General features: G+C 61.7%; 8 protein-coding genes and 1 long non-coding RNA gene across 15 annotated transcripts in view; 3 read left to right on the top strand and 6 right to left on the bottom strand.

Moving 5' to 3' along the window:
* Positions 1–3,716: 3,716 nt before the first annotated feature.
* On the bottom strand, positions 3,717–4,563 carry LOC102939543 (histone H2A type 2-C). Its single transcript, XM_007070110.4, has one exon. It carries the CDS (start codon positions 4,504–4,506, stop codon positions 4,117–4,119), a length of 390 nt encoding a protein of 129 aa, XP_007070172.1. The 5' UTR covers positions 4,507–4,563; the 3' UTR covers positions 3,717–4,116.
* Positions 4,564–4,855: 292 nt separating this feature from the next.
* LOC102939324 (histone H2B 8) lies at positions 4,856–5,923 on the top strand. Its single transcript, XM_007070109.4, has one exon. The coding sequence runs from the start codon at positions 4,899–4,901 to the stop codon at positions 5,277–5,279; it is 381 nt and encodes a 126-aa protein (XP_007070171.1). The 5' UTR covers positions 4,856–4,898; the 3' UTR covers positions 5,280–5,923.
* A 1,610-nt stretch (positions 5,924–7,533) lies between these two features.
* LOC119564894 (histone H4) lies at positions 7,534–8,046 on the top strand. The gene has a single exon (XM_037888340.2). It carries the CDS (start codon positions 7,572–7,574, stop codon positions 7,881–7,883), a length of 312 nt encoding a protein of 103 aa, XP_037744268.1. The 5' UTR covers positions 7,534–7,571; the 3' UTR covers positions 7,884–8,046.
* Positions 8,047–12,954: 4,908 nt separating this feature from the next.
* LOC119564905 (RNA binding protein fox-1 homolog 3-like) lies at positions 12,955–31,565 on the bottom strand. Of its 2 annotated transcripts, none has more exons than XM_037888420.2 (12): positions 31,141–31,565; positions 25,464–25,697; positions 18,150–18,293; positions 17,813–17,866; positions 17,209–17,301; positions 16,853–16,913; positions 16,530–16,583; positions 15,910–16,042; positions 15,625–15,664; positions 14,950–15,017; positions 14,486–14,558; positions 12,955–14,006 (listed from the first exon to the last, which is right to left on the bottom strand). In XM_037888420.2, the coding sequence occupies exons 1-12, from the start codon at positions 31,225–31,227 to the stop codon at positions 13,962–13,964; spliced, it is 1,086 nt and encodes a 361-aa protein (XP_037744348.1). In that variant the 5' UTR covers positions 31,228–31,565; the 3' UTR covers positions 12,955–13,961. The 2 variants fall into 2 exon arrangements, with proteins under 2 accessions (XP_037744348.1, XP_043390220.1); XM_043534285.1 differs by lacking the exon at positions 31,141–31,565 and adding an exon at positions 26,498–26,622.
* A 464-nt stretch (positions 31,566–32,029) lies between these two features.
* On the bottom strand, positions 32,030–36,745 carry JOSD2 (Josephin domain containing 2). 3 transcript variants are annotated; one of them, XM_037888623.2, is made up of 5 exons: positions 36,593–36,742; positions 35,075–35,276; positions 34,250–34,375; positions 33,620–33,814; positions 32,030–32,433 (listed from the first exon to the last, which is right to left on the bottom strand). In XM_037888623.2, exons 2-5 carry the CDS (start codon positions 35,209–35,211, stop codon positions 32,334–32,336), a joined length of 558 nt encoding a protein of 185 aa, XP_037744551.1. In that variant the 5' UTR covers positions 35,212–35,276; positions 36,593–36,742; the 3' UTR covers positions 32,030–32,333. The 3 variants fall into 3 exon arrangements, with proteins under 3 accessions (XP_037744551.1, XP_037744549.1, XP_037744550.1); XM_037888621.2 differs by lacking the exons at positions 32,030–32,433; positions 33,620–33,814 and adding an exon at positions 33,821–34,199 and having other exon boundaries at positions 36,593–36,745; XM_037888622.2 differs by lacking the exons at positions 32,030–32,433; positions 33,620–33,814 and adding an exon at positions 33,821–34,199 and having other exon boundaries at positions 35,075–35,272; positions 36,589–36,716.
* On the top strand, positions 33,254–38,206 carry LOC122463600. Its single transcript, XR_006287110.1, has 2 exons — positions 33,254–33,312; positions 38,087–38,206. It is a non-coding gene; the product is annotated as an uncharacterized LOC122463600 (long non-coding RNA).
* A 363-nt stretch (positions 38,207–38,569) lies between these two features.
* On the bottom strand, positions 38,570–42,821 carry ASPDH (aspartate dehydrogenase domain containing). Its single transcript, XM_037888624.2, has 7 exons — positions 42,138–42,821; positions 41,662–41,806; positions 41,013–41,097; positions 40,544–40,693; positions 40,158–40,375; positions 39,493–39,650; positions 38,570–39,117 (listed from the first exon to the last, which is right to left on the bottom strand). Exons 1-7 carry the CDS (start codon positions 42,190–42,192, stop codon positions 39,080–39,082), a joined length of 849 nt encoding a protein of 282 aa, XP_037744552.1. The 5' UTR covers positions 42,193–42,821; the 3' UTR covers positions 38,570–39,079.
* An 11,625-nt stretch (positions 42,822–54,446) lies between these two features.
* LRRC4B (leucine rich repeat containing 4B) lies at positions 54,447–93,947 on the bottom strand. 2 transcript variants are annotated; one of them, XM_037888649.2, is made up of 2 exons: positions 93,743–93,947; positions 54,447–56,989 (listed from the first exon to the last, which is right to left on the bottom strand). In XM_037888649.2, exon 2 carries the CDS (start codon positions 56,925–56,927, stop codon positions 54,990–54,992), a length of 1,938 nt encoding a protein of 645 aa, XP_037744577.1. In that variant the 5' UTR covers positions 56,928–56,989; positions 93,743–93,947; the 3' UTR covers positions 54,447–54,989. The 2 variants fall into 2 exon arrangements, with proteins under 2 accessions (XP_037744577.1, XP_037744578.1); XM_037888650.2 differs by lacking the exon at positions 93,743–93,947 and adding an exon at positions 76,149–76,265.
* A 12,224-nt stretch (positions 93,948–106,171) lies between these two features.
* SYT3 (synaptotagmin 3) overlaps positions 106,172–109,569 on the bottom strand; it is a 13,816-nt gene continuing 10,418 nt past the window's right edge. For all 3 annotated transcript variants that reach the window (XM_043534283.1, XM_043534284.1, XM_037888446.2), the window contains exons 6-10: positions 109,195–109,315; positions 108,743–108,914; positions 108,445–108,574; positions 107,975–108,083; positions 106,172–107,326 (exon numbers count right to left, since the gene is read on the bottom strand). In XM_043534283.1, the coding sequence (XP_043390218.1) occupies positions 108,000–108,083; positions 108,445–108,574; positions 108,743–108,914; positions 109,195–109,315 (507 nt within the window). In that variant the 3' untranslated portion in view covers positions 106,172–107,326; positions 107,975–107,999. The remainder of the gene's footprint in view (positions 107,327–107,974; positions 108,084–108,444; positions 108,575–108,742; positions 108,915–109,194; positions 109,316–109,569) is intronic.

Here is a 109,569-nt window from a genome sequence, read left to right as displayed (position 1 = left end):
TATATACATAGAGAACATGAAACAATGGGTGTTACCATACACACTGTAACAAGAGTGATCACTTAAGGTGAACTATTACCAGCAGGAGGGGGGGTGGGGAACCTTTTGTAGTGATAATCAAGGTGGGCCATTTCCAGCAGTTGACAAGAAGGGCTGAGGAACAATGGGGGGTGGGGGGAAATAAACATGGGGAAATAGTTTTACTTTGTGTAATGACCCATCCACTCCCAGTCTCTATTCAAGCCTAAGTTAATTGTATCCAATTTGCAAATTAATTCCAATTCAGCAGTCTCTCGCTGGAGTCTGTTTTTGAAGTTTTTTTGTTGAAGAATTGCAACTTTTAGGTCTGTAATCAAGTGACCAGAGAGCTTGAAGTGTTCTCCGACTGGTTTTTGAATGTTATAATTCTTGACGTCTGATTTGTGTCCATTTATTCTTTTACGTAGATACTGTCCAGTTTGGCCAATGTACATGGCAGAGGGGCATTGCTGGCACATGATGGCATAGATCACATTGGTGGATGTGCAGGTGAACGAGCCTCTGATAGTGTGGCTGATGTGATTAGGCCCTGTGATGGTGTCCCTTGAATAGATATGTGCACACAGTTGGCAACGGGCTTTGTTGCAAGGATAGATTTGTTCTAGATGTACGCCTTATTTCCAGTCTAAATTCATCGAGCATAAATTCCAGTTACTGGATCTTGTTAGAGCTTTGTCTGCTAGAGTGAAGAGCCCATTATCAAATATTTGCTCCCCATGTAGGTACGTATAGAGCATAGGGGATACAAGTCACCTGTTAATCTTTGTTAAACTAAGTAGATTGAGAGACTCAAGAAGCGCACTCAGGGGTGCTGGAACAAGGTGTATAGTGGGGGTGCTGAGAGCCATTGAAGCAAACTGTAAACTCTGTATCTAATGGAAACCACTTTAAGCTGGGAGGGGGTGGCTACACCCCCCGTCACCCTCAGTTCCAGCACCTATGCTCTAATACATTTTCTGATCTTTTAATCATGCTTGAGCTCTTCTCTGAACCCTCTCCAGTTTATCAACATCTTTCTTTAATCCTTTTCGGATCCAGAACTGGACACAGAATTCGAGCAGTGGTCACACCAGTGCCAAATAGAGAGGTAAAATAACCTCTCTACCCCTACTCGACGTTCCCGTTTATACATCCATAGATCATATTAGCGCCGTTGGCCACAGTGATGCACTAGTTTCAGAGTAACAGCCGTGTTAGTCTGTATTCGCAAAAAGAAAAGGAGTACTTGTGGCACCTTAGAGACTAACCAATTTATTTGAGCATAAGTTTTCGTGAGCTAAAGCTTATGCTCAAATAAATTGGTTAGTCTCTAAGGTGCCACAAGTACTCCTTTTCTTTTAGTGATGCACTGTGATCAGATGTTCAGCTAATATCCACCATGACACCCCCCCCAACCACTGTTAACATTGTGGCATCCCAGGATCGAGTCCCCCATTCTGTAAGTATGGCCTACATGCGTCGTTTACATGTGTCTGTATTAAAATGCGCATTGTTTGTTTCTACCTATGCACCAAGCAATCCAGAGTCCTGGCATCACCCCATACTCTGTATGGAGCCAGCCTGTCTAGGTGACTTCCTGGACTGGACCCTGTTGTTTAGGGTTAATCTGTCTGAGATGGGAATAACTTCTGACCTATTGTCTATGCCAAGGCCACTATGGGGTCTTCCCCTACCCACCTCCCCCCAGTTGGCTGCCTAGCACCAGGATCAGTTGGTCCTGATAATGGTCTGATCACGTTCACATGATAAATCTGGTTAGGCAAGAGCCGTTTGAAAGCACAATAGCACGAGTTCCACCTCACTCAAAGGGTTCCTCCTGTTTTTTTCTGTGCAACAGGGGCAGGCTAGAATTTAATAAGGTGACACGTGGGCCTCTGGTGCTAAAGGCAGGAGGTGTGGGTTCCCACTGTGTGGTAGGGGCTCTGTGCCTAGGGAGAGGCAGAGGCTCATTCCACGGTAAATAGAACAGGATTATGGGCTGAGCTGATGAAGGCCTTACACACAGCTCGATGGCAGTTGTCTGTCTGTAACATAATACAGTTGGAATCCTGCATCCAGTCAATTTCAAACATTCAGGAAATAGAAATAGTCCAGGCGTCAGTGATTAGAATAATTTTTTTTGGGGGGGGGGGGGGGGGGGAAGAAATCAGAAAGCCAAAACAGGGAAACCTTAAGCTCCTACCAATTCTTTAGCACAGGCCAAGCCTCAAGAATTTCTGCAATTGTCAGTAGATTAAACAACTGGTTGATAGTGTTCTTTAACCCCCTTCCAGTATAACCACACACACACACACCTCATCTTATTCCTGCTTTTCCTCCATAAAGCCTCCTGTTTTACACTGGCTGAGAGTTGCTCCAGTCCAGAAAACAGGGTTGCATTATTCCCTCTAGGAGTGGAGGCCCTGGGGGTCCAGAGCAAGTGGACTCCTTGACGGGACCCATGGTGAGAGACAGGCCTGCTAAGGCTCAGAGAGGTGCTGTTCCAGGAGCCGGAGGGGCTTAACCCCCAAGAAGGGCTGTCGCACTGAAGGGGGTTCCCCCAGGGACCGCACAGGAGTAAGACTGGGCACGACCTGAGAGTCCGTTGACACCTCTCAATTAACATGTTGACACGGCTATGCCAAATGACTTCTCTCCCACACAACAAGAATAGTGTGTGGGGGCGGGGAGGCATGGGGAGAATGCACAGCCCCTGGCCTGGGAGGAGTGAATGGAGGACCCTTGTAGTGGGAAAGGAGGAAATGTGGCACGCAGGAGCCCTCACATGAGAAGGAAGGAAGGAGGTAACAGGCATTCACTCAGGGCTCCTGCGAGGGGAAGGAGGAATGGGGACACACAGAACTTGTGCCAAAGAAGGGAGATTGGAAGGCTCTGATATAGGGGAAAAGGGGCATGCTCCCCAAACCCCATGCTGGAGCTGGGGTGTACTTCATTATGGGGCAACATTTCCATAAAGCATTTCAGTGTGGCCGAGAAGAGAGAGGCTCTTCCCCTCCTCTGTGTTTTCTCCATATAAACAAACATACGTCATACAAAGGAAATATTTCACTCAACACAACCTATGGAACTCATTGCCAGGGGATGTTGTGAAGGCCAAAACTAGAACAGGGCTCAGAAAATTAGATAAATTCATGGAGGATAAGTCCATCCGCTGGCTATTAGCCAAGAGGGTTAGGGATGCAACCCTGAGTATCCCTACCCCTCTGACTACCCAAGACTGGGAGTGGGCAAGGGATGGATCAATTGCCTGTTCTGTTGATTCCCTCGGAAATGCTAGTCACCAGCTACTATTGAAAGATGGGATACTGGGCTAGACAGACCATTAGTCTGAAGCAGTATGGTCATTCTTGTTGTCAATTTCCAGGTTTAGATTTTAATCTGAGACTCATTGCAATGAGACACACCCAATTTATTTCACATATGGTCACAGTAGCATGGTCTCAGTTTGTGAATAAAATTATAAACTGAACCATCAACTTTGTGGCTGCTGCATGAAAGCAGGAAAACCGGGGTAGATTTTGCAAATCAATATCCTCCCTCTCAGCGTAGAGCTGTTATTCATCTCCATCCTGCTCTGAGCCAGAACAGAGTCTGTGAAAGATGCACTTGCACAAAAGCAGAAACAGGATTAATCCTTGCATCTGCACTCACATCCCAAATACAGAACAGAACCATCATTTCATCCAAACCACTTTATTCTTATTTTTCCTTAAATATCTGTGAGATAAGAAAGAAAAAGTAAGGCAGTAACTTCACTGCAAAAATCAAGTACAGATCATTCTCCATTTTAGCTGATATATGGATGTTAATGCATTTCACTCCAAACCCCTTAGAAATGAGATTGCTCTTTTAATAGAAAAAAAAATTTTGACACCAAACCTCAGCTCTCTGGTAACACTCCAGAAGCATAGCAAACTACCTGCAATCCTTTGGAGACCTGTTCACAAACCGATACTTACACTTCCTTTGCTTTCTCATCTTTTGTATCATTTTCCAAGATTAACAGCTCTTTTTGAACTCGTGGGTGGCTCTTAAAAGAGCCTTTGGGTTCAGTTAATTCGAATACTAACAGCCTTCTTACTTGCCCTTAGCTTTGTGGCTCTCGGTTTTCTTGGGCAGCAGCACCGCCTGGATGTTGGGCAGGACCCCACCCTGGGCAATGGTGACTTTGCCCAGCAGCTTGTTCAACTCCTCGTCGTTGCGGATGGCCAGCTGCAAGTGGCGGGGGATGATGCGGGTTTTCTTGTTGTCCCGGGCCGCGTTGCCAGCCAGCTCCAAGATTTCAGCAGTCAGATACTCCAGCACCGCGGCCATGTAAACGGGAGCGCCGGCGCCCACACGCTCCGCATAGTTCCCCTTGCGCAAGAGCCGATGCACACGGCCCACGGGAAACTGCAGCCCCGCACGAGAAGAGCGAGACTTGGCCTTAGCCCGAGCTTTGCCTCCCTGCTTTCCACGTCCGGACATTGCGACACTGCACAAAACCACAACCCCTTCTAACACCTACCTACACACTTTGCCATCGAACACTTGAAATTATGCGGGCCCTGCCTTTTATAGCCTCGGGCAGATGAGCCGCGCGACATCTGATTGGCTCTGCCTGTATCACCCAATGAAAAAGCGACTTCTCCACCTAGCCAATGGAAAGAGAAGATGCTGTGGCTATCCAATAAGAAGTGCAAGAAATTAGAGTCTGCGTTCTTTGCTGCTGGGTATGCCGCGGGGTTGACGTCTTACTTGCTATCAACCAATAGGAAAGCAAAAATTAGGCTACCTCATTTACATAGGGGCGCTATAAAGAAAGGGCCACCGGGGCGGCGTGTAATATTGCGTTTTGTACGTTCCTTGCAGTCTTCAGGATGCCTGAGCCAGCGAAGTCCGCTCCCGCGCCCAAGAAGGGCTCCAAGAAAGCGGTGACCAAGACCCAGAAAAAAGGGGACAAGAAGCGGCGCAAGACCAGGAAGGAGAGTTACTCCATCTATGTCTACAAGGTGCTGAAGCAGGTTCACCCCGACACCGGCATCTCCTCCAAGGCCATGGGCATCATGAATTCCTTCGTCAACGACATCTTCGAGCGCATTGCTGGGGAGGCGTCCCGCCTGGCGCATTATAACAAGCGCTCCACCATCACCTCCCGGGAGATCCAAACCGCCGTGCGCCTGCTGCTGCCCGGGGAGCTGGCCAAACACGCCGTGTCTGAGGGCACTAAAGCTGTGACCAAGTACACCAGCTCCAAGTAAGCAGGGGCTGTGCACTCTCCGGGAAGTCTGACACCTAAAACCCAAAGGCTCTTTTAAGAGCCACCCACTTTCTCAATGAGAGCTTCAGTCACTGTTTCATTAGCAGAAAATAGCTAAAACGCACAATCCCTTAAAACATGCCTTGGCTATGTAAGGTAAATGTTAATTACTTTCCTTGAGCTTAACACCTAGTAAAGTGCATCGTGTAAGCGGATCTGGGGTAAACCTAGCTAATAAGGGGCTTTTAATTCTGTGAATATACAAAGTACTTTTCTCTTAGCTACTTAGAATATGCATTGGTTAAATACATGTAGCTTGTAGTACGAGCAAACTCTGAACAGGAACTGCAAAACCCTCAGTCCTGGCCGACACGCGTTTCTTACTAAGCAAGCGAGGGTGAATGAGCACGGAAAGGACACACAAAGAAAAGGAGGACTTGTGGCACCTTAGAGACTAACCAATTTATTTGAGCATGAGTTTTCGTGAGCTACAGCTCACTGCATCGGATGCATACAGAGGTCTTCACATTTCACACAGCTGCGGAAGAGCTCCCATCTTTATTCCTTTCATGCCTGAAACCCAGTGTGTTGTATGGATGGTCGTTCATAGACCAAATAAACCCGTTTTTTTGTTTTAATACCAGACTTACCGGGGTAGGCTGAATTAATTCTATCCTAAACCAACTTCTCTCTGCTTCCCTTGGACGGGGAAGAGCTGTTCATTTTCCTGTCTCCTCAGATGGTTTATTTCCCAGATGGTTGTTAATCTCCATTAAATCTGCCTTTCTAAAGCCGGATTTGAGGGCTAGGGGAACCCGGAGCCTGGAAGGGGAGCAGCTGGTTTGCCTTTCGTACAAAAACGGCGCCAAAACTGGACCGGGGGAGGGAGGGAAATCTCCAGTTTGCGACTGTGGCAGCTCCGGTCCGCGTAGGGAACTTCAACCCTGTCCGCCCCAAAGAAGCCGCTCACCCCAACGGAGAGAAATATCAGCGAGAAGGCCAATCTTTGTGACCTCAGTCTGACCAGCCCCAACTGTTCAAAAAGCCGGAGTCACCTCAGAGCACGGGATGGGCTTTAAAATCATGTAAAAATAAGAGAATGTTTGTTTGTCTTCAGCTTTTTGAGCCTTGCGGGTGCAGGGGAGGTGGGGCGTCACATTTTGAGGCTTCCTAGGGTCGTCAATGACTATTAGCCAGGAGGGGCAGGGATGGGGGCCCGAGCCTCTGTTTGCCAGAAGCTGGGAAGGGGCGGCAGGGGATGGATCACTTGGTGATTCCCTGGTCTGTTCATTCCCTCTGGGACACTGGACACGAGGTTAGAAGGACATTTGGTCTGAGCCATTCTGGCCCTTCTTTATATTCCTCCACACGCACAAAAGCTACAAACTTATTTTTTCTTTAAGAATGAAGGCTGAAATCATCCCATTGTCCCCTTGACGGCTGGGCTGGGCTGGGCTGGGCAGGGGGGCTGACAGGAACTTGGGGAGGGGGGGGCTTTAAGGAAAACAATAATAACCAGACTCATGACAAAAGACTCATGAGAGCTGGCAACACTGTGTAAAAACCTCTCAAGGCGGGAGCCTGAATTTCCACCTTTGATTCCCGCAAAACCCCCGAGTCTGGAGTCGCCCCAGGACGAGGGACAAAGCACCAGTAAAATGCCCGGTTTCTAATGCACCAATAACAAAGCGTTTGAAAGCAGGAAATCGATCACCCCCCTCCTCGGGAGGCGCAGGGAGAGAAATCGGGGAGCGATTTGTGCATTGTGTAGTCCAACTGTGAGCTGGGGCCCCGGGGAGCTGACCTGCAGGAGCCTCTCTGGGGAAGGAAATTAAATTGTTTTTTATTTCCAAGTGTGCAATGGGTAAATATTCAAAAGCGGGGGGTCTCCACAGCCACTGAAGTGCGGGGGGTGCAGGGATGGTGGCTCACCGGCTTTGGGTGCTGGTCAGTGAGAAATAAACCTCCCCGTCCCCTACAGCGTTTGGGGGGGGGGGGGGCATGAAGGGGCTTTGCCTCCCAACCCTGTTTGCCGCTTCTCGCTGTGCCACGCTCGAGCGCCAAACTCCCCTTTTTGAATTTAAAATTACCCGCGGTGTTCTGATTGGCTGAGAGGCGAAGGCCGCCGTCTCTCATTGGTGAGAGCCGGAAGCGTCCTTCTGTCAGGGCGAGGGGAGGGAGACGCAAGGGGTGACTGCGCTTCTCACTCAGGTCGGACTCTGTGCTATATAAACCCCCGCAGGCCGCCAATTCTTTTGCACAGTAGTGGTGATATTCGCTGCGTGTTTTCAAGATGTCTGGACGTGGAAAGGGCGGTAAGGGGCTGGGGAAAGGTGGTGCTAAGAGGCATCGCAAAGTGCTGCGGGATAACATCCAGGGCATTACGAAGCCTGCGATCCGCCGTTTGGCTCGCCGCGGCGGGGTGAAGCGCATCTCGGGGCTGATCTACGAGGAGACCCGCGGGGTGCTGAAGGTTTTCCTGGAGAATGTGATCCGGGACGCGGTGACTTACACCGAGCACGCCAAGCGGAAGACGGTGACCGCCATGGATGTGGTGTACGCTCTGAAACGCCAGGGGCGCACCCTGTACGGCTTCGGAGGCTGAGTCGGCTCTTAACCCCAAAAACTCATTTAACTTTTCTAAGGTCCTTTTAAGGGCCACCCACCGGTGCACGGAAAGAGCTGGGTTTGCTCAGACTGGGCAGGGGGGAGTGTTGTGGGGTTTCTGTGTAAATTACAGGTTTGGCTGGCTAAATAGGTTTCTTAAATACTGCAAATCCAGTGCACAATTAATGCTTTATTGCTACTTCCCCAGGAGTCTCTTCCGGTGTGCTTTTGCGCCTCTTATTTGCTATTCACAGTTCTCTCCAGTAGTTCACTCTGTCCTTGCAAATATTAGTCCCATATGCTACCCAGAGATGCACATTCTGCTGACTGGGATATGCTACCCTGTTCCCGTGCAGCGGGAATCTGTCCCCTCTAGGACCTGGTCCAGCCACTGATGCTGCAGCTGCACCTAGCTTCCTGCGCACTCCGTGGGTCAGTTCCTGCCAGACCCAGGAAATTCAGACTTTGCGTCTGGTTACATTTGTGCTGCTATGAAACCTCTCAAAGCAGCTGGTGAGGGGTTGTTTTGCTCCAGCACCCAGGAGCTTTGGCTGCACCCAGATCTCCCTTGGCTTTTCCAAACTCCCACCTGAGCTGCTGGGGGTGGCTGCCAGGCTCTGCTCCAACCCCTCGCTCCCCTGGTTCCTCCACCAGGCACTGGGGGGAGCTCCCATGTCCCTGGGGGCCCAGGAAGGTGGCTGAACGGCCTGGTGCAATGGAGGGGAGTTTGAAACACGTGGAAGCATAGCACAGTGGGGAAGGGCTGGGTTCCCTGGTGAGCCCCTGGCAGTACAGGCTCCCAAGGGTGAGGTTTGCATGCAACAAGCACCATTCTGGCACCCCCTTGTTGCCTCCATCCCTAAAACTGGGCACCCAAATTCTCAGTAGAACTCGGGGCCAGGGGGCCAGGAGCCCAGAACTCCTAAGGCCTGCCTAGGTGAGTCCTGGGGTTGGGCGGCGGGGGGGTGCCAATGGCTGACACATGACAGCATCAAAAGTGCCCGTTGACCTGTAGGGTTGTTAGCGTGTTCATGATTCAAATCCACGTTAAACTTGAAGCTGGCCTGGCCTGATTAAAAACATGACCCACCACTTCCCAGTGAAACAGAAAACTTTATTGGGGGGGCAGGAGGGATGAAAAACCAAGTGCAGCATGAGGAGAAATCGGGAGCCAGAAACAGCTTCCCTCCTTGGGACCAAATCATGTCACCGGACATCAAGGAGCGTTTAACAGAGACCTGCCCATCATTGTGCCTTTTGATACAATACGGATTTCTATCAAATACTCAAGGCCCCAGCAGAGGGTCATTTTCCACAAGTACCTACAGGCAGCTGGCTGGGGGGGGCGTTGCAAAGACACAGAGGGGGGGAAAACAAAGCACTGTCCGAAATGCATTGTTTTTGTCATTGGCAGCATGTTGAAGCAGCCAGAAAGGAACCGTGGGAGTTTATCAGCGGCAACGCCTGCGTGAGGAACTGTCCTTTCGGAAGAATGGGACCAGTTCACAGACTCAGGTTGGCCCCTGCCTCTAGGGTCGAGCCTGGCCCTGTCTTCATCGGCCCCCCTGCAGCACTATCGGGCGAATCCTCTGCTAGCACCGGACCCCTTATGCAACCTGCCGGCTGCACTGGGACACCGGCTGCCACCCACATTTAAAGCCCACTGTCACCCAGCTTTGCACAGGCCCTCTCTAATGTACACGGTGCTAAAAATCTGGCCGCAGCTGGCAGCCCAGGGCTCCTGATGTGACTACCGCAGAAGGGAACAGGCTTGCAAACCGCCCCCCGCCCCCTCCCACACACACACTAGAGACGGGGTTGACATGGGGAACAGTCATGGAGCAGGGTGATGTATCAGGGACCGAGAGCGAGGGAGGGAAAAACGAGCTGCCAAGCAGGAAGATGAGATGCTCCTAGAACAAGCTGCTGAATGTAGAAAATCAGGGAACAAGGGAGGAGGTGAAATAAGCAGCCCCAGTCCCTAAATACTACTACACCCCTGGACCAGCCCCCCTCTCCCCAAATAGCAGCTCTTACCCAGAACACCCCTGACCAGCCAGCCGGGGGACCCAGTGCGGCTATGTCTACACTACAGCTTAGGTGGGTGTAACAAGTCGCTCAGGGATGCGGAAAAGCCACACACCCACACCCCGAACGCCGTAAGGTACACCGACCCAAGCGCCGGTGTGGACCTCCCCAAGCTTCTCCCACTGACCCAGCTACCACCGCTCGTCGGGGGGCGGATTAATTAAGAGCTCTCTCCCGCCGTCGGCTTCGAGCAGCTCCTGAAAATGGGCCCTGACTCTGTCCGCTGGGCAAAAGGGGTGAGACGAAGCGAGCAAGACAGCGTGCAAAGAGGCGCAAGCAAAAGACGGGGCCTGGCGAGGAGAGAAAAAAGAAACAGCAGCACAGAATTCACGTCCCCCGCAGATTTTCTTTTCCCCGCCCCGTAGAATAATCGATTCTGCCGGGGAGGCGCGACAAGGCCAACGTGCCCCCTCCCTCGCCGCAGCTGCTGCTCCAGCCCCTGGTGAGCGAAAGGTGTCACTGCAGAGCCTCCCCGGCAGAATGGGTTATTCTACGGGGCAGGGGAAGGAAAGTCCGCGGGGGACGTGAATTCTGCGCTTATGTTTTTGTGAAGAAGCCAGGGGGAACAACCCTCCCGCTTTCAAAGGGAGCCAGGAGCGAGACAGAGAGAGAGAGAAGCGAGCACAGCAAGGCAGGACGAGCAAAAGGGCCGAGCAAGCGAGCAAAAGAGGAAGAGCACAACAGGAGAAACCGAGCGAGCGAGCATGCAGGGGGCAGGTAAGCAAAGGGGCCAGCAAGATAGGGCGCAACAGTAGAGCAAGAGAGAAAGACAGAGCAGCGGGGGGAGCAAACCGGAGCAGAGACAGAGAGAGAGCCAGGCAAGGGCGAGGCAAGTAAAGAGCGAGCGGAGGAGAGCGAGCGGCAAGCAGGGGAAGAGAGCGCAGCAAGCAGAGGCGAGCGAGTGAGTGCGTTGCTGGGTGCACAAAGGGGCCAGCATGCGAGAGCGAACGAGAGCGGGCTGCCGGGCAAGCAAACAGCAGCACCGAAGACAGAGAGGGAAACGCCAGGCCGGCAAAGGCGTGAGGCCAGGGGTCAGTAAAAGTGGAGCAGGGGCAAGAGAGAGAACGTGGCAGGACGAGCAAACGAGTGAGCGCATCTGAGCAGCCTGGCAAGCGAAGGGGAGAGCAAGCGAGACCAAGGCCGGGCTACATCAGCCCGAGTGATCGAACAGGCTGATTTAAGCGCCGGTGTAGCCAGCGCTGTGTGGCCAGAAACGAGCCAGACCGGCAGGGTGAGCAAAGGCGGGGATGGGTGAGGGCACAGAGAGCAAGAGACGGGCTGGACGAGCAAAAAGGGTGCGTGTCGGGGCAAGCGTGCGGGCGAGCAGGCACGGGAGAGGGACTGGAGCGGAGAGGCGCGTGCCGGAGGGTGAGGTGGCTGCATGGCCAGCGCTGGGAGGAGACGCCAGGAGAGAGCAGGGCTCAGTCAGCGAAGGAGCGCGCCAACGCCTGTCGCTGGGCGAGCAAAAGACGCACCATCGCAGGCGAGTGGGGGGGGGGGGGGCGAACGGGCTGGAGCTAAAGCGAGGGAGAGCTAGCGTAGGCAGCCGGGCGAGCAAAGGGGAGAAAGATCCCGAGCCACGTCGGCGCAGACAGAGGGGTCCCTGCATCGCCCCCCTCCCTTGCCTTTGCCCGAGGGTTTGTCACACACACACACATACAGCCCCCCCAGCCGGCCTGGCCCACTGTGAAACAACCCACAAAGCAGGAAGTGCTGGGGGGGGCAGGATGAGAAAGGCCACACCCTGAATGCAGGGTGGGGGGACGGGACTGCTGTCAGTGACCCCCACGGGGGCAGAAGGGAGTAAAGCCCTCCATGCTCTCAGTTCCCCAGGGTCTGAGCCTCTGGGTCCACAGAGGCAACCTCACGGCGGCGGGCACCTGAGGGCCATGGGGCTGGGGGGCAAACCCAGCCGGGATGGGGCACTGACGGGGAGCGATGCAGCCAGGAGCCCTACACCGAGGACAGGTCTATCCCAGTTGACCGTGTGGCTTTCCTGCTCCATACGACTGGGGCAGCTTGTGTGGGGGGGACCCTACATCTCACCTGCCCATCCTGCCACGAGCTGGGTCCTGCTCCCAGGTGGCACAGGGCAGTGGGGGCTGCGCCCGCCTGCAGACACCAAGACAGGCCTGGGTGACGCCGTTAGGGGGTTGACCTCGCTGTAATGCCCTGAGCCGAGGGGCCTGGACTCCCGCTAGGAACCAGCCGCGGGAGGGAGGGACAGAGCAGTGAGAGGCGAGAGACAGAAACACAGCTCGAGAGAGACAGAGTGTGAAAGGACAGAGAGAAGAACTGAGCTCAGAGCTTTATTACAACACGAGAAAACGGGGAAAGGAGAAAGACTTTGGCAGTCGCGAGCTTTCCCTGAGAGACTGAGCTGGGGCGCGAGGCCGGGAGAAGACCCTGAAATCCGCCACGGTTCAAACACCTCACCACTCAACCTGCTGTCTGATGTGGTGTCCCTGCGACCCCCAGGCAGGGACACCACATCAGACAGGCCCCCCTACCTAGTTCTTTGCTGAGCACAAAAGACCCCACCCCACAGCACCAGTGCGGAGCCGAAAGAGCGCAGGATGCATGCGGGAGACAGGAGCAATGCAGGTGGGGAGAAAGCTGCAGAGAAATGGAGCGAGACGGGGTAGGGGGTGAACAGCGGGGAGAGCTGGGCACTAGTTGGAAAAGGAATTCAGTCAACGTCAGGTCCCAGGGGCCAGATGCTGGAGATTCAGTCCCATCTTCCCTGCTTAGCTGAGGCCTCTGGCCATGATCCTGGGCCCTGATGGCCTGTGATGGGATGTTAGATGGGGTGGGATCTGAGTTACTACAGAGAATTCCTTCCTGGGTGTCTGGCTGGTGAATCTTGCCCACATGCTCAGGGTTGAGCTGATCGTCATATTTGGGGTGGGGAAGGAATTTTCCCCCAGGGCAGATGGGCAGAGGCCCTGGGGTTTTTTCGCCTTCCTCTGCAGTGTGGGGCAGGGGTCACTTGCTGGAGGATTCTCTGCACCTTGAAGTCTTTAAACCACGATTTGAGGACTTCAGTAGCTCTGACACAGCTCAGGGGTTTGTCACAGGAGTGGGTGGGTGAGATTCTGGGGCCTGCGTCGTGCAGGGGGTCAGACTAGACGATCACAATGGTCCCTTCTGACCTTAAAGTCTAGGAGTCTATGAGCCCCAGGTTTAGTTGTCCAGTTTTACAGCAGGTGACATAAAAAGCACCAGCCAAGTCGTTAACATTTCATACAGAGGAGGCCTGGCTTATGCTGCTCTCTAGACTGTATTCTACGGTAACGTACCGCGGGCTGTATTAGACTGTATTAGACACGCGTTTGGTGTCATTTACTTATGTGTGCAAGCCAGGGCTAAAAGTCTCAGAGAGTATGTCCCTCCCGTGCCCCAACATGCTCTGAAAACCCCAGGGGGGTTGGAAATATTGACCAGAGCAGCAGCTGAGTGTAAACCCTGGGGCGAGCACATTCAGCAGGTTGACGTCATTTTTAAGAGGGGTGACACGTGGGGGTAGGCAAGACAAATCGGACGCCTGAACAGGGTACGGTCAGCAGGGAGGGTTGAGAACCACTGATTGAAAAGACCGAGCCCCACTCGGTGACCCCCTTACGGCCCCGGGTGTGATGCAGGCGTGGGATATTAAACACTGGCCAAATTCACCCTCATCTCCACTCCCTGGTGGGCAGCGGTGTACCCCTCTCTGCACGTACCAACCCCATTGTCTCTATGGCCAGGGGACCGGGGCCAGGCAGGATCTGGGTAACAGGTGGAGTTCCCCAGGGGGATTCGGCGTAACGGGTCTGGGGTGCTAGGGCTGGACTGGGTGTCCCGACCCGTCCGGGACACTCTGTGTTGGGAGCAGGGAACTTGATGTAAAGTGCCCTCCCCGGCCCGTCCCTATCCACACCGAGATCTCAGAGCCCACTGCCCAGGCCCCTTCCCGCCACGGCCGCCGGCCTTCGCAGCCCCTGGTTCCTCAGTACGGCGTGAAGCGGTTGTACCCTCCGCGGTACAGGCTGGCCTGCCGGGGCAGAGAAGGGTCCATTAGCATCAGCTGCTCGGTGGGGTGGGGCATAAGGGGGCACAAAGCGGGCGTGGGTGGGGTGAGAGAGGGAGGGCGCACAGGCAGGGCGGAGTGCGTGTCTGGGGGCGGGCTGCCTGGCAGGGTCTGGGGGGAGCGGTCTCCCAGATGGGACTGGGGTTCTGGACAGGGTGGGGGAGGCCGCCAGGCTGGGCTTAAGGGCATGAGCGGATCTGTCCAGGCAACCGCCTCAGCCCGTGAGCAGAGCCCCCTTCCTGGATAGGACCAGTCTCTCGGCTGGGGGCCGTGCTCAGGGAGACCCTCTGCCAGGGAGGAGCAGGGCCACCCGTGAGGCAGGGAGGGGGCGAGGGCGCCGGAACGTGCCAGCCTGACGTGGGGTGAGACAGGGAGAGAATCGGGGAACGGGGCCGGGGGGCAGTCCCGACGCGGGCCGGGGAGTCCCGCCGGCTGCTGCTCACCATGGCTCCGACGCCGTAGGCTGGAGCGACGGCGTGGTGGTAAGGATCCGCCGCGGTGTAGACCCGGCCGTACCTGGGGGAACCGAGCAGAGGCCGGTGTTCGGGAGCGAGCACGGTGCGCACGCGCGGGTGCCCGCACAGCCAGCTACGCGAGGAGGAGCTGGTCGCACCGCTGCCAGAACCGGCGGGGAATCTGCCCCTCCCACTCTGAAAAACGGGCCCCGCACTTTTAAAAAAAGGAACACAAGGCCTGCATTCATGTCCCCTCCCGATTACTTTCTCCCGGGGGAGGCGCTGCAGTTACACCTTTAGCCCAGCAGGGGCTGCTGCGGGCGCCAGAAGAGAGGGCAGCCGGCGCACCGCCGGACTGGGGACGGGGAGGGGGCGCGCTGGCCTCGGTGGGGCGGGGGGGCCCCCGCTTCTACGGCACCCTTGGCTGGTACTCCCCTCGCCCCGACACTTACCCGTCGGTGTACGCCGCTGCGGCTGCGGCCGCCCCGGGGGGCTGTGCCACCCGGTACGCTGCATAGCCCTGAAACAGCCGGGAAGGGGGGTGAGCCCTGGGTCCTGAGCCCCTGGGTCCTGCACCCCCCCCACCCCCCCCCCGCGACAGCCTCCAAGGGCAGAGCATGGCGGGGACGGGGGCGGGGGGGCAGCTTCCCTAATCGCTCCAGTTCCACAACGAAGGACCAGGGCTCCGTCCACCAGCTCATTCCCGGGGAGCAGGAGTCTCCGTGCACACCCAAGGGAGGAAAGGGGCACCGAGGGCACTAATGGGGTGTGTGCGGGGGGGGGTCCAGTCTCAGGCTGTAACCCCTCCCCCTTTCCTCCCTCTGAGGTTGAGACAGATGGAGCCCTGACCACTGCAGATTCCCAAACCCCAGCCCCATATGCTGGCACAATCTGAGCCGCCCCCCACCCCCCCACACACACACCCCTCCCCGGAGTGTGGGGCAGAGATTCAGAAGCCCGGGATGACCCCGCAGCAGCCCAGAGAGACAGGGGACCCGTGGGGGAGGGAGGGGGGGAGACGTGCCAGGCACTGGTACAGTCTGGGTATAACACACCCCCCCCCACACACACACACACACACACACACACACACACGCAACACGCCCACCAGCACGCCAGGGACTTACATAGACGTCGGTGCCGTATAGCCCATCCGGGTACACCACACTGTGGGGAAAGGAGATGCGTCAGCTCCGGCCGTAAGCCCCCCACCAGCCCTGACGCCGCCCTCCCCTCCGTCCCCGCCCCAGCTCCAGCTCCTCCGGCCGCGGTGGGCACAGAAAGTTCCCCTCCAAAAGCAGCCAGAGATTTATTCCTATGCCCCCTCCGCCCTCCCAACCACCAGGATCAACCCCCACGCCCCCCACAAACATCCATTCCCGCCGGCACCCCCCGCGGCCCCGCTGGCTCACCTCCCGTAGGCAGGGACGGGCGACGGGGCGGGAGCTGCCCGGATAGGGCTGTAAATGGCTCGGCCACGGCCCCGCAGGCCCCCACGATAGGCCAGCGCCGCCGGGGCCACCATCGGGTAGGGGATGGTGGCCACTGGGGACAGAGCAGACGGTCAGCACCGCAGGGTGTGAGTGGGGGCGGGGGGGATATAGGGGGCGGCTGGGGGGTGGGAAAGGGACAGGGAGGGGCAGGCACGGGCAGTGGGTATAATCGGCCAGGGGAGGGGTGGGGCCCCACCCACGCTCTGCCCTGAGCCGCAGCCCTCGCTCCCTCCTCCCCCAAAACTGGTGGGGGCTCGGGCCAGCCAACGGCCGTGGTGGGGAGTGGAGGGGGCTCAGGGCTCCGGCCGGGGGGGGGGGGGGAGATGTAGGGGCGGGGCCTCAGGCTGAAAGGGGGGGGGCTAGCCTCCCTGAAAGGGGGGTTCACCCGCCGCCCGTGATGGGGGGCATCAGGGGCCGTAGTGGGGGCAGGAACAGGAGAAAATCCTCGTGGGGCAGGACGGGCCAGGAGGATGGAGATGCAGGCCGGGGGGGCAGGCTGGGGAGACACAAGGGCAGGAGGGAGAGAGGAGAAGTCCCACCTGTGTAGAGGTCGGGGGCATAGACAGCGCCAACCAAGGGGTTGATCTTCCAACCTAGCCGCCGAGGGAGACAGAGAGAAGGGGGAGCATCAGAGCCGACGGGGGGCCCCAGCCCCCCTTCCCTCCCTGCCCCTCCCCCCCCACACCCCCCAGGTCGGCCCAGGACACCGGCCTCTCCCCACAGACCCTGCCTGGGGCACGTCAGAGACGGGCTGCCATCGGACGGGGGCCAGCAGCAGGAGGGGCCTGCAGGCTGGGGGGCGGGGGGCCCTGCCGGGGGGTGGGGGGGGCACACCTCACCTCCCGCCCCCGCCCCCTTGTACCGTTCACCGCAGGCGCTGCCGGAGGCTTCTTGGTGACCACACGGGCCGTGGCGTTGTTCACCTGCCGGGGGGAGGGAGGGAGAGGTGAGCGAGTCTGGGGTCACGGCACAGCCAGCCCCCCCACTGCCCCCCCACACACACACTGCCGTGGGGCTCAGAGCCCAGACACCGGACCCCACCCCTGCCCTGCGCGCAGGGGGTCCCGCCCGGACTGCAGGCCCCCGAGCAAAAACCGCCTCCCTGTGCCAGCTCCCCACACACATCCCCCCCCCGCACCAGCCGGGCACAGAGCAAAGCTACCCCCCCCCAAGTGAAACCACCTGGGATCCCCCCCCATCCCGCCGTGGGGCACTGACCTCAATTTTCCTGCCCTCCACAACGGTGCTGTTCAGCTTCTCTCGCGCCTGGTCGGCGTCCTGGCTGCTGTCGAAGGTCACAAAGCCGAAACCCTGCGGGGCGGGGAGAGGCCGGGGAAGGATGAGGCCGCAGCTGTCTGGGGGGGGGGCTACGGGGGGGGGGACGACACAAGGGGTCATGGGGCTGCCCTCGCCAGGCCCCGCTGGGGGCTTTTAAACCCTGCCACGGCCCCCTCTTTTGTCCCCCTCGGGCTCGAGGGGTTCCCACCCCACACAGCTCCTCCTCCGCCCAGTGACACACACACACACACAAGCCGCGTCCCTCCCTGCCCCACGTCCCGGTTCGCGCCCTTCTGGGCCCTCCCGCACGGGGGTCAGCGCCGCGGCCAGCCCGGGGGAAAGCCTTGGCTGCAGAAATCCAACCGTGCCCCCGAGCCATGGCGGGCGGGCGCTGCCCACTGGGTGGGCTCCGCTTCCGGACAATCCAGCGGCTGCCCCCCCCCACTTTCAGCAAGGCCAGGAACGTCCCCCGCCACCACCAGCCCCTGCTGGGACCCCCCCCCCGACTCCCTCACCCCCCACCCCCACGCCAGCACCTCCGCACCTTAGAACCACGTTCATTGAAGATGATTTCCACGTCTAGGATCTTCCCGAATTGCTTGAAAAGGGGGGGCGGGCGGGCGGAGAGGACAAGACAGGAATCAGTGACCGACCCCTCCAGAACCCAGTGGGGCCCTGACCAATTGTGGGGCCCTAGAAGGGCCCTGGGTGTCACACACACACACAGATCATGGGTGCTACACAACCCCGCGCCCCCGAGGCCATCAGGGCCACAGGTGGTACCTTGTCCCCCCATCACCACGGGACTCGCTCGCTCACACACACACACCCCATCTCCCAACCCCCGGACCATGAGCTCTACACCCCCACATGGAACTCACCCCAAACATCTGCCGCAGGTCGGGGTCACGGAAGCGGAAGGGGATGTTGGAGACATGCAGCCGCTTGGGCTGGGATTTGCCGTCTTCGCTCTCCGCCTCCCGGCCATCTGGGCTGAGAGCGGCCGCGGGACTCTCCTCGGCTGGCTGGAGGGAACCCCAAGAGATAAACCGGACAGAGCTGGGGCAAAGAGACGCTGGGATCCCCGGCTAACCCCCACTGGAGCCCCAGGATCCCATTACACACGCACACCCCCCCCCAGGATTCCCTGATATCCCCCTCCCCTGGAATTCCCCGTTAACCCCCACAATGGGATCCCATCAGAACGGCCAGACTGGGTCAGACCAAAGGTCCATCTAGCCCAGTGTCCTGTCTATCGACAGTGGCCAATGCCAGGTGCCCCAGAGGGAATGAACAGAACAGGGAATCATCAAGTAATCCATCCCCTGTCGCCCATTCCCAGTTTCTGGCAAACAGCGGTTTAGGGATACCCAGAGCATGGGGGTTGCATCCCTGAGCATCTTGGCTCATAGCCATTGATGGATCTATCCCCCATGAATTTATCTCGTTTTTTTTAACCCAGTTCTACTTTTGACCTTCACAACATCCCCTGGCGAGGAGTTCCACAGATTGACTGTGCGCTGTGTGAAGAAATACTTCCTTGGGTTTATTTTAAACCTGCTGCTTATTAATTACACTGGGTGACCCTTGGTTCTTGTGTTATGTGAAGTAGTAATAACACTTCCCTTCTTCCTTTCTCCACGCCCTTCATGATTTTATAGACCTCTATCGTATCCCCTCCTTAAACGTCTCTTTTCTATATTGAACAGGCCCGAGCTTTTTAGTCTCTCCTCGTTTGGAAGCTGTTCCATACCCTTCGTCATTTTTGTGGCCCTTCTCTGTACTTTTTCCCATTCTAATATATCTTTTTCGAGATGGGGCGACCAGAACTACACGCAGTATTCAAGGTGTGGGCGGACCATGGCTTTATACGGTGGCATTATGATCTTTTCTGTCTTCTTATCTATCCATCTCCGTGTGGTTTCTAACGTTGTTCACCTTTTTGACGCCGCTGCACACGGAGTGGGTGTTTTCAGAGAACTCTCCCCAATGACTCCAAGATCTCTTTCTTGAGTGGCAGCAGCTAATTTAGACCCCCTCGTTTTGGATGTGGAGTTGGGATTATATTTCCCTTGACAAAAGCCGTGTTGACTCTTCCCCAACAAATTATGTTCATCTGTGTGTCTGATCATTCTGTTCTTTACTAGAGCTTGCTACTGACGTCAGGCTTAACGGCCTGTAATTGCCAGGATCGCCTCTGGAGCCTTTTTTAAAAATCAGAGATACATCAGTCCTCCGCCAGGCACCTGGTCCAGAGGCTGATTTAAGCTATCAGTTACCTGCCGCAGTTATCAGTTCTGCGATTCCACATTTGAGTTCCTTCTGAACTCTTGGGTGAATCCCATCTGGCCCTGGTGACTTATTGCTGTTTAATGTATCAAATTGTTCCAAAACCTCCTCTACCGACACCTCAATCTGGGACCGTTCCTCAGATCTGTCACCTAAAAAGCGTGGCTCAGGTGTAGGAATCTCCCTCCCATCCTCCGCAGTGAAGACCGATGCAAAGAATTCATTCAGCTTCTCCACAACGGCCTTGTCGTCCTTGAGGGCTGCCTTAGCACCTCGATCGGCCAGTGGCCCCACTGATTTTTTGTCAGGCTTCCTGCTGCTGATGTATTTTAAAAATTTTTTTGCTGTTAGTTTTGTGTCTTGTTAGCCGCTCTTCAAATTCTTTTTGGGCCTCCCTAATTTTACCTCTACGGTTGACTTGCCAGAGTTGATGCTTCTATTTTCCTCAGTAGAATTTGACTTCTGGTTTTTGAAAGACGTCCTCTCGTGTCTAATCACACCTCAGTTATTTAGCTATGGGCACAGGGCTTGTTTGTTTTGTGGGGGGGGGGTCCCCCTCTTACCTTTTGCTTTAAATTTGGGGTATTCATATAGTTGGAGCCTCTATTACGGGGATTTTAAAAAGTTTCCATGCAGTTTACAGGCATTTCATTTTTGTGACCGCTCCCTCCCTTTGCCACCACATCAGGATCTCCTGCTATCTGCCCTGGGACCCCAGGAGTCCCTTTTACACCTCTCCCCCCTGATATTCCCCTCTTTCCCCTCCCACCCTTGTCCTGCAGCACCTCTGCACTGGGGAGCTGCGGAGGGAACAGCCTTGACCATTTCACTGCAGGTTCAGTGATTCACGCCCATGTTCCTTCAGATAGTCAGTTCTGAGCCACTGAAACCTGCTGGGGGAGCTGCAAGTGCCCTCCCCACGCCCTCCATCCCCTGCAGCGTGGCGTGTGAACCAGGATCCAAGGACCTGAAGAACTGCCCCAGCCGGGGAGACGGGCCCCTGGTCCCCCGGCACCGGTATCGACGCCGGCCGGGACCGAGACGGCAGCTCTGGCTCCTGATTCCCAGGCCCAGGATCAGGGGGTCTCCGGCCCCGTCAGCGTACAAGCCGGGGCGAGGGGATCCAGGGAGACTCAGGGCCTCTGGCTCCCAGCCTCCATGGGCCCACGCCGAGAGCCAGGTGTGCCCCGTTGCTGGGCGCAAGATGCTGAGCTCGGATCCCCGCCGTCGGGGAGCAGGCACGAACACACCCAGAGGTCCCGGGCCGTTGGGTTAGTACCCGGAGCACACACGCCGGCACAAGCAAGGCAGTTAGTGAAGAGAAGCAGGGGGGTTTAGTGGGGGAGAGGGGGCCAGGACCGGCTTTTTCACTGCGCTAGGAGCTGAAGGAATCCCGCCCCCAGGGACGGACGCTCTCTCCTCTGTCCATGCAGACGGCTCAGCTCAGCCCAAGGCCTCAGATCTCAGACATCCTCCAATGCACGGGCCAAGATGCCGCATCCGGGGTCCGTCCGCCCGCCGGGAGGGTGTCGCCCGGAGCACAGCCGCCAGGTCAGAAGGCGTGAAACTGATTAACCCGGCTGGAGAGACGGGGTTGAACTTGTCTTTAACCTTCTCCCTGCGTTCACGCGTGCGTGCGCGTGGGGGGGGGGTGTATGTGTGCACGTGGGCGTGCACATGGGTGTGTGCGTGCACATGGGGGGGGGATGCGCACATGCCCATGTACCAGCCCAGGCATGGGGCTGCGTGCAAATGTGGGCGTGCGCATGGTGAGGGTGCGTGGTGCCTGGGGGGGGACGTGTGCATCTGCAGGGTGCGTGGGGGTGAACACGTGTGAACACAGTGGGCATGTGCAGGTATGGGGGGTGCAATGCTCACGCAGCAGGGGTATCCGCAGTGCGAACACCCCCGTGCATAGGAGTGAAGCGTGGGTGTGCGCGCTCAGCTCACACGCATGGGAGTGGGGGCGTGCATGCACGGCCTGACTGTACGTGAAGTGTCGGTGCGTGCGCGTACCATGCTGGTGTGTGCAGCATCCGTGCAGTGTGCGGGGGTGTGCAATGTACATACACCCAATGGAGGTCTGGGGGGGGTGGGGTGTGCAATAGGTTCATGCCGGCGTGTGTGTGCGCACGATTGTTTGAAACATCCCTTTCCCTCGCCACATGAAGGGTCAGATGCCCTGCAGCCAAACCCGCTGCTCTGCCCTGGGCAAAGGGGTTGACCCAGGCAGCGTCCCTCTCTCTAGCTATGCCCCCCCCACCCCGCCCGCCAGCCCTCCCTTTCCCTCCCCCAACTCTGCACGCACCAGTCACCTAGCCCTGGAGTCGCTCCGCTCTTAAAGACAAGTTCAACCGAGATCGCCCCCACCGAAGCCCAGGGACGGTATCCAGCCGGGAGGGGGGACGGGGGGGGGGTGAGGGGTGCAGAGAGAAACTGAGGCAGGCAGGTGCGGCGCCGGGGGTGAGTAGGGATGATCGAGGCGGATCACGGATTAATGCTACTAGGCCCGAGAAACGTGACGAATTCCAAGATGCCTGGGACAAAAACCTGCTTTTGCCGGGAGATCTGCCAGCGCCGCTGCCAACACCCCGGGGGGACCCTAGCCGGAGAGGGGGGGAAGAGACAGAGTCATTCGCCACATCGCGAGGAGCCAAGAGGAGTCAGAGCCGCCGGCGGCCGCAGAAGGAGAGGCCCTCGGCGAAGGAACAACCCGCCGCCCCCCGCCAGGCCTCGCACGGGCGCCCCGGGGATTTTATCCCACGCGAGCGTTCGCCGCCTTCCCTCCTCGCCGGGCTGGGAAGGTTGGCGGGCGTGGCTCGGGGGCGGGGTGAATTTTGCAGCCTTTCTAGGTGGATAAAGGTCCCAACACACCCCCAATGAGAGCCGCGCCCTGCTTTTATCTGGGCGTAGCCGCAGCGTCTCACGGGGGGGGGGGGTTCCAGGTGCCACTCGACGGGCAAAGATCTTTCTGATTGCAAGCCAGGCCTCGAGGACCCATTTCCCGGCGGGCAGGAGGCGAACGCTCGGCTGCAGAGTTTAAGCAATTACGTCAGGGTGCACACTACAGCCTTGGTCCCACGCAAGGGCCCTGGAGCCTTTCCAAAAGTGGGGGGCACCCTGAGGCCCCCCCAAACCCCTCCCCTTTCCCCCAAGGGCCTGGGCCCGCCTGCCCCCCACCCCGGAGACCCTGCCCCCAGCCACGCCGGAGTGGGGTTGGGGAGAAAGCAGCCCCCTGCCTGTGTCCCCGACTCCCGGGACCCCTGCCTAGGGCAGGTGGAGGGACCCAGACTCCCCACAGCTGCCCGCGCAGCTCTCCCTGACCTGGCTCCGGCCGTGGGGGGCAGGGGGCCGCGATGATAGGAGCCGGGCTGGGAGCTGTGGGGTGCCGGCGCGGACCCTCCAACTCCACCTGCCCTGGGCCGGGCGGGGAGCCTGGGGGCCGGGGACACAGGTCAGGGGTTGCTCTCAGCTGCCCTGCACCATGGGCAGGTGGAGGGTCCGCGCAGACCCCACAACTGCCTGCAGTCCCCGGCCAGGCTCCATGCTCGGCGGGGAGGAGGAAGAGGAGGGAAAAGAGCCACTCCCAGCGGCAGGGAGGCTCCCAGGAGGGAGGCGGGAACCTTGGCCGGCGGAAGTTGATAGTGTAGACATGCCCTGCCCAGTCACCCCCCACATCGGTGCTGAATCCCCGAGACCCAGTCTGTCGGGAGTCTGTAGAGGATTCGAGCACACTGTTGCAAACTCTCCCGCTATTTGGCCATTCTCTTAAATCCCCAGGTCTCAGAGTCACGTGATTATGAGCCGATCTCAAAGAGCACTGACCATAAAAAAACCCCTCACACACACACACACACACACACACACACACACAAACACACACACACACACACACAACTACAAAGGTCCCCTCACAATCTGCTGCCCCCAAGCTCCTTCCAGACTCAGCCCGGACCTCCTGGAACCCCGCTCCACAAACACCAGCCTGGGGGAGCTGTCCAACCCCCATCTACGGTACGCAGCTCTCCGGCCCCCCAGCCCCTTCCCGGGGTCCCGTGATCGGTACCGCGCTGCTGCGTCATTTACCGTCCCTGGTCGCTCGGCGTCGCTCTCACCCCGGGGCTGGAAGGCTCTCATCTGGCAAAGGGGCTGCACCCCTGGTTTGGCGGGGGGCGGGGGCGCAGGGTCGGTTGCTGCTGAGCAGAGCGGGGTGGGGGTGTGGGGGACTCTTTCTATGGCACAAAGGCATCTGAAATCTGGGGTGGGGGGGCTGAGTAGGGGGGAGTGGAGGGCTCTGTGCCACCCCATTCTGGGTGTAGGAGGCAGGTGGGGGGGCACCAGAGATCCCCAATCAGCGCAAAAGCCCCTGGGTGAAGGGGGTGAGGGAAGGGGGGCATTGGTTCTCAGCACCCACCTCAGGGCTCCAGCCCTGAATCAGCAGCCCCAGGATTAGGGGGTGTCCAGGGGCAATCCATGCAGCCACCCTCCTTCCCCCCCACCCCCATGTCCGTGCTGTCTGTCTGGGGACCCCAAGCAGCAGGGGCACGATCCGGATTGATGAACCGCCCAGATGACGGGGCGGGGGGGGCAGACTCTCGGGGGGAGTGAGGGGGGCTCCCTGGGGCAGGGAAGTGTCTCACTGGGGTTCCCAAGGGAGGTGGGGGGGGGCAGACTCTCGGGGGAAGTGAGGGGGGCTCCCTGGGGCAGGGAAGTGTCTCACTGGGGTTCCCGAGGGAAGGGGGGGCGTGGCCCCTGTTTCCCACTGGGGTTCAGAGGACACCACGTCCTTCCCGGAGCTGTTTGTGCATTTGTGGCTGGGCGTGGGGGGGGGGCCAGGAATGCACCATTTGTTCCATGTGGAGATAAACAGCTGCCGGCAGCGTGGGGGGGTGGGGGGGGGGGGAATCCGATCCGGGCAGGGCAGGCGACGCCATGACCCAATATGGGCAGAGAGCTCCGGAGCCCAGGCCAGAGGACGCCCAGCTGCCCCGAGACCGGAGGGCCGGGGGGGTGGGGGGTCACCATAACCCCCAGCACCGGGTGAGGCGGGGGGGGCCTCCCCCACAACAGGGGCATGTGTAACACCGAACCTCGGGCCTCTGGGGCTGAGGGCACCTGGCTGTCAGCCAAGGCTGTGGGGTAAACACATTTTATCTCCAAGGGGTCTCGGGGTGTGGGTTACCCGTGCCCCCCCTTTTCCCCCACAAACGCACAGATCTGGGCAGCTGAGGGTCCAGGCAAGAAGAGGGGGGGACCTAGGGTCAGGGCGGAGGGTGTGGGGTTAAGATCCAAACACCCCTGGGCCCCCATCACCCCAGGCTGGGGAGATTAACCCCTTCCCTAGGCTGGCGTGGGCCGAGCGGGGGCACCAGTACCAGACGGGGGGCTGGAAAGGGACCCAAGGCCACATTCCTCCCATCCCCCGTGGCCCCAGATCCCAGCCCCACATGGGCCAGGGCAAGCCCAGCCCCTCTGCCGCTATAGAGCCGACACTGGTGCCCTCCAGCCATGCCCCCAATACGCCTCCGATGGGTGACGCTGGGGGGCAGAGAACAGACACAGCACCGTGCACCCCCCGATCCTCCCCCTATGGGCGCTGGGGGGCAGAGAATAGCCACAGCACTGTGAGCCCCAACCATGCCCCGACCCACCCCCTGGGGGGCAGAGCCTTTAGGCCACCTCCAGCTACCAAGGCCCCATGCCAACACCTCTGCCCACTTGACACCCAAGGCCCCATGCCAACACCTCTGCCCACTTGACCCTGGGGAGGGCCGGATTCCGGGGGGAGGGGTTTCTGGGGGGAGCAGGAAGGTGGGCGCAGGGAAGGGGGCCAGATACCTGGGGGTGGGGCCTGAGACACTCAGCAGAAGGAGGGGGTGGGAGGGCGAAGGGGGCCGGGCACTCACCGCGGGGGGAGGAGGCAGGGCTGGCCCCAGGGGCTCCGGCGGGGCGGCGTGCTCCGGGGGGGGCTGGCCAGCCGGGTAGAGGCACAGGCCGTGCTCGGCGGGGGGCTGCGGCGGGTAGTCCTGCAGGGCGCCGGGCGGGCGGAACGGCGGGGCCAGCCGGGCCGGGGCTGGGGGGTACGGGGTGGGGTACGTCTGAGTCATGGGGTCAGCGGGGGCAGCTGCATCCTGGCTACCCTGCCGGGGGAAAGAAGAGGAGAAGTGAGACCCGGAGCAGGGGGCCAGTCCCTCCCCAGTCCCCACTTAGCACCGGGAAGAAAGGGGCCCCCTGGCCGGAGTAACAATCGGACATCGACGACGGCAGAGCTGAGAATAGAACCCAGGAGTCCTGGCTCCCCACCCCCACCCCTGCTCTAATCACTAGACCTCCCCCAGATCTGGGGAGAGAACCCAGGAGTTCTGGCTCCCCACCCCCACTCTAATCACTAGACCTTCCCCCCACCCCCAGATCTGGGGAGAGAACCCAGGAGTCCTGGCTCCTATCTCCCCCATTCTAACCCACCAGCCCCCACTCCCCTCCCGGAGCCAGGAAAGAACCCAGGAGTCCTGGCTCCTGGCCCCCCTCTGCTCTAACCACCAGCCCCCACTCCCCTCCCAGAGCCAGGAAAGAACCCAGGAGTCCTGGCTCCCGGCCCCACCCCGTCCCCGCTCTAACCCAACAGCCCCCACTCCCCTCCCAGAGCCAGGAGAGAACCCAGGTGTCCTGGCTCCCAGCCCCCGCTCTAACCCACCAGCCCCCACTCCCCTCCCAGAGCCAGGAAAGAACCCAGGAGTCCTGGCTCCCAGCCCCGCCCCGCCCCCACCGCTCTAACCCAACAGCCCCCACTCCCCTCCCAGAGCCAGGAAAGAACCCAGGAGTCCTGGCTCCCAGCCCCGCCCCGCCCCGTCCCCGCTCTAACCCACCAGCCCCCACTCCCCTCCCAGAGCCAGGAGAGAACCCAGGAGTCCTGGCTCCCGGCCCGCCTCGCTCGACCCACCTACACTGAGCACCAGCCCCATCCCAGCAGCTGCCTGGGGCCCCCCGCCCGGCTGGGGGATGCTGGGGGGATGTAGCCTTTGTCCCCCAGCCCAGGGGCTATAAGGCCAGTGGGATGCAGACCCCTCCCCTCCTAGCAGCAGCCAATGGGGAGCGGGAGGGGCTGCGGGGGGGCGTCCCATTGGCTGCCCCTTATCGACCCTCCCCCCGCCCCCCAGACCCTATTTGGGCTATGGCCTTTTTCAGCTGTTTGAGGATTTTCTAACCCTCCAGGGAGCAGCCCGACAGCTGCAGGATCTGCCGGGCCCCCCGGGACACCCCCCCTCAGCACCCCCTCCCAGGGAGAACCTGCCCCCCCAGGGGCCCCTCACAGAGCTGGGGAGTCAATGTCCCTGCCCCAGCCCCCGCCCTACTCGCTGCCCCCTGGCCCCCCACCCCAAGCGCGGGGGTGAACACAGCACCCTGCTCCCCGGGGACTGGGCGGGAAGTGAGGGGTCCCTCCATCTCCCCCCGCACCCCTCCCACCTGCACACCCCTCCCTCCCCCCACTGCTCCCTCCCTCCATCCCTCTCCGCCCCCTCCCACCTGCACACCCCTCCATCTCCCCCCACACCCCTCCCTCCCCCCACTGCTCCCTCCCTCCATCCCTCTCCACCCCCTCCCACCTGCACACCCCTCCATCTCCCCACTCACCCCTCCCACCTGCACACCCCTCCCTCCCCCCACTGCTCCCTCCCTCCATCCCTCTCCACCCCCTCCCACCTGCACACCCCTCCCTCCCCCCACTCACCCCTCCCTCCCTCTCCACCCCCTCCCACCTGCACACCCCTCCCTCCCCCCACTCACCCCTCCCTCCATCCATCCCCACCCCTCCCACCTGCACACCCCTCCCTCCCCCCACTGCTCCCTCCCTCCATCCCTCTCCGCCCCCTCCCACCTGCACACCCCTCCATCTCCCCACTCACCCCTCCCACCTGCACACCCCTCCCTCCCCCCACTGCTCCCTCCCTCCATCCCTCTCCACCCCCTCCCCCCTGCACACCCCTCCCTCCCCCCACTCACCCCTCCCTCCCTCTCCACCCCCTCCCACCTGCACACCCCTCCCTCCCCCCACTCACCCCTCCCTCCATCCCTCTCCGCCCCCTCCCACCTGCACACCCCTCCATCTCCCCACTCACCCCTCCCTCCATCCATCCCCACCCCTCCCTCCCCCCACTGCTCCCTCCCTCCATCCCTCTCCGCCCCCTCCCACCTGCACACCCCTCCCTCCCCCCACTGCTCCCTCCATCCCTCTCCACCCCCTCCCACCTGCACACCCCTCCATCTCCCCACTCACCCCTCCCTCCCCCCGTCCCCTACCCATCCCTCCCCCCACTGCTCCCTCCCTCCATCCCTCTCCGCCCCCTCCCACCTGCACACCCCTCCCTCCCCCCACTGCTCCCTCCATCCCTCTCCACCCCCTCCCACCTGCACACCTCTCCATCTCCCCACTCACCCCTCCCTCCCCCGTCCCCTACCCATCCCTCCCCCCACTGCTCCCTCCCTCCATCCCTCTCCGCCCCCTCCCACCTGCACACCCCTCCATCTCCCCACTCACCCCTCCCTCCATCCATCCCCACCCCTCCCTCCCCCCACTGCTCCCTCCCTCCATCCCTCTCCGCCCCCTCCCACCTGCACACCCCTCCCTCCCCCCACTGCTCCCTCCATCCCTCTCCACCCCCCTCCCACCTGCACACCCCTCCATCTCCCCACTCACCCCTCCCTCCCCCGTCCCCTACCCATCCCTCCCCCCACTGCTCCCTCCCTCCATCCCTCTCCGCCCCCTCCCACCTGCACACCCCTCCCTCCCCCCACTGCTCCCTCCATCCCTCTCCACCCCCTCCCACCTGCACACCCTTCCATCTCCCCACTCACCCCTCCCTCCATCCATCCCCACCCCTCCCACCTGCACACCCCTCCATACCCACCCCCTCTCTCCATCTCCCAACTCACCCCTCCCTCCATCCCCCATCTCCCTTCACCCCCCTCCATCTCCTTACACAAGAATTCTTCCATCCCCCCCCCCCACACACACACACACACACACCGACCTCCCCCCACATACCCTCTCTCCCTCCCCACGGACACACCTGCCTCCCCCCAGCCACCCCTTTGGGATCTGAACCTCTCCCGGGTTCGGCCCGGTCCGTGCCTGGCCTGTGCCCCGCTGGGCTAACCGGGGTGGGGCTGGGGAGGTTGTTTCCTTTTTAACAGCCACTCGCGCTAGATGGGAACAGCCCTGGCCCTGAGCTCCAGATGGGGTCGGTTCCCCCCACCCCAAACACCCTTTTTTTTTGGGGGGGGGGGAATGACTGTATAATAAAGTGGCAGGAAAACGTCTGGTGAGCCAAAACCATAGCCGGTGTAACGTCCGAGCTGAGGGTTTAAATCGGGGGTGGCCCAACAGCGGCTCGTTCAAGTGTGACCCATAGAGCCCCCCCACCCCCACGCCCCTGCCCATTCTCCACCTACCAGACTGGAGGGGGGACTTGGGGTTTCTGCCCTGCGGGGAGAGGGGGCTGGGGGTGTCAGCCCCGGCAGGCGCCTCCCATGGGGCAGAGCCCTGGGCCCCCCTGCCCTGTAGGGCAGAAGCCCCGAGCCCCACCACCGGGCGGAAGCCCCGAGCTCCAGCAGGCGGGATTTTGAAGCGTCTGAAGGTTGCCGTGGGCCGCTCGGAGGGCAGCAAGTTTGGCCACCCCTGGTTTATACGGCTCCGGCACGTTTCTCTTAAACCCACCGGGCTTTCCCCCATTCCCGCTCTCGAGGCAGGGCCCGTGGCTCCTTCCCCACGGCTTTCGGCCGCAGTGATGCGTCCCAAGCCAAGCTGTCAAGCGGACGGGGTGAGCGGCCGCGGGACAGTTTTGTGGAGACGACAGCCCCCGGGGGTCCTCCTTGCGGGGCAGCGGGGGGTCCCCGAGAAGCGGCTGGGGCCTGAGGCAGAGCTCTGACGGAGCGGGGGGAACAGCTGCAGCTGGGGGGGGGGGTTATTGCAGACGGGTCGCTCCGAATGCTGGGAGCAGGGGGGATAAAATCAGAGCTGGTGCTGGCCCAGTGAGGGCCTTTAGCAGGAATATTTGCCCCCCCCCCCCCAAAAAAAACCCACAATCCTAAAATAGGCAGGTTCTTAGAATAAAAAGTGAAGGGGGGGGGGGGATCTTGCTGCTCCAGGCCCTAAGCACTGGCTTAATCTGCCAACCTCACCCCCCATGTGGGGCCCAGCCTCTCATACATAGATAAGACCCTCCCATCCACGTCCCCCCCCCCCAGCCCCAACAGCTGCTTTTAGAAGCCGCTATCAAGGCATCTGGCTGGATATAAATAGCAACATCTTCCCCAATCACTCAAGGCCTGGTGGGGAGGGGGGCCGAGGGGGAGATGTGGGGGGAGACAAAGGCCCGTGGGCCCTGCCCCTCTGCATTCCAGTCCCCTGGAGGAGTGGGAGAGATGGGGGGGAGGGACAGGGATGCCATAAACCCCCATCACCCCTGCCCCTGGGGTGTCTCTAACCTGGGAGTGGGGGCAGGGCTGCATAAACACAATGTCCCCAGCTCCCCCCATTCCCTAGGGGCTGGGTCCCCCCTTCATGTCGCACTTGACAACAGCCCCCTCCCACGTGGGACAGGCTCCGAAGGGCGGGGATCAGCGATGGGTCTCGGGAGAGGTGCCCGCGGGGGGGAGACGGGTGCAGCAAGGGGTCAGGGATTGGGGGTGGGGGTGCCGCTACCTGCCCCGTCTTGGAAAGCCACATCCAGGGGGCAAGTTGGCCAAACACCACGGCAGCAGACTCAGACCGGACCTGAGAAAAATGCCCCTCCGGCTTGCCCTGTGGAACTCCCTGCTACATGATTGTGCGGAGAGCACAAGTTTAGCACGGGCTGCCCACGGATATGGCGAATGCGATCAGCCAGAGTGTGACAGGCTGGAAGCAGAAAGGACGGCGCCCCTGCTTCCTCTTGCTTTGGGGGCAAACCCCGACCCGAGGGAGCTGCTGGGGGAAGTTTCCCCTGGGAGCTGGTTATCCCCCCGAGCTGTGGGTTTCTGGCCCCTTCCTTTGTTGGGAGATGGAGCTGTGCCCCCTTCATCCAGTCCCCTCCGTGCAGCCCCAAGGCACAGTGACAGAGGCAGGGGGTGGCGTGGGCGGGGACCTTTGAGCACGACTTACATCGGGGCTAACCAGGCCAGGGGGAGCACAGACCAGCAAGGGCTCTTGCCCCGCTGCAGAGGTGGGCGAGCATCCCTCTGCTCGAAGGTCAAACCCCCAAGGGTAAGGGCAGAAGGCGTGAATCCTGCAGCCCTTGGGGGAACTCTCAGACCCGGAGAAGCTGAATTTACTAGGCCCGGACACTCCAGCCTTCCTCCAGAGCTGCAAATAGCTCTTCCCATACATGGCCACCCGTCTCCGCTATCTGACCTCCCGGGAGACGGAGGCCCCCCGAATGGAGAGGAATCCAGGGAGCAAGGGGTTATCTCCCCACGGTGCTGACAGGCGCGCGGTGTTACAGACGCCCCTTCGAATCCCCCCGGGGGGCTCCTGGCTCCCAGGCCTGGCCGGTCACTGCCGGGGGGGCACAGATACACACACACACACAGATGGGAAGCGGGTACCTGAACCAGGCCGGGGTAGCACTGGGGCACCTGCGGGTAGACGGGCAGGCTGTACGGGTGTAGCACCACGGCCGGAGAGGACAGCATGGCTCGTAGGCCCCGGCCCCACACAGGGCGGCACGGCGAGGGTCCCGCAGCCCCGGCAGCCAGCTAAGCGGGGTCCGTCTCTCCGCCCCGAGCTGTGCGTTTGGCACTCGGCGAAGGGGAGGGAGCCGGGGGCTGAGTGGCAGCTGGGACGGTGCCACTGAGCGACACCGACAGCTGCTGGGCCTTGGTGACGCTGCCGCAGGTGCGGGGGGCCCGGGCCCCCCCAACTCCCTCCTCGGAGACAGGGCCGGGCTGACCCCAAAAGCGGCTCCTGCTCCCAGCTGTTCCCAAGCACCTGCTCCAGAGCCCCGCGCGGGCGGAGGGGTGAGAGACGAGTACTGGGCACAGACCGCCACGTGCCTGGCACACACACGCAGCTCTCCGCAGCCGGCGCCCGCCCCCAGCCCCAGGGACTTCCCCGGCCAGCGACAGGCCCCAGCCCCAATCCCCCCACCCCCCACAAAGACACCTCCCCAGTGGTGAAAGCACAATCGCCAGGGGGCTCCAACCTGCCACACAGGCACCATCTTCACCGGGGGTCCACTGAGTAAGGGAGGGGGGCAGGGAGCTGCGACCCTTCCCTGGGGGGCTGGAAGCAGGTGCCAAAGGTGTGGGGAGCGGAAAGGGCCTGTCTGCACCTTAGCAGCATAGAACCCAGGGATCTCAAAGTCTCAGCTGGGTGCCCCCCCCCCCGCCCCGACCCCACAGCCCTTGCTCCCAACCCCCGCGCTGCCCTCAGTTTCCTCCTCCCGCAAAGAAACCCGGCACCGTCCCCACCCCAGGCAATGACACCAAGGCAGCGTCAGCGTTGTGTCCTTTATCATAAACTTTGCAAGCACTTGTAGCCGAGCCCAGCAGGCACCAGGGAAATGGGGCCGGGCACCCTAAGCCAGCTTCCCCTGTGGCCCCACGGTGCCTCCTCCGGCTGCAGGGCCCGTGGGGTGAAGGGCCCCCCCGTGCACTCCTCAGGGCAGGCGGGATGGGGTATCTGATGCCAGTGCCAGGGAGGGCTGTGCCGAAGCCTGATTCAGCGTGTGGGTCCTGCCCCCCTCCCCACCCCCCGGCGAGGCTGCTACGAACAGTCAGGATCTTTGGTATCCGCAGCGTCACTCCGGGTTCAACCAGCTGCCGGATTCCTCCACGGCCCGGGATACGACCAACAGCACTTCGCAGGGGCCCTGGGACAGGAAATCCTGCAGGAAAGCCCTGGGGGGAGGGGCAAGGAGATGGGGGGTCAGAGCAGCCCCTGCTTTGCACCCCGTCTTACACATCTCGCCGCGCTCCTGCCCTGCACGGCCCCCTCGTCCAGACCCCGACGCCCTCCCCCCCGCACCTTAGCTCTGCTCTCTGCACTCCAGCCACTCCTGCCCGTGTGCCAGACCTGAGCTCCCCCTTCCCCTCCACACTCACTGCCCCATATACCAGCTCTCCGTGACCTGCCCCCGCTTGCCCCCCCTATGCCTGCACCACCCTCCTCTCCCCCCCACATAGCACCGTAGGGCTGGAAGGGACCTTGCAAGGTGTCCTAGTCCGGTCCCCTGCACTCACGGCAGGACTAAGTATTATCTAGACAGTCCCTGACGGGGTTTGTCCAACCCGCTCTTAAAAATCCCCAGTGACGGAGATTCCACCACCGCCCTGGGCAATTTATTCCGGTGCTTCACCACCCGGACAGCTCGGAAGTTCTTCCTGATGTCCAACCTGAACCCCCCCGGCTGCAATTTAAGCCCACGGCTTCTTGTCCTGTCCTCAGAGGTTCGGAAGAACAATTCTTCTCCCTCCTCCTTGTAACTGCCTTTTCTGTGCTTGCAAACTGTTCTCCCGTCCCCGCTCCGGCTTCTCTTCTCCAGACTAAACAAGCCCCGGGTCTTCAATCTTCCCCCAGAGCTCATGTTTTCTAGACTTGTCATCATTTTTTCTTGCTGTCCTCTGGACTTTCTCCAGTTCGTCAACCTCTTTCCTGAAACGTGGCGCCCAGAACTGGACCCGATACTCCAGCCGAGACTGTCTCAGCACGGAGCAGAGCGGAAGAATCACTCCTCGTCTCTGGCTTACCACACCCCTGCTGCTACAGCCCAGAATGAGGTTTGCTTTTTTCACAACAGTGTTACACTGTTCACACCCCCTCCCACCTGTCATTTACCCTGAGCTCCCCCTCCCTGCCCCCAGCTCCCCCCACCCCCTGCCCGTCACCCAACCCTGAGCTCCACCCACGCCACCCCCAGATCCCCCTACCCATCACCCACCCGAGCTCTCCACCCCCAGATCCCCCCACCCATCACCCACCCCTGAGCTCCCCCTCCCTGCCCCCAGATCCTCCTGCCCGTCACCCACCCCTGAGCTCCCCCTCCCCGCCCCCACATCCCTGCCACCCCCAGCCCGTCCCCCACACCTGAGCTCCCCCTCTCCGCCGACACAGGCCGGGGCCTTCAGCTTGGAGTCCAGGTTGTAGTAGGTGCCTCCCACCTGGCGCACGGCGATCCAGTGCTTACGCCGCACGGGCAGGGACACGAAGCCCAGGGACACGTTGGAGGGCACGTTCACGATGAAACCGTGAACCCGGCTCAGCGCCAGCTGCTCCAGGGGCCTGCCGGCGGGGGGTGGGGTGGGGGGGCAGAATTAGGGGTTACACCGAGACCGAAGGAGGGGTTGCTCCAGAGAAACAGCCAGAGGGGGACACGATCGTGGACACACAGCGGGGAGGGGAAAGCAGACGGACAAGGAGGCCCCGGGGCGGCAGGGAGCATCCTCCAGGCCCAGGGTATTTCAGGGCCAACGTTGGCCTCTCAGCTAGGGTAACCAGATGGCCCGATTTTAGAGGGACAGTCCTGATTTTTTGGGGGGGGCTGTGTCTTATATAGGCACCTATCCACCTCCACCCCCCCGGTCCTGATTTTCCACCCTTGCTGCCTGGTTGCCCTACTCTCAGCCCCAGCTGGAGCCAGGCCGGGGTCACACATGGCACCAGGGGCCTCTGCGATGTGACGGGGGGGGGGTCTGCCCCCCGCCTGCCCCCTCTCACCGGCGCTTGTCCCACCAGATGGCCGCGAAGTCCAGACTCTGCAGCGCCGCCATGATCACGTTGACGTCATAGTTGCCTGTGCCCAGGACGCTGCGATGGGGGTTCAGCCGGGCGTCCGGCGCCAGGCTGGGGAGGAGACAGGTCCCCGTCAGTGACCTGGGGGCAGCTGGGAGAACGTGGGGCGCCGGGCGGGGGAGCTGGGTGGCTTGGAAGGGGGAACTGGGGCGGGGGGGGGCAGGAGCAAGGGGCGTCAGGCGGGGGAGATGGGGGGCGGGGGGCACTGGGCAGGGGAGATGGGGGGCAGGGGAGGGGGAGATGGGGGGCGGGGGGCACTGGGCAGGGGGAGATGGGGTCAGGGGGCGCCGGGCAGGGGAGATGGGGGGCAGGGGAGGGGGGCGCCGGGCAGGGGGAAATGGGGGTCAGGGGGGCAGGGGAGGGGAGATGGGGGGCAGGGGAGGGGCGGGGGGCACCGGGCAGGGGGAGATGGGGGGCAGGGGAGGGGGAGATGGGGGGGCGGGGGAGGGGCAGGGGGTGCCGGGCAGGGGGAGATGGGGGTCGGGGGGCGCCGGGCAGGGGGAGATGGGGGTCGGGGGGCAGGGGAGGGGAGATGGGGGGTGCCAGGCAGGGGGAGATGGGGGCCGGGGGGCGCCGGGCGGGGGAGATGGAGGGCAGGGGAGGGGCGGGGGGTGCCGGGCAGGGGGAGATGGCGGTCGGGGGGGCAGGGGAGGGGCGGGGGGCGCCGGGCAGGGGGAGATGGCGGTCGGGGGGCAGGGGAGGGGCGGGGGGCGCCGGGCGGGGCAGATGGGGGGCGGGGGGGGCCCCCACCTCTTGCAGATCTCGTCGGCCGCCTCCTGGGTGAAGCGCCGCTGCTGCAGGACGTTGTTCAGGGCGTGCACGGCGCAGAGCTCCCGGCGCTGGCGCTCGTGGTAGAGGCCGGGCCCCCCGCCCGGCCCCGCGGACATCGCGCCCCCGGCCGGGCGCTGCGCGGGGCGAGGGAGCCTCACGGCGCGGCCGCGAGCGCGGCTGCCTGCGCAGGAGAGAGCGAGAGAGGCGGGCGGCGGGGCTCGGCCACGGGCTGGGGGACGGACCCCCCCTGCTCCCCTCCCCCGACCCCCCCGCTCCCCTCCCCCGACCCCCGACCCCCCCGCTCCCCTCCCCCTCCTACACATCCGACCCCTCCCCGCTCCCCTTCCCCCTCCTAGCCCCCCGACCCCCCCGCTCCCCTCCCCCTCCTACCCCTCCCCGACCCCTCCCTTTCCCCCACCCCCCCGCTCCCCTCCCCCGCTCTCCTACTCCCCCGACCCCCCCGCTCCCCGACCCCCTCCTACCCATCCGATCCCTCCCCGCTCCCCTTCCCCCTCCTAGCCCCCCGACCCCCCACTCCCCCTCCCCCTCCTACCCCCACTCCCCTCCCCCCGCTCCCCTCCCCTCCTACCCATCAGACCCCTCCTCCGCTCCCCTTCCCCCCCTAGCCCCCCGACCCCCCCACTCCCCTCCCCCTCCTACCCCCCCACTCCCCTCCCCCCGCTCCCCTCCCCCTCCTACCCATCCGACCCCTCCCCGCTCCCCTTCCCCCTCCTAGCCCCCCGACCCCCCCACTCCCCTCCCCCTCCTACCCCCCCACTCCCCTCCCCCCCGCTCCCTCCCCCTCCTACCCATCCGACCCCCTCCCCGCTCCCCTTCCCCCCTCCTAGCCCCCCGACCCCCCACTCCCCTCCCCCTCACTACCCCCCACTCCCCTCCCCCCGCTCCCCTCCCCCTCCTACCCATCCGACCCCTCCCCGCTCCCCTTCCCCCTCCTACCCCCCCAACCCCCCCCACTCCCCTCCCCCCGCTCCCCTCCCCCTCCTACCCATCCGACCCCTCCCCGCTCCCCTCCCCCCTCCTAGCCCCCCGACCCCCCCACTCCCCTCCCCCTCCTACCCCCCCACTCCCCTCCCCCCGCTCCCTCCCCCTCCTACCCCCCGACCCCCCCACTCCCCTCCCCCTGCTCCCCTGCCCCTCCTACCCCCCAACCCCCCTCCCCGACCCTCCCGCTCCCCGACCCCTCCTACCCCCCCACTCCCCTCCCCCTGCTCCCCTCCCCCTCCTACCCCCCCGACCCCCCTCCCCGACCCTCCCTTTCCCCCACCCCACCCTACCCCCCGATCCCCCACACCCCTCCTCCCCCAGAGCAGGTACCCGCGGGGTGAGTCCCCCCCCGGGCCCCCCCAGCCAGGCACAGCCGCCGCCCCCGGGGCCCCCCGGCCCCCCTCGGGTGGGGGAGGGGGGGCAGGACGTGCCTGGACCGCCCCGCACGGGCCCGTCTCCTCTGCGAGCTGCCCGGCCCCCCCCCGGACCTACCCTGGGGCTCCTGCTGCAGCCGGGGGGGCCCCTCATCCCCCAGCCCGGAACAGCCTGAGCCCAGCCCCGCAGCCACAAGGCGTCGGGCCCGGGGACTACAGCTCCCGGCATGCCCCGGGGCCCGGGCCACACCCCCGCTCCCAGCGTGCCTTGCGCCAACCCGAACTACCGCTCCCAGCATGCAATGGGGGGGCAGGTCAGCGCACTCCCAGCCTGCACCGGGGGCCAGAATGACCACAGCTCCCAGCATGCAATGGGGCCAAAGCATCACAGCTCCCATCCTGCCTCGCGCCAACCCGGACTACAGCTCCCAGCATGCCCCAGGGCCAGAACAGGGCATCTCCCACCACGCACCGCGCCAACCCGGACTACAACTCCCAGCATGCCCCAGGGCCAGAACAGGGCATCTCCCACCATGCACCGCGCCAACCCGGACTACAGCTCCCAGCATGCCCCAGGGCCAGAACAGGGCATCTCCCGCCATGCACCGCGCCAACCCGGACTACAACTCCCAGCATGCCCCAGGGCCAGAACAGGGCATCTCCCGCCATGCACCGCGCCAACCCGGACTACAGCTCCCAGCATGCCCCAGGGCCAGAACAGGGCATCTCCCACCATGCATCGCGCCAACCCGAACTACAGCTCCCAGCATGCCCCGGGCCCCCTGCCCCGCAGCTCCCAGCATGCACGGTGCTATGAGTGACAGCTACAGTTACAGTCTGGGGGTCCCCCCCCAAAAAATGACCGTTCCCAGCATGCACCAGTGACCTCAGTGACCCGGCCCGCGCCTGGCACGACAGCTCCCCGGGCCCCCGTTTCCTCTGCCCCACTGGGGTCCCCTCTCCGGCCTGGGTGGCCCCCCAGTTCCCGGCCCCGCCAGGCTGGGGGACGGGGGGGGGGGGGGGGTCAGTGATCTGTTTTCAATCCCTCGCTGCCCCCCGTCTCGCTGCCCCCCGTCTCCAGGCCGAGTTTCCCCTTGGCTGCGATTCTCTGCTCCGTGTCCCCCCGGCTGGACCCCTCATTTTCACCCTCGGACCCCCACTCCCGTTCCTTGTCATTTCTCTTGTGTGTGTATTTGCTGCCCCCCAGCATGAAGTGGGGCTGGTCCGCGCTTTGCGGGTCCTCCCCCCTTGTGCGAGGGGGGCGGGCCTTTAGTTTCGGGCCAGGCCTCGGCCCGCCCGTCCCGTTACCCGCAATCAGGGTCGGCGGAACGGGGGAGCCAGGGGGCCCTGGCTTTGCCCTCCTGTTTCTTACAGTCCATAAGGGCGAGCGGCACAGAGGGGAGGGCGGAGAGGAGCGAGTGGGGGCAGAGTCTTGGGGGAAGGGGCGGCGTGAGGATGCGGGTGGGGCACGGTTCAGGTGCTGGTGGGCCCCCCACTTTTAGGGAGGTTCCATCGCTCCTGCCCACAGTGGGTACAGCTCCCAGCCAACGTCCCCTCTAATTTTTGACAGGCCGCGTGCGCAAAACGTTTCTTCTGTGCCAACTTTTGACAGGCCACGTGCGCAAAAAATGTCTTCTGTGCAAATGGGTGTGTTTCTGTGCACATTTTTGTGCGCGCGGGGTTTCGCCGTGTGCGCGGGGCTTAGGATCTGTGTGCAAACGGGCACAGCTTAGAGGGAACAGAGCCCGGCTTGCACCAGGCCCCACGCACGGAAAGCTTGCAGCTGAGCACAGTGACCTTTATCTCCCACCGGGAAGCTACGAAGTACGGCGCCCAGCGGCAAACACACGACGTGTGTGTCCCCGTCCCCCCGCCCCATGCACCTGTCTACAACGAACTGCGGGAGAACTTCACAGTGACGCACACCCCGGGAACGGAGGTTGTGATCGTAACTGTGAAATGGCCGTAACGCTGAGCAGGGCGGGTCTCGCAAAAGTTTACAACTGACCATTGACCTCATTGCGCTTTGAAACTTCCCTCGGCAGAAGAAGAAGAGAAAACCGGCTGCTTTTAACCATCTTAATGTAAATGAAACAAGCCCAGAAACGGTTTCCTTGCCTCGTCAGATCTTTCTTTTTTTAAACTTTCCTTTTATTTCTTTTTTTTTTTAGTCGTTTACATTTAACACAGGACTGTACTGGATCTGCTCGGTTTGTCTCTGCGGCTGTTGCCGGATCGCGTACGTGCGGTTCCCAAGGAGGGCTGTGGCTGACCCGTCAGTTCGTCACTCCGGTGTTCATAACGCTGAGGTTCCAGTGTACAGGTCCCGTCATTACCCAAAAGCAACCGCCTACCCCAGTCTCTGCAGGACGGGGTTACGTACACTGCGACTCCCACGCGGCTCCGGGGAGCAAGAACTACATCCCCCATCAAGCCTCTGGGACCAAGTACGAAAGATTTCCCACCCTTCCTCCCCGCCACCCTCTCTGCAATGATCTCTTAGGCAGAGGCAACCCCCCCCCCCCCCCCACCCGCAACACACACTGCCAGCCCCACTGGCTTCGGCCGGGTCCCTGGGGCTGGTCCCTCCAGCCCCGAACCAGCATCAGCACAAAACGACACGCCCTCGGTGGCCCTGGCAAGCTGCAGGGGAAATGAGAAGGGGAGGTCAGAGGGGCTGATCTGTGGGGCCAGGGCCCCCCTACCCACCCAATTCAGGAGAGCCCCCAGCCCAGGGCAACCCCCTCCCCCCAGCACAGCCTGCAACCCAGTTACCCCATGGAGAGCCCCCAGCCCAGGGTACCTCACCCCCCACAGAAGACACCTTGGCCCAGGCATTAGCCAGTCCTTGCAGGCCCTAGTGACAGCTGCACTCCCCAGGTCTGGGGGACCCCCCCCGCCCCCACTCCCCGCAGTGGTGTCCCCCAGGAGTCGCTCTCCCCAGGGCTCAGTCTGTCCCAGCAGGCAGATTCCGCCCCCCATACACACCCAAAGGCCCTCCACCCTACCCTCCCTTACCCAGCAGGCTGCTCCAGAACGAAGGGAAGGTGGCTGCCCCAGTGACAGCTCCAGGGGAGGCCGGGTTCCTGCGGCTGGTGGTGACCGTGAAGGCCTGGTCCCCGCGCTCGCCAGATGGGCCGGTCACCTCCACCTCCACCACATGCCAGTCAGGGAGGCTGTGGGGACGGGAGGGCAGTGAGGTCAGTGCCGGGGTGGGGGTGGGGGACCATGCTGGGGGAAAGAGACATGGGGGATGCAAGGACCAGAGCAGGGAGCGGCACTGCCCTGGAGACAGCAGGGTGGGGGCAGCCATGCACAGACGGGCTGGAGGGGAGCAGAGAACTGGGGCAGGGGTGCATGGAGCAGGGAACTGGGGGGGGGTGCAGGGAACTAGAGGGGTGCAGGGAACTGGGTGGTGCATGGAGCAGGGGGGAGCAGGGAACTGGGGAAGTGCAGGAAGCAGGGGCTGCAGGGAGCAGGGAACTGGGGGGTGCAGGGAGCAGGGATCGGGGGTTGCAGGGAGCAAGGATCTGGGGGAGGTCCAGGGAGCAGGGGGGGTGCAGAAAACAGGGATCTGGGGGTTCAGGGAGCGGGGGGGTGCAGGAAGCAGGGATGGGGGGAGCAGGGAATTTGGGGGAGCAGGGAACTGGGGGAGTGCAGGGAGCAGGGAGAGATGCACTAACCTGGGGTCAGCAATGAGACACCCCTGGACCCCATCGAAGCCCAGGCTGGGGGCGGCCATGCAAGCGGCCGCCATGGTGTTGACATTATTGGGGGCCAGCGGGCAGAGAGCCCGCACGGGCCCCTCGTACAGCACGGCCCGCGCGGCCCCCAGCCGCTCCCTCAGCGCCCCCTCCAGCCGGAAGCTGTCCGGATGCTTGATCATGGTCACCTTCAGGCCCTGGAAAACGAGGGCAGAGAGTCAGCCCTGCGGGCGGGTGGGGGGGAATAGCCCCTTTTACCCCCACACACACTTCCCCAGGGGAGCAGAGACAGTTCCTTATCGCTGTCCCTTGCCCCACACCAGGGTCCACGTGCCCCCCTCCCCAGGCAGGCCCGAGACCCCCACCTGCAGCACGCCCCTGTCATCCATGCGCTGGATGTCCTCGCCGCCCCACAGCGCCCCCCGGGGCACGTACAGCGTGTGCCCCCCACGCCGGGCAGCTTCCCGCAGCCGCATCTCCGTGGCCTGGTCAGCCAGGGACGTGGGGGAGCCCACCTGGGGAGAAAGAAACCTGGAAAGCTGCATGCAGTAAGCCAGGACCCCCCCACACACACACACCGCACACACCCCCCACCAGGGCACCCTCACTCCCCTTGGCCACCCCTACGTCACACCCTCACCCCCACAGAGAACGTCCCTGCCCGCTGCCACCCCGTCCCCCCAGGCGTCCCCTACATGGCACCGTCACAGCCCCACGGCTTCCCCCTCGTGTTCCCGCATCTCCGGCAGGGCCCCGTGCTGTGCCCGCTCCATGCCACCCCGTCCCCTGGGTACCCCGCTGCCGGCCAGGGATGGTGCCGCTCCTACCCCTCACCATGAAATCCGCTCCGGACAGGAAGGTCGCGCCGTGGTCCCGGACGATGCAGGGATGAGCCACTTCCACCACTAGATCTGCCTTGCTGCAGGGACAGGAGACAGCGACCGGGGGGCATGACGGGGGCACATTAACGCTGGCACTGCCCATGCTGGGCTGGGCTGTAGCAGGAGCCACAGGGTCTCAGGGGCCAGGTCCTGCAGCTGGAGGGGGAGGTTTCGGAAAGCACTCACCGCTCAGGGCACCGGGCCAGGTCCTGCAGCTGGAGGGGGGAGTTTCGGGAAGCACTCACCGCTCGGGGCACCGGGCCGGGTCCTGCAGCTGGGGGGGGGTTTCGGGAAGCACTCACCACTCGGGGCACCGGGCCGGGTCCTGCAGCTGGAGGGGGGGTTTCGGGAAGCACTCACCGCTCGGGGCACTGGGCCGGGTCCTGCAGCTGGAGGGGGGGTTTCGGGAAGCACTCACCGCTCGGGGCACTGGGCCGGGTCCTGCAGCTGGAGGGGGGGGTTCGGGAAGCACTCACCGCTCGGGGTACCGGGCCGGGTCCTGCAGCTGGAGGGGGGGGGGGGTTTCGGGAAGCGCTCACCGCTCGGGGCACCGGGCCGGGTCCTGCAGCTGGAGGCGGGGGGCGTTTCGGGGAAGCACTCACCGCTCGGGGAACCGGGCCAGGTCCTGCAGCTGGAGGGAAGCCGGCACCTGCCCCTGCAGCTTCCGCGCATCCCGGTTCCAGACGAAGGCGAGTTCCAGGCCGTGCCGGGGTCCCTCCTCCTGGAGCCTCCGGACCAGATACTGGCCTAGGGCGAGGAGGGGGCTTGACTGACATGGCTGGGAACCCCAGGGGCCCGTACACCCAACTCCCCCCACTCCCCGCCCGCCCCAGGACAAGGCCCCTCAGGTTGAGGGGGGTGGAGCTGCCCCCCCACCAGGCCCAGAATTCTTGCAGCAGGTGCCGTGGTGCGGCCCATAAAGCCACCCTGCCTGTCTTTCCCCCCCCCTCCACCCCTGTTTCAGCCCCCCGTCCAGCCCCCAGGGCCCCAGCCAGGGAAGCAGCAGCCCCCCGAGCGCTGGGTGAGCCCCAATCCCCCGGGAAGCAACTGGCAGGCGGGGCGGGGGGATACGACATACCCAAATGTCCAAAGCCCACGATCCCGACCTTCCGCCTGGCCGGCCCGTCGCACATCCTGGCCCGCTCGCCCCTGGGCCAAGACACAAGGACAAGCCGGGGAGCGTCACGCCGGGCAGGGCACTGCCCCACGGAGCGGGGGGTGGGAGGGTGTCACTCTTTGGGGAGGGGCAGGGACGCCGGGGCCCAAAGCGCGGCCGCGGGCCCTTGTGCGCCCATTCACACCACTCCCAGCAGAGCACAGCACATGTCCCAATCAGCGTGGGGCTGGCTGGGCGGGGGGCAGCGGGGGGTATGACAGGTCCCGCGGCCAGTCCACCAGAACAGGGTCCGTTCCGCACCCTCTGGGACCAAACCGGCTACCACGCTATCTGTCTATCCCCAGGCAGACCCGTCTCTCTGTCCACCCCGCCCCATCCAGCTGTCTGTCCGTGGTGCTGTGCCGGCAGGATCGGGGCTGCCCCCCCCCCCGAACCGAAGCCAGAGCGAATCCTGGGCCCCAGCGACCTTCGTCCCACGCTCCCTTGGGAGAAGTTAATGGTCAACCCGGAGCGTTTAACCCTTTGTGGGGTGCAGGTGGCTTCGGTGTCCTGGTCCCTGCGACTCCTTCCAGTGGCTCAGACTTCCAGGGCAGTGCGCGCACACACACCCCGTCCCTGCCAGCACACAATCACACACACACAGAATCGGAGACGATCAGGGTCGGAAGGGACCTCAGGAGGTATCTAGTCCAACCCCCTGCTCAAAGCAGGACCAAGCCCCAATTTTTGCCCCAGATCCATATATGGATTGAACCCACAACTCTGGGTTTAACAGGCCAATGCTCAAACCACTGAGCTATCCCCCCCCACACACACACACACACACTCACTGTCCCTGCCAGCACACAATCACACACACACGCCATCCGTGTCAGCGCACAATCACACACACACGCCATCCGTGTCAGCGCACAATCACACACACACTCACTGTCCCTGCCAGCACACAATCACACACACACACGCCATCCCTGTCAGCGCACAATCACACACACACTCACTGTCCCTGCCAGAGCACAGTCTCACACACACGCACTGTGCCTGCCGGGCAGTGCTTGGGGATATTGCGGGTGCCTGGTCCCTTGGCATCTTACCCAGCCCCGCGCAGTGCCCAAGTTCCCACGGGCCCTGGTGTCTAGGGACATCTGGGGCTGGGGCTGGTGGGGGTGGGGGGAGCCAGAGCATGGGGCCTTTGGCATTTCTCCCCCCAGACCAGGGCTCATCACAGCCAAGGGACCCTTCGCCCCCGCAGCCACTGCCCTGCCCCCGGCACGGAGCCGAGGACACCCTAGGCTGGGGGGAGTGAGGGGAGGGGGCGGCTGGACCAGGTATCCCCATGGCAGGGCTGCACCTGGCACCGTGGCGCAGTGTAACTGGCCCAGCCGGAGGTGGCGAGGTAGGCCTGGCATGCGGCGGGGCTCCTGCTCACAGCTGGGTTCTGCAGGGTGGGGGCAGGGCTGGAGCCAGGACTCCTGGGTTCTATCTCTGGATCTAGGAGGGGAGTGGGGTCTGGTGGATTAGAGCGTGGGCGGGGGCTGGGAGCCAGGACTCCTGGGGTCCCTCCCCAGCTCTAGGACGGGAGTGGGGCCTAGTGGGTTAGGAATGGGGGCTGCTGGAGCCAGGACTCCTGGGTTCTATCCCCAGTTCCAAGAAGGATGGTGTCCCCCGATAGCAGCAGCTGGGTTCCCTAGGTCCCCCGGTACCAGACAGGTGGCTGGGTCCTCCTGGTGCTCACTGGGTCCTGGGCACCGCTGGGGTGGTCGGGTGCCCCCTGCCCACATGGGATCCGTGGCTCCGGCTGCACCGATGGAGACTCGGCCGTTTGCCCAGAACCACAGCCGGGCTCACCCATCACGGAGGATGCCCGACCCCTGCCAGGCACCTGCTTCTCCCTCCCAGGGTTCACTGCAGCTCCAGCCCCACAGCAGGAGGGGCGGGGCAGCTGCTCCAGGCCAGACAGATTGCAGCTCATCCCCTGCCCCACAGCATCGGGACAGGTGGGATCTAACTGAGCAATACCCTCCACCCCCCAACCTGCAGCATCGGGTTCAACAGGCAGAAAATGAGGAACAGAGGGAGCTGCTCTGGGGAAGGGGGGGGATTTCTGCTGGAGATGCCCAGAGCTTTTCCAAGGTGGCGGGGGGGGGGGGGGCCAAGCAGGCAGCTGGCACAGGTGTGTTATGCCAGGTGCTGCCTAGAGGCCGATTGAGATTTGGGCCCCCCCACACACACACTGTGCCAGGTCCCTGATGGCGATGCCCCCCCCGACCGTCATGCCAGGTGCTACACAGCCCCCCCCTTTCAAAATGAGAGAAGGAGCATCCTACGCCAGCCACAGGGATTCACTGGCGTCTGCTCCCGCCCCGCCAGTGTCGGCATGGCAACCAGAGAGGGGGTGTCAGAGAGAGTGACGGTTCCCCCAGCTCACATGCTCCCCCCACCCCCCGCAAGCACTCAGCTGTCCGAACGCAGCGCTCTGGCAAGGGGGGGCGTGGGACAGTCGGCACAGGGGCACGAGCGTGGCGTGGGAGGTCCCATGCATGGTGCTTATGGCGACACGCGTGTGCGATTACACGGCTCGGCCTATGATTCCAGTGGGTCTCTGGTGGGCGCCAGCATGGGTGGGCGCGTGTTAGTGGGGGTGGGTGCAGGCAATTCAGTGCGCGGGGGTCTGTGTCAGGGTGGGCACGTGTGTGGCTGCATCCGTGTGATTCTGTACGCGTCTGCCAGCAGGTCTCTGTGTGTGATCTGTGTGTGTGAGCTAACTATGGGGGCGGGAGATCGATCGATAGACAGTGTGTGGGGGGGATAGATAGATAGATAGATAGATAGATAGATGTGGTGGATGGGCATAGATAGATGATGTGTGGGGGGATGGATAGATAGATAGAGGGGGTGGATGGGGATAGATAGATAAAGGGTGTGGGGGGGATAGATAGATGTGGGGGGTGGAGGGGTATAGATAGATAGATAGATAGATAGATAGATGGTGTGTGGGGGGATAGATAGATAGATAGATAGATAGATAGATAGATAGATGGGTGGATGGGGATAGATAGATGTCGGGGGTGGGGGGATAGATAGATGTCGGAGGTGGAGGGGGATGGATAGATAGATAGATAGATAGATAGATAGATAGATAGATAGATAGATAGATAGATAGATAGATGCGGTGGATGGGGATAGATAGATAGATAGATAGATAGATGCTGTGGGGGGGATAGATAGATGTGGGGGGTGGAGGGAGATAGATAGATAGATAGATAGATGCGGTGGATGGGGATAAATAGATAGATAGATAGATAGATAGATAGATAGATAGATAGATAGATAGATAGAGGGGGTGGATGGGGATAGATAGATAGATAGATGCGGTGGATGGGGATAGATAGATAGATAGAGGGGGTGGATGGGGATAGATAGATAGATAGAGGGGGTGGATGGGGATAGATAGAGGGAGTGTGGGGGGATAGATGGGGGCGTATGGGGGCAGTTAGAGAGAGGCAGGGTTTGGGTGTGGGCGTGCCCGCACGAAGCAGGGCTATCCAGTGGCTACAGCCCAGGGCTGGAAGTCAAGACTCCTGGGACCTGATCCCATTTCTTCCCTGTCAAATGGGTGAACTTGGGCAAGTCACATTCCCCTCTCTCAGCCTGGTTCCCCTCCTACTCTTTGTCTGCGGCTGCACAACGCCTGGTACGACTGGGGCCCTGATCTCGGTCGGGGTCGGGGCGGCACCCGGCGTGATGGGGCCCCGATCTCGGTTGGGGGCTGGGCAGCACCTGGTGCGACAAGGCCCCATCTCAAGCAGTGCTCTAATGCTGCCGTGATGGGAGTAAATTGCCCCCAGCCACTGGGATTTCTGCATCCCAGACCCTTGCAGGAAAGGTTGCGGGGGGGGGTAGGTATCCTCCTCCCCCCCCACCCCGCTCCCCGCTCATCCCTGCTGCGACACCGAACATCAATAAGGCTCCCACCGGCTACAACTTTACAATCAAAAAACCATCACAAACCAAGAAAGCCCCAGACCCTCTGCACCCTCCCAGCACCGGCGCCACTGACCGGCTGCAGGCAGTGTCCCGGGAAGCCCCCAGCCCCACGTAAGCCATCGCCAGCCACTGCCAGAGCCCAGGGCCCTGCATCTCCAGTGCAGAGGGAGTGGGGGGGGGTCTCCACACCCGGACCAGGCTGGCCCCTCTGCACAGGTGGCGTGAGGGTCCTCGGCCCCACGGTGACGCACGCTCCCCCACTTCCATGGAGAACCCAGTTCAGTCTCCTCCGTCTGTGTGGCTTTGTCGTTACCGGCGGGGTGGAGCCAGAGCCACAGGAATTGTACCAGGCCACATGGGCCACGACCGTGGCGGGGGGACTGGGGGGGTCAAGCAATTGTCTCGTTGGCCTGCAGTGTCTCTCACAACCTCCTCACCCGCTTAAAGGCCTTTTCCAGCCACTTGCATCACAACTGCAATGAGAACCCAGGCGTCCTGTCTCTCCCCTCCGCTCTAACCCACTAGACCCCCCACTCCCCTCCTAGACCCAGGGGGAGAACCCAGGCGTCCTGTCTCTCCCCTCCACTCTAACCCACTAGACCCCCCCCACTCCCCTCCCAGACCCGTGGAGAGAACCCAGGCGTCCTGTCTCTCCCCTCCACTCTAACCCACTAGACCCCCCGCACTCCCCTCCCAGACCCGCGGAGAGAACCCAGGCGTCCTGTCTCTCCCCTCCGCTCTAACCCACTAGACCCCCCACTCCCCTCCCAGACCTAGGGAGAGAACCCAGGTATCCTGTCTCTCCCCTCCACTCTAACCCACTAGACCCCCCACTCCCCTCCCAGACCCAGGGAGAGAACCCAGGCATCCTGTCTCTCCTCTCCGCTCTAACCCACTAGACCCCCCCACACTCCCCTCCCAGACCCGTGGAGAGAACCCAGGAGTCCTGGCTCCCAGCCCGCATCCCTCCCTGCTCTAACCACCAGCCCTCACTCCCCTCCCAGAGACGAGGAGAGAACCCAGGCGTCCTGGCTCGCACTCCAGTGCCCGATCCCCAGGCCAGTGGCAGAGATCTGTGCTGCAGGGTTGCCAGTGCCTGGGTGTAACCCAGCTGGTGCCCGTTTCATGAGCACCGAGGGGAAAAGCCTGGAGCTGCCAAGTGACGGCCCCGGTACAGTGAAGCCCCCATGTCCCAGGAAGGGCAAGATGCCCTGGCTGAGATCCAGGGGCATTTGCCTGGCTCTGCCAGAGACACGCACCCTCTGGGCCCCAGTGCCCACCTGGAACATGGAGGTGGGGGGTGCCCAGCTGTGGGTTGGAGGGATAACTACAGAGCAGACCCAGAGGCGGTGCTGGGTGCCAGGTAAATACCCTGGATAGAGACTGGTGGGGTGGCGGGGCTGGAGACAGACAGCTAGAGGGCTGTGTATCGGGGTGGACAGACACACAGAGGTTGGGAGGCGAGGGGGCAGGGGGGAATCAGTTGCATGCTCCTTACTTTGCTTTAGCAGGGCTTGCAACCCCCTCACAGCACACACACACATCCCGACCCCCACGGCTTGGGGCTCTGCTTTGCACCCAAGGGTCCCTTCCCGACTCCTGCTGCTGCTCGGGGAGGAGCGGGTGAGGAATAGGGGGGCTGCAGCTCCCCCGCTCCCCACACACAGCTCTGACAGGCACCCCTCTCTTCCCACACACAGCCGATCTGGGCTCATGTTCCTGTCCAAGTTGAGGCCTGCTGGGCGCGGGCCCCCCCACCCCCTCCGGCAGCGTGGGCCGGGATGGGGGTGCCTGTCAGGGCGTCTCCTCCCCCTTCGTTGCATGGCTCAGCCCAGCCATGACAGCCTGTAATTCATCCAGGCATTTTCGGGGAGCGGGGCGGGGGGGCCGGCCCGGGGAAGGGACCACGTGGCCGTGAAGAACAGGGAGCAGACAGAGAGGGTGGGAACCAAGGGGAGAGAATTCCCTGAAGCAAACACCCTGTAGCCTGCACTCCGGGCACTGCAGACAGCAAGGCTGCGGAGAGGGAGGTGCATATTCCAGTATTTTGCTGCATGACCCGCAACCAGGGCTTCATTTGGGCCAGGGCTGGCCGGGGCTGAGCCCCGGCACCTCCGGGCCTGGCCGTTCCTGGCCCCGGCACCTCTGGGCCAGGCCGTTCCTGGCCCCGGCACCTCCGGGCCAGGCCGTTCCTGGCCCCGGCACCTCCGGGCCAGGCTGTTCCTGGCCCTGGCCCCTCTGGGGTTGCTGCCTCGGTTAGGAAAGTAACCAAAAAAAATTGCTTGAGCCCCGGCCCCGCTTTCCTTACAAATCCAGCTCCGCCAGGCAGGGGGGAAGCGGCCGCGTGGGGGCGGGGGGCTGCGGAGCCCAGTGAATTCAGGGGGCGGGACTGGGGTGCCCCATGCCAGCTCCTACAGGCAGGTGGCTGAGAGCCCCCCCCCCGCCCCCGCATCCTCCCCAAAGGCGGGCGATGCCTCTGCAGGCCACAAGGTCGCAGGGAGGACACGGCCCAGCCGGTCACTGGAGCATGCGGCGGCCTGGCTGGGGGGGGGCTGCGGAAGGAGGGAGCAAGCCCCCGGGGTGGGAGCTCGGGTTTGGGGAGTGGGGGGCCGAAGTGGGGAGCTGCCCGGTGGAGATACCAGGGATGCTGTGGGTCCCCTTCAGCCCCCCCCCAGTGCAGGCTCTGACTCAGCCTCCCCCCCGGCCCAAGTGTCCCGCTCCCTGTCTGTCTGTCCAGCCCGCCGTCCCCCAGACACAAGCGCCCATTGAAGAATTCTCCGCCCCCCCCCGCTCCCCCCCAGCTGGGTTGCAGACAACAGGCCTCCCCCCCCCCCGCCCCAGTGTTGCTACCACCTGGAGCCTGTGGCGTTGCCATGGCGATAAGGATCTGCAGCAGCAGTTGCCATGGCGACGGGGATCTGCAGCAAAGAGGTTACCCTGGTGACCGGGATCCACAGTGCTGCCCCCCCACCTCAAGCCCCACAGAGTTACCACGGCAACTGGGATCCACGGTGATTTTGAGCATCACAGCCCCCTGGCTGGGGGGGCGGGGGGCGGGCCGGGGGTCTTGGCATGGAGAAAACACACTTACCTCCCCTTACAGCTGCCAGCTGAGGCCGCACCGGGCCTATGCCGGGGGGGTGGGGGGGCATATCTGCAGAGGGGACCCAGGGCCCCGAGGGGCAGGCGGAGAGCAAAGCCCGGGGGTCCCACAATCTGCCTGGAGAAGCCGGTTCCCACCGCAAACGGCACCGGCTGCCTGCCAGTGGGAAACGCCTGGCTCCCCGCTGGGGGCCTGCCAGTGGGGATTTAAACATCGTGTTCCCCCCACACACCCTGGGGAACTTCTCCCCAGCCCCTGACCCCCTGCTTCTCCCAGCCCTGGCCTCCCCCCGCAACCCCCGGGAATTGCCAGGCCAGCGGGACCTCGCCCAGGCGCTGAGCTGAGATCACTGGGTCTTGTTCCCTTTTGACCTACGCCGGTTTGGGAAGCCAGAGGCTGGAGAACAAGAGCCTCCTTTGTGCTTCCCCCCTCCCTGTGCCCCCGGCCGATTCCTGGCCCGGCCCCGCAGGGACAGACAGGCCCTGAGGCTGTGCCTGACGGGAGCCAGCAGAGGGGGAGTCATGGTTCGGCACAGGAGGGGCTCTGCCCCCCGCTCCCAGAGCCAGAGATAGAACCCAGGAGTCCTGGCTCCCAGCCTCCAGCCCCATCTGCAATCTACTAGACCCCACTCCTCTCCCAGGAGTCCTCCCTCCCAGCCCCCCTGCTCTCACCCACTAGACCCCACTCCCCTCCCAGAGCCGGGGACAGAACCCAGGAGTCCTGGCTCGCTGTCCCGCAGTTGACTATTGCGGGGCTGCGTCGGTCGCTCATTGCCAGGCTGCAGTCGGCCCCTGGCTGCCTTGCCAGGCTGTCGCTTTCCCTCTGCTGGGTTTCTGCAGCTAGGAGGAGCTCAAAGGTAAATGAGGCTGCATCCGCCACACGCCGGCCCAGCCTGGGAGTGGGAGGCCGCGAGGCAGCTCACCGTGCCAGGCTGCAGACAAGCGAAAGAGACAGTAATAGAGGAAAACATCTGCCACAGAGAAAACCCCCTGCCCCCCCCCCAAAAAACCTGCTCCCTGCAGCACCCACCTCGCACCGTGCTCGGGCATCGGGGCCTGCCCTGACTGCCAGGGGGCCCCCAACCCGCAGCCCAGCGCCCCCTAGTGTTGCCTTAGGGGACTGGGGCCTGCACTGACCGCCAGGGGGGCCCCCGACCCGCAGCCCAGCGCCCCATAGCGTCGCCTTGGGGGATCGGGGCCTGCCCTGACCGCCAGGGGGGCCCCAACCCGCAGCCCAGCGCCCCCCGCGTCGCCTTGGGGGATCGGGGCCTGCCCTGACCGCCAGGGGGGCCCCCGACCCGCAGCCCAGCGCCCCCTAGCGTCGCCTTGGGGGATCGGGGCCTGCCCTGACCGCCAGGGGGCCCCCGACCCGCAGCCCAGCGCCCCCTAGCGTCGCCTTGGGGGATCGGGGCCTGCCCTGACCACCAGGGGGGCCCCCGACGCACAGCCCAGCGCCCCCTAGCGTCGCCTTGGGGGATCGGGGCCTGCCCTGACCGCCAGGGGGGCCCCCGACCCACAGCCCAGCGCCCCCTAGCGTCGCCTTGGGGGATCGGGGCCTGCCCTGACCGCCAGGGGGGCCCCCGACCCGCAGCCCAGCGCCCCCTAGGGCCACATAAGGGCACTGGGGCCAGGCCCGGCTGCCAGAGAACACCCCCCGCCATGCTCCCTGCCGCACAGCGCCCCCTGGTGTCTCAGTGAAGGTGGGAGCCTAGGGGAGGAGGGGCTGTTCGTGAGGCTGGGGCGGGGGGGAATCTTTCGGGCTTTGCACCCGCGGCTCCAAATCCCCTTCCAAGGCGCGAATCCCAGCCAGGCCCATGGGACTGACATTCCCTGGAGATGCCACCGTTCTCCACTCCCAGCACGCACTCCCCCCCCCCGCCCCCCGCAAAAAAACCCTCACTTTGCCAGCCACAGAGAGAGGGCGGTGTACGGGGAGATTCTCCATAGCAATGCCGCTCACCATGGCGACAGAGGGATGCTGCTGTCTGGATAAAATACATGTATTCTATGAAGGAAACAGGAGTGTGTGGGTATCCCATAATACTCAGCTCCCCTTCCCTGGGATCCCGCCCCACGGACTGGAGAGAGAGATGGGGGGGATAGAGAGAGAGAGAGAGAGGGTGCATGGAGATAGATAGATAGATAGATAGATAGATAGATAGATAGAGGGGGTGGATGGGGATAGATAGATAGATAGATAGATAGATAGATAGATAGATAGATAGATAGAGGGGGTGGATGGGGATAGATAGATAGATAGATAGATAGATAGATAGATAGATAGAGGATGGGGATAGATAGATAGATAGATTAGATAGAGGGGGTGGATGGGGATAGATAGATAGATGGGGGGATAGATAGATAGAGGGGGGATGGGGAGGGATAGATAGATAGGTAGATAGATAGATAGATAGATAGAGGGGGTGGATGGGGATAGATAGATAGATAGGGTGCTATGGGACAGATAGCTATAAATAGGTGGGGGGACTAGAGAGACACAGAGCTCCCCCCACAGGAAGCGCTCCTGCCCTGCTCCCCACAGCGCCCCCTGCTGGGAGAGGCCGGGGCTGGCGTAGCCGGGAGCTCCCCCCACGGAGATTTCTCCCACTCCCGTTCACACAGCGCTTCTGAGGCTATTTTCCTTTAGTCCCACATTCCCCTTCCCGCCCCCGGCCTGTGACGCGTGGAAACCCAGTGTCACTCCACAAACGCAGTCTAAATGCAGCCCGGAGCCTGGTGGTCACCGCTTGCAGTGCAGGATGGGGGATGGGGCAAGGCTGGGGTGGGGGGTGTCTCAGGTGAGGGCTGGGTCTGACTGTCTCAATTAGGGTTGGGGGCTTAGGGGGGGTCCAGGTTAGTATCAGTGTTACAGAAACCCCACCCACCCTGCGCCTCCTCCCCTCACCTTGACAAGCCCCATGGGCCCCCCATGGGCCCCAGGCCCCCCACACCACCACCCCTCTATCCTCCATTGACCCTGTGCCTGCCTCCCCCCATGGCCCCACACACCCCACTGAACCCCCTGAAACTGCATCCCCAGCTGACCCCCCCCCTCAGCCCTCATGACCGGCTGACCCACTGAGCCTCCCTCATGACCACAAATCCCCCACCCCCAATTGACCACACACAACCTGTGCCCCCTCATTGACACTCCCATGACCCACAGTCCTCTGCTGATTCTACCCCCCACATGCCCCACTGACCCCCATAACACCGCATTCCCCACTGACCCCACACATCCCCCTGTTGTCCCCTCCCACCCTAGGGGTACATTGCAAAGGTCACCCCTCAAGCCTGGCCCCCCTGGGCAGCATCTGCACAGCTCCCTGCCCTAATCCACCCACACACACACACCTGGCCCCGGGGAGGGGGCAGCAGACCCACTGTCTCCTGGCATAGACCCCTTCCCCCTTCCCCCCCAAGCAGAGCAGACCCAGCCACCTTGGACCCCCGGCCCCTGCGAGCCTGTCGCTGAGGCCGTCAGTCAGGACCCCAAACTCCCAGCAAGAGGCACGGGCCCCTCACAGAACAGCCTCCCTGGGTGTGTGATGCTAGCCAAGTGGCTAGGAGCCCCAGGACTCCTGGGTTCTCTCCCTGGCTCTGGGAGGGGAGTGGGAGCCAGTGGTTAGAGCAGGGGGAGGCTGGGAGCCAGGACTCCTGGGTTCTCTCCTTGCACCTGGGTGGCAGAGGAGATTGCGGGGTTTGGGGGGGGGAATAGCTCGGTGGCAGGTCCCTGGGGGTCAAACCTGCAGCACAATTGGGGGCTAGGAAATAGCCCCCCCACACTGGGCACCACCCCACATCCTGTATAGCCCTCTCTTTCTCTCCCTGCCCTACCCCCCACACACTTTGGAGGTCTGCCCCCCCCAGCCCCCGCCACGTCTAGAGGGTTATTTTGCTTCCTTTGCCTGGGACTCCCCAAAGGCAGCTCCCTGGCCAAAGTGTGCATGCTTCCCCCGTCCCAACGCCGGGGGGGGGGGGGGCATTGAGAGAGAAGAGACCCCCCCCAGCCTAGGCAGACCCTCTCCTCCACCCCCTCTCTGCCAGCCCCAACAGGGAACGGAGCATTTTCCGCTGCAGGCCTCCACGTGCGAGGGCGGCTGTGGGCACCCGGTGTGGGTGCTGGGGGGTGGGCCCGCACGGGCTGCATCATCGGGGGTCGGGGCGGGGGGAGGTTGGTGCCGAGGGAGGGAGGTGTGAGGGTGAGCGTGCAAGCTGCTGCGTGTGAGAGTATGAGGGTGGGCGTGCGAGCCAGTGCATGCGACTGGTGCACGCTCCCTCCCGCCCCCCGTCCTCCCCCCTCCGCCCCCCCAGCTCTCGGAGAGACGCTTGCAAACACCTTTATGGATTTTATTAAAATAGGAAACTCGGACGAGACCCAGAAATGGTTGGGATCACAGGCTCCGGGGGAGGGGGGGCAGGAGTGCACCCCCACAACCCCCCCCTCCCGGCTCTCCCCCCCCAAACCCCGCCCCTCCCCGCCCCTCCCCAGATTATTACAAATTAAAAAATACCTCTGGTCTGCGTTTCCGCGCGGGGAGCGAGGGCTGGGGCGCCCGGAGTCACATAGTCATTAAAAAAACCCATAGCCTGCGCCAGCCAGGGCCCCATGGCTGAGCACAGACTCTCCACCAAAACAGCCGCGACCACAAAATACTAATATTTTGGCGTTTCCACCCCCCAACCACCACCTCTTTCTCTGGGTGCCGGGTTTTTTTCCACCCTCCACCCCCCCAACCCCATTTAAGCCCACGACCCCCACCAAAAAAAAAAAAAATTATTCCAGGGTTGGTTGGTTGGTTTCCTTTTTTTCGCTTTTAGTAACCCAGCTCCCCAGGTGGGGCCGGGGATGCCCAGCGGTATCAAAAAAGTTTCAAAGTTTCGGGGAGCGGGGGCGGGGGGGTGGAGGCACGCAACTTCCCGGTCTTTGATTGGGGCGGGGGGGGGGGGCGGGAACGGAGACATCTCGATCAACTGGGTACTGAGAAAACTGCCAAAATAAAAGCCGATGTCAAAGGGTAAACCAGAGAGAGGTGGAAATCTCAGGAAGGGGAGGGACAGACAGGTAGGGAGGGGGACAAGAATGGGACAGGGAGACACACAGAGGCAGTTGGGGTGCGAGCTAGGAATGGGGGGGACAGACAGGTGGGGGGACACACAGAGGCAGTTGGGGTGCGAGCCAGGAACGGGGGGGACAGACAGGTGGGGGGACACACAGAGGCAGTTGGGGTGCGAGCTAGGAATGGGGGGGACAGACAGGTAGGGAGGGGGACAAGAATGGGACAGGGAGACACACAGAGGCAGTTGGGGTGCGAGCTAGGAATGGGGGGGACAGACAGGTAGGGAGGGGGACAAGAATGGGGCAGGGGGACACACAGAGGCAGTTGGGGTGTGAGCTAGGAACGGGGGGGACGGACAGGTGGGGGGACACACAGAGGCAGTTGGGGTGCGAGCCAGGAACGGGGGGGGACAGACGGGCGGGGAGGGGGACAGGAATGGGGTGTGTGGGGGACACAGAGGCAGTCGGGATGGGAGCCAGGAAGTGGGGGGACTCTCCAGCGGGTGGGGGGCCTGGCGTCCAACTGGAGCCGATCCGTCGCGGGCGGGTTAGGGGGGTCTCTCTCTCCCCGGAGGCATTTCCCCGCTCCCCCTCCCGTGGCGGGCCGCGGGGCCGGGGCAGGCGGGCGGGGGGGGGGAGGCAGGCCGCGAGGGGCGTCCCCGTCCTCAGATCTGCGTCTCCTGCACGTTCTCCTTTGAGCTGCTCTTGAAAAGCAGAGGTTCGTGGATGGAGTTCAGCAGGGGGTTCTTGGCGCAGGCCGGGGCCCCCGCATGGTTGCTGTAATGGGCCTTGAAGGCCGCGTAGTGGTTGAGGTGGTCGTGCTCCAGGGCCGGCAGGGCCAGGTGGCTGTCGCCGGGGGCGCCGGCCGCGGCCGGCAGCTCGTCCTCCACGTTGATGATCTCGATGGTGCGGGTGGGGCCGTGGTGCTTGTGGAACTGGTGCTGCTTGCGCAGTTTGTAGAAGACGATCAGCATGACGGCCGCCATGAAGGTGATGGCCACGAAGCAGCCGATGATGATCTTGGTGGTCTTCATCACGTCGTCCAGGTCCTTCATGCCGCCCTCGGCTGCGTCGGTGATGGGCACGGTGTAGGGCTTCTCCGTGGAGCGGGTGGAGCGGGGCGTCAGGGAGGTGGTGGAGTAGGTCACGTCCCAGCCCACGGCGGGCGTGGGGCCCGGCTCCTTCTTGGTGGGCAGCGCGTCCTCCTGGGCCGTCTCCAGCGTCTCCACGGTCACGGTGGTGAAGTAGGTGTAGCCGGTGGCGGCCGGGTCCACGGCCGAGACGTTGAGGGTGGCCGACGCCGTGGTGTTGCCGGCCGAGTTGGTCACCATGCAGGTGTACTGCCCCGTGTCCTGCACCGTCACGTTGGTGAAGTTGAGCGTGCCGTCGTGCAAGACGGAAATCCGCACCCGGTACGAGCCGTGCGTCATCAGCGTCCCGTTGGGCGTCAGCCAGTTGACCGAGGTCATGGAGGTGCCCGTCCGGCACTTCAGCTCGGCCGCCATCCCCTCCGTCACGTTGAGGTCGGTGGGCGGCTCGACGATGACCGGGGCGTAGCAGGTGAAGTGGCTCTGGTCCAGCTCGCCGATGTAACGCCCCTTGAGGTTGGCCGGGGCGTGGCAGCGGGCGCAGCAGGTAGTGTTGTTGGGCACCGTCTCCTTCAGCCACCAGCTGAGCCAGAGGACGTCACAGTTGCAATGCCAGGGGTTGTGGTTGAGGTGCACCCGCTCCAGCCGGTGCAAGGGGGTGAAGAGGTCGTGGGGCAAGGACATGAGGTTGTTGTGGGACAGGTTCAGCTCCTCCAGCGACTTGAGGTCGTCGAAGGCGTTGCGCTCGATGGTGGACACCTGGGCGTGCATCAGCCACAGCTTGCGCAGGCTGGTGAGGCCCTGGAAGGAGCCGGGGCGGATCATGTCCAGCCGGTTGCCCGACAGCTCCAGCTCCTCCAGCCGCACCAGCGCCGTCAGGTTGGGGATGTCCTTGAGATTGCACATTCCCAGGTTCAGGTACCGCAGGTTCACCAGCCCTTCGAAGGCCGCCTCGGAGATGTACTCCAGCTTCTTGAGCTCCCCCAGGTCCAGGCGGCGCAGGGAGGGCACCCGGTTGAAGGCGTAGGACGGGATGCTCTCGATGGGGTTGTTACGCAGCCAGAGCTCCCGCAGCTTGGAGAGGTACTCAAAGGCCTGGGTGGGCACCGTGGCCAGGCGATTGTCGAAGAGCTCCAGCGTGTTGAGGTTGGGCAGGCCGTTGAAGGCGCCCACCTCGATTTTGCGGATCAGGTTCTTGCTCAGCTGCAGGATCTCCAGGTGCCGCAGGTGCTTGAAGGTGTCGGTCTTGATGAGCTGGATGTTGTTCTCCTGCAGGTTGAGGTACCGCGTGTTGATGGAGATGCTCTCCGGCACCTCCACCAGCTCCCGGCGCGTGCAGATCACCCGGCTGGCCTGGTTGCTGCAGGAGCAGGAGGCCGGGCAGGGGGTGGGCGAAGCTCCGGCCCACGCCAGCGAGGGCAGCCACAGCCCCAGCAGCAGGACCGGCTTCCAGAGCATCCTAGAGGGACGGGGAGGCGGCGGCCCCCTCCGGGAGCAGCAACGGGGGGCAGCCATGTCCAACGTTCATGCTTTAATGGGCAAAACCTCCTCTGGGCAGGCTCTCAAATACCTAGAGACTGGAGACACAACGGAAGAGAGAGACTCGTTAGCGTCATCCCTGCACCTAAGGGCCCGACCCCAGGAGGAGAGAGACCAGTTAGCATCATCCCTGGGCCATGGGGCCCATCCCCAGGAGGAGAGAGACCCTGCACCATGAGGTCACATAAAGGGCAGGCTATAGTTAGACTGAGATGTGGGGTGAGGGCCGTACCACCCCCCACAATGGCCCAATGACATTTCCCCCACTCTTGACGCAACGACGAGGTCAATATCTCATCAGGATCCACAATTCCCTTGGGAGTAAAATCACCTGCAACAAAATTTCCTCCCTCCCCCATCCCATTTTTAAAAAAAACACACAAAATTTCCCTCCGCAAACAGTTTGCAAAGGCCCCAGACTTTCCCCCCCTAAACCCAAACACCCACACCCCAAAACGCAGGTTTGAAATCCCAACCTTTCTCAGGTCCCCGTTAAAAAAAAATGGAAAATTTTCGATGGAAATAGGAGGAAACCAAACCCCAAATGTTTTGAATTTCCCACAATGAGTAACTGGCCCATCGTGGGCAGCTGCGTCACATGGAGGAATCAGGACTCCGACGGGGGATAACCCAACGCCCATGATGGTCACGTCCCAAGCCTGGAAACGCCCGGCCTACCCCCTAGGACCAAGGCGTCGTCCCCCTTCGAATCCCCAGCACTAACTGCTTTGACTCTGAATACCCCTGCAGTTCTCGCTCGTCCTCCTCAGCCCCTACTGAGATACAGACACTACACCCAGGGGATAACAACCTACCACACCAACCAGACAAACACACGGTAGAGCAGCAACCCTTCAATAACAACCATCTCCACACAGGGTACATCGCAACAACGCTACGGGAACAACTACCCCAGCACACAGTGTATGTATACCAGCAACCCGACATTCACCACCATCCCCACACCCAGCACACAGCAGCCCCCCCACGGGAACAATCGTGCTCATGCAGGAGGTACGGTAACACCCCAGTATTAACCCCCGTCCCCAGGCAGGATGTATAGTAGGAACCGTGGAGTAAAAATCATCCCCGCTCGCACAGTAGACCATCGACCCTCAGACCCTCAGCAACACTCCATACCCAACCGTACACACACACACACACACACACACACACACACACACACACACACACACAGTATAGTAACATCTTACATTAACAACCATCCCCACAAACAGTGTTTAGCAACAATCCTACGTTAACAACCATCACCGCAGTAGGTCGCAACACCTCTACAGAAGCCAACACACACACAGAGTGCATGGTGCCACCCCTACATTAACAACCGGCCGCACACAGTGCATAGCGACTTCTGGGCCCCATAAGCCATCTCTGTGTACTGGGTACAGCAACAATCCGACCTTAAATACCGTCGGGGGGGGAAGGGGGAGGTAGCAACATTCCTACAATATCAGCCGTTCCCACGTATACTGCATAGCAGCAACCACACCTTCACCACCACCACACCCAGAGTGTGGAGCAGCAACCCGACATTAATAGCTATCCTCACACCCAGGGGACAGCAACATCCTTCCCATAGCAACCCTCCCCACAGGGACTAGAGAGACGCAGCCCTCCACTACCAACCAGCCCCACACACAGAGTTTAGCAACAGCTCTACAGTAACACACGTGCACACACAGGATGCGACCAACAACCCACCATCAACAAGCATACACACATAGTGTGCGGCAGCAACCCTACATTAACCACCAACCTCACATGCCACGTGGTAGCAACCCTACCTCAACAGCCGTCTCCACACACAAGGTGTCGCAACAACCCCACCGTCAACCAGTACACTACAGGTGTCTGGTGCAACAGCCACACAATAACAACCACCCCCCCAACACACATGATCTAGCAACAGTCTTGCAGTAACAACCTTCCTCACACGGTGTGTATACCAACCATTGTTCATTAACAACCCTCGTCACACACCGCATATAGCTACAACCCTATATCACAGCTACTAGTTGACACCGTTCCTTGCAACACTCTTCCAAGAACAACGGTCCCCACAGTGCATTGCAGCAAGCCCTATGTAAACAACCATTCACACGCAGTGTACAGTAGCAATTTTAATTAACAACCAATTGCACACCATGCGTGGCAGCAATCCGACAGGAACAACCCTCTCCCCGGTGTACTGCAACAACCCTACACATACGGAGCATGGTCGACACGCACAGTGCAGATCAACATCCCCACCCTAACAACCCTCTCCACACACACTGTAGAGTAGAAAACTGACACTAATAACTGTTCACACACACACGGTGTGTAACAACCACCTGACGTTAACAATGGGTCTCAAAGCAACCACCCACCGTAAACAACCATCCCCACACACAGTGTATCGCAGCAAACCTACAGTGACAACCATCTGCAAAGTGTACCTAAGAAAATAAGAACGGCCAAACTGGGTCGGACCAAAGGTCCATCTAGCCCAGGATCCTGTCCTCTGACAGTGGCCAATGCCGGGTGTCCCAGAGGGAATGAACAGAACAGGTCATCATCCAGTGATCCATCCCCTGTCGCCCGTTCCCAGCTTCTGGCAAACAGAGGCTAGGAACACCGTCCCTGCCCATCCTGGCTAATAGCCATCGATGGACCTGTCCTCCACGAATTTATCTAGTTCTTTTCTGAACCCTGTTATAGTCTTGGCCTTCACAACATCCTCTGGCAAGGAGTTCCACAGGTTCACTGTGCATTGTGTGAAACAATACTTCCGTGTGTTTGTTTTAAACCTGCTGCCTCTTAATTTCATTCGTTGACCCGTAGATCTTGTTACGAGAAGGAGCAAATAGCACTCCCTGATTTACTTTCTCCACACCACTCATGATTCTATAGACCTCTGTCATATCTCCCCCTAGTCATCTCTTTTCCCGGTCTTATTAATCTCCCCTCGTACGGCAGCCATTCCAGACCCCTCATCATGTAGAGCAAAAACCTTACCATAAGAGCTGTGCAGACACGTGGATGCATGGGCGCCAGGTTTGGATAATTTTTGGTGGTGCCCAGAACAGGTTCATTGGACGCACCGGGGCAAGAGCCCCGGGCCCCGCGCTTTGCGGGGCCCTGCCCTTCAGGGGGACACGGGGTCCAGGGCGGCCTGGGGGGTTAGCGGGGAGCCTGGCGGAGTCCTCCCCGCCCCCACTCCACCCCTTTCGCCCAGGCCAGAAGGGACCCACTAGATCGTCCCCTCTGACCTCCTGTCCCACCTTACAGGCCCCCAGCACCCGCACGCTAAACCCAGCGACTGAAATGAGACCCAGGTGTCCCCGGCCACGGGAGACCGGGCTATGATGAGCCACAGACAGACAACGGGAGGGACCAAGGTGAACCAGTGTCCGAGGCAGGGAGACCCGGATAATCGTGGCAAGTGACCCGCACCCACAGGGGAGGGCGAAAAGCCCTCAAGGTCACTCCCAATCCAACCTGGGGAGGGCGAGGGGGGGTGGGGGTCAGTTAGACCCTGAGCATGCCAGCAAGACCCACCCGAGAGGGAGAACGCTCGGTGCCACCTCAGAGCTCTGGATCATCAGAGGTTTCAGAGGAAGGAGAGTTTAAAAAAAAAAAAGTTACCCCTCTTCCCGGGAGGAAACTGAGGCAGCAGGGGGGTGGGCTGATACTGGATGAAGAGAGACCCTGCCCCTGACACAGTTCCAGGGCGGAGTGTCCCTCCGTCCCCTGGCAGGTTTCAGACCCTGCATCTTCACCGCTTACGACCCCCTGCCTCCCCCCTGCGCGGAGACCGTGCCCAGGGCTCCACCCCCCAGCTACCAACGCTGCTGACCCAGCGGGTCCGCCTGGGACTGGCCCCCGCGGTTCTCCCCTCTGTGCCCAGTGGGGAATCCAGTGTCCCGGGACAGCCTGCTCCAGCCGGAGCCTGGGCTACCCAGAACCTCCCCACCCCACCACGGGGGGCGGAGGGGGGCCAAGCCCGTCCAGCTCCGTCAACCCCACCGGTGGCGTCCGTGTGTCTGTCTGTTCCCCTCTCCCCGCCCCCAACCTCTCCCCGACCTCTGGACACACACAGAGGGCCCTTTTAACGGGGCATCCGTCGGGTTCACGGCCTCGCCGAGGCCAGCGAGGCCAGAAGGCAGGGTCCCAGAGCTCGCCTGTTCACCCACCCGCCCCCAAAGCCTTTCCAGGGGGGTGCTTTGCCTTCCTGTTTGTTTCTCCCCCGCCCTCCCAGCGCCGGACGTTTAACCCGCTATAACCACCCGGCCCCCCCCTCGCCTGCTCCAGCCGCCCGGCGCCCTGCGCCGATATCAGACCACCCAGCAAAACGCCCCGCGATTTAACCCTAAATCGAGCACCCGCAAAACTTCGCCTGCGACAGCCCCCCCAGCAGCCGCTGAGGCGAGCAGGGCGCAGGAGGGATTCAGCGACTGTTTCGCACAGCAGTCCAGCCACGCGCGCTACCGGGTGCCACGCGGCGGTTAGCGCGCGGCAAGCTAGCGGCGGGCCGGCGAGTCGCTCGCTGCGCTCCCTGTCGACGCCGTGTCCTCCCTGCTCGCCAGACCCAGGTTCTCCAAGAATACAGAACGGAGGGGGGGGAGAATTTTCCTTGTCGCACCCAGGATTCGCATCCGACACCAAGTGGGGGTTTCTTCCTCTTTGCCAAAGAGCGGGGGGAGGAGGGGAGATCAGGGAAAACCCCCATCCCCCTCGGAAAAAAATCCAAACTTTTTTAAAAGGGGGAGCTTCAAACCGAAAGGAAAAACTTTGTACATCATTTGCCCTCTTCTCCAGCGGCGAAAACGATGGGGGCAAACAACATTAACACGTTTCCTCTTGTTGTCCTTTTTTTAAAAAGTTTTGATTCAAAGGGGACTTTTTTTAGACCCCCCCCTCCAAAAAAATTCTCCTCCTTCTGAGTCTAAACTTTTTCCTTTCTTCTTTTACAACAAAGAAAAAACCTGAAAGATTTCTGGAGGGAAAAATGAATTTTCTTTGCTTACAATTTGGGGGGGCTGGGAATGGGACAAATTGGGTTTTTCCCAGCAGCTTCTGGGATAGCCATCAGCCCCTGTCACCCTTATGGGCTCATCATCTCACCGTGTCTGGTCCAACTCCCATTAGATCCTCCTCCCCACCCCCGATCCACTCCATTTTCAGCCCTTTTCAGGCCCTGGTAGCTGCCAAAGCCAGGAGGGACCATTAGCTCCATCTAGTCTGACCCCTGCTGCGTCACGCAGGCCGGAGAGTCCCACCCAATTACCCCTGCGCCGAGCCCCACGACTTCCCGAGAGGCCCCAAGGCTGGAGCTGGAGACACCAAGGACCGGAGAATCCTTAACAAGCTCACTGCCAAAGCTGCGACTTTAAACCCATTTGGTTCAGCCACTGCCAACCCTGGGCGGACGCCGCTTAATCCAATTGAAACCCGGCTTAGCCGTATCGATTTAAGCCGATTTCTGCCAAGCTGGGTTTAAGGGATCTCGAAGCAGCCGCACTTTCGCCGGCGGCTTTTTCGGCCCGCTTTTCCACGCAGCTCGAGGCGGCATCCTCGCGGTTTCAAGCTCAGGGGAGAGCGACACCACGTGTGTGAACGCGACGCCGATCCCCCGGCAGCACCCGCCACTGCTTCCCTCAGATTGGTTCAGAGGTGAAAACCTGGACAGGGACGACACGCCGCTCAGTGTCTAGGGGTTAGCTGGCGCAACGCGGCTCCTCTGACAACTCGCGCGCGATATCTGGTGCTCTTCCAGCCCCTGGCTCCATATCCTTAGAGAGCCCCAGAGCTTAGAGGCCAGAAGGAACCATTCGATTATCTAACCTCCTTTACACCGCAGGCCATAAAATTCTCCGAGACGGAGGGGTCCATCAATCCCTGGGGGAGTTCGGTCCAGCGGTGAATCGCCCCCTCCTTTTAAAAATTGCACCGAATTTCTTTTATATATATATATAAATCTCAGCTTTTTTAACCCAACGCGTGGTTTTCAGGGGCGCCATCACCGACGCGAGCTACCCCACCACCACGAACCGGGTTCACACCGGTTTGCGAGTCCACACACAAACCGGGGCCAGTGGAAACAAAGCGGCTTGAGGTCGCCACGCCGTGAGCGGAACGGGTGCTGCAGCAGGGGTCTGCCCAGGTCCCCGTCCCCACCCCCGCTGGTGCAGAGAGCTAAGCTGGGTTCTCTACATGTACTGTTCCTAACCCAACTCCCGTCCACACACACACGCAAGGGACTCTTCGAGTCCGGTGGCCAGGCTAAACCAGAGTGAGCACAATTCACCGGCGGCTGACGTAGGGTGGCCAGGTGCCCGGTTTTCGACTGAAAAGTCCAGTCAAAAAGGGAACCTGACAGTGTCCGGTCAGATCTATTGACCGAACACCCAAAGTCCAGTTACTGTGGGCAGGGGACGGGGGGAAGAGCAGTGGATGGGGCAGGGCCTTGGGAAAATAGGAGGGGCTTTGGGGGAAAAGGCGGGGCCGGGGGGAGTGGAACCACCAGCTTCCCTCCCCCGCCCCCAATTTGACACCCGACACTGGGCCAGGCTCTGCCTTTGTCTTGGTTTAACTATTTGGAGTCAGGCTGAGATTTTCCACCAGCACCAGCCCTAGCGTGGAGGCTGATAGGTCAGTATGAAGGTGCATAGCTCCAGAATCAGAGAACTGTACCGATTTAGAAGGGACCATCTCGTCTAACCCCCCCCCGGCAAGATGCAGGATTTGTTGTGTCTAAACTTCAAGTCAGGTTCTTCCTGGGAGAACTGCGTCCACACTGGGGAGGCAAGGGGCGTCACATTGCTGTAACTAGACCAGGACCATCACAGCAGGACAAATTTGCAGATTGCAAGCTGCTCGGGGCACGGACTGTCTTTTTGTTCTGCATTGTACAACACCTACCATAGATCCTATAGGCACTATGCCAGTGGTCGTCAACCAGGGGTACGCGTACCCCGAGGGTCCTTAGAGGTCTTCCACTGGGTACTCAACTCATCTAGATAATGTTTCTCAACCTGGGGGTTGCAGCCCCTGCGGGGGGGTGTCGAGGAATAGGTTGCGGGGGGTTGCAAGTGCAGGAATGACATTAGGGGGTGGGCAGCCAGGCAATTGCCCAGGGTCCCACGCCCCGAGAGGCCCCAAGAAGCTAAGCTACACACTTCAGCCCCCGCTGCCTGAGTTCGGGCTTCAGACAAGGCTCACAAGTGAAAAACAGGTTCGAGTCTCGCACTGAAATGTGAGTACAATATTCACAGTCCAATCGATGTATTTGATAATGATCTGGTAAGAAGGAGAAAGTCGGCCGTTTGTCAGTAACAGTGGGCTGTGACACATTTGTGTTTTCATTTCAGATTTTGTAAGCAAGTTGTTTTTAAGTGAGGTGAAACTTGGGCTACGCAAGACAAATCAACCTCCTGAAAGGGGTACGGTGGTCTGGAAAGGCTGAGAACCCCCTGTGCTACGGTCATACAAATAGTTAAATAATAACAGTAAGGCCGAGAACTCCAAACTTCAGTGCTATAAGCCCTTTATGCTGATATTGGCAAGCAAAGAGCTACATTAAAAAAAAAGTTAAGGTTGCAAAATCAAGCGCTGCAAAGTTAGGGGCTGCCAGCATGAAGGTGAGTACCCTTAACTCTGACCCCCGGCGCACGTCTGCATGATGATGCAGTCAGTGATGCCACGGCCACGTGCCATATTTTCCACAAGACCCCTGCCCGATTCAGGGCACGGGATGGAGATGCCTCACGGAATGAGCAGCTATTCAATAGATCTTTGCAGCCGCATTTCTCAAGGCCTTAGTTACCGCACACCGTTCAAAGCCCGTTCTGAGGAGAGAATTATTCACGGGCTCGTAGGTTTTTCAACGGCCTTCACCACACCTGAGCACGCCACGAGCACAAACAAATGCACCATCTCCGCACGTTGTAGGGTGAGGGGTGGCATTCACCCCATTTTGCAGATGGGGAGCAGAGAAACACCAAATCTCCCAAAGCACCTGCTGATTTTGGGTGCCCTATTTGTAAACCAGAAATTTCCTCATGTGTTGCCCCACGGACCATCCCCACGTGAGGCCACCAGCAGGGCTTGGACCTTCAGAGCCACCCCACGTGCCCCTGCACTTGAGCTGACCAAGTGACTGGTAGCACTAGAAGGCTGTTATCCTCTCCGTGGATCTAATTGCCAGAGGGTGACGGAGACACACACGTGGCCAGGGGCATTCACAGCCACTTGGGAATGTGGGGACTCAGGACTGGGGGGGGGTCGATTCCCAGGTCTGGAGGGGAGCATGCTCTAGTGGTTACAAACCCTTCTGCCCGTGTTCCCCCCACCTCTCCCTGTTCCCTTCTGCTCCTAGCCCAGCGGCCAAGGTCCTGCCCCTGTTTCCTTCCCACTTCTACCCCTCTCCGCTCCCCTTATTCCAAAGCCCTCCCCCAGACTTCTACCCCCTTCTCCTCATCCCTTGGTTCCTCGCCACACCAGATTGGGCCAGGTTCTCACAGCAATTGCAAAAGGCACTTCCCTGGCCCCAGGGCAACTGCTTCCCCCACCCCAGTTAAATGCTCCAAAACATGGTGTTCCTGGGAAAATCCATCCAACTCAGCCAAGTTATTAGGCTCTGAAAATTGTTGTTCACACATAAGGACGGCCACAATGGATCTGACCCCTGGCCCATCTAGCCCAGGATCCGGTCTTCTGACAGTGACCAGTGCCAGGTGCCCCAGAGGGACTGAAGAGAACAGGGCAATTTATCGAGTGATCCATCCCGTCGCCCGTGCCCAGCTCCTGGCAGTCAGTGGCTTGGGGACACCCAGAGTATGGGGTTGCCTCCCTGGCCATCCTGGCTAATAGCCGTGAATTTATCTAATTCTTTTTTGAACCCGGTTATACTTTTGGCCTTCACGTCTGCTGGCAGCAAATTCCACAGGTTGGCTGTGCGTTGTGTGAAGAAATACTGTTTTAAACCGGCTGACTGTTCATTTCATGGGACGACGCCCTGGTTCTTGTGAAGGCCTAAATAACACTTCCCTGGTCCCGCTCTCCACGCCAGTCGTGATTTTACAGATCTCTGTCTTATCCCCTACTCTTAGTCGTCTCTTTTCTAAACTGAGCAGTGCCAGTCTCGTTAATCTCTCCTCACACGGAAGTTGTTCCATGCCCCTCATCAGTTTTGTTGCCCTTCTCTGCACAGTCTCCGATTCCAATATATCCTTTTTCGAGATGGGGCGACCAGAACCGCACGCTGTATTCACGGTGTGGGCATACCATGGATGTACACCGAGGCATTGTGAGCTTTTCTGTCTTATTACCGATCCCTTTCTTAATGGTTCCCAACATTGTTCGCTTTTTTGCCTGCCGCGACACACCGAGCAGACGTTTTCAGAGAACTCTCCACAATGACTCCAAGATCTCTTTCTGAGTGGTCCCGGCTAATTTAGACCCCCTCGTTTGGGATGTGGAGTTGGGATTCTGTTTGCCGACGTGCATTACTTTGCATTTATCAATATTGAATTTCACCTGCCATTCTCTTGCCCAGTCACCCAGCTTTGTGAGACCCCTTTGTAGCTCTTCGCAGTCTGCTTTGAACGTAACGATCATGAGTAATTTTGTACCATCTGCCAACTTTGCCACCCATCTTTCCTGTTCATTTATGAGTATGTTAAGCAGCACTGGTCCCGGCACAGATCCTTGGGGGGGCCCCCGCTATTTATTTCCCTCCACTGTGAAAACAGACTCTTTATTTCTACCATCTTTTAACCAGTTACTGATCCATGAGAGGACCTTCCCTTTTACCCCCATGACTGACTACTTTGCTTAAGAGCCTTTGGTGAGGGACCTTGTCAAGGGCTTTCTGAAAGTTTAAGTGCACCATATCCACTGGATCCCCCTTGTCCACGTGGGTTGACCCCCTCAAAGAATTCTAATAGATTGGTGAGGTGTGATTTCCTCTTACAAAAGTTGTGTTGACTCTTCCCCACCATATCATGTTCATCTGTGTGTCTGGTAATTTTGTTCTTTACTTCCTTACGAACTCGTGGGTGAATCCCATCCGGACCTATTACTGTCTCATGTATTGAATTGTTCCAAAACCACCCTCAATCTGGGACAGTTCCTCAGATTTGTCACCTAAAATGAACGGCTCAGGCGTGGGAACCTCCCTCACCCCCTCTGCAGCAAAAACCAGTGGAAAGAATTCATTTAGCATTTCCACAACAGTCTGGTTTTCCTTGAGTACTCCTTTAGCACCTCAGTTGTCCAAGCTTCCTGCTTCTGATGTACTTACAGAAAACATTTTTATTTATTTTAGGTTTTTTTAGTTTTTTGTGTCTTTTGCTAGTTGCTCTTCAAATTCTTTTTTGGCCTGCCTAATTATACTTTTACACTTGACTTGACACAGGGTTTATGTTCCTTTCTCTTTTCCTCAGGAGGATTTGACTTCCAATTTTTAAAAGATGTCTCTTTGTCTCTAATCGCCTCTCTTACTTTGATGTTTAGCCATGGTGGCATTTTTTTGGTCCTCTGTGTGTGTGTGTGTGTGGTTTTTTAAAGCTGAGAGATATATACAGTTTAAGCCTCTTTTAAGGTGGGTTTTTTTTTTTACTTTTCCATGCAGCTTGCAAGCATTTCACCCTGGTGACTGTTCCTTTTCATGTCCATTCAATTAGCCCCCTCATTTTCATGTAATTCCCCTTTTTGAAGTTAAGTATTACTGTGGTAACTTTTCCTTTTTTATTTTTTTGGTATTTTCCCCCTACAAGGAAGTGAAATTTAATTACATTTGGTCGCTGTGACCGAGCGGGTTAGCTGCATTCACCTCTTGGACTAGGGTGACCAGATAAAAAGTGTGAAAAATCGGGACGGGGGTGGGGGGTAATGGGTGCCAATATAAGAAAAAGCCCCAAATTATCAGCACTGTCTCTATAAAATCAGGACATCTGGTCACCCTATCTTGGACTAGACCCTGTGCACCACTCAGGACTAAATCAGGCCTCTCTCTTGGGGGTCCCAGGACTAGCTGCTCCAAGAAGCAGTCATTTAGGGTGTCTAGAAATGTTATCTCTGCATCCCGTCCTGAGGTAGCATGTGCCCAGGTGGTATGGGGCTAGCTGAAATCCCCCGTTGTTATTGGGTTTTCTGTGTTTGTAGCCTCTCTAATCCCCCTGAGTCACTATCACCGTCCAGGTCGGGTGGTCAGTCGTATCTTCCTGCGGCTGTACACTTGTTATTCAAGCACGGAATTGCTATCAATATAGGATTGATGGAACCCTTTGATTAATTTAAGATTTTTACTATATGACTCGATGTTTTCTTTCCCATATAGCGCTGCCCTCCCATCCCAGCACCACCTACTCTGTCATTCTGATATATTTTTAATCCATCTTCCCAGGTCACATTGATTATCATCAGTCCATCAATTGATGATAATGCCTGGTATATCAACAGCCTCACAATGCCAGGCACTCAAGTTCACCCATCTTAGTACTTAGACTCCTTGCATTTATAAGATTGGTCGATATTTAGATGCCTGCCTTCCTGTGGGGTAATCAAAGGGGACGCTCACGTTTGTTTCTCTTCAGTTCCTACCTGTACTTTATTGACTTCTGTCCTCTCCTCTTAAAAGGGAATCTTTCTATCCTAGTAAATAGATCCTCCCCTAAGGATGTGTCTGTCCAAACCACATGCACCTCCACACCCGCTGGCCCTTAGCTTTAAAACTCCTCTAGAATCACAGGGTTGGAAGGGACCTCAGGAGGTATCTAGTCCAACCCCCTGTTCAAAGCAGGACCAGCCCCAACTAAATCATCCCAGCCAGGGCTTTGTCAAGCTGGGCCTTAAAAACCTCTAAGGAATCTAAGGAGATTCCCCCACCTCCCTAGGGAACCCATTCCAGTGCTTCACCACCTTCCTCGTGAAACAGTGTTTCCTAATATCCAACCTAGACCTCCCCCACTGCAACTTGAGACCATGGCTCCTTGTTCTGTCATCTGCCACCACTGAGAACAGCCGAGCTCCGTCCTCTTTGGAGCCCCCCTCCAGGTAGCTTTTAATTTGACATGCCAGGAATCTGGCTCCGTTTTGGTTTAGGTGGAGCCCATCCTTCCTGTACAGATACCTCCTTTCCCAAAAGGTCCCCTAGTTCCCGATATACCTAAACCCCTCCTCCCTACACCATTGTCTCGTCCACGCATTGAGACCCTGCAGTTCTGTCTAACTGGCCCTACACGTGGAACTGGGAGTATTTCAGAGAATGCGACCATGGAGGTCCTGGACTTCAATCTCTTACCTAGCAGCCTACATTTGGGCTCCAGGACCTCTCTCCTACCCTTCCCTGTGTCACTGGTACCTACATGTACCACGACCACCGGCTCCTCCCCAGCACCGCACGTAAGTCTGTCCAGATGTCTCGAGAGGTCCGCAACCTTTGCACCCGCAGCCAATTCACCACGCGGTTCTCCCTGCCATCACAACCCCAACTATCTATATTGCTAATGCTCGAATCTCCCATGAGTACTACCTGCCTCTTCCTAATAACTGGGGTCCCCTCCCCCGGAGGGGTATCCTCAGTGCGAGAAGACACCACGATATGGTGACCAGATAGCAACTGTGAAAAACCTGCACAGGGGGTGGGGGGCAATAGGCCCCTGTCTAAGAAAAAGTCCCAAAAAGCGAGACTGTCCCTTTAAAAACGGGACAGCTGGTCACCCTATCCCATGATCAGCGGGAGGGAGGGTCCCAGCTACTGGATTGTTTCCCTCTGCTCCAGCTAGATGGTCTCCTTCCCTGAGACTTTCATCCTCCTCCACAGCACAGAGGGGGTCGGACCGGGGATGGGTGAAAGCCTAGGTCCCTCTCCGTTTCCCTTCGCTCCTTCACTTCAGCCACTCTGGTCTCCAGAGCCCGTCCTCGGCCTCTGAGGTCATGAGCTTCTGGCACCGAACGCCCATGCCCGCCCCCTGCCCGCACGGCGGGCAACCGGGGCCTGCCGCGTTCAGCGCAATACACCGGATGGGCCCCCGTGCTGCGGCTGGCCGTCTGCCTGCGTTCATTTTACGCTTGCGGGGGGTTTGTTTCTTTGTGTGTTTGTGTTATTTACGCGGGGGGGTTGTTTTCTTTGGGGGGGGGGGAGGGGTCATTGGCCTAAGGTTAGAGAATGTTTATTAGGTCTCTGGCTCAGGCAAGCCCCCTCTCAAGGCCGTGTCTGGCTGCTAAATTGTCCAAAAACTGTGTCTACCCTGAGCCTGCTCCAGCCCCACAGAGCTCAACAACCTCCCTGAGCCTGCTCCAGCCCCACAGCGCTCCCTGAAAGCTGCACTGAGCATGCTCCAGCCCCACAGCCGTCCATACCAGCTCCACGAAGCATGCGCCCACCCAGGGGTGAAAGTAACTTAAGAAACTTACCGCTACGTGGGGTGGCAAGGTGGGGGCGGGGGGGTGGCTCAAGTGGAAGGGGTGGGGCCAGACTCCCCCAGCCTGCCCTTCAGCGCGGCCCGGCGGCAATTTAAAGGGCCCGGGGCTCCGGCCACTGCCGGGAGCCCCGGGCCCTTTTAAATGGCCGGACCTCAGGGAAGCTGCCCCAGGGAAGCTGCCGGTACGGTCGGCTGTGTACCAGCTCTTACCGGTCCGCCGGACCGGACCGGACCCTCTTACTTTCACCTCTGCTCCTGCCCCACGGAGCTGGCTGGCTGCAGGCCCAGCCGGTCTTTCCCTATAGCTGCCACTCCTCCCGGCTGCCCCGGCAGGTGGCATCAGGCCCCAGAGCTCAGAGCCCAGACGCCCTCCCCCCGGGGGCTCTTTCTCAGCCCCGGCTGGCTGGCAGAGGGGAGAGGAGCAGCGGGGCAGGAGACCAGGGCAGCCTCTCCAGAATCTGCAACCAAACCCAGGAGTGGAGGTCAACGTTGCCCAGCCCGGCTGATGACCCATGTGGGATCCACAGAAGGAAATTTCTTTCTGCTCCCCCCCCAGCTCCCCCCACCCCAGTTTATTGTTAACAACCTAGGAAATGAAACAAAGAACGACATCAGAAGAGCGTTAAGGCGGCAAAGTCAAGCCCCACAAAAGGTGGGGGAAATCAAGGGTTAATAAAAGGGACTTAACTCTGCCCTCCCCCCCCAGCTCCGACCAGCCCCGGGGGTCTGCACTGGGATCTAATCTCACATCCTACTTTTCCTACAGGATCCCAAACCACAGTCAGCGCACAGCACCCCGAGATCAGGGTCCCCAGCTGCTGCCCGGATGTGCACCCCCACCCAAGATCAGCACCCCCGTCACACTGAGCACTGCACAGAGACCCGGACTGAGATCAGGCCCCCCCACATCATGCTGGACCATCTCCCCAACAGAGCTCGGGGGCACCCATTGCACCAGGAACTGTGCAGACACCCCCCCCACCCCGCGCCCCCCGAAAATAAGAGACAGTACCAGCCCCGGCGAGCACTCGGTGAATCGACAAAGAATCTGACCCGCGCTCTCTCTGTATGCTGCCAGGGGTGTCCCATGGACCGCAGGACAGAGCCGCCCCCCGATCCCGCTCACAACCTGGGGGAGCCCATCCCCCCTCATCCCCCAATGCCCAGAGGGGGAACACCCCGTCCCCCCCAAACCCATTTTGAAAGGGCAGAAGCTCATGCGGGGTTGTGTTCCTGCAGGAGGGTTTTGTGTGGGGAGCAACTGCCCCCCGCCCACCCCCCAGCAGCAAATCCATGCCTCCCGCACTCCCTCTGAACCCCACATACGTGCCCTGCCCCAAATATCCACATGCCACACACACACACCCCCGCACAGGGGACCCTGATCCCAATACACGTCCCCCCTGCCCCATACAGGCCCCGCATCCTCCATCCCCGACACCCCCCCCCCCACATCCACTCTACCCACCCGTCCTCCACCCTGCACAGGGGACCCTGATCCCAATACACGTCCCCCCCCTGCCCCGTACAGGCCCCGCACCCTCCATCCCCAACACCCCCCCCCCACATCCACTCTACCCACCCGTCCTCCACCCTGCACAGGGGACCCTGATCCCAATACACGTCCCCCCTGCCCCGTACAGGCCCCGCACCCTCCAGCCCCGACACCCCCCCCCCCACATCCACTCTACCCTCCCATCCTCCACCCTGCACAGGAGACCCTGATCCCAATACACGTCCCCCCCTGCCCCGTACAGGCCCCGCACCCTCCATCCCCGACACCCCCCCCCCCATCCACTCTACCCACCCGTCCTCCACCCTGCACAGGAGACCCTGATCCCAATACACGTCCCCCCCTGCCCCGTACAGGCCCCGCACCCTCCATCCCCGACACCCCCCCCACACATCCACTCTACCCACCCGTCCTCCACCCTGCACAGGGGACCCTGATCCCAATACACGTCCCCCCCTGCCCCGTACAGGCCCCGCACCCTCCATCCCCAACACACCCCCCCCACATCCACTCTACCCACCCGTCCTCCACCCTGCACAGGGGACCCTGATCCCAATACATGCCCCCCTGCCCCGTACAGGCCCCACACCCTCCATCCCCAACACCCCCTCCCACATCCACTCTACCCACCCGTCCTCCACCCTGCACAGGGGACCCTGATCCCAATACATGCCCCCCTGCCCCATACAGGCCCCGCACCCTCCATCCCCAACACCCCCTCCCACATCCACTCTACCCACCCGTCCTCCACCCTGCACAGGGGACCCTGATCCCAATACACGTCCCCCCCTGCCCCGTACAGGCCCCGCACCCTCCATCCCCAACACCCCCCCCCCCACATCCACTCTACCCACCCGTCCTCCACCCTGCACAGGGGACCCTGATCCCAATACACGTCCCCCCTGCCCCGTACAGGCCCCGCACCCTCCATCCCCGACACCCCCCCCCCACATCCACTCTACCCACCCGTCCTCCACCCTGCACAGGGGACCCTGATCCCAATACACGTCCCCCCTGCCCCGTACAGGCCCCGCACCCTCCATCCCCAATACACCCCCCACACACATCCACTCTACCCACCCGTCCTCCACCCTGCACAGGGGACCCTGATCCCAATACACGTCCCCCCCTGCCCCATACAGGCCCCGCACCCTCCATCCCCGACACCCCCCCCCACATCCACTCTACCCACCCGTCCTCCACCCTGCACAGGGGACCCTGATCCCAATACACGTCCCCCCTGCCCCGTACAGGCCCCGCACCCTCCATCCCCGACACCCCCCCCCACATCCACTCTACCCACCCGTCCTCCACCCTGCACAGGGGACCCTGATCCCAATACATGCCCCCCCTGCCCCGTACAGGCCCCGCACCCTCCATCCCCGACACCCCCCCCCACATCCACTCTACCCACCCGTCCTCCACCCTGCACAGGGGACCCTGATCCCAATACACGTCCCCCCCTGCCCCGTACAGGCCCCGCACCCTCCATCCCCAACACACACCCCCAAATCCACTCTACCCTCCCATCCTCCACCCTCCACAGGGGACCCTGATCCCAATACACGTCCCCCCCTGCCCCGTACAGGCCCCACACCCTCCATCCCCGACACCCCCCCCCCCCCCACATCCACTCTACCCACCCGTCCTCCACCCTGCACAGGGGACCCTGATCCCAATACATGCCCCCCTGCCCCGTACAGGCCCCGCACCCTCCATCCCCGACACTCCCCCACATCCACTCTACCCACCCGTCCTCCACCCTGCACAGGAGACCCTGATCCCAATACATGCCCCCCTGCCCCGTACAGGCCCCGCACCCTCCATCCCCGACACACACCCCCCCACATCCACTCTACCCACCCGTCCTCCACCCTGCACAGGGGACCCTGATCCCAATACACGTCCCCCCTGCCCCGTACAGGCCCCGCACCCTCCATCCCCGACACCCCCCCCCCCCCACATCCACTCTACCCACCCGTCCTCCACCCTGCACAGGGGACCCTGATCCCAATACACGTCCCCCCCTGCCCCGTACAGGCCCCGCACCCTCCATCCCCGACACCCCCCCCCACATCCACTCTACCCACCCGTCCTCCACCCTGCACAGGGGACCCTGATCCCAATACACGTCCCCCCTGCCCCGTACAGGCCCCGCACCCTCCATCCCCGACACACCCCCCCCCCACATCCACTCTACCCTCCCATCCTCCACCCTGCACAGGGGACCCTGATCCCAATACACGTCCCCCCTGCCCCATACAGGCCCCACACCCTCCATCCCCAACACCCCCCACACACATCCACTCTACCCACCCGTCCTCCACCCTGCACAGGGGACCCTGATCCCAATACACGTCCCCCCCCTGCCCCGTACAGGCCCCGCACCCTCCATCCCCAACACACACCCCCAAATCCACTCTACCCTCCCATCCTCCACCCTCCACAGGGGACCCTGATCCCAATACACGTCCCCCCCTGCCCCGTACAGGCCCCACACCCTCCATCCCCGATACCCCCCCCCCCCCCCACATCCACTCTACCCACCCGTCCTCCACCCTGCACAGGGGACCCTGATCCCAATACATGCCCCCCTGCCCCGTACAGGCCCCGCACCCTCCATCCCCGACACTCCCCCACATCCACTCTACCCACCCGTCCTCCACCCTGCACAGGGGACCCTGATCCCAATACACGTCCCCCCTGCCCCGTACAGGCCCCGCACCCTCCATCCCCGACACCCCCCCCCCCACATCCACTCTACCCACCCGTCCTCCACCCTGCACAGGGGACCCTGATCCCAATACACGTCGCCCCCTGCCCCATACAGGCCCCGCACCCTCCATCCCCAACACACACACCCCCCACATCCACTCTACCCACCCGTCCTCCACCCTGCACAGGGGACCCTGATCCCAATACACGTCCCCCCCTGCCCCGTACAGGCCCCGCACCCTCCATCCCCAACACACACCCCCAAATCCACTCTACCCTCCCATCCTCCACCCTCCACAGGGGACCCTGATCCCAATACACGTCCCCCCCTGCCCCGTACAGGCCCCACACCCTCCATCCCCGATACCCCCCCCCCCCCCACATCCACTCTACCCACCCGTCCTCCACCCTGCACAGGGGACCCTGATCCCAATACATGCCCCCCTGCCCCGTACAGGCCCCGCACCCTCCATCCCCGACACTCCCCCACATCCACTCTACCCACCCGTCCTCCACCCTGCACAGGAGACCCTGATCCCAATACATGCCCCCCTGCCCCGTACAGGCCCCGCACCCTCCATCCCCGACACACACCCCCCCACATCCACTCTACCCACCCGTCCTCCACCCTGCACAGGGGACCCTGATCCCAATACACGTCCCCCCCTGCCCCATACAGGCCCCGCACCCTCCATCCCCAACACACACCCCCACATCCACTCTACCCACCCATCCTCCACCCTCCACAGGGGACCCTGATCCCAATACACGTCCCCCCTGCCCCGTACAGGCCCCGCACCCTCCATCCCCAACACACACCCCCACATCCACTCTACCCACCCGTCCTCCACCCTGCACAGGGGACCCTGATCCCAATACACGTCCCCCCCTGCCCCGTACAGGCCCCGCACCCTCCATCCCCGACACCCCCACACACACACACACATCCCCTGTACAGACATGTCCCCTCCCCAACCAGTACAGCCTACAGCCGCCCACCCCACACAGACTACAGCCGCCCACTCCCAGCCCCAATGCACAGCCCCTCCCCTGCCCCACACAGCCTACACCCTCCAGCCCCAGTACACCCCCCCCCCCCCAAACAGTTTGACCGCAAATCCACTGATCTCTCTCTCTCTCTCACACACACACACACACACACACACACACACGTGCTATTCTGGGGCCTATCAGCGCCCCCCCCCCCCCCCCCGTGGAGAAAATACCAGCCTGAGGACAGGGAGAATTAGAAGCAGCTGGGGGGGGGGGAGAGGAGATGGGGAGACGGATCACTGCGGGGAGGGGCTTCAGTGGAGGAAAAAAGGAAGGAACCCCCCCACACACACACACCCCTCAATGGGTCGGCATGGGCCGCGCTCCCCTTCTCCCCCCCACCCCCCAGCGCCTCGCCTGGCTCGGGTGGGGGGGCGGCGCTCCAAGCCGGGGGGGCAGGAGGTGCAGGGAGGGATGCAGGGAGGGATGCGGGGAAGGAAGGGGGGATGGAGGGAGGGATGCGGGGGTGGAGGGAGGGATCTGCACCTTGGGGGGGGGCAGCGGAGTGGCCCCCCCAGCCCTGGTCCCTCCGATCCTGCTTCTTCCCCCTGCTCCGACCCCGGATCCTGCCCGTCTTCCGACGACACAACGCGCCTCCGTCCCTCCTCCCCCGACGCTGCTCCCTTCCCTCCTTCCGCCGCCCCCGTAACCCCCCCGCCCGGAGCCCGAGCCCCGCCGGCCGCCCCCCCAACCCCGCTCCCGCCTGGCCCCGGCTCCGGGCGCTAATTAGGGTTTCCAGTCACACGGCGGTGCAGGGCCCTGCGCGCTGCTCCCCGCCCCCCAGCCCCGGGCACCATCTGCCCCCCCGGTCCCCAGGCACCTTCCCCCCCCCCCGGTTCCTGCGATCCCCGGGCACCTTCCCCCCCCCCGGGCACCTTCCCCCGCCCGCGTTCCTCCCCCCACCGCCGGGCACTTCCCCCTCCCACGGTTCCACCCATCCCCCGGCATCTCCCCCCAGCCCCCTCCCCGGTACCTCCATCTCCCACCCTCGCTTCCTCCCACCCGCAGGCAACTCCCCCACCCCCACCCCCGTTCTCCCCCCCCCCCCGCACCTCTCTCCAGCCCAGTGCTCCTCCCTCCTGGTTCCTCCCCCCAAGCCCAGGGCACCTCTCCCCCCTGTTCCTCCCACCCCCCCCCCGGGCACCTCCCCCTCACCACCCCGGAGCCCAGGGAGCCTCCCCTGGCCCCCAGGGCACCTTCCCTCCCCCAGCCCAGGGCACCTCCCCCGTCTCCATTCTCACAGGCTCCATCCCCTCCCCGCTCTCCATCCCTCCCTATCTCTCCTCCCCAGCTCGCTCTCCTGCTTCCCCCCCCCCCCCCAGCTCCATCCCTTCCCCCCTCTGCTCCCCTTCATGCCAACTCCAATCAGGACATGTCCAAGAGGATAAAAATGTAGCACCCCAGGAATCACCAGGCTGGGCCAGAGGGCAGGGGCCCATCTAGCCCGGTGTCAGGCCTCCAACCGCACCCAGCAGCGGGGCTGACAACAACCCATCCTCGACACACACCCCTTCCCCGCGCTTCCAGGCCTCAAAAACTGAGCGCGTGGCTTAAAAATCACCCAATCCTTTAAAAAAAAAAAAGAGCAAGAGAGAGAGAGCGAGAGAGAGAAAAGCCGGCTCAGTGGCGGGCTGTCTCTTTGCCTCAAGCTCTCAGAGTAACTGGCTGCTCACCGGCACTTGCCCCCAACCACACGGTCAGATTAGTGACTGCTGCGGCCCCCATCACCATAGGATCTGGGTGACTCGTTCTTTAAGGTGTTTCTCCTCACAACCCCGCAGGAGGCAGGGCGGCACCACTAGCCCCGTGAACAGGTGGGAAACTGAGGCAGAGGGAAGGCAAAGGAGGAGCCTAAGATCACACCAGAAGTCAACGGAAAAGCAGGGACTTGCACCCAGATCTGCCAAGCCCAAAGCCAGGGCCCAAATCGCCGGTCTACGCTTCCTCTAGCGGCCTTGGGGTTTTGAACCCAGGACCAGAAACAAGACCCCTAGTGCCATGCCAGCTCAGGACTGGGTCCCGCTCTCTAAAAGCGCCTCTCTAGCTCGACCACCTGATATGGGCTGGATGCAGGAGTCACGGGGTGACGTTCCCCGGCCTAGGGCTCCGCAGGCAGCCAGACTAGTTGCCGTGAGCTGGGCCACATTTCCCAAAGCGCCCGCACGGTTTTGGAGTTTTGTTTGATACGGGCCCCTCGACTGGGAGCGGGACGCGGGCCCTAGGGGACGGGGTCACAATGCTCTTCGAGCACCGAGCGACGCAGACCGACGCGTGCCCCCGGCACCAGCCTGCTGGCTGTAACGGGATGTGCCGCTCACTCGAAAGCAGAGAGCAAGCAAGGACGGGCTCCCATCCTCCAGGAGAGCGTCCCCTGCCCAGCACCCCCCGGCCCATCAACCAGGGGCCACCAGACCGCCCCAGCTCTGCGTTTCACTCCGGCTCCGCTTGCTGGCTTCTGAGGAGCCGTCTCGACACAGGACCGGAAGGGCCCCGTTCTCCCATAATCCCGTTCAGAAATGTAGCCAGCTCCCTCTTAAACCAGCTCAGTCTCATGGCCCCCCCCCCCCGAATCTCCCCCCGCCCCATCTGCTGGTTGGAAACCTGCTAATTTCCAGCCTAAATTTACTCAACGGCCGGTTCTTGTGCCAACGAAAAGGACAAAAGGCTCCCCCCCACCTGATCCCTTTCCCGGGTCTGCTCTGCAGCAGGAGCTCACGTCAGTCCAGCTGCGTCCCTCCGGTGTGAAAAATCCATCCCCCCCGCCCGAGAGACGGAGCTAGACCTGCCGAGACCCCCCAGCCCACACCAGCGCTGGGTGCGACTTCTTCTGCCGACCTAGCTAGCGCCTCGCCGGCGTGGGTCGCGTCTACACGGAACCAGGCAGGTGCGTTTTAAGTGTAGACACGCTGTTAGGCGTCTGACTCTCCCCACACATCGTACAGGGAGCCGGGAGCTGAGGCTCACACTAGGCGGTGGGCTTGTCTGCACTTAAAACGGTGGGGTGCCACTGTGGCCCCAACCTACGCCGATTCTCCCGTCAGCAGAGGTAATCCCCCCCCCGAGAGGCAGGAGCTAACTCGGCTGGATTCGCCCGGCGACGTAGCGCCGTCTACACCAGAGCTTCCGCCCGTCCAGCCCCGTGTCTCAGAGCGGGGTGGATTTTTCGCTCCCCTGGGCGACGCCGCGATCGAATCCTCGTGCAGAGCAAGGCCGCGGGTTAGGTTTCGACGCGCCAAAGTACCTTTTGGGGAGCCAGCCCTTATCCGCTTTTGAAAGTTACTTCCCGTGTGGGCCAGGGGACCCCAAAATGTGAGGAGACCCTCGCCCGAACCAGGAGAGTCTCTGAATTGTTGTTGTTATCATGTTCCCAGCTGTGTCTGTTGATTTTTTAAACACACACGGAGTGGGTACATGGGAAGGGGGGGGAAATGAAACAGTTTTGCCAGCTCTCACCCATCTCTGGAGAGGCAGGCGCCCTACCAAACCCATCTCCCCGAGGGGACCCCAAGCAGCCAGGAGGTGGGAACAGCTTTTAGCTTCTGCTTGTCTGGGCAGGATTCAGACTGGGGCGCCCTGCTCGCTCCAGGCCTGTCCCCACGTGCGCCGCCCCCCGGGAGAGTGACAAAATTCTCGGGACACAGGAGCAGCATCTCCCACACCCTGACAGCCTCCTCGCACCACCAGGCCAGCTCCCCTTAGTCAAGCGCAATTGGTGGAAAAGCAGCCGCGAGAAGCCTAAGACCACAAGATCCAAATCTAACCGTTTGCCACCCAAAAATCACTCCAACTTTTATGAATATGGACTGTATGGTCGGGGACTGAATACCGCCTGGCACGGGACTGGAGGCTGATCTCATTTGGGGCTACCATAAAGACATAACAACAGATTCAGACTCAGCCTAATTCAGAGATTTTTTTTTTTCCTGGAGGGAATCCCAACCCGGGCTGGGGATCGGAGATCAGGTGCTGGGAATCTGAGGCTCATTCCCGCTGACAGAACCACGGTCAAACTCCCACCCCCAGCACGGAAGAGACTGAACCAAGGGGGGGCGTCACCCTGAGCAAAGGTGTGTTTCGTAAAGCCCCAGCTCCCGGAGTCACGGGATGACGTGAGTTACTCTGCGGCCACTTTTTCAAAAGAGAGTAATTTTCTCACCCACACGGCTGCAGAAAAGGGCTTGGAAAGCTGACTCGAGTAGAGCCTAAAGGCTCTGAAACCACAAGGCACAGAGAAGTTTTTTTCTTAAACTCGGGCTTGGCGACGCTGCATCTTCCTTGTTTCTTTTTCACCTTCTTTAAACCACAACCAAACTGCTTGTCTGACTCCGTGGGAGCAGCCCCATGGCCGATCTCTCCCGTGTGCTGCTGAGCCCTCGACTGGCCCCCATTTATCCCATCCGTGATGGCAGACCAAAGCACTCCTGTCACGGAGTCCCTGGGCGATGCTCTGGAACTGCTCCCCATGAAGCCAGGCTGGACTCTGGGGAAGTCTCCTCTCTGGGAGCAGCCTGTCTGCAGGACACACAGCTCCCCGGGCTCCACCTTCCTGGGTCTGACCTCGGAGCATTCAGCCTCCCCTGCCCCTCCGTGCGCTTCCCCCAGTGAGTCCGCTCAGGCAGGGTCCTGGGGAAGCCAGAGGGTCCTGCCCCCCAACTTCACAGTCAGACGTGACTCTCAGCTAGCCAGGAAAACAGAGGTTTATTAGACGACAGGAACATGGTCTAACACAGAGCTTGTAGGTGCAGAGAACAGGACCCCTCAGCTGGGTCCATTTTGGGGGGCAATGAGCCAGACAACCACGTCTGCCCTTCACTCCATGTCTCCAGCCAGCCCCAAACTGAAACTCCCTCCAGCCCCCCCTCCTCTGGGCTTTGTCCCTTTCCCCGGGCCAGGAGGTCACCTGATTCCTTTGTTCTCCAACCCTTTAGCTCTCACCTTGCTGGGGGGAAGGGCCAGGCCATCAGTGGCCAGGAAACAGGGTGTCGGCCATTCTCTGTGTCCAGACCCCTGCACACACCTGCCCTCTAGGGCTCTGCAACGATCATACACCCTTACCCCACCACCTAGATACTTAAGAACTGCATAGGGGAAACTGAGGCACTCCCACACTATTCAGAAGAAACATTAAGAACAGTCCCACTTCGTCACATCTCTCCCCCCTTCGAGATCGAACTGAGCGGGGTCACTTTAGCCGGTGACCTGGGGAAGTTCGAAGCCACCAACGTTCCCATGGATGCCCCAGCATCTCTCCCGTTCCTTGGTGGGAGTTACACCAGGCCCTTCCAGTTTCACGCCCTCCCTTATGTCGGGGGTGGTCGATAGCACTCGCAGGCCGCATGTGGGAAGGTTTATGCGGCCTGTGCCCTTTGGCCACCCCAAAACCCCAGGGGGTCAAACTGGGATTGGGTCTTCTCCCCAACAAGCTGGCCAAACACAGCCACTTGGTTATAGGACTGTTTCACTTCATCTGAGACCTTCTCAAAGCTATCCACACTGGATCTTTCAACAGGAAAGTCAGTGGATCCATTCACAACAGAAAATTTCTGGCTGTTAGGAACTGAAACTTTCTTGATTAAATCACTTTCACACCCTTCAGTTGCAGTAAACTGCTTGCAAAGACTCCCTGAGGATTCCTTTCCCTAGGGCTTTTCTATGCAACAATTCACCCCTCACAGAAATTCTGCTCTTACCCTCTTTACCTAGGGCTTGCTCTAGAAGAACACCCCCCCGAGCAACAGCAGACTCTTTCTGGGTCTCCCTTACATCCAGAATTACCTCTGGCCCATCCGGCGGATTCCTCCACAATCCCCTTTCAGGCAAACTGACAGACTTCCTAGATAAAAGGTCAGAAGCCTTCTCCTTCCCTTTGCCACACACAAGTTCAGGAATCTTTTCCTTCTTGCTACAGGTTTCCACACCCTCAGTAGGTAACAGGATCAAAATACCTTCATGCTCTCCTTGTGCCCTGGCTAGGATCTCACCCTGATTAGTCAGAGTTGCTCCACCCTTTCCCAGCCACACACGAGCAACAGGCAAAATACAAGCACCAGAATTGTCTGGTCTCTGGGATTTTACATAGACACTAACTGGATGCGACCTAGTTACAGGGCCATTCTCCCGAGCAGACACAAACTTCGGACCCTTCCCTTCCTGGGCTTTAGCTGAATCCAGAACCAGCTCTGGGACAACTGCACTATCTGTGATGGCAGACCAAAGCACTCCTCAGCCCACTTTGACCGCAAACACCGTGAGGGCACTCCGATCTTGTCGGCCTCCCCGTGCTTGTAAATCATGGTCAGGCCACAGAAATCAAGCGATTGGCTTACAAATCTCAAGATTCGTGTTTTACATGAATAGCGTGCGTGCGCCTCAGTTTCCCCATGTGCTGCCTGTGTAACGCGGTGGCGGGAGAGGGTTTGTTGGTGCAGAAGACCAGGTGTGACCACGCCTAGCAGCCCGGACCCCCCCGACAATAGCCTGAAGATGGGGGACCCTAACAACTGGTGACCTGGTGACTAAGACGCCCACCCCAGCTTGGCAGTCAGCCCGTTCTGGCCAGTGGGAGGACAAAGGGCTGAGGAAAGAGGACCCCAGGTGACCTGTTTACCTGGGACAGAAGACAAAGGACGGGGGAGGAGCTGTTGGGGGAGATGAGACAGGATGAGCTGGAAGGAGGGGGGCTCTGGACTGGGGAGAGGAGCAGGCAGAGCCCCCCTCGCCGCAGGAGAGACCTAGATGTGCTGTGCTGAGGAAGGCCAGGCCTGAGGGCCCGGAGAGTTTCCTGTGCTGGGTTCAGACGCTCAATAAACCCTCCTGTTTTACGCTGGCTGAGAGTCACTCTGGGCTAGAGAACAGGGGGGCATTATTCCCTCTGGGGGTGGAGGCCCCAGGGGTCCAGAGCGAGGGGACTCCCTGCGGGGGCCCATGGCGAGAGACAGGCATGATAAGGCTCAGAGAGGTGCGGTTCCAGGAGACAGAGGGGCCTAACCCCAGAGAGAGAGTGGACCCCCGAGAAGGGCTGTCACACTGAAGGGGGATCCCCCCAGGGGCCGCACAGGGCCAAGAGTGGGCACAATCTGTGAGTCCGTGACAACAACATCCCCGGGCAAGGAGTTCCACAGGTTGACTGTGTGCTGGATGAAGAAATACTTTTGTTTGTTTTAAACCTGGTGCCTGTTCATTTCATTGCGTGACCCCTAGTTCTTGTGTTATGAGAAGGAGTAAATAACACTTCCTCATTTACTTTCTCCACACCAGTCATGATTTTACAGACCTCAATCGTATCCCCCTTTAGTCGTCTCTTTTCCAAGCTGAAAAGCTCTAGTCTTCTTAATCTCTCCTCATGTGGAAGCCGTTCCAGACCCCTGATCATTTTTGCTGCCCTTTTCTGAACCTTTTCCAATTCCCATATATCTTTTTTGAGATGGGGCAACCACATCTGCACGCAGTATTCAAGGTGTGGGAGCACCATGGTTTTATATAGAGGCAATATGATAAATACTGGGCCCATTTAATTCGTCTTCTGTTTTCAGGTCCTGTTTGTAAACTTCTCTCTCCCACCCCCTAATTCCTGATACTCCTTAAATCCCAGGGCTCCAGCACCTGGCACTTTAGGAAACCCAAAATACCACAAGACTCCCAACCAACCTGCGCCCCTCCCCTCTAAAATCCCCTGCAGACTCACCTCTGCCTCAAGTCTTATTACGTGTCTTGCGGCAGTGCCTCAAGACCCCGACCGAGATCAGGGCCCCCGTCACACCAGCTGAGATCAGGAGCCCCACCATGCCAGGGGGGGTTGTTCCACTCCTTCCTCCCCCGCCCCCCTTATGTTTAAAAATACCACCCTCCTTTTTCATCTGGCATCAGCTCCCATCCCGCGGCTCTCGTTCGGCATTCCCCCGCCAGATGAAAGAGCCCAGCAGTGCCCCGGGACTTCCTCAAAACTCTCCTTTGCCGGATGCCGACCAAACCCCAGCAACGCGCAGCCTACATCACCACGCACCGTGCCGACCACCGTTGTCCCACAGGATGGGAAGGGACCTCGAGAGGTCATCTAGTCCAGGCCCCTGCCCTTAAGGCAGGACGAAGTATTTCAGTGACTTTCAACCAGGGGGACGCATCCCTCTGGGGGTACGCAGAGGTCTTCCACTGGGTACATCAACTCCTCTAGAGAGTCACTGAGTTTTACAACAGGGCGATGCAAAAAGCGCTAGCGAAGTCCACACACACTCAAATTTCCTACAGGTCACGGCTCGTTTATACTGCTCTGTACACTAGACACTGAAATGTCAGGACAGTGTTTATATTCCAATGGGTTTCTTTGATAAGTTTATGGTAAAAATGAGAAAGTCGGCCATTTCTCCGTCCGCGGGTGGCTGGGACGCTTCTGCGTTTCAGTGTCTGGTTTTGTAAGCAGGTCGTTTTTAAGTGGGGGGAAACTTGGGGTACAGTCGTCTGCAAAGGTTGACAGCCACTGCTCTAGACCGTCCCTGACAGGGGTTTGTCCAACCCGCTCTTAAAAATCCCCAGTGACGGAGATTCCACCACCGCCCTGGGCAATTTATTCCGGTGCTTCACCAGCCTGACAGCTCGGAAGTTCTTCCTAATGTCCAACCTGAACCCCCCCGGCTGCAATTTAAGCCCACGGCTTCTTGTCCTGTCCTCAGAGGTTCGGAAGAACAATTCTTCTCCCTCCTCCTTGTAACTGCCTTTTCTGTACTTGCAAACTGTTCTCACGTCCCCGCTCCGGCTTCTCTTTTCCAGACTAAACAAGCCCCGGGTTTTCGTTGTTTATTTGAACGCCCCCGCCCTCCATGGTCTCTTGTCTTACATTTTGTTTGCAGGCTCCCTGGGGCAGGCTGTGCCGTTTTGTGCTGTGTGAACACGCCCAGCGCAATGGGGTCCTGGCTCACGACCGGAGCGCCTAGACCCAGGTGCTACGGGAAACAATAATAGGCAGCAGCCCCACTGCGGCTGCTCCGGCCACGACCCCCGAGCCCCATCCCCGTGGGCCCTGAGAAACATGGGCACCGACTTCTAGTTTGCTCCGGGGGGTGGTCCACACCAGCTCCAGCCTAAGGCTCCGCCCCCCTCGCTCCGCCCCCTCGCCCAAGGCTCCGCCTCTTCCCACGCTTGTTCCAACCCCATCCCTGGGGCAGGGTGTGTGTGTGTGTGGGGGGGGGTTCAAATGGGAGAAGAGACGTGCAAGTGCCCCCCCCCATTTCATTTTCTTTTTAAATCGCCTGGTTTCGGGGTGGGTCTGACTCACCCTTTCTGAATTGTTGACGTGGGCGGGGATGGGGGGCAGGGAGACGGGGATGGAGTGGAGGCAGGGGTGGGCGCCCGTGTAGCCGGTTAGCCGGGGGGAGGATGGGTTGGAGTGGGGTTGTGGGGGGGGGGCAGGATCTGTCGTGGTTTGGGCACAAACTCATCTAAGGGGGAGAAAAGGCAAGTGGCGGGGGCGGGGGGATGTCAGAGGATCAAAACGTAAATGTGTTAATTAAACATCCAATGAATTATCCAGCCAATTGGTTCTGGAGCTGGCGCATTAACCAGCGGGAAGCGGCTGGGAGTCTCAATACAGAAATAATCGATCAGTGGGGAGGGGGGGTGCATGTCTGGAGGGTGCGGGGGCGGCAGCGTTGCCACCGGTCAGAGGAGGCTGCGGGTGGGGCAAACGTTCCCCGCAAGGTTTTTACACTTGCTTTGGGTTCCATACGCCGTGGACCCAGCAGGACACGGCCCGATCCGCGCGTGGTCATGGGGTGGGGGGGTAGGGAAGCAAAGCACAAGGGCTATTTGGGGCCTGGGGTTGGGTGCGGGCGGAGGCCCAGGCCTAAAGAGGCCAGAGCAGGAGGCCCGGGTCCTCAGAGACACCCCCGCCCCGCCCCCCCGGGCACCATGGACGTCCCTGGACCCTCAGCACTAAAGTAAGCAGTTCGGGGGATCTGGGGCCGGGGGGATAGTGGGTTTAGGGAGGTCAGGAGTCCTGGTGACTAGGGTCAATGAATTTGTGGGGTTACAGGCATCAGGGCCAGGTGTTGGGAGTGGGGAGTTCGAGGGCTAACAGGTTTAGGGGCTCAGGTGTTCAGGCACTCGGGTTGGGGGTAGGAGGGTGGGGGTTAGCTGGGGCGGGGGTTCGGGTTATCAGGGGGATGTTTCTGGGGTTAGGGACGTCCCCTAGGGCACCAGGCGCTTCCTTGCACGTGTCCCCACACACCGGTACACCAGGGAACAAGGGCGAACACGGGCCCTGCCTCGTGGGCGGCTCTGTGACACAGACACGGCCACGGCCCGGGAGCTTACGGCGAGCCCACAGGACCCGCGGCAGGGTAGCCCGGTGCTGTGTTCTCTGCACAGCAACCCCATGAGGAGCGAGCCACTCTCAGTGTCATCTAAAGGGTCACCCGCAGCCCGTTATCCACAGGGTGCCCCGCAGCACGTGTTCTCTACACAGCAACTCACTGGGGTAGATGTCAGACACGTCTTAGCTACACAGTAGCTACATGGCAACAATACGCGTTATCCACACACAATCCATTGGGATCAGTGTCAGACATGTGTTAGCTACACAGTAGTTACATGGCAACAATACGCGTTTTCCACACACTATCCATTGGGATCAGTGTCAGACACGTGTTAGCCACAGGGTCACCCGCACTACGCGTTATCCACACACAACTCATTGGGATCGGTGTCGGACACGTGTTAGCTACAGGGTCACCCGCACTACGCGTTATCCACATATAATTCATTGGGATCGGTGTCGGACACGTGTTAGCCACAGGTTCACCTGCAACACATTATCCACACAGTTACCCCCAGGACGCGTTATCCACACACAGCTCATTGGGATCGGTGTCGGACACGTGTTAACTACAGGGTCACCCGCGGTACGCGTTATCCACACACAGCACATTGGGATCGGTGTCGGACACGTGTTAGCTACAGGGTCACCCGCACTACGCGTTATCCACACACAGCTCATTGGGATCGGTGTCGGACACGTGTTACCTACAGGGTCACCGGCAGCACGCGTTATCCACACACAGCTCATTGGGATCGGTGTCGGACACGTGTTAGCTACAGGGTCACCGGCGGTACGCGTTATCCACACACAGCTCATTGGGATCGGTGTCGGACACGTGTTAACTACAGGGTCACCGGCGGTACGCGTTATCCACACACAACTCATTGGGATCGGTGTCGGACACGTGTTAGCTACAGGGTCACCCGCGGTACGCGTTATCCACACACAGCTCATTGGGATCGGTGTCGGACACGTGTTAGCTACAGGGTCACCCGCACTACGCGTTATCCACACACAGCTCATTGGGATCGGTGTCGGACACGTGTTAGCTACAGGGTCACCCACGGTACGCGTTATCCACACACAGCTCATTGGGATCGGTGTCGGACACGTGTTAACTACAGGGTCACCGGCACTACGCGTTATCCACACACAACTCATTGGGATCGGTGTCGGACAGGTGTTAGCTACAGGGTCACCCGCACTACGCGTTATCCACACACAGCTCATTGGGATCGGTGTCGGACACGTGTTAGCTACAGGGTCACCGGCAGTACATGTTATCCACACACAGCTCATTGGGATCGGTGTCGGACACGTGTTAGCTACAGGGTCACCCGCGGTACGCGTTATCCACACACAGCTCATTGGGATCGGTGTCGGACACGTGTTAGCTACAGGGTCACCCACGGTACGCGTTATCCACACACAGCTCATTGGGATCGGTGTCGGACACGTGTTAACTACAGGGTCACCGGCACTACGCGTTATCCACACACAACTCATTGGGATCGGTGTCGGACAGGTGTTAGCTACAGGGTCACCGGCGGTACGCGTTATCCACACACAGCTCATTGGGATCGGTGTCGGACACGTGTTAGCTACAGGGTCACCCGCGGTACGCGTTATCCACACACAGCTCATTGGGATCGGTGTCGGACACGTGTTAGCTACAGGGTCACCCGCGGTACGCGTTATCCACACACAGCTCATTGGGATCGGTGTCGGACACGTGTTAGCTACAGGGTCACCCGCACTACGCGTTATCCACACACAGCTCATTGGGATCGGTGTCGGACACGTGTTAGCTACAGGGTCACCCGCGGTACGCGTTATCCACACACAGCTCATTGGGATCGGTGTCGGACACGTGTTAGCTACAGGGTCACCCGCACTACGCGTTATCCACACACAGCTCATTGGGATCGGTGTCGGACACGTGTTAGCTACAGGGTCACCCGCGGTACGCGTTATCCACACACAGCTCATTGGGATCGGTGTCGGACACGTGTTAGCTACAGGGTCACCGGCAGTACACGTTATCCACACACAGCTCATTGGGATCGGTGTCGGACACGTGTTAGCTACAGGGTCACCCGCACTACGCGTTATCCACACACAGCTCATTGGGATCGGTGTCGGACACGTGTTAGCTACAGGGTCACCCGCACTACGCGTTATCCACACACAACTCATTGGGATCGGTGTCGGACACGTGTTAGCTACAGGGTCACCCGCACTACGCGTTATCCACACACAGCTCATTGGGATCGGTGTCGGACACGTGTTAGCTACAGGGTCACCGGCGGTACACGTTATCCACACACAGCTCATTGGGATCGGTGTCGGACACGTGTTAGCTACAGGGTCACCCACGGTACGCGTTATCCACACACAGCTCATTGGGATCGGTGTCGGACACGTGTTAGCTACAGGGTCACCGGCGGTACACGTTATCCACACACAGCTCATTGGGATCGGTGTCGGACACGTGTTAGCTACAGGGTCACCCACGGTACGCGTTATCCACACATAACTCATTGGGATCGGTGTCGGACACGTGCGTTACCCACACAGCCCTCTGTTGCGCTCAATGGCAAACACATGTTATATCCACACCCCAATCCCCAGCTCACATGTTCCCTGCTCACCAATCCCTGGCGGTTCCCCACTCGGCGGCCGCATGCCGAGCAGCACGGGGCACTTCCAACCCAGCCCCAGTCCTGCTTCCTGTCACCCGCCATCTCTCCCTCTCTTTTAGCACCAGACCCCCCGCCTGCCACTCTGCAGGGCTGGCAGAGCCTCACAGGAGCACCGGCCACTCCCCTGTCCCAGCAACAGCTAGACGGGACACAGCGCATCCCGCTGGGGAGTGCGGCGACCGGCCCAGCACAGCCCTGGGGCTCAGATCCCAGGCAGCGGCTCTGGGAGGGGAGCGGGGTCTAGTGGTTAGAGCCGGGCGGGGTGGCTGGAAGCCAGGACGCCTGGGTTCTCTCCTTGCTGTGGGAAGGGAGTGGGGTCTATTGGTTAGAGCAGGGGAGGGCTCCTGGGTTTTAGCCCTGGCCTGATCTCCCTCACCGCACACACACACCCCGGTCTGTGTGCAAGAGGAAAAGGCAACACCTCCATGGAGACGGGGGGGGGAGGGGTGCAGCAGCACGCCTCCCCCCATTGCAGACCCCTCCCCTCCTCAGCGGGAGATGTGGGGTGGGGTGTGAGATGCCCAGGAGCAGGTTAGCCCCAGACCAGGAATCAGCATCTGAGCAGTGCCACGCTGGGGGAAGAGCGGGGGGGGGGGGGGGGGGGATGCAGAACAATCAGAGAAGGGAAGGTGGGGTGGGGGGATCATTAGGATTTAGAGGGAGGGTTGGGTGGAGCAGTTACTCAGCCCTGCCTGGGGGGGAAGCGGGGAGCTGAGAAGGCTCTTCTGTAACTCTGACCACGGCCAGCCCTCCTAGTTTCTACCCTACCCAAGGCCATGTGGCAAGACGGGCGACAGGTCATACAGAGAGACCGTGGCAGAGCTGGGGAGAGAACCCAGGAGTCCTGGCTCCCAGCCCCCCCTGCTCTAATCACCAGACCCCACTCCCCTCCCAGAGCCTGGGAGAGAACCCAGGAGTCCTGGCCCCTCCGCCCCACTCAAATCCCCTCCCCTGCCAGTGCTGAGCCAGGACTGAGGATTCTGGGGGGGGGGGGGGGGGGGTGGAGCTGGTCGGGGGGGGGGGGGGTGGAGCTGGTCAGGGTGGGCAGGAGGAAGAGGGGAGGAGGCGTGGGGGGGATTCCCTTGCTGTGGGGCCCATCCCCCCCCGTCACCCCCCACCCGTCTCAATGTCAGCGGCTGGAGCAGAGCTGCCTGGCAAACGGGACGTGAGGAGCCTGCAGATGCCGCACGATGCAGAGAAGCTCTCCCAGAACACGGCTTCCTCCCCCCCGCCCGCCCAAGCTGGGCTGGGGGGGCGACAGGACGCCTGGGTTCCAAACCCCTCCCCCCGTTCTTGTCGGATCCCTCCAAACACCCTTGGCCAGCGCCCTTCTCACCTGAACCCCCTGCCCCGCCGCTTCCTTCCCCCACACACACACACAGAATTGGAAGCCCCCACCAGCTACACACACCCCCATCAGTCAACCCCCCCCCCCCCCCCGGCACTGTGCCAGGTCAAGATCATTTAAATTGTAGGGCCAAACAATACATGGGTTCCAGCAGCCCCCCACTCCCAACCGGCAGCCCCTGCTGACCCTGCCCCCCCAGCCCTATCAGTGCCCCTAACTCCCCACCGCAGCCCCCCACTAGCCCGGCCCTGCCCCACCCCAGCCCTGCTGGTGCCCCTCACTCGCAACCCGCAGCTCCCTGCTGGCCCAGCCCTGGGCTCCCCCCAACCCCACCGGTGCCCCTCACTCCCGACCCGCAGTCTTTCTCCCCAGGCTCCGTTAGCCCCAGATTTGTCACTTCTCACACTTGTGGCTCTGTGGACACATACATCCCCCCCCCCCCCCCCCCAGTCACAGCTTCCCCCTGGGGTGGCTCCTGCGCTGGGCCCAGGGGCAGTTCCCCAGAGCAGAAACCGTTCCGCCCGCCCCCCCACCAGTCAGCCCCTGCCACCTCCCCAACATCCCAATTCTCCCTCCCCCACTGCCCCTGGGACCCACCAGCCCCCCCCCCCCCATCTCCTCTTCCCCAGGCCGAGACCCTGAGCTCTCCCTCCTCCACTGCAAACCCCCCCCCCCCCCCCCCAATCTGGTCCCAAACGTCTCAGGCCTGACTAATATACCCTGCCCCCAACACACCCAGATCCCTGCTGCCCCCAGGTCCCTCCCACTAACCCCCCAACAACCTCTGACCCCCCCAACCCCTCCCCCACTGCTACCTTCCCCTCCCCCCCCGCTACTCCCCCCCAAACCTCCCAACATCCCCGGCCATCCTCAACAGCTGCCCCCTCCCCGCAATCGGGAGGATTCCCCCCACCCCCCTCGCCGGCACCCCGGGGTTGGTTGTGGGGGGGTCCCTGGAACTGGGGGAGGGGGGGTTTCCCATCTCAGCCAGATCCCTGGCGGGGGGGTCTCAGAGGCGCTTGCTGGGGGGGGTGAGAGTCAGGTTGTGACTGCAGCAGTCCCGGGGGGGGGGCTGTTTAACTGAGGGGGGCCCGTTGCCAAGCCGCGGGGGGTGGGGGAAGCCCGACCAGTTGCTGGTTGGGGGGGGCAGAGACAGGCCCTGCTGCAGCATCGCCCCCCCCCACAGACACCCCCCCCCCCCGTGTTTCCATTTTCTGTCCCAACCCCGTTTTCATGAGCTCCAGTTGCCGTGGAAACAGCTGCTGAAGCACATTGGCTTCTCCCTGGCGACTGCTCCATCCCCCCCACTCCGGCCCCCCACCCCCGACATGACCCCCCCATCCTCTCCTGTGTACCCCTCCCCCAGGTACCCCTGACCTGACCCCCCCTTCAGCCCCCCCATCCTCCCCTGTGTACCCCTTCCCCACGTACCCCTGACCTGACCCCCCCTTCAGCCCCCCCACATCCTCTCCAGTGTAGCCCTCCCCCAGGTACCCCGGACCTGACCCCCCCATCCTCTCCTGTTTACCCCTCCCTCAGGTACCCCCGACCTGACCCCCATCCGCTCCTGTGTACCCCTCCCCCAGGTACCCCCGACCTGACCCCCCCTTCAACCCCCCCACATCCTCCTCTGTGTTCCCCTCCCACAGGTACCCCGACCTGACCCCCTCATCTCCCCCCCCCCCCCCCGCAACTCCCCACAGTCCCAGCCTGGCCGCCCCCACCCTTCCCAGCCCAGAAACGGGGGGGGGGGTCACTGCAGCAAGCACCTAAGGGCTGCAGGGGGGGCAGGGGTGAACACACCCCACTCCCCCCACTGGACCTGTGGCCCCTGCACTAAATCACACCCCTCCCCTCCTGCCCCCCCGCTCCACTGCACCTTTCAATCCATTGGATCCAAGACAGAAAATCTGCTCCCCCCCCACCCCACCCCATGAGGGTGCACTTCCACTCGGCCCAGCCCCCCAGGTCCCCAGACACACAAACTCCTCCACCCCCAATCCAGCCTCTGAACCAGGGTCCCCCCACCAGAAGGCCCAGGAGCCCCCAGCGGCCCTCCCAGTCCCCCACCCCCCCAAACTGACTCAATTCCACCATCACCACCCAGACAGACCCCCTCAGATGTCTCAGTGTCCCCCCAACTTGCCTCCCCTACAGGTCACCCCCCTCAGCTCCTCCCTGCAATAGGTCAGCCCCCCACTCCACCAACATGGCACCCCCCCAGCTGTCCCAGCACCCCTCAGGTCATGGGTCACCCCCCAGTCCCCCTCCACAACTGGCCACCCCCCAGTGTCCCAGCACCCCTCAGCTCATGGGTCACCCCCCCAGTCCCTCCCCCACAACTGGCCACCCCCCCCCGGTGACCCAGCACCCCTCAGATCATGAGTCATACCCCCAGACACCCCACACACAACTGGTCACCCCCCCCCCCAGCTGGCCCTGGCCCTGATCCTGCTCCGACGGGTCACATTCACCCCCGCCATCCCCCAGCTCCCCCACCCCACCCCGACAGGACAACCCTGACCCCCACAGCTTCCGCCCTCAGTGGGTCCCCTCCCAGCAACCCCCGTCTCCCCACCATGGGTCACTCCCCCACCTACAGGCCAGACCCCTCCCTGCCCGCAGGCTCAGCACCCCTGGATGGATCACACTCCTCCCGCCAATGTGCCCACAAGCCCTGATCCCCCCCCCCCCCCCAAACCTTAACATCCTGCCCCTCCACCCCCAATTCCCCACTGGTGCACCAAGGAGGAGCAAGACCCGGCCGCCCCCTTCTGCACAGTCAACCCAGGAAGCCCAGGGACCTGGGACAAGAGGGGCCAGGGCTGGGGGGCCGCGGGGGGGCAGGGGTGCTGAGCCAGCAGGAAAGGGGAAGCAGCTGGGAGGCTGGGGGGGATGCCTGTGTTGGGCCAGCAGGGGGTGCAACACAGAGATGTTGGGTTGGGGGAGGGGGAGGAGCCTGGGGATGCTGGGGGGGTGGCGGGGAGGCTTGGTGGGGCAGGAGCCTGGTGGGGAGTCTGGGGATGCTGGGGGTGGGAGGCTGGGGATATTGCGGGGGAGGGCTGGGGGGAAACTGGGGAAACTGGGAGCCTGGGGGGGGGATGCTGGGAGGATTCTGAGAGGCCCCAGGGATACTGGGGGGGCAGGTGGGGGGGATTCTGGGGGGCCTGGGAATGCTGGTGAGCAGGTGGAGAGCTGGTCGGGGGTGCGGGGATGCTGGGCGGCAAGTGGGGGACCAGAGGGTGCTGCTGAGCTGGGGGGGCGGGGCTGGTGGGTGACCCGGGGACGCAGGTGGTGGGTGGGTGCCCCGGGGATGCAGGGGGGGCAGGCGGAGGGCCGGGAATGCAGGGAGGGCAGGCAGGGCCCGTTTATACTGGAGAGCTGGTGGGGGAAGGGCGGGGGGGCTGGTGGGTGACCCGGCGATGCAGGGGGCGGGGGGAGGGTGGGGGGGCAGGGGGGAGCAGGCGGGGGCCCGGGGATGCAGGGGGCGGGGGGGCCGAGGGGTGCAGGGGGATGGGGGGGCCGGGGGTGCGGGGGGTGCAGGGGGAGGCCCGGGGATGGAGGGTGCAGGCGGGGGCCCGGGGGTGCAGGGGGATGGAGGGTGCAGGCGGGGGCCCGGGGGTGCAGGCGGGGGCCGGGGGGTGCAGGGCGGTGCGGGGGGGGCTGCCGGTCTCCGCTCCGAGGTGACCCCCCCCCTGCGGCGCAGGAGCCGGGCACTCACCGGGGCGGGCGGGCGCGGCGGAGGGAGCATCCCCCTCCCCTGGGTCCGGCGCTGGGGGGTCCCCGGCCCCCGGCCACTCACTGGGCGCTCGCCATGGGCCCGGGCGGGGGGGCGCGGGCCGAAGGCAGCGGAGCAACTTCCCCGGCCCCGCCGCGCGGCGCTGGATGCTGCGGAGTCTGGGAGGGCGGTGGGGACGGGAGCGGAATGTTAATGCGGGGGGGGGGGGAGAAGGAGGGAGGAGAGAGAGAGAGAGAACAAGGGAGGAGAGAAGGCGGGAGGAGAGAGAAAGGGAGAGAGAGAGAAGGAGGGAGAGAGAGAGAGAGGGAGAGAGAGAGAAGGAGGGAGGAGAGGGAGAGAGAGAAGGAGGGAGGAGAGAGAGAGAGGGAGAGAGAGAGAAGGAGGGAGGAGAGAGAGAGGGAGAGAGAGAGAAGGAGGGAGGAGAGAGAGAGAGGGAGAGAGAGAGAAGGAGGGAGGAGAGAGAGAAGAAGAGAGAGAACGAGGGAGGAGAGAGAGAGAGAACGAGGGAGGAGAGAGAGAAGAAGAGAGAGAGCGAGGGAGGAGAGAGAGAGAGCGAGGGAGGAGAGAGAGAGAGGGAGAGAGAGAGAGAGAAGGAGGGAGGAGAGAGAGAGCGAGGGAGAGAGAGAACGAGGGAGGAGAGAGAGAAGAAGAGAGAGAGCGAGGGAGGAGAGAGAGAGAACGAGGGAGGAGAGAGAGAGAGAGCGAGGGAGGAGAGAGAGAGAACGAGGGAGAGAGCGCCAAGCGCAAGCGGGGTGGGGGGACAGGAGGAAGGGGTTGATCCTGGCAGGTCTGGGCCCCCCTCAGCCACAAACCCTCCCACCCCATTGCCGGGAGCTCTGGGAGAATGGGGGGAACCCGGCCTGTCAGACCCCTGGTCGCTGCCACCTGTAAATCCCGCACCCCAGGCCAGGGCCCCATTCCCTGTTACCCAGAATCCCCTGGGGCCCACCCCGTGTCAGCGCCCCATTCCCTGTTACCCAGAATCCCCCGGGGCCCACCCCGTGCCAGCGCCCCATTCCCTGTTACCCAGAATCCCCCGGGGCCCACCCCATGCCAGCGCCCCATTCCCTGTTACCCAGAATCCCCAGGGCCCCACTACTTTTTAGTCCCAATCCTCTAGGGCAGGGGTGTCACGGTGTCCCCGGTCGATGCTCTGGAGCTGCCCCCTACGACCCAGCCAGGACTCGGGGGGACCCTCCTCTCTCGGAGCTACTGTCCCCAGGGCAAGACCCTGCCCCGGCTTCCCTCTTCCTGGGGCTGACCCCGGAGCCTCCAGCCTCCCCTGCCCCACCCGGAGCTTCCCGCAGCGAGTCCACACAGGGGCGGGGTCCTGGGGCAGCCAGTGGGTCCTGCCCCCCGCCTCCGCAGTCAGACGGGACTCTCAGCCAGCCGGGGACACAGAAGGTTTATTAGCCGAGGGGAGCATGGTCTAAACCAGAGCTGGTAGGTACAGAGACCAGGACCCCTCAGTCAGGTCCGTCTTGGGGGGCAGGGAGGCCAGAGCCCCATCTGGGCCTCCCTCCATTTCCCCAGCCAGCCCCAAACTGAGACTCTCCCGCCCTCCTCCGGCCTTTGTCTCTTTCCTGGGCCAGGAGGCCACCTGATCCCTTTGTTCTCCAGCCCCTCCAGTTGGCACCTTGCGGGGGGGGGGGGGGGGGGGAAGAGGCCAGGCCATCAACTGCCAGGAGACGGGGTATCGGCCATTGTCTGTGCAGACCCCATCACACTGGCCCTCTAGGGCTCTGCAACGATCACACCCCCTTATCCCCCCACCTAGATACTTAAGAACTGCCTGGGGAAACTGAGGCACCCCCACACTATTCAGAGAGAGCATTAAGAACAGTCCCACTTTGTCACAAGGGGTTGTCAGACTTTTGTGCTGGTGACCCCTTTCACACAGCAAGCCTCTGAGTGCGACCCCCCCTTATACATTAAAAACACTTTTTAATATATTTAACACCATTATAAATGCTAGAGGCAAAGCGGGGTTTGGGATGGAGGCTGACAGCTTGCGACCCCCCCATATGATGACCTTGCGACCCCTGAGGGGTCCCGACCCCCAGTTTGAGAACCCCTGCTCTAGGGCCTGCCCCAAGGGACCCATTTTCTGTTACTAGAAGCTCTGGGGCTCTGCCAGCTGTAGAGGTCCATTCCCTGCTCCCCAGAATCCCCCGGGACCCAGTGCCATATTCTCTGTTACCCAGCATCCCCTGGGGCACCCATTTTCTGTTACCCAGAATCCCCCAAATGACCTCCCCCGTCCATGCAACGCCCACCCCTTCGCTGAGGGGCCAGGGCTGCTCTGGATTTAAACTGAATCCCTGTTGCAGCCCCGGGCTGAGCTGCAAAGATCAGCCACGCGGCGCAAGGTGAGAGCCGGAGCTGCTGTTGACGCAGGGCATAAATTAGCAGGGCCGGGTCCCGTGGTGGGGCCCAGCCCAGCGGGCAGAGCGGCACACGAGAGAGCAGCTGGCTCTGGGGGGGCGCGATGCAGCATGAAGCCCTGGCACGGCCGGAGGAGCGCCTGGGACCACAATAAAACCACACTGAACAAATGCTGCAGGGAGTGGGATGGGGCTCGCCAGGGGGCACTCGCCCCTCGCAGTCACTGCTGACCCCTTGCCCCAGGGTGGCACTAGGGGGCGCTGTGCTGCAGGGAGCGGAGGGGGGGGGGTTCTCTCCAGGTGTAGAGGCTGCTGTACTGTAGGAAGGGAAGTGGGGGTCTCAGTCTCCAATGGGGAACCCGGCCCGTCAGACCCCTGGTCGGTGCCACCAATAAATCCCCCACACTCCGACGCCCCATTCCCTGTTACCCACAATCCCCCGGGTCCCCTAGCCCGTGCCAGCGCCCCATTCCCTGTTACCCACAATCCCCCGGGGCCCCTAGCCCGTGCCAGCGCCCCATTCCCTGTTACCCACAATCCCCCGGGGCCCCTAGCCCGTGCCAGCGCCCCATTCCCTGTTACCCACAATCCCCCGGGGCCCCTAGCCTGTGCCAGCGCCCCATTCCCTGTTACCCACAATCGCCCGGGGCCCACCCCGTGCCAGCACCCCATTCCCTGTTACCCACAATCCCCGGGGGCCCACCCCGTGCCAGCGCCCCATTCCCTGTTACCCACAATCCCCCAGGGCCCCTAGCCCGTGCCAGCGCCCCATTCCCTGTTACCCACAATCCCCGGGGGCCCACCCCGTGCCAGCACCCCATTCCCTGTTACCCACAATCCCCCAGGGCCCCTAGCCCGTGCCGGCGCCCCATTCCCTGTTACCCACAATCCCCTGGGGCCCCAGCCTGTGCTGGCGCCCCATTCCCTGTTACCCACAATCCCCTGGGGCCCCAGCCCATGCCGGGGCCCCATTCCCTGTTACCCACAATCCCCCGGGACCCCAGCCTGTGCCAGCACCCCATTCCCTGTTACCCACAATCCCACGGGGCCCTCTCCGTGCCAGCGCCCCATTCCCTGTTACCCACAATCCCCCGGGGCCCCTAGCCCATGCCAGCATCCCATTCCCTTTTACCCACAATCCCCTGGGGCCCCAGCCCATGCCAGCACCCCATTCCCTGTTACCCACAATCCCCTGGGGCCCCAGTCCATGCCAGCGCCCCATTCCCTCTTACCCACAATCCCTTGGGACCCCAGTCCCTGCCGGCACCCCATTCCCTGTTACCCACAATCCCCCAGCACTTCTCCCAAAAGCCAGGGACAAAGTCCTGGCCAAGCTCTGTCTAGCAAGGATGGGGCTGACCCAATTCACACACACCACAATTGTGTGGCTGATTAGGGGGGGTGCCTCCGGGGGTGGGAAGGCCTGCTTCCCACTGGGCATTGGGGGTGCATGCACACTCCCTGCTATGTGTAGGTGTGTTCTGGCTCTGTGTGTGTGTGTGTGTGTGTGTGTGTGGAGTGGTGTCTAGGGGTGTGTTCTGTATCAATTCATGCACCTGTGTTAGCAGGGGGTTCGCAAAGTTCATCGCACCACGACTCCCTTCTGACCACAAAGTTACTGCACGTCCCCATATTGCGGGGGGCAAAGCCCGAGCCCCCCAGCACCAGGTTGGGGTGCAGCCCGGGCCCCAGCCCTGGGTCCCAGCACAGCTAACGGTGGCCCTGGCGACCCCATCACCCAATTTGAGGTCCTGACCCGCAGTTTGAGAACGGCTGAGTTAGCGTGCGCGTGCTCAGGGTGTGTGTTTGTGTGTCCCTCAGCGTGTGTGTGTGTGTGTGTGTGTGTGTGTGTGCGCACGCTCTGTCCTCTGCACACCGCTCTGGGTGGGCCAAGGGGAGCTGCGGTGTGTGTAGGTGTGCCGGGTGTCTGTGTGAACGCGCGTGTGTGCAGTGGTGTGCACTGTCACAGGCCTGGGGAGGCGTGCGGGGGGGGGGGCACTGGGGAGGGTTTGATGGTGGAGGAGGGGCTCCAGTGTGGGTGGGGGGGACTCTGTTACTCTCTGCCCCTTCCCCAGCCCTCCTGCCCCAGGACCCTCTGGCCCCTCTTCCATTACTCCCAGGCCCCCTCCCTCCCCCTGCCCCATAACGCTCCGCCTCCCACCCTGTCCTCTGCACTTAATTACCCTCTGCCCCCCAACCCCACTCTGTGCCGCAAGGGTGGGGCCTGGAGCACAGAGACCCACAGTCCTGGGGCCCTTCGACCCCTGCCAATGGTTCGCGTTTGGTGCCAGCCCAGCCGAGGGCACCACGGCCCCCGGACGCGATCACACCCTGACCCCCACCCCCGCAAGGGGCCGGGCCCCTGGGTTAGGGGCTGCTCCCAGCCCCATTGCTGGGGAAGCAGCGACACCTGGTGGGCAAAACGCTCCCCTGCGGCCTAGGCTTGTAGCGCCAGGATACCGCATGCAGTGGGCAGGGGTGCAGTGTCATAACCCCCCTTCCCCCAGCTAGGCCCCAGGGGGCACTGCAAGGAAGTGTACATAACCCCCCCCCCCCGCCCCCACTGCGACGCTAGGGGGCACTGTGCTGTGCTCCCTTCCCAGAGCTGGGGACAGAACCCAGGCGTCCTGGCTCCCAGACCCCGCTGCTGTGCCCAATGCAGCCACCAGAGGACACCCCCCAGCCCCCCAGGGCTGCAGGTCGCACTGTGGAGTGGGGGGCTCTTGCATGCTGCCTTAGTGGTAATGGAGCTAACCGGGCTGGGGTCAGGGGTGGGCAGCCCCCACTCCACTAACGCTGGGGTCCGGGGGGGGTCCTGGATCAGCGCCTTGGACTTCACTGCGCAAGCCCTCCGAGGGGCTGAGCCCCGGGCACCGTCCGTCCCCAAATACCTCTCTAGCTACTCACCCATCTATCCACCTACGCCCCTATACACCCATCTATTCCCCCGTACCCATCTGTCCATCTATCCCTGTACACCCATCTATCCCCCCAGACCCATCTGTCCATCTATCCCTGTACACCCATCTATCCCCCCAGACCCATCTGTCCATCTATCCCTGTACACCCATCTATCCCCCCGGACCCATCTGTCCATCTATCCCTGTACACCCATCTATCCCCCTACACCCGTCTATCCCCCCACACCCATCTATCCTCCTACACCCGTCTATCCCCCTACATCCATCTATCCCCCTACACCCATCTATCCCCCCACACCCGTCTATCCCCCTACATCCATCTATCCCCCTACACCCGTCTATCCCCCCACACCCATCTATCCATCTATCCCCCCACACCCATCTATCCTCCTACACCCATCTGTCCATCTATCCCTGTACACCCATCTATCCATCTATCCCCCTACACCCGTCTATCCCCCCACACCCATCTATCCCCCTACATCCATCTATCCATCTATCCCCCTACACCCATCTATCCCCCCACACCCGTCTATCCCCCTACATCCATCTATCCCCCTACATCCATCTATCCCCCTACACCCGTCTATCCCCCACACCCATCTATCCTTCTACACCCATCTATCCCCCCACACCCATCTAGCCATCTATCCGCCCACACCCATCTATCCCCCTACACCCGTCTATCCCCCCACACCCATCTATCCATCTATCCCCCCACACCCATCTATCCTCCTACACCCATCTATCCATCTATCCCTGTACACCCAACTATCCATCTATCCTCCTACACCCCTCTATCCCCCCACACCCATCTATCCATCTATCCCCCATACCCATCTATCCGCCCACACCCATTGTGACGAAGTGGGACTGTTCTTAATGTTTCCTCTGAATAGTGTGGGGGTGCCTCAGTTTCCCCTATGCAGTTCTTAAGTATCTAGGTGGTGGGGTAAGGGTGTATGATCATTGCAGAGCCCTAGAGGGCAGGTGTGTGCAGGGGTCTGGACACAGAGAATGGCCGACACCCTGTTTCCTGGCCACTGATGGCCTGGGCCCTTCCCCCCTGCCAGGTGAGAGCTAAGGGGCTGGAGAACAAAGGAATCAGGTGACCTCCTGGCCCGGGAAAGGAACAAAGCCCAGAGGAGGGGGGGGGGCTGGAGGGAGTTTCAGTTTGGGGCTGGCTGGGGACGAGGAGTGAAGGGCAGACGTGGTTGTCTGGCTCCCTGCCCCCCAAAATGGACCCAGCTGAGGGGTCCTGGTCTCTGCACCTACAAGCTCTGGTTTAGACCATGTTCCTGTCGTCTAATAAACCTTCTGTTTCCCCGGCTGGCTGAGAGTCACGTCTGACTGCGGAGTTGGGGGGCAGGACCCTCTGGCCCCCCCAGGACCCTGCCTGGGCGGACTCGCTGTGGGAAGCGCACGGAGGGGCAGGGGAGGCTGAATGCTCCGAGGTCAGACCCAGGAAGGTGGAGCCGGGGGAGCTGTGTGTCCTGCAGACAGGCTGCTCCCAGAGAGGAGACTCCCCAGAGTCCTGCCTGGCTTCGTGGGGAGCAGTTCCAGAGCATCGTCCGGGGACTCCGTGACACCCATCTATCCATCTATCCCTGTACACCCATCTATCCCCCCTACACCCACCTATCCCCCTACACCCATCTATCCCTGTACACCCATCTATCCCCCCTACACCCACCTATCCCCCTACACCCATCTATCCCTGTACACCCATCTATCCATCTATCCCCCCATACACCCATCTATCCCCCTACAGCCATCTATCCATCTACGCCCCTATACACCCATCTATCCATCTACGCCTCCGCACCCATCTATCTGTCTATCCCCCTACATCCATCTATCCCCATCCACCCCCTCTATCGATCTATCCATTGCCAGAAGCTGGGAGCAGGCGACAGGGGATGGGTCACTTGACGATTCCCTGCTCTGTTCCTTCCCTCTGGGCCCCCGGCACTGGCCATGTCGGAGGACGGGACGGGGCTAGATGGGCCTTTGCTCTGACCCAGTGGGGTCACTCTTATGTTCTTATGTATGGATCTGTCTACACACGCGCACGCACAGCCGTCCATTCATCCAGCGTGTGTCTCTTTTGAGCACATCCTGGGCCTGTCAGTGGAGAGAGCAACAGCGCATGTGTGTGTCAGGGAGGCACCTGTTACTCTGGGGGCGGGGGGGGTGTCTGGGCCTGTCTATAGCAGAGGCCTTGTTTGTCAGCACTGGCCATGCTGTGCGACTGGGGGGGGGGGTGTGGAGGAGAGGGGGCAGGGACAGGGATGTTTGTCTATTCGAGTGTCTCTCTCCCCACTGCTCGCTCACACACACACACACACACACACACACACACACGGCATTATGCTGTGTCTATTCCATCGCTGACCTATGGGGATGGAGGCAGGAGGAGCTGGGGGGGAGGGGCACTGGGAGGGTGAGGACCCCCCCCCCTTCTCCCAGTGCCCTGCCCTGGGTTTCAGACACCAGGTCTCCCTACTGCAGCATCGGGGACCCCTGGCCAGAATCGGGGCCTCCCTTCCCCCAGCTCCCAACCCAGATCAGGTCCCACCTCATGCCAGGTGCTTGCCAGCCCCGCAGTGAGATTTGGGACCCCTCCCCCTGCCAGGCGGTATCCCCCACTGAGACTGGGACCTAGATCCCCCCCCCCACAGGGATCCAGGTGCCAGCCCCCCTCCCGGGCAGGGAGCAGTCCTCCCCCTCCCCGCCTCCCCGCCCCAGCTATCCCCCTGCTCCCCACCCCCCACAGCGTTCCTCTCTCCCGCCGCCCCCCCCCCCACATTACAGGGAGCTGTTCTCTTGCAGGAGCCCTCCCTGGCTCCGTGTGCCCCCCCTCCTCCATGTGCTCCCCACCCCACTGAGTTCCCCCCTCCCCACCAGCCAGCGCCCCCACCTACCCGCAGAGTTAGCTAAGGGGGGGCTCAGAGCCCCCAGGGGAGGGATTGAGGGGAGCCGGGCACAGCACAAACCCCCCCACACACACACACACACCCCAGAGATCCCAGCCCCATTACCCGGGAACCCCAACTGCCCCCCAGCGTCTCCCCTACCACCCTCCCCCACCCCACAAGCGCAGACTCCCCACTTTCCTCCCCTGCTTCCCAGCCCCGACCTTTCTGTCCCGCCCCCCCACCCCGCGGGAGCCCTAACATTCCCCCCATCCCCAGCTCCCGAGACTCCCCACCCCAGAGCCCCAGTCCCAGCTCCTTCGCCCCCCTCTGCCCACCCCAACCCCGCCGGACCTCGCCGGGGGGGGGACGGTTAGAGCCCCAGCGAGACCCGAATCTGCCAGGGATCAGGACCAACACTGGCAGACCCAGGTAGGAAGGACTATGGCAGTGTGTGTGTGTGTGTGTGTGTCTCTGTGTGTGTGTGTGTGTCTCTGTGAGTCTGTGTCAGTGTGGGGCGGTTTGCGTGTCTGTGTGTGTGTGTCTGTCTGTCTCTGTGAGTCTGTGTGTGTGTGTGTGTGTGTGTGTGTGTGTGTCTCTGTGTGTGTGTGTGTGTCTCTGTGAGTCTGTGTCAGTGTGTGGAGACTGGCAGACCCAGGTAGGAAGGACTATGGCAGTGTGTGTGTGTGTGTGTGTGTGTGTGTCTCTGTGTGTGTGTGTGTGTCTCTGTGAGTCTGTGTCAGTGTGTGGAGACTGGCAGACCCAGGTAGGAAGGACTATGGCAGTGTGTGTGTGTGTGTGTGTGTGTGTGTGTGTGTGTCTCTGTGTGTGTGTGTGTCTCTCTGTGAGTCTGTGTCAGTGTGTGGAGGTTTGCGTGTCTGTGTGTGTGTGTCTGTCTGTCTGTCTCTGTGAGTCTGTGTGTGTGTGTGTGTGTCTATGTGTGTGTGTGTGTGTCAGTGTGGCGGGGTTTGCGTGTCTGTCTGTGTGTGTCTGTCTCTGTGAGTGTGTCTGTGTCAGTGTGTGGGGGTTTGCGTGTCTGTGTGTGTGTGTCAGTGTGGGGGGGTTTGCGTGTCTGTCTGTGTCTGTCTGTCTCTGTGAGTGTGTGTGTCTCTGTGAGTGTCAGTGTGAGTGTGTGTGTGTGTGTGTGTGTGTGTGTGTGTGTGTGGAGGTTTGCGTGTCTGTGTGTGTGTGTCTGTCTGTCTGTCTCTGTGAGTCTGTGTGTGTGTCTATGTGTGTGTGTGTGTGTCAGTGTGGCGGGGTTTGTGTGTCTGTCTGTGTGTGTCTGTCTCTGTGAGTGTGTCTGTGTCAGTGTGTGGGGGTTTGCGTGTCTGTGTGTGTGTGTCAGTGTGGGGGGGTTTGCGTGTCTGTCTGTGTCTGTCTGTCTCTGTGAGTGTGTGTGTCTCTGTGAGTGTCAGTGTGAGTGTGTGTGTGTCTGTCTGTCTGTGTCAATGTGTCTCTGTGTGTGCCCGTGTGTGTGTGATGAGAGCGAGCCACTCAGGGGTGCACGGACTGGGCCCGGCACAAGTCCCTCCGCAGGGGCTGGGCCAGAGGCCAAGGGGGACACGGACACGCACCCCCCCCGACGGTATCAGAGCCCCACGGGGAGCCATACGGGGGGGGGGGAAGCATCGCCCCAGCCCCCTCCCCGCGCGGGCTGCGAGCCAGAAAGCGGCGCCCCTCACCGCGGCGCCCAGAGAGGAAATGGGGGGCGGGGCTGGAGTCCGCCCGCGAGAGTGACGGGCGGAGGGGGGGGAGAGGACTTGGGGGGGAAGCCCTCAGTCGGGGGCGGGCGGAACTGGGAATCCCCCCCCCGGGGAGGGCTCGCTCCGGATATCTGCATGGGGGGGGGGAGACACAGACTAACCCCTCCCCCCCGCCTGCGGTATATCCAGCCCCTCCCGCCCCTCCTTCCGAGGGGGGCGGGAATTTCCTCTGGTTCTCCGCCCCCCTCCAGCGCCCGGGCCTTCCCCAGCGCCGAGCAGCCAGCTGTGGGGAGGAGCGCGGGTTTCCCCCCCGCCCCCCGGAGCCCCATTCATTGGCAATGCACCGTCGAGGTGGGGGGGGCGGTCCTGGCATCAGCAGGGCCAGGGCTGGGGGGGCTGCAGGGCGGGAGTGAGAGGCACTGGCAGAGTGGGGGGGCAAGGCTGGGCTAGCAGGGGGCTGTGGGTCGGGAGTGAGGGGCACCGGTGGGGCTGGGGGTCAGGGCTGGGCTAGCAGGGGCTGCGGGTCAGGAGCGAGGGGCACCAGCAGGGCTTCGGGGGGAGCCCAGGGCTGGGCAGCAAACCCCAAGCCAGGGTGCTGAGGTCAGTTTTGGGGGCCCTGCTCCCACCCAGCCCCTCAAAGACCATCATCCTGGCTGGATCTGAGTCCCTGACTCTGGAGATGCAGGTGTGCAAGGGGGGGGCACCCCCATGCAAGGCTGCAGGGCACGGGGAGGGGTGCACTAGACACAAGTCCTGGTACGTGGGGCAGGAAGGGACGTGGGGGTCACTGGGTGGGGTCCGCCCTTCCTCCATGCCAAGGCAGGACCAAGCAAACCTAGCCCAGCCCTGACAGGGGTGTGTCCCACCTGGCCTTAAAAACCTCCACAGGACGGGGATCCCACAGCCCCCCGCCCCCTTTGGGAGCCTGGCCCACAGCTCCACTCCCCTTAGCGGTCGCTATTTGGAAAACTCGCCAACCAAATCTCCCCCACTGCAGATCAAGCCCAGGGCGTCTTGGGAGGCCGCTCGCCCGTCACCATAATCAAACCAGCTCTGTGCCCCTGAGTGTTTACACTGGCAAAACGTATGTCACCCGGGGGGGGGGGGGGGGGGGGGGGTTCTTCCCGCCTCTGAGCGACAGAAGTTTTGCCGACATAAGTGCGAGTGTAGACACGGGGCTGGAGGAGACGACCTCGCGTGGTCCCCTCCAGTCCTACGCGTCTACACCTGCTCGAGGGGTTTTTTACCCTTTCCTCGGCGGCCAGGTTTGCTAAACCTTGGATCGGTTTTTGTTGCTCTCCTCCAGACTCGCGCCACGTCTTTCCGAAGGCGCGGCGCCCCGCCCGGGACACGGTCCTGCAGCGGGGGCCGCCCCCGAGCCGAGCGGGCCCGGGCCGGCGGTACAGACACGCTCCGGGGAACACAAACCCTCTGCTTTGCACCACGTTTTGACTCCGTTCCATTTGCGAACCCGTCAGGCCTGTTTGCGGTCGTGCCTCGGCCGTTCCCTTTTCCCCGCAGCGTTTCTCTGGCTCGCGTCGATTTCACGCCGAAAGCACCAGGATCCTTTCGAGGCCTCGGCCCAGACGCCAGGGTGCTGGCGATCCTAACCCCGGGGCAGGCGGGTGAGACGGGGCCGCCCGGCCGGGGACACGAGTTCCTCGCGGTGTCTCCCCTCCACATAGGACTCCCCAGAGGGGTCGTCGTCCAATGGGGACCGGACCCAGAGCTCTGTGCTGGAGGCCTGGGGGGTGCAAACACCGCCCCCGCCCCCATGCAGGGCCAGCACCCCCAGATGCCAGCACCCCTGTCTGGTGACGGCGATTCCTCCCCCCCCACCCCGTAACCCACAGCCAGTGCAAGGTCCCAGAGCCAGGAGAGAACCCAGGAGTCCTGGCTCCCAGCCCCCCCTGCTCTAACCACCAGCCCCCAGTTCCCTCCCACAGCTGGGGAGAGAACCCAGGAGTCCGGGCTCCCAGCCCCCCCCCTTCTCTAACCACTACACCCCACTCCCCTCCCACAGCCGGGGAGAGAACCCAGGAGTCCAGGCTCCCAGCCCCCCCCTTCTCTAACCACTACACCCCACTCCCCTCCCACAGCAGGGGAGAGAACCCAGGAGTCTGGGCTCCCAGCCCCCCACTGCTCTAACCACTAGCCCCCACTCCCCTCCCAGAGCCAGCGAGAGAACCCAGGAGTCTGGGCTCCCAGCCCCCCCTGCTCTAACCATTAGACCCCACTCCCCTCCCACAGCCGGGGAGAGAACCCAGGAGGCCGGGCTCCCAGCCCCCCACTGCTCTAACCACTAGCCCCCACTCCCCTCCCACAGCCGGGGAGAGAACCCAGGAGGCCGGGCTCCCAGCACTCCCCAGCTCTTTACAGCCCAGGGGGGGTGGGGCAGCAGGGGGCAGTGTCTTGCTGCAGGGGGGTTGGAGGGAAGGGGGGCCCCAGGGGAGGGGGGTCCGGGACACAGCAGGCCCAGCAGTCACCTCTCACCAGATTTATTGTTAAGGTCACATTAGCAGCAGCTCCGAGTTCCCGTGACGCTATTGCAGAATGTTATGGCCAGAACCTGCCTGCTCCCCCCTCCCCGCCCCCCACCCAGCACGCTGGGTGCCCTGCCCCGGGGGTGGGGGGCGGGCAGGGGTCTATGGCTTTTCCAGAGGGGTTTCCACTCGGTCAGGTAGGCCTGGGGGGGCGGGTTGGTTTTTTTCCCCCTCACACACTTAAAACAAAGACCCAGGATGGATCATCGGGGGACGGACGGACAGAGAAACGCAGACAGACAAAGGTACAGACATGCGTGGGGGGAGGGGGGGCGACAGACAGGAACTGGATGTCTGGGTTCTCCTAGACGGATTCCCCGGACCCCACTGTCCCTACACTCTGGGGCGGGTGGGGAGCATCCGGACGCCTGGGTTCTTCTCCTCCCCACACACACCCACACACCACGGCTGGTGGGGGGGGAGGGGTGGAAATCATGTTCATGCAAACCATCGAGAAACAAGTTGGGGGGGAGACATGTTCCCCCCACCAAGTCCAGATCAAGCATGAAGTCCCCTGCGGGGGGGGCATGACCCCCATTTCAGTCAGGGGAAGCCAGGTGCTTTGGGGGTCACTGCAAACAGCCCTGCCCCCCTCAGATGAGTCAGTCATTGGGGGGTGACGCAGCCCCCACACAGTGCAGGGGTCTCTTCTCAGCACGGGGGGGCGGGCAGCAGGAGCCGTCGGTCGGGGGGGGGCGAACGCAGGGGTGTGGAAAGAACCAGCCAAGAGGTCCTTCCTCTTCAGGACGAGATGCAGATCCCCGGACACCTGGCTTCACAGTGCGTGGGTGCGGCTAAAGCCAGGCAACCTGCCCCTCCCACGAGGGGCGGGGGGGGTGGCAGCCCCCCACCCCCTACAACATGCAAGTCACTGAGCAGAGGGGGGCTCCCAGCCTGTGGTCTCCCACCCCAAACACACACAAATCAGCCCCAGGGAGGGAGAGGCATTTGGAGGCGGCTCGGTCCTGGCTTCTCCTATGGCTTAGAGAAAAAATGACACCCCCATCCCCGTGGCCCCCCCAACACACACACAGAGCTCCTGACGGCGCCTCCCCCTGGACACGGAGAACAGCGCAGAACCCGGGAGACCAGCCACGATCCTGCGGGGGGAGAGAATCCACTCAGCTCTGCCGGTGCCCCTCACTCCCGACCCACAGCCCCCTGCTAGCCCAGCCCTGACCCCCAGCCCTGCCAGTGCCCCTCACTCCCGACCCACAGCCCCCTGCTAGCCCGGCCCTGACCCCCAGCCCTGCCGGTGCCCCTCACTCCCGACCCGCAGCCCCCTGCTAGCCCAGCCCTGACCCCCGCCCAGCTCTGCTGTGCCCCTCACTCCCTACCCACAGCCCCCTGCTAGCCCAGCCCTGACCCCCGCCCAGCCCTGCCGGTGCCCCTCACTCCCGACCCACAGCCCCCTGCCAGCCCAGCCCTGACCCCCGCCCAGCCCTGCTGTGCCCCTCACTCCCTACCCACAGCCCCCTGCTAGCCCAGCCCTGCCCCCCAGCCCTGCCGGTGCCCCTCACTCCCGACCCACAGCCCCCTGCTAGCCCAGCCCTGACCCCCAGCCCTGCCGGTGCCCCTCACTCCCGACCCGCAGCCCCCTGCTAGCCCGGCCCTGGGCTCCCCCCAGCCCTGCCGGTGCCCCACACTCCCGACCCGCAGCCCCCGGCTAGCCCAGCCCGGACCCCCCCCACCAGCCCTGCCGGTGCCCCTCGCTCCCGACCCGCAGCCCCTGCTGCCTAAATACTCACAGCCCCTGGGGGTCTCGGCGGGGGGCTAGTCCGAGGGGACGCTCTCCACCACGATGCTGGGCTTGTCGCGCTGGGCACTCTTGGAGATGTAACTGTTCAGGGCTTTCTCCTGGAGAGGGGGGCAGTGGGGTCAGAGATGGCACCAGCCCCCCAGCCCCTTCTCCCAACCCCCCCCGACCTCCACAGCACAACCCCCCACCATGTCCTTCCCTGTCCCCTTCCCCATAGTACACACCTGCCCATCCACATCCCCTCTGCCCCAAAAGTGACCCCTCCCTGACCCCAAAGCCTGCCCCCTCCCGACACCCTCAAACCCATCTCCCCTGCACCCCCAGGGCCACCCCATGTAGCATGACCCACCCCATGCCCATGCCCCACAGCAAGGACCCCCTTGATGCGCCTGCCAGGCCACACCCCCCACAACTCACCTCCTCAACCCCCCAGCACGACCCCACTCCCCGCCCCATTACCTCCACCAGCTGGTGCCAGTGCTCGATGGGTTTGCGGGGGTTGGCCAACATCTCGGCCCAGTGCTCCCGGCCCGGCCCCTCAGCGTCGCTCCCCACCCGGCACATCCCGATCACCTCGTTGTGCCCGATGCTGGGGGAGAAACAGACCAGTCGATGCTGGACCCCGCCCCGCCCTTGGGGACCCAGAGCCGGGGAGAGAACCCAGGCGTCCTGGCTCCCCCGGCTCTATCCCGCCAGCCCCCACTCCCCGTTCCCAGTGCCGGAGGTGGAACCCAGGCGTCCTGCCCGCCGGGCTCACCAGTCGTAGTCCATGACGGTGATGGTGAGGCTGACGTGCTCGGTGTTCTCGTGTGGGATGTCGAAGACGAGGGCCTCGTTGTAGCTGGGGTTCAGGGTGTTCTTCTTGATGGACGTCTTGCGTTTCTTCAGCCGTCGCCCCTCGCACATGAGCGAGGCCTTGACGTAGGGGTCTGGGGGGGGTCAGATATGGGCCGAATGGGGGGGGGGTTCCCCAGCTCCACACCTCCCAGTGCCAGCAGCCCCCCTCCCCCGCCACCCCTTCGGTGCCTCCCCCAACCCAGCAGCGTCCCCATCTCCCACCCCCTGTAGCACCCACAGCCCCCCATCCCAGCCCCCCCTGGCCCCAGCCCTGCCGGTGCCCCTCACTCCCGACCCGCAGCCCATCCCAGCCCCCCACCGCCCCGGCACAGCCCTGCCCTGCCCCCCAGCGCAGACCCCTCGGTCCCTGACCTGAGAAGCCGGTCAGGTCCATGGCTTTGAGGTTGGAGGCCCGGATGATGGTCACAGTCAGGCGGCCGGCAGTGGGCAGGTAACAGAGAGAGAAATTCACCTCCCCAAGGTCGGCCTTCTCCTGCAGGGAGGGGGGGGATGAGTGACCCCAGGCGCCGGCAGCCTGAATATTTCATGCCCCTTTACCAGGCTGCAGCGATTTCCTGCCCATGAATATTAATGCCCGCCTGGCCCCGGGCGCCGGCCCAGCCCGCATGTTACAGCCCCTGGCGCCCGGCCACCACCGGCCCCCGGGAACTGGCCGAGGAGAGCGAGAGGCAGACAAGCGACGGGCCAGATTTCCTGAGTCACTGCTGACCCCAGTGCAGTGCCCCT

The sequence above is a fragment of the Chelonia mydas genome, chromosome 23, assembly GCF_015237465.2.
Source record: "Chelonia mydas isolate rCheMyd1 chromosome 23, rCheMyd1.pri.v2, whole genome shotgun sequence".
In the NCBI taxonomy this organism is placed as follows: domain Eukaryota; kingdom Metazoa; phylum Chordata; order Testudines; family Cheloniidae; genus Chelonia; species Chelonia mydas.
This window is presented reverse-complemented; position numbering and strand designations above follow the sequence as displayed.

Bases quoted from the DNA above. Each gene is read 5' to 3' on its own strand.
- ASPDH (XM_037888624.2), bottom strand. From the start codon at position 42,192: ATGTGCGACGGGCCGGCCAGGCGGAAGGTCGGGATCGTGGGCTTTGGA. The intron at 41,098-41,661 runs GTGAGTGCTTCC...CTGTCCCTGCAG, and splicing joins CTGGCCCGGTTCCCCGAGCG to CAAGGCAGATCTAGTGGTGG. The intron at 39,118-39,492 runs GTAAGGGAGGGT...TTTCCCCTGCAG, and splicing joins GTTCTGGAGCAGCCTGCTGG to CTTGCCAGGGCCACCGAGGG.
- LOC102939543 (XM_007070110.4), bottom strand. From the start codon at position 4,506: ATGTCCGGACGTGGAAAGCAGGGAGGCAAAGCTCGGGCTAAGGCCAAG.
- LOC119564894 (XM_037888340.2), top strand. From the start codon at position 7,572: ATGTCTGGACGTGGAAAGGGCGGTAAGGGGCTGGGGAAAGGTGGTGCT.
- LOC102939324 (XM_007070109.4), top strand. From the start codon at position 4,899: ATGCCTGAGCCAGCGAAGTCCGCTCCCGCGCCCAAGAAGGGCTCCAAG.
- LOC119564905 (XM_037888420.2), bottom strand. From the start codon at position 31,227: ATGCTGTCCTCTCCGGCCGTGGTGCTACACCCGTACAGCCTGCCCGTC. The intron at 17,302-17,812 runs GTGCGGAGGTGC...CCCGCCCCGCAG, and splicing joins TCAATGAACGTGGTTCTAAG to GGTTTCGGCTTTGTGACCTT. The intron at 16,584-16,852 runs GTACAAGGGGGC...CTCGGCGGCTAG, and splicing joins GGCAGCGCCTGCGGTGAACG to GTTGGAAGATCAACCCCTTG.
- JOSD2 (XM_037888621.2), bottom strand. From the start codon at position 35,211: ATGTCCGCGGGGCCGGGCGGGGGGCCCGGCCTCTACCACGAGCGCCAG. The intron at 34,376-35,074 runs GTGGGGGCCCCC...TCTCCTCCCCAG, and splicing joins GCCGACGAGATCTGCAAGAG to CCTGGCGCCGGACGCCCGGC. The intron at 34,200-34,249 runs GTGAGAGGGGGC...CACATCGCAGAG, and splicing joins ATCTGGTGGGACAAGCGCCG to GCCCCTGGTGCCATGTGTGA.
- LRRC4B (XM_037888649.2), bottom strand. From the start codon at position 56,927: ATGGCTGCCCCCCGTTGCTGCTCCCGGAGGGGGCCGCCGCCTCCCCGT.